This window comes from Larus michahellis, chromosome 9 (assembly GCF_964199755.1).
Source record: "Larus michahellis chromosome 9, bLarMic1.1, whole genome shotgun sequence".
Classification (NCBI taxonomy): Eukaryota; Metazoa; Chordata; class Aves; order Charadriiformes; family Laridae; genus Larus; species Larus michahellis.
The window spans coordinates 1006222-1147166 of record NC_133904.1 but is presented as its reverse complement, the minus strand read 5'-3'; the positions used below and the strand labels follow the sequence as shown (position 1 = coordinate 1147166).

At 49.4% G+C, this 140945-nt stretch overlaps 3 protein-coding genes, 1 long non-coding RNA gene and 1 other non-coding gene across 19 annotated transcripts; 1 reads left to right on the top strand and 4 right to left on the bottom strand.

Annotated features, from left to right (window-relative positions):
• Window positions 1-7820: 7820 nt before the first annotated feature.
• On the bottom strand, window positions 7821-42227 carry UACA (uveal autoantigen with coiled-coil domains and ankyrin repeats). 2 transcript variants are annotated; one of them, XM_074599688.1, is made up of 19 exons: window positions 42083-42224; window positions 27170-27303; window positions 26574-26662; window positions 25349-25413; window positions 24333-24390; window positions 23746-23816; window positions 23534-23640; window positions 22456-22637; window positions 22038-22075; window positions 20588-20674; window positions 19323-19430; window positions 18206-18238; window positions 17608-17706; window positions 17369-17405; window positions 16423-16475; window positions 12242-14932; window positions 11461-11613; window positions 10443-10508; window positions 7821-9705 (listed from the first exon to the last, which is right to left on the bottom strand). In XM_074599688.1, exons 1-19 carry the CDS (start codon window positions 42137-42139, stop codon window positions 9634-9636), a joined length of 4200 nt encoding a protein of 1399 aa, XP_074455789.1. In that variant the 5' UTR covers window positions 42140-42224; the 3' UTR covers window positions 7821-9633. The 2 variants fall into 2 exon arrangements, with proteins under 2 accessions (XP_074455789.1, XP_074455790.1); XM_074599689.1 differs by lacking the exons at window positions 17608-17706; window positions 18206-18238 and having other exon boundaries at window positions 42083-42227.
• Window positions 42228-63720: 21493 nt separating this feature from the next.
• MORF4L1 (mortality factor 4 like 1) lies at window positions 63721-89933 on the bottom strand. Of its 14 annotated transcripts, none has more exons than XM_074599800.1 (14): window positions 89790-89932; window positions 84927-84973; window positions 81693-81760; window positions 79779-79844; window positions 79279-79365; window positions 78803-78883; window positions 76101-76163; window positions 70720-70745; window positions 70016-70104; window positions 69597-69698; window positions 67940-68028; window positions 66483-66655; window positions 66069-66153; window positions 63721-64442 (listed from the first exon to the last, which is right to left on the bottom strand). In XM_074599800.1, the coding sequence occupies exons 1-14, from the start codon at window positions 89827-89829 to the stop codon at window positions 64358-64360; spliced, it is 1101 nt and encodes a 366-aa protein (XP_074455901.1). In that variant the 5' UTR covers window positions 89830-89932; the 3' UTR covers window positions 63721-64357. The 14 variants fall into 14 exon arrangements, with proteins under 14 accessions (XP_074455901.1, XP_074455903.1, XP_074455913.1 ...); XM_074599802.1 differs by having other exon boundaries at window positions 79779-79805; XM_074599812.1 differs by lacking the exon at window positions 76101-76163 and adding an exon at window positions 82119-82240 and having other exon boundaries at window positions 79684-79805; window positions 89790-89908.
• A 224-nt stretch (window positions 89934-90157) lies between these two features.
• Window positions 90158-90230, bottom strand: TRNAK-CUU (transfer RNA lysine (anticodon CUU)). The gene has a single exon. It is a non-coding gene; the product is annotated as a tRNA-Lys (tRNA).
• A 795-nt stretch (window positions 90231-91025) lies between these two features.
• Window positions 91026-140735, top strand: ADAMTS7 (ADAM metallopeptidase with thrombospondin type 1 motif 7). Its single transcript, XM_074601038.1, has 24 exons — window positions 91026-91136; window positions 91890-92242; window positions 96535-96706; window positions 99390-99586; window positions 100764-100847; window positions 101490-101614; window positions 102652-102801; window positions 103526-103669; window positions 107384-107528; window positions 107985-108077; window positions 108967-109112; window positions 111545-111714; window positions 111955-112088; window positions 114078-114198; window positions 114737-114981; window positions 118362-118503; window positions 120464-120590; window positions 121153-121366; window positions 124498-126288; window positions 127879-128031; window positions 128692-128865; window positions 129444-129590; window positions 129811-129970; window positions 139942-140735. Exons 1-24 carry the CDS (start codon window positions 91037-91039, stop codon window positions 140112-140114), a joined length of 5460 nt encoding a protein of 1819 aa, XP_074457139.1. The 5' UTR covers window positions 91026-91036; the 3' UTR covers window positions 140115-140735.
• Window positions 134270-137182, bottom strand: LOC141748640 (uncharacterized). Its single transcript, XR_012589064.1, has 3 exons — window positions 136973-137182; window positions 136635-136819; window positions 134270-134633 (listed from the first exon to the last, which is right to left on the bottom strand). It is a non-coding gene; the product is annotated as an uncharacterized LOC141748640 (long non-coding RNA).
• Window positions 140736-140945: the final 210 nt, after the last annotated feature.

Sequence of the window (140945 nt, the reverse complement as noted above, 5' to 3'; positions counted from 1 at the left end):
GCAGTCACTCGCCAAAACAGCAGTTTTGCTAGTCAGGGTCTACAGCCGCTTCTGGTTCTTTACCTTGCCTAGAAAACCGTACAGCCTTCCCTCTGCCTCCCCAGCCTCCTGCTGTCCCAGAGAGGATGCTGAGAAGCCAGCTGCCATCAGCATAAGAAAGTCTCATCTGAATAACCATGTGGCCAAACCCAGACCTGCACAGGAGAAAACTCATCTCCAAATCGCACCCAGCTTCAAGAAGAAAACAGGAATAAAACCAGCTCGCAACACAACAGAGATGAACCATACTGGAGCCCCTCCTAAATGTTTTAACCACTTTCCAGCTGCGAGGTATCCGATACAGGATGAAAACATGCCGTAAGCATGTAGCCCAGAAGTGCTGATCCAGTATAAACACCCTGAGCCAGTTCAAACACATTCCTGAAGTGTTGGCACATCAACTTTGTCCTGGCAGGCTCTGTGCCAGATCAGGTAACCTCTGTCCTCAGCCCGGCTTTATCTGATTGCGGAGGAGAGGTTATGCCAGAGCAGGTACCATCTGTTATCCCACAGCTGGCACAAAAACCACAGAGCCAGCAGGAGCTCGGGACTGCCTGTTCTAGCTCGTCTGACAAATATGATGACAGGATCACGCTTGAGGTAGACAAATTTGTCCTGCCAGGTGATCTGATGGCACACAGGCACGCTGTTAATGATCACTAACCCGCAGTCGGAAACACTTGGAACACAGCCCACGGTGCAAAACTATTGCTGTGAATTCTGCCTAATCCCAGGAGACACCACTAACAAGCGTGTACATCACCGGACCCCTCTGCTACAGACCACGCAGGGTAAGAGCGCGGGTGGGTTTAACAGGTAGGAAGACAAAGCAGAGCAGAGCAGGTTGCCCTGACCAGGACGATGGGCTTCCTTTCCTTCCAGGCTAGCAAGGGGACAACTGCCAGAAGGGGCTCTGAAGAGACTTCTCCTCGCTTGCTCTCAGGCCCAGCGCAGGACCGCACACCCCGCACACCACAGCGGCCGGCGCTGGCTGCCCCCAGAACTGGGGTCCTGGGGTACGGCAAAGCCTTTTGTGAGGGAGTAATTGCAATGTCTGTACCATTGTGGCTGTCTGAGCAGGCTGGCATAGATTAAACAAACATCTCCTACACAGACACCCACATCACAGGTGGGTTTTTTTGTTCATTGTTGCCTTTTTTCATAAGGTCAACTCAATTAGAATGAATAAAAACACTCTTAAAACCCCCAGCAGATAGTCAGTGTCAGTGTTTTCAAAGGCACAAGAGCACTTTAGAAGCAGATTGGTTTATTTGTTCCATGTAATTTACTTTAAAATGTGTCCCTGGATTCCCCATCAATTGCATCTGAGATACTGCGAAGGTGACCTGGGAAGTTTTTAAATCACACGCTCTATCAGATGCCACAGGCGAGGCCTCGGCCAGCCAGAGTTCAGTGTGTGGATTAGGGCATGGGGGCTGTGCTGCTCCCTGGGGTGGGGGGTTTAAATAATCCCACTCCGGCTTTCCAAGGTCACATTCTGGCAAGGACAACAGCGAATGTCTGCAGCCAGCCTTGACTGTTTGAGATTCAGAGGAAGCATCTATGAAGCGGAACAAGACAGACACGTGCAAGCTGAAGCTGGTGATCTACTGAAGCACCAATAGGTTTAAAGCTCTACATCACCCTTCCTTTATCCCCAAAGTTCTTAGCTCTAGAACAGCTCAAGAGAGTAAGTAGATAATTTCTCTGCAAGTGTTAGAAGAGTATTTAAATACCCAGCTGCAGATTTGCTGTGCAATGTCACATCTCCGTGCTCTCCCTCACCCCTCCAGCCTGGGGCACTGTAACATCCCTCGTACGGGGCTCATGAAGCACACTGCACCCCTCCGCAGGACTGGGCCATGGCACGGAGCACCTCCTCTGCCCCATGGAAAAGCTGTCACTGATGTCCCAAGGCAGCCCTTTCGCAGGATGGCAAGCTTTGGTCAGCCACCGCAGAAGACGACTTTTTCCCAACAGCACATCCCATAGCAATTAAAAACTCAGACGTGAAGAAACAAGAAGGTGAAAGCTCTTTTGTTCTGCTGCAAATGGAGAGTTCTTTCAGCCCTCCTGGGAAGGGCCAGCCCCTGTGCTGCCGGGACACTGCCACCAGCTCCTGCGGTCACCCTGCTCTTGCCCCTTACAGGCAGGCGGGTAAACTGTCCCCACGCCAGCAAACCGGGATCAGGGCAGGGAAACATGGTAGGTCCGAGCAGCAAGTCTGCATCCTTCCACTTGGGGCAAATCTTTAAACAGAGCACAGCAAAGTGTTTCTCCCCTCCAAGAGGGTCCTTAAGGAAGGTGAGCAATTGTCTGTCCTTCCCATCAGCCAAAAGTGGGTACGCAGGGGAAGCAGGGAATCTCAAGGGCCCTCTCCTGTGTACCGTCATCCCTCAGTTCTTTTCATACCCTCATTCAGAACAGAGAAAAACAGCAGAAGACCGCCAGGATTCTTCAAAGCTGCCCAAATTAATGTATTTTTGTACCTCCCTCACTCTCCCCAGGAAAATCTGAAACCCTAGGAGAATGCAGTTACCCTTTTTTCAGACCCTGCTCTCCCCTCTGCCCTAACCTCCTGCAAGTTTTCGGTTTTTTACCAAAGAACTCCCTCTTATCAGTGTGTCACTACTTCAGTGCCCCCTGATTTTACAGCAGGATGCGAGAGACTTCTCTGCCTGAGGCTGGGAGGAGACTGCTGGAATAGGGTTACCGTATCTCTGCCTCTGATTTCTCATACAAAAATACACATGAACACCAGAGGTCCCACGTCTCCCGAGAGCATCACACCCACTCCTCGTATGCGTGGGAGATATCAACACAGCACCTCCAGAAAAACCTCCAACAGCTTGGGAGCGTCAGACTCAGGGCCGAGATCCATACACGACAGCTGTCTTTTATGCTGACTTATAGGGATTTGACAACTCTGTTGAGTTTCAGATCAGAGCAAGCTGCCAGCAGTGCAGGATTCCTAGAAGGACACAAGGTCATCTTCCTCTAGGCAGCAGACAACATATCACCATCTGAAAATCCAGGCCCTACTGCAGTCGGCGCTGGAGTTCCTAGCTCCTGTGAGATCAGCATTTAAAGGTCTTGCACCTATCACCTACAATTTGCACTTCTGCAGCCAAACACGTCCCCTTACAATCCACTGCAAAAGCTTCAAATCTCCCACCCAGCCAGCAGCAAGGAATTGTTGTTCCAGGTATCCGGTTTCTGTAGGGGCACGGGAGATCAGAACACAGCTCCCTCTTTATCCGTATGCTTTCTCCCTGCTCTACTTCAAACCAGAATCTGCTCGTCACATTTCTCCCCCATCAGGAGGCGCGATAATGCACACCCTGCTGCAAGAGGCGTTGCAGACATGGGGCTGGTTGTGCCGTGCAGAACCGCGGCTGCGGGAGAGGGGAGCTCCGTGCCTCGTCAGGCGGCACAGCCCGTCAGGAACGCAGCGCCCAGGAACGCAGCCCGCCAGCTCTGTGCCTCGACCCAGCACGCAGCATGACGCAGACCGGTTTGGTCTGTAGCTGTTTTCAATACGTGTCCTACAAGCATAAGAAAGTGCTCCTGCATGCATCATTTCAGCATCCTCCTCTGAGCAGAAGCAGATATTCTGGAGTAATTTTTGTATTTCAAATCTGAAGTGGAAGACAAGCGTACGTACTTCCCTGTCTTACTGAAAGAAATTGAAGACTTCAGTATGTCTCCATGTGTTACTGGGTAAAACTCAGCTGAGAATTTCCATGGTTTTCCAGCTTGACCACACTAGTAGCAATGCTGCATTTTCTCGCCAGACAAGCCAACACTGCCCTGCTCCAAGAGACAGAGGCTGCCAACTTCAGTACAATTTGACAGGTCTCTTGATATCTCCTAACCCAACCACTCCCAACAGGAATCAGCGTTTTCACAGGTTCACCTCAGCTGTGATTGCACGGACGCAGACAGAGCAGGAAAGACCCGCTGCCTTTTAATTCATTCTTGAGCTAAAATTAAAACTTTCAAAGTGTGATGTAACTTGCAAGAGTCCACCTGCAGGCAGAGCTCTCCCTGCTGCAGCTTTCAAGCCTAGAGGGCAATGTTCTCTCTGATTTTAGGCCACACACTAGTAGCTTTAATATCATACCTCACCACCCATTCCGCCATCTCCAGTATATTCCTGTAACAGCTCACCAGATGGAACATATTCCAGTTTCATAATTTCAACTCAGGCCTATAAATATTAATGGATATTTCCCAACCCATTTCTTTTAAAAACCTGCCCATTATTCCTGCTTGCAGCAAGTATTCCTTTTAAGTCCTTGGCGTCCTATAGACACACAAAAAACCAACCCACCAGCTTTGGCCGTTCCCTGAAGCTCCAGCCATGTTCATATTCTGGAAGGGTTCTTATACTGGTATCCCACAATTGGTACTTCCCCACCAACCCCCAAGGTTCTATTCCTACTTTTTCCTAGTGAATTGCTCGTTGACAAAAAGCTCATCTACTTCACCTCTCCCATCCCTTCTTCGCTCAAAAAATCCCTCACTACTTCTTTCAGAGGAATTTGCAAGTTGGACTACATCACCCTTTTTCATAGCTGTGATGTTTATAGACAACTTTTTGAAACCAAAGGCAGAAGTATTCCTACCCATCGAGCCCCAGAGCTGCCTGAAGACAGAGAGTCACTTGTCCAAGTCTGTCGTGACCAGATGACGCTACAGCTTTACTTCATCTACACTCATCATCTCTAAGTTTGTTCATTGCTCAATATCTTACAAGACCTGAACTCCAGCAAGTAGTATGGCAGGACAACGACACCAACTACAAGCGTCTTTGCATCCAAAGTAATTCTTGTACTACGCCTGACCCTCAAGATGAGGGGAACCCTTAAAAAGATCCTGTCTTACTTTCAAATACCCCCAACATTAGATAATAAAACTCTAACTTGATGCCCTGCTGAGAATTTTTAGTCTTCTCCATTGTATTCTAAAAGCATATAAGCAAAAACCCCAACATCTAATGAAGTGTAAAACTAATTATTATGAAATAAAACTAGCTGTTCACAAAGTGGAAAAACATCACATTTTCATGTCCTATTTTCCTTTAAAATGTATTCCCTTCCCATCCTCTAGCATACTTCGCAAATGTAAAAATAAATATTCTTCACAGCAGAGTGCTGGCTTGAAGGCTACGAGTCCAACAATAAAAAGCTTCACAATTTAATGGCCCTTAAACGCTCAACATCTTTTTCACTTAATGTAAAATCCATCTGATCTAATAGCTGTGACTGAATTACATGTATGTTTTTTTCTATTAAAGTTAATTTTCTGAGTTGGCAGAGCAATACAAGCATTAGATTAAAAAAGCAGTAATCTCTATAAACTTTACAGGATTCAGAGATATTTCCAAGTCAGCTACTCAAAACAAAAAAAGAAGTTACATATTCACTTTGAAAAGTGCTATTCCACAACAGGAACATTGTGCCAACAATCAATTATAAGCCGCATTACCTTATTAATGTTGCTTTACTGTTTCATGGAACGGATCACAAAATACCTCTTCAAAGCACCCCTCAGACCTCTAAGATGCATCTCATTTACAGTTGACATTTTTGTGACCTCCCATTTCTTCCTTTCACTTATCAGCGATGCTTGTCCATGAACGCATAAATACTGACGGCTTCCTTCACCGGCAGGTGATACCTCACGGCTGATTTTACCAAACACATGGATTATCACTGCCACAGGAACTTCCCCGATATGCGGACACAGACCAGATTTAACCTTCACCTTCATGCATCAACCAAGCCAAAAAAACCCCAAACTTCTATACAGCATTGCCAAGGGACTCACTCATTCAGTTTGCGCCTGGAGACATCCCTCTTTGTACAGTATTTAAACAATCCCCACCTATTAAAGCTCAAAACATTACGCTTACTTTCTTGCATGCTATGATTTTATAGTGTCACCAATACTGAGGTAACAAAAGATTCTGAGCCACAATGTATTACACGAAATATTGAATTACAGCATTCTCAAGGACATTCAGATTTAGTTTCTCATTTCTATGACATTCTTCATCTTGCATTTGTTTCTAAAGCAGGACTTTCTTCCCAGGTGAGTACTTGAAGGTCCAGGCAGGACCTTCTTCCCAGGTGCAATCCTGCTGTTAAGAACAGTGTTATGCAAAAGGCAAAGTAACCGCAATTAAAACTGCCGCCAAGCTGGCAAAAGCTCTGGGGCACTGCTCTGCCAAAAGGAAGCCACTTTCGACATGCAACTGAAACGTTACTACAGAAGATACGCAATTGGGCTTGGTGGGTTTCACATTTCATAGAAAAATGGTAATTTTAATTATTCCTTTTAAATATATATATATGTACTGCAACGGATGAAGCCAGTAATTGTACTCATGCTTCAAGTAACACGACATTGGGTTGAAGTTGCAAAAGCGATCTTGAAGTCATTTAACATAATGAGAAACCTCAGACCTATGCCACTTTAATTCAGCTGCCAGAACAGCAGTTTCAACAATCAAGTCTCAACACAATAAGAAACTTAAAGTGTACAACCTCAGCATTTCCAGGTATCTATTCCTGCCTGGATCAAGGAATGGAATACCAGTGAGCATTTTCACCTAGCAGCTTGCTTTTGAAGATGTCTCAAGCTGGTGTTTAAGTGGCATGTTAATCTTCCCCCCCTCCCTTTAAACCAAAGATGGCAAAAGTAAAATACTCTAGCAGAAAGAAATTACTTTGCCTACTAAAAACCAAACCAGGATGTAAATATAATTGAAAAAGCTTTTAAATAATTAGCCTCACTCTGCAAAAAAAAAAAACCACAAAATACAAAAAAAACACGGTTGGAGATCAAAATACCCTTACACTACACCTGAGAAACATATAAAGCTATCAGAAAGTTATCAGCGAAAAGCACTTCAGGATACCCTGTAGGTTAACTGACTCAGTAAAGCTGACAGAACCTATCCACTGTCAGAGGGAAGGTTTAGACACACCAAATCTTGAAACAGTTCTACCTAAGTGCTAGTTCCTCTTCAGGAAAAACTCAAATGTTTATATACTCATATACTTTTGTTTCCCCCCCCAAGGTCAAACTAGAGCTTTACAAGAGCCCCAGAGAGAGCTCCTGCTTACTAACTCAGAATACAAGCGACTCCTTCACAGATCCAAGGAAGAAACCATTGTTCCGGTCATTGTTTAAATCAGTAAAGTTTCACTTATACTGTTCATGCCCTAACAACTTAACAGCCTTATTCATTTTCGTGTCCCACTGGCTGGACGAGATACCCAAATAATCAAAAATTAAATTAAGCTAATGGTAAAATTAGAGAGACCTTCACTTTAAAGTCACACCAAGTGAATGGACTTTGCTAGTGCCAAGAAATGGTTCTGCAAAGATTGCTCAGCATGAAATCAGGTCGCAGCGTGAGCTGTTAGGTGACTATGCTTCCATTAAAAGCAGTGGGAAGACTTCACTGCCTCACCCCAAACCTAGCGACTGCCAGAACTGACAGCTTGCCCTGTTTGGCATAGGACCGGCCAGAGTGGATTCACTCTGAAGAACTAACTGGTAGAAGCTTTGAGTCTCAATCAATGACACCAAAATTTTACCAGCCGTGAACTCTGAAAATAGGTAGAACCCCCCAGTAATGCCAGCAGGCATCTGAAAACCAAATGTGTTACCTGACATTTGAGAGCATTCAGGCGTGTTCAGCATCCTTCACTACACATACTATTTTGCCAAACTATTTACTTTACCTTTTACAGAATTAACCACGACAATAAAAAGAAGAAAGTGTTTTATTGATAATATAATATGGGAGAAATTTAGAAAAACACACGTAGAACTCCCTCAATAAGGTAACATACAATATCAAAATATGCCAGAGTTAGTATATCAAAACAAATTCTCTCTAATAAGAGTTTCAAGTAATGCAATCATAAAAGAATTTGGCTAAAAAGTAACATATATATACTGAGATGTTTTCTGTAATAGTCCTCTAAGAAATTAAAGGAAAGCAGCAGTAGATCTGTTTAACTACAGACACGTACTTAGTAAATATATTAACTGTATTTATATACTAAAAACTGCCCTGCACATTCATCACTATGTCTGCATCCTCCTCTATGTGGCAGTTGCCTCTTCAGTTCTACAAGACTGCCCAAAAAGGAACAAAAACATAAAAGGAAACAAACAAAACACTACTTTAAAAAATGAGACCTAAGCCTGGGGGGTACAGCTTGTTGGGAAGCCCAGTTAACACAAAGCTGAGAACTGCGCTCTGACTTAAGTCTTGTTTTTCAGGAACGTGGAAGAGGAAGTTAGTCTTTTCTGCATCAGGATGCCAGATTCCTACTTGCTAGTTATAAGCAAATGCTTTCAACCAAGTAGACTGAAGTTAACACAGCTACCGACAGCACTTACGCTGTTTGCTTTAGTAGAACAGCTACATACGTTATCAGACTCATTTCTCAATTACTTCCTTTGAATAGTCCCAAATTTTGTTTTCTTTCATAAAGCTTACTTATGGGAACATCATCCTTCAGTTGAAAATGAAGCCCCGTCTTGTTTAATAGGTAGATTCCAAGCAAATAAAAATTCTCATTTCATTAATCCTTACTATTTGCATCTTTCCCCATAAATAAGATTATAGTACATCATTTACAGTTAAGAGGAAAATACCTTAAACTTCCATGAGATAGTGTTTGAAAATCCAATACCTGAATTAGCTAGCGTACAGCTTAATGAGCTGCTCAGTCTACACCCATATTAGGCCTAATGAAGAATGAAATTATAAGAAGTAGGACTATTGCATTTAGATCAAAATGCTGCTCTACAAACCGTGACACTCCAGTCCCACTACTTTAGCCTACAGTAATCAATATTACAAAGCATTCATGAAAAATCTTGGGGGAGGGGGAAAGGGGAGGCAAACATAAGTGTTAGTGTTTTGATAGAAGACCCTATTTTTAAGTCTTGCAAAAAGCAAAGGCACTACAGTTTAAGCTTATATTTAAATAAAGTCTGTAACTTGGCCAGCCAAGTTACAACATATACCTACATACCTTTCATCTACCTTTGCAGCTGATCTACCAAGTGTGTTTCAGTATGTCTTGATCAGCTTATGTGACAAAATAGCCACTTTCTCTTAATCATTAAAGGAGATATACAGCTACAATACTTAGCCAAGCTCATTTGAACACAGTTTATTTTTAACCATACCATGAGAGTTCAAGTTATAGGATAAACTGGAGTTTCTGGGTATAGGCCTTGCTTTAATAAGTGGTCAATCAGACATCAAAATAATTTAACTACTATGTCATCATTTTGACAGTCAGCTTGCATACCAATTTTAAAAGACGTTCTGCATCTTTTATTAATCTAATGAAAGTAGTGTCCGATTTGAAACTTAGTAGCCCTATTTTACTGTTTTACAGGAAGAAAATATTGACGCTTTCTAAATTGTTTCCTATTTGGAGGTTCTAATTGCAGCTGCATTATCAGAATTATATAAATCTCATGAAGGTTATCACTACCGTCATCACAGCACTCCTACAAGATGAGCAGCCTTCAAGAGCAATGGCACTAAGCACGTCAGCAAACCAGTCCCTGTCTCATTCGAATGATCTGTAGTAAAGCAGCTTGGACATCTTCATCCATGTGACCCTAGAGCAAGCAAACACTTAGTTAAAAGAAAAATTAAAAATCCCATAAAGTGTCAACCATCCATCACTAACATTTGAAGATTCTTCAAAATGACCCCAAAGTCTTAACTCATTGCTGTATTTTCACCACTCTCTGGGAAAGGCTGCAATATTTTAGGAATCCTGTTACTTTTTTTCTCATGAGAGAGAGAAGGGTCTGCCCCTCTAACACAGCAGTTTCCTTTATGAAAATACAGGGTGAGAAAAAAATACTGTTCCTATCCTCTGGACCCCACAGCTGCTGCTGTAGTAACGGTCCCTCTTTTGCATCTTAAGTATCTGAAGTCTTAAGACTTGAATTAGCTGATCAGCTCTTTGTTCAGTGAGAGCCACTGCGTAAGTGCGCATGAAGTTTCTAACTTCTACTCGACTTCTCTCCAGCATTACCTGGGCTGATGCAGAATTAATAACACGCTCACATCACCAGACAGCACTGCCCTTCAGAGCAGGTTACTGTTACACATAGTTACACGTAGACAAATGGTAATAAGAAGATGACACAATCAGACTACAGCTCTGGTGTGTGTTTGCTGTTTTGTTGGATCAGTCCTTTCTAAATAAAAAACCCTCAACGTGAAAACAGGTACTCGATGCTACTTTCAAGTTTGAGGTCTTCCAATGTGGCAGTTAGAAATGTGTCTCAAGAATCTCTACACTGAAATGACAGAGTAAAACAATCTGAACTTGGGACTATCATACCTGTACAGCACTGAGAAGATGTGTCCGATAAACTGAAACTACCTCTTGATGCTGCCTTTTAGCATCCTATAAAAAGAAGACAGGAAGAGCAGGTGAAGTCATCAAATTTTTAACATCTACTCTTACCTATTTCCAGCTTTGTAGGCTTGGTTTTGTGCACTTATAGGCTAGCCAAAGCAGAATTTCAAGGTTAAAGTTAGCTATATCGCCTCCTTTAATCAAGAAAAAAGCCACTGCTTCACTTTTTTTATTGCTTACTTGTAGCAAAGCAATTTTGCTGACAGGCTATCAGAGAGGCTGACCCAGTGTGTCAGCCCAGGTGCTAAGATTAAAATCTTGTTTCATCAACAGCATTAGCTGTTTGTTTAAAACCACCCCATTTAAGAATGCATTGCCTCATAAGGGTCAACTTTGCAAATACTATTAAAGATGTAGTCTACTTCTGTACAGATTTACAAAAAACTAACTTTGCACGCATACACAGCTTTAATTATGAGCTTTATTGGAGGGACCGCAAACATGTTTGTGCCCAAACTCAGAGCACTTACCATAAAGTGTTCCCCTTTACTGTTAGTACTTAACGGTCAGCAATACACTTCACTACGTTCGCAGACAAGGGGACACAGTCAAATCCATTAAGGACCACCTCACTTCCTTTCAAAGTGAGAAAATACACAACTGGGGTTTGTTGAAAGAAAATATTAACATGGAACGTGCACACAGAAAAGGGCTTGGCAGGAACTATAGCACCATATCTTGTAAGCACAAATTCTCTCTAAATCGCATCCTTTTTATCTGGAAAAGTTCCCAAATGTTGCAACTCTAATGTACAGAAGGAAGCAGGCAAATTTACAGAGAAGCAAGCACGGGAAAAAAATTTCACAAGTGCTCTACTTTTGAAGTCTAAGTCTACAGCCAACCCCGGGGCTCCAGTGGCCACATACATATTTCCTTGTTTATACAAGAACCCGTGAGCAATGCTGCTGCATTTCAGACAATACCTTGCATGAGTACTTACAGCTAGCTGCTGTTGCAGTGTTTTCACTTGGTTCTGGAGCATTTCAACCTGCTGGTTCTGCCTCTTCGAGGGAATCCCGGTGGTGTATGTAAGCTGAGACAAGCCATTAAGAGCTTGTTTTAACCGCTCCACATCATTAAGCAGCTCTGTTATCTTTTTAAAAAAAAAGAAGAGCACACAAACCCCTCATTTAAAGAATATTAGTTTTTGGTGAGACATCCTTAACGTTCTTTAAAGACTGATGAAGATGAGGAAGCATTGAAGGATCTTTGGCCTAGCTTGCCACGACACTGGCTAAGAGACTTCACAAAGACAGGACTTCATTTTCCTGACATGCTACCACTGGTTCCCATTCTGCTTCCTAGCACTGAAATCCGCAAGGTACGGACCCTGGAGGTCGGGCAGCAACATAAATGAGTTGTGCTCTAAAAATATTCTAGGTCTCATTTCTGACAAGAACAATGAAGCACCAGAAGGCAAGCCAGAGATGCTAAACAGCTCCAGTGGAAGAATGAGCCGATACCCCAAAAGTCTAAAACCCAGCTTGGAAGTTTTAACAGTTTAAGTACAACGTATGACATTTGAAACATACAAGGAATTAGAAAAATTTAGTATAACACTAACGAAACCAGGACTTCATCTTCGCAGATCTGGGCCAGTCCAGGGCACCCAACGCTCAGTACCGGCAGTCATGCTTGTATACTCCAGTAGCTACATTTGAAGTCTAGCTAATGCTCCCGACATCTGCAGTTCGGCAGTAAGGAACTATCCGACATCCTACCTTGTTATCCTTGGCTTCCACCTGCTTTGCAGATTCCTGTATTCTCTTCTGCAAGTCAATAATTGTTGTCAGTGATTTATCACACCTTTCTTTCTGGTCTTTAATTTCTTGCTCAATACTGCAACTCCGTAACTGAAGCAACTCCTTCTCGTCCTTTAAAGAAAGCTCGCTCTTCTTAGCTTGCAAAGCCTCCTCACATGCTTCCTCATACTTTTTATTCATATTGGACAAGTTTTCAGCTATGCTGTTAAGCTGGGCCTCCAGAGTACTTTTCATGGATTTGTATTCTGATATGTCAATCACTTCTTTGCTCTCCAGGTCTGTTAAAGCTTGCCGAGTAAGCTGAATCTCAGACTGCAACTTCAAGATTTCCTCATTTTTAACTTGGTTTTCTTCTTCCTTCTCTTTCAAGCTGTTTTTGATTGTTACAATTTCTTGTTCTAGTGTTTCCTTCATTTGTGAATATTCTACCAAAGGTATCGAAGACTTTTTTAGACCAGACAATTCCTGCTGTAGTTCTCCTACTTTTAGTGTTTCTTTGTCGTAACATTCCTTCTTACTTCTGAGGGCTTCCTTTAGGTCCTCTATAGTGTGACCAAGAGCCTTCTTCAAGGCTTCAATTTGCTCAGCCGACAGATGCGGAGCCTGCGTGGCTATGGGCTGCTCGGGACTCTCTTGCAGCTCATCTTTCTCTTCTTTTTCCTCTGTGTATTTCTGCAGCAATTCTCTCAATTGCTTATTCAACTCCTCCATTTTGCTTGCAAATGTTTTTTCCATTTCGCGGGATTTCTCAGCAAGGATATAGTTCTGCTGCAAGTCGTTCTGGATGGACAAAACACCACTTTTGAGCTTTTCATTCTCCTGTTTGCACTTCTTGTTTTCCTCCTCACTTTCTCTGCACTTCTGCACCTGTTCCTGCAACTGTGCTTTTAATTCTTTCACTGTGGCTTCAAAGCTTTGTTCTCTGTCTTCAAAGGAGGCAACGGGCGCGTATTTTGACTTAATGCATTCTTGAATTGTGTCAAGTTCCTTCTTTTGGGCTTCAATTTCTTCATGCAACTGTAAGATTTCTTCTTGACCCCTCTTATATTCAGCCGTAACCGCAACATTGTTCTCCTGAAGTTCTTGCAGGTTTTTATTTAGAGCAGTCACTGTAGTTTCATGATCTTTTACACTTATATACTCAGTCTGTAACTGATTCTGCAAGAGTTTCACCTTATTTTTCAGAGTCCCATTTTCTTCATTTACCCTCATGAATTCTTGCTTTATCTCTTCCGTTTTTTCCTTCAGCTCCGACAGCTCCCTGTTAGTCTTTTCTAGCGTGTTATTCAAGACCGTTTTAATCTCCTCGTGGGTTGTAGCCAACACATACTGATCCCTGAGCGTCTCTCTTACGACTGCATTTTCAGAGACTAGTTTGCACACTTTTGCTTGTTCTTCATCATATTTTTTCTGAAGCTCAGCAAGCTGCTTTTCAAGTTCAATACCATTAGATTTTAAAGCTTCCATTTCTTTTTTGTGCTGCTCTGGAGACAGGTACACAGCTTGGAAGTGGCTAATGGTCTCACTTAAGGTGTTCTTCTCTGCCAGCAACTTTTCAGCTTCTGCTTTGCTTTCATTGTACTTCTTCGTTACTTCAAAAAGCTTTTTGGTCAGGTCACCAACAGCCAAATCATTTGTTTTCTTCAATTCTTCGTGAATTTTTAAAGGCACATTCTGGCTCTTAATTTCAGTTTTCAGCATTTGGATTTGCTGCTTAAGTGTCTTGTTATCATTCTGCAGTCTTTCAAGTTCCTTCTGCAGAGCCTGATTCTTCTGTGATAATTCAGAAATTGTCTTCCCAAGTTCCTCATTTTTTTGCTCAAATCCACTCCTCATTTGTTCGTGGTCTTCTGGCTTTACATGCTGAGCAAGTTTAGCTTTCTGACTCTCGGATTCCCTCTTTAAAAGCAGAATCTCTGCCTGCAGTTTTTCATACTCTGCTTCCATCTCTGCTAGCTTCCTTGCTTTCTCATTGACTTCGTTTGATAACAAGCTCTTCATGTTTTCAAATTTCTCTGAAGTTACAGAGTGGGCTAACTTTGCTGCTGTTTCTTTGAGCTGCCCTTCCAACTCCATGACATTTCTTCCCCTTTTATCTCGCTCCATCTCCAACTTAACAAGTTCCTTCTGCAACCGTTTATTTTCCTCCACTAGCCTTCCTTCATCTCTCTTAAATTCTGCCACCAGCAATTCATTCTGCTTAATCTGGTTCCTCAGTTTTCCCACTTCAGCAGAGGCTCCTTCATACTTTGTTTTCATTTCTTTCAACTGATCCTTCAGCTCCTCTGTTAGCTTACTGTTTCCCGAAGCAGCTTCGTTAGTCAGGTGATCTTTCAGAGCAAGAAAGTGGGTCTGCATTTGCTTAACTTTGCCTTCAGAGTCAAACATTCTTTTCTGCACATCTTTTAAAGCATCTTCCAGTTGTTTTATCTGTCCATCAGATTCCGCCTTGGTTCTTTCACACTCTGATGCCAAAGCTTTACATTCGGATACCTTGTGAGACAGTTCTCTCTGCAATTTGCTAATTTCTTCTTTCGCTGCACCATAGCAGGTCCTCATGTTGTCAAGTTCTTTCTTTAAAGCTTCCTTCTCTGAACTGGATGATTGGTGAGGCAGGGAGAGCTCCAGGGGTCTCAGCATAGACCTCGACTGAAGATAAATTGGCACAAAAAAGGATACATGTTGAAATTTGACAAGTCACATACACACGAGTTGTCATACACATAACTGTCTTAAACCTATCTTGATGTGAGCATAAAATTTGTCTGAGAGATTTCTTTTTTCCCCCCCCTTAGAAACACACTAATCTACTCGTGCCCATATTACAGAATGTGTGATATTTCAGCTTTTAACAGTAAAAATCTTGAATATAGCTTTACAGTCTGTTTTTCCCAATCATCAGACCCTGCTGAGATTAAAGTGCAAGTATAGTATATTCATTTCATTTCTCTTGGTATTCATATTTAATCACTCATCTGCTAGAAGAAGTTTAAGAGACTTCCCCCATCCCTCAGGCACGTGAGCATAATTTTAAAAGGAATCAGACCAGAGTATGTCACGGTTAACAGAACCTTTTCTCTGAAAAGACTGAGGAAAAACCAGTCATTTACTGTCCAGTAAAGGCTATATAAAAAAAGAAAAAAAACAAAACACCCAAACCAGTTTTGGTGTCCTGCCATGTGCTCTTCACTACCAGCCACGATGGCTATTACATGGCACAGGCTTGCTCCAATGATCTCATTCATGTTCCAAGGACCAGAAAGCAGCAGGGAGCTTCCAGACACAACCAGCTTAAAGCCACTTAATTCCTGCTTGCAACGTGGTTTGGCGTTTTTGAGTTGGTCGGCTTTTTGTGCCAACAACTCCCCCTTCCCCCCCCTTTTAAAAAAAAAAAGGAGGAAAAAAAAAGAATTGCACATCAACTCATTTTAAACTTCAACTAAGAATAAAAAAGAAAATCCTCAGGCCATTGGGATAACCTTATGTAAACCACGGCAGAAGAGACTAGATTTTCCTGTGTTACCAGCAGAGCACACAAATACACACACCAGTGAAAACGGGCAGGAACGCAGAGGAGGTACAGATTGATTTCTAGCCATCACTCACTTCTGGAAGCATTACAGCTCAAATACTCAAGCATAACAACAGCCTGTCAGTTCGGCCCAATCCCTGTCGTATATTACTCACTGTGAGGGTCTGATGGACCTTGGTTATAACTGAGTTGTTGCTTTAAAAGGCAGCTGCCTATTGGCAAACAAAACTGGCAGGAAATTACTGTAGAGCTGGCAGGAAAATAAAGTCTTCTGAATTTTATTTGAATTTAAAGCAGAAAAAAATGATGGAGATGAAAATACAATTGCACTTTACGCTGTGACAGTTGACCCAGTAGTCTGTTGATTCAGTTTTAAGAATGGTCGTTATAAACCAGACCCTTCAGCATCCAACAATTCCACCGCACTTAAAGCTATGTCACATACGTAACTCTAGAGGGCACTAGCAGTTAAAAAGAAACACCACAAACAAGTGGTATTGAAAATCTACACAGAAGCAACGTTTAATATATGTAAATTTATAAATATATTTAGCTTTCCCAAGCATAACTATCTTGGAATTATCTTAAGTGGCAAAATATTTATTACCTGTGATTCCACAGCAAACACTTGGCCTTGTTTAAGTAATAAATCTTCTTTTCCTAGATTTGCAAAGCAAACAGCATTTAGTCTCCGTTTAAAAACTAACACAGAATCACAAGAACTACGATTTTTCCTTCCTAATTTTATTGTGTTCGGTGGCACCGCACCAGGCTGCAGGTTGGTATTAAAACAACTCCACCTTAATTAAGTCACATAGGAAGTCTGGACAAACTCCTTTTGAGTAAGAAACACCCCTACTATGCTACCAAGCTAGATAAATTGTTCCGCAACACAGTCATGAAAGCCACCCTGAGCTAGCTGCGTGTCTGCACAGGAGCATGGCAGGAAAAAGCATCCCCTTGCACCCCAAATAAGTGACCCCTCCTGACAGGCAGCCAAACAGCTCTCACCACGGCTTGGGACAGATTGAGTAACATTATAAGTTACACAAGCGCAAGACAGGCCTGTAACCAAGTTGGATGCGAAAGATTTCAGTTTCTGGAAATGGAATCGTTCCTAATGGACGCATAAGCTGAGGTCTTGTGTTTAAAGTCTCTTTCAAACCTGCCCACACCCAGTTTTCACAATGACCATAGTTTTCTTGTCATGAGCTCGACACGAGTGTTGTTTAAAATACGAAGATTGGAAAGGGGAAAGACTCAACCTGGAGCCCGGATCTCGATCAGCTCGTTTTTCGTGTTATTAGAAGATGTAGCAGAGTTACAATGCACATTTCGCAAGACAGTCATTCGTCAGCGAGACTGATCAGCAGTGCCCCAGCGCTCGGGCACAAACACAGCTGGGGCCGGTGAGGTTGGAAGCGTGGACACACACACACACTTGGCTGGAGTCAAGACCAACAAAAGGAAGAGAGGGCAGCAAAAACCCCACCCTTTGTCTATTTCTAACACTGCATCAGGCATGGCAACTTTTAAGAATTAAATATACTTACTATTACCAAAGTTACTTCCAGATCCCACAAAGTCAACCTAAAAGCAAACAGCAAGAAACACAAAAATAAAGATGAAAATTCACTTCAAATTTTTACTATATGTTAGGCTATGGATTGAAGGGCGGGAAAAGCTTTTACAATGAGATAACAGTTTAAGACTTCCAAGAATTTAAAATTGCTGAAGTATTTACTGCTGTAAATATCAACTTCTATATTACATTTCAAATCAATTAACGTACTTCATAATATTTGAGTTTAGCTTTGAGAGCTTCAATAGTTCTTAAGCTTTCTTCTTGCTGCTTTTCCTTGGTAGTTAGGATTTTCTTCAACTCATCTTTCTGAAAGAGAAAGAGTGCCAAATAGCCAAAGCCAGAAGAATGGCCAGATTGGTAAGATCTCAAGCAACTCTTCAAAAAGTTTAGGGAGAACTTCAACTAAGATCAGCACTGAAAGAATCCTTAAATTCTTGGGTTTTAAGTTCTTCTACAGCACTGCTCCTCTACAAGAAAAGTCTTGAAGAATGAGTCGAGGAAATATTCACCAACATAATTTGCTATTAATTTATTTACATTCATTCGTTTTGCATTACTGAAAGTCACCAAAGAGATACTTGTACTGTGAAGTCTGCTTTAAAGGTGCCATAGGGATTACAGATATTTATTTGTAGTAACAGAAATGCTGTGCAGCTGCATAAACGGAGTACGTATCAGGAGATATTTAATTCAGCATTTATAGATAGTTTTTCTTTTCTCTATAGTTTTAAACACCATTACTTAAACATGATAGCCACTTCCCCTATTTCATAGTTCTATTACACTTTAAGGTGATATATCGTACCTCATTTTCAAGATCATCTGCAAACATTTGCTCCTGCAAAAATAACAAAAAAATTCCCCCACAAATCATTTTTTCAATAATGTTTAAGGGGCTCATACACAGTTCATTAGTTGACAAGTCTACCCCAGTTCCTAACGCTATGTGCTTCTGACAGTTCCCCTTTCATTTACCGTCTAACCTCTGGCAAAAGAAATAAAGATAAACAGAAGTTAGGGATGTTTGACAGAGCAACGTCCCTTGACATGCATTCTAGGAAACTACAACAACTTTTCAGCTCTCTAGATCATACGCTACTGAGGCAGAAGAGTAGAGGTTTTCAGTAGAAGTTCCCTGATTTTGGAAAGTGACAATTAAGGAGTGAGTTTGTTTTAGAAAGGCAGTGCTTAAGAGAAGTTGAGACAAGCCAATGATTCTGAGAAGAAATATTCTTTCTATCCATGTGCTACATTTAGGGGAAGCTGCATACACTTTTTAAATAAAGTCCTACAAAAATACAGTGAAGGAACAAATGTGAGCCTCCAAAAAGAAAAAAAAATTAAAAAAATCCTGGTTTTATTTTCTTCCTCAATTGTACTGGTCATATTTAGACCTCTAAGAAGAGGAGAGAATTTTAAAACCAGGGTTTCAAATCTGAGTGAGAAATTCCCTATTGAAAACCTTTGTTTCTGTTTTTGCCAATTTAAGATTTTTCTCTGTATTTCCACTTACAATAACAACTGGAAAATATGCAGTGGCTATGATAGAGTCCTGACACACAACACCTTCACTTAATTGTGCAGATGAAGGTTAATCTCCAAATTATAACATGCCAGATCACCTCATGGCTCACATTACATTGTGAAGTATAGCCATAAATGTTATTGCTCAAATTTATGAGTATCAGTGAGTGACGCTGTAACAGGTCCCCTCACATTTTGAGCGTTATCACAAAACCAAAGGCTTTTGCAGCAGAAGAAAGTGACAGCGACACATACAGAAATAATTCACAGGAAAGCAGCGAAGATTGCATCCTAATTACACATGCATGCTTTCCTTTCTACTTCTACCAGCCTTCACTGTCAGCGTTGGGTAGTTATTACAGCTTTCACATCAGGTTCTTCCAATACTAGAAGTTTACCTCGTTCAGTTGTAGTTGTAGCCCACTGATTCTATCCAGCAGCATCCGTTGCTCCTCTTGCACTTCTCTCATTCGATCTTTCAAATCTTGATTTTCTAACTCCAATTCCTTAAAAAGAAGTATAAAACAAAATTAAAAAAACCTACCACCACACTACATGCACATTGGAAAAACGAATGAATCTCAACCAACAATTTCAACAGTCATTAACATCAAGTCTTGCCTATCAAGTCCCCTAATGATTTTGTGGCCTTACTCCAGGTCCATTTCATTCTGAAGGTTTATATTATATGAGCACAAGCTCGAGTCTTTGAGCTTTCCAGCTCTCGATAGCTCATTCTCGTCTAAGCGTCCATACAGGTTTTGAAAATATGAGCCGAGTAAGACTACACTCATTGCTGACAGCACTCAAGAGGCTGCTTATCTGCTGGCTGTTAACAAGTAAAAATAACGAATGTTAAAATAGTTCCTGATGCCCAAACACTGCAGCCAAAAGAGTAATGAGAAAGCCTCACCGCCACGAAGCACAGCAACCTTTAAGCGCGCTAACTGTTCCTGCGGCCACAAGAATCACTCCAATAACGTATAAATCCAACATGTGAAAGTGGTAGGTCTTTACATCACCAACCCATCCAGTGCTCACATGCAAACAATAAAGCATTGCCTGATAATCGCTGCCTTAACTGTGGTAACTACTTTAAACATAAATTTCCTGATTTGAGCTAGAGATCTTTATCCTTTTATTACAAAGCATTTCAGAACAAAGTCCTAAATTTTTCAGTGGTTTGTTCCCCATCACTTAAAACACTGTTTACCTTTCTGAAAACTGTAATGACATAGTAACAAGATGAGAAAATGAATACTAGTTAGTAGAACAGTTATGATACAGGTTGTTTTGAGTAAGATTTAAACAAACATCTCTCTTGATAATATTAAAAATAAACCTTCCTGGTTTGTGACCCAATGATTTTACTGCAGGCAAAAGTAGCAGACAGACAGAAGGTTAAGAGATGGATGGGGTTAAGACACAAAGGGACTCACAACTATTTGTTACACAAACAAGTATTTTTTTTGTCATGAAAAAGTTCACAGCTTATCTGTATAATTGCCACATTAGATTCATGCAATTAGGTTTTTAAACAGCAATATATATGACCTTTCTTAATGGAAATGCTACAGCTTATTTTACAAGCGCATCTCATCGTTAGTACATCTGGTTCATTATGCATATGGGAATACGCAAATCAGAAATCCTTCTCGCCTACCTGAGCATTATGTTCCTTCTGATACAGCTTGACATTCACCTCCTCCTGTGCGTGAAGCCGGTTCCACTTTTGTGACATATTAGTAATCTGTTATTGCAAGAGTGAAGTATTAATTTATATTCCTGGTCCTTTCTGAAGGCATCCATTCCTGGGGACAGTGGGCTGCTCCCAGCCTTCGTTTCAGCTTCCACTGGGGGGCAACACTACCACCCCCCCCTTCGGACAGATTGCTGCTCAGCCAGAGGTCACTCATGAGCTCATCCAGACAGTAAATGGGATGCTTGTCAAAACTCTAATCCTGAATGTGCGCATCATTGAATGTTTTCCAAATAGAAACAGACACCCTATCTGATTACAGAGGGAATCTTCGCAGCTACATATGAAGTTAAGAATTCAAAAGATACTGAACTAGTTGTGCATCATGGCACAATCTTAATCCCCCTCTCAACAATGCCAGCGCAATACTGCGTTTCAGTGGCCAGACGTAAGCAGTTTATGTTTTACCTCTTTCAATCTCATACGGCTATGATAGTACTCTTCTACTAGGAGCCTCTCTGAACAGATTTAATGGACCTTACAATCACGTCTCAGAGTTAGTGCTGTATTTCTGGATAAAGATAGGGCAAGGAGCCAGTATGCACAAAGAAGTACTAAGGTTTTGTTTGACCTGCAGTACACAGATGTAGCATCAATATTAAAATAACAGGCCTGCTGAGCAGCATCAGGCCTTTAGTTAGGATTCTGAATCTTGACATTACAAAATCTTGAAGTATTTCACAATTATTACATTGTCCTCTATTAAATGAGGCCCTGATATATTTCACAATTATTACATTGTCCTCTATTAAACGAGGCCCTGATGTTGGGAAAAGAAAATACTACACATTCATCAGTAGCTTACAGAAGGTAATTTTTAAGTTGCCTTTATAGGCCAGCTTCACAGCAAAGACAAACGCCCAGTGAAACTTACACCAGACACCTGCAGTCTTTCTTTCTATGACATATACTGAACATTTGAATTTAAAAAAAACAACTTGGAAAAAACCTCTCTAGGTCAGTTAAAAACTATTCCGTTTTATTCCCCCCGTCTGTTTTTGAAACATTAGGTGTCCCCGTCCCCCCCCTGCCCCAGTATGTTGGGAACATAAGGTGGGGGCCACCTTTGCAGAACAGCAAGCTGTGGATGTGCTGCAGTGACCCAGAAAAGCCAGCTCTGTGTTCAGCAGTAGCTCACTTCCAGCTCTAGACAGCAGAAAGTTTAATGAAGATGAACACTGGCCCCACACCAGGCTCAAAAATCCCTAGTCAAGAATCGTAACTCTTTTTTCACCCCAACAGGAAAATAGAGGGCATAATGCTACAAAAGAATGAAATTTCACTAATGCTGTGTGCCCTCTCACACTTTCTTCAGAAACTAGCCTTAGGAGACACTTAGTATAATAAGCCTTACCTTGTGTTCAGGCTGCCCTCTCTTCATAGTATCTCTTGCTAAAAAAGCAGCACAAAAATAGGAAGTTAAAAATGCATTTCATTTAGATAATAGATTCTCTCCTTCCTCCCCCCCCCCCCCCCAAAATCTGGAAGCATTCACAAGTACAAAGATTTTCCATAAAGAAGGCTAAGTAATTCCTATGATCAATACTGCAATGCCAGGATCAGCAATGTTAATACCTTGGGGCATCAGAGCCTGCATTAACCTTAAAAGCTTTACTAAAACCAAACAGAAACTAAAAGCCGCCTCTTCCCTCCCAAACAGGCAGTTTATCACTGCCTAAGTAAGCACTACAGCTGCCCTCCAAAGAACAGCTCCTGAAGACACAATTCAAATGTAAGAACATTTTAAACTGTTACAGCCACCTTCCTCATACCTTTGCTGGAATCCTCAACGGCAGCTTTTATTAAAGCCAAAATGTCAATATTGTCACCAATTCTGGCATAGTAAGCACAGTCATGACCAAGGCCATCAGTCAAACTAACATCCGCGCCATTTTTGAGCAAAACTTCTACTGCATCCTTGCAGCCGTATTCACAGCCTAACATTAAGGCAGTCCTGAGGATGGGGAGAAAGAGTGCATTCAGAGACTCGGGGATCTCATGCTTCAATGGAGCAGTCACAGAAATAATCCTTCGTACACTTAGGTCTAATCATGCAAACTTGACTCAAGGAATCTTTCCTCTATCAAGAGAGGAAACTAAGCTTTAAAAAGTCATTTAGTCAATGTTTAAATATTTGTTAAAAAGCAAACAGAAACACTATATAGCAATACTTTCATGAAATTCAGCATAAACCCCACTGTCTTTGAGTACTACCCAGTGTTTTGAAAACTCATGTGACCTTTGGCTTCCTCTCTACTTAGATACAAACATCAATAGACACAACAAACAAAAGACAAAAAGTTTAGCCAAAGTTCAGGCGAGTGCTTGGAAGCCCTGGCAATGCCTTCCAAACGCTTGCCAGCTTCGGAGCATGCAATGGAAGTACCCGTGCTCTGTCCCCCCGCGGCCCCACGCGCCCTGGCCACCGGGCAGCCATCCTCCAAGAAGTAACTGGCAGAAGCAGCAGCTACAAATAGAAAACCCCTCCCCTGACCCCCTTCCATGCATATAGAAGCCAACATTTCAAGGCCTTTAGGTCCCTTTGGAGCTCCATTTGCTTATTGATCCCAAAGGGTACAAGATGCAGCTTTGTACAGAGAAACCTTTAAAAAAAACCCGACTGTTGTTCCTCTGCTGGCAGTAACAAGCCTATAGGTATTTTATATGCAAGAACAAGCAATAAGAAAAGGCCAAGCTTATCTGCATTATTGAATTGGCACATGTACTTCTGAACTGAGTCATGGGTTTCCACTGAATTTAGTATATTGATACTGTAGCCTGAAAGCCAAGGGACAGCTTTCTACCCTTTAAATGTCAGCAGGCATTCTGACACCTCTCTGCATGCGTTACCTGTTTTGTTTGTCCCTGGCATTAACATCTGCTCCTCTGTCTATCAGAAGCTGACAGACTGTGGGACGACACATCTGAGTGGCCAGCACTAGAGGTGTCCTCCCATCCTGAAGAGAGGAAGAGGGGAAAAAAATAAGGAAAGGGAAAGAATGCAGAGAAAGCACAAGAACTCTGATGGGGTTTGTACAGGAGAGCTATAAGCAGCAACTTACTCCGTCTTTTGAATTCACTGAGGCCCCATGATCACACAGTAGTTGTATGCTAGAGGAACAATCTGACATAGCTTTCAAGAGAAAACAAAGAGCAAGTTATACTACCGAAATCCGCCTTCATGAAACCCCAAACACCTCCTCAGGTGTATTTGTTTCACAAAAATTCATGTAACGAATGTAAAGCATGACAAGGCTCTATGACTTAGTTCTCACACAACCGTCTCAAAAGCCCGTGAAAGAAATCAAACACTACTGTTCAAGCCACTGCATAGTGTAACGAGGATGCAGACAATCCAGAGTAAGGTACCTTAACCTACTAACATCATTGCTCTGAAACACTGCTCATGAGACTTGCTTAAGGTTTTACTAGACAATTTATGGGCATCAGAAGAGACTTTGAGACCTATAACCCCTTCTAAGTCAGTTAATGAGTTTGCTATTGAGGACAAATGTCATGACAACATAAAACATTTTCTCCTACTACAGTCACCAAAATTAAAAGAGAATAATTTGGCCCCTCTGAAAATTAATTCATTAATTGAACCTAGATTTCATACTACAGATACCAGAAAAGTAAAACCTTTTACCTGCATCATGAAGAGCAGTTCTTCCTTGAAGATCCACATTCTCCGTTGGACAATTGTACTGTTAAAATAAGTAACCCCGGTTATCAGTTACGATTCAGATTGCACTTACAAAACATTACAATCTTTTGAGGTTTGAATTAAAGCAATAAAAAGTGATTTAAGAAAAAAATAAGTAAGGTGGTTGTTTACAAATATAGCAACATAGGTGAAAGAAAGAGCTAAGGGTACGTGCACTTTAGTGCTCTAAACACACTGATCAAAAGTTGTGGAATTAAATTAAGACTGTGCAAGAAAATGCGTGCAATTCATCACAGACTTTCCACAAACACTTTCAAGTGTTCATTCACTATGGCTAAGATTCTCCGCTACGTGGCATTACTCCTCCACTACCAGTATCACTACTAGTTCTGGCATTCCACAGAAAATGTGCCATTTATATCTGCATGGAGACATCCATCGAATAAAGATAAGAGATCCCAGTAGAAGTTAAACAAAATAAATAAATATCAAATTAGCATAAACTGTCCAGGAATAAATGAAGAAAAAATAAAAATCACACAAACCTAAGACAACCCCTCAATATTGTTTCATTAATGAAAGATTAGTTATGGATATAAATGTTCATCTTTTGAAGAAAACACTACTCCTGAGCAGACCTTTCAGTGTCACTGTTCCTAAATGCAAATGCATTCAGAAAAGGAACACTAGTCTTTCAAAGACATTCAACTCCATTTTCCTTTAAGAGGTAGAAACTACAACTTGATTTGATGGTCTGTATGTATAGGGGAAAAGATGCTTATTTTCTTTATTTTGGCACTCTTTCAGCCACAACTTCTTATTCAATATGAAAAGGCCTTTTCCCCATGACCATCTTACTTTTTCAAGAGAATGTAATTATTTAAAAAGAAAAAAAGGGAGATGAGTGGCATATCCTAATTTCAAATCAGTATATTTAAGAGTACCTTTTTTATTCTCAAGAATAAAAACCGTAACAGACAAGTTGTATTTTCCAGTACCTGCAACAGCTTCTGCAAACATAAAGCATGTCCATATTTTGCAGCTAGGTGCAATGCGTTTCTACCTAAAAAGAGAGATCAACATCAATTCAGGATCCATTTTGAACATGCAGTTAGAAATAGCAAATAAACTCACTCTTATGTTGTTTCTCAAAGTCTATTACTAATCACATAATGCTAACTCATAAGAAATTGATCTGTACTTCACTAAAGCATTAGCACAGTTTATTTCATCTCAACAAAAAACTGTCCTCTGCCTCCTCCATAATTCCATACACTTCGTTACTGCTCACACGTTACACATATGAAACATCAAGACACATGTCATTAGACTGCTGGACTGATTTCCCAAGAGACAGTTTAGATGAACATCCACGTCATTTTAAATACAATGGTCACTTTTTTCCCCCCTTAACTCCGCTAGTACTGTATCTAAGTCGTCTATCTCATATATACTTCACTATTTGCTAAACAGTCTTTTCTTATTTTAGACAACCTGCAACCAAGGATTCAGGTTAATGAATAGTGAAATTAATCTCAAAATACTGCAAATGACTCCACACAAGCATTCAAAAAAAATCTGTCATACAAAAGGAGGCTAGATTATTTCTGTAATGAAGCTGAAATTAAAGCAGTATTTGTTAAGTGTGTTAAATTATGAGGTAAACAGTCTGAGGCAAAATTAGCACCCATTTTGAATTACCTCTTTCATAACACTTTCACATAAGCTCTGATCTCACACACACAAACCAAGAAGGTAGCAGAGAGGCACGCTGAGGTTTTGAGGGCTCAGTATGGGTGCACAACACCTACCATACCATTTAATTCTAATCCCCATTGCACACAGTACTTCACAAGTCTCAGTAAATACACTTAGTATTTAAATGAACACGAATTCATTTAAAACAGTTCTTATACTGCTATTCTCAACCAGGAATACTGATCTCTCCAGTGAGCCTGGAGCAGACTATATACACAGTTAGAGCAGCACGAAGCCGAAGTTCACAAGTTCTGCTGCACGTCAGGGGCGTTCATGAACTTACACTACTGGACACGACCAGTTTCCCCTAATTTCAGCAACAAGTCACACAGATAATTTTTTTGCCCACCACAGGGAAATCCACAGAAAGGAAGAACATCTCTCCTATAGTTTAGCTTAATATCACTCCAAACTAAAAAACACGATGAGAACTTTTGCAAGTTGCAGTTAGTTGAGGAAGCCTACCTGCAGCATCAGTGGCTGTGATATCAACTCCGTGAATGAGGATGGTGTTCAAGCAGTCCAGGTTTCCTTTTGATGCTACAACATGGAATCTAAAAATAGAAAATACCTTGCTTAAGTATAGCTGTTTTATACAAAAAAAAAAAAAAAGGGGTATTATTGATCAGGAAAGTCAAAGCAAACAGCTACATACTGAAAGCATTACACACCACAAATTCAGCTTTGGACAGTGTCCAACTCCAGTTAAGAGTTTTGCAGATTTTACTGCAAGGAACAAGATGACTTTTTGGAGAAGGAATCATTATTTACCTTGAATCAGCGAGCCAGGTGAAAAACCAACATGTTTTCCATTTCTCTCTAACATTCAAATTTGGCAAGAGCAAGTATTTAAATACTGATCTTCACTTTGAAGAGAAGATAGTATGAGAATTTGATGTTCTAGCTATCTGGTAGTCCAGTTTAGATGAGGCTAGAATCCAACACGATGCATCGTATAGATTTATACATTAAACAGTTTTTAGAGCAGCAGCAAGATTTAGGAATTGAATAACTTTCAGTAGCTTCCCGACACCATTATTGTAGTATTGGAAGTTACTTACGCAGATCTCCCTTCCACATCCAGTTTAGTAGGACTGACTCCTTTTTTGGCAAGAATTGATGAAACCTTTTCCACATCACCCCTTTCAGCTGCTTTCATTAACCTGTCATCATATTTGTTCCAGTCTGTGTTCAGCTGTATAAAAGAGCATTACAGAAGCAAGTGAGCTTATGGTACACTACTGATCTACTAAAAGAACTTCAATAAAAGGCTGAATCATATGCACCTGGGAGGGATGGAACAAAAAATATCTTTGTTTACAGAGCTGTACCTGTTAAGATGTTTAGAGTTACTTATGGATAACATCACTGGAGCATTTCAATCTGGCTGTTAGTGTTGAATGTACAGTGCTCTGAGACAGTCTAGTTAAGTCGCTTTGCTCCTAAAGGAGACCTCTAGGATCAAACCTCTTTGGTTTTCCTCATTCTGCTTTGTTCTAATAGAACTGAAACTAAAGCCACAGACAGTAGTTCCCTACCCTCATTTTCAAATGAACTTTTCAGAGAGTTTCTCATATCAGGTTGTCTTTAGACATCTCCTCCTGGCCCCTCTACCTGCCACATTAAGAACTCCCCCTTCCTTTCCTCTGCAGCACCTATATATCTGAAAAGCTGTCTCTTCTCAGTCTCATGCCCTTCAGGGAGGGCACATCAGCAAGTCAATTAACTCCATTAACTATATGAAAACTGGAGGTTTTCTTGACCATCTTTATTGTCAGTCATTTGAATTACAGTAGTCTAAATAAAACAATCAAGCGTTTAATTCCTATATATATTAAATATCTGTCCATGTCTCAAAACTTAAAAATTAATAAACAAAATGCAACACAAAGGAACAGATAAGCGAGGAATTGCAAGTAACAGAGCCCAAAATAGCACCGCTAACAACTTCCCATCTAAGTAATCATCTCCAGTATAAGCTTTTCAGTATTCATAAGAAAACTGTTTCATAAGGAAGTGGGCAGATAAGACACAGCTGCTACAATTTTCCCCTCTATCAACCCTTATATAGTAAAGGTGCCAGAGAACTCAACAGGTGAGACTGAGCTGTAAGAGATATTTGAATAGGGCAATTATGAGATGTGATCAATGGCAGACTTCAGTTTTCATGAATTCAGCAGTCAGCAACACATGAAATATGTACTAAATTTAGCCATCTCTAAGCCAAGTTCACATTTATCAAGAACAGCTGAGCTTCCCAGCTTTACTGAAAGTTACACCGTTTTTCATGCCCAACGCATAACAAAAATTGATGAAAGAACACCAGAAAAGCAAGAAGCAGAGACCCTATTTCCCCTCCCCAACCACTTGCCCCCTGCTTCATGCACCTGGGGCCAGGGAGCACGCTCGCCCTACAGCTGCCCGACAAGCCCCTCCGTAAGAAAAATCCATGGAGAGAACTGCCGTTGAACCACGGCAGAGAGAACTGCTGATCTGAGCCACCAGCAGCCAGGTCCCAAGGGAGGAAAGGCACAAGCCCACAGCAGGGGAGAGCAGCGGATCCGATACGACACCAGACAGTACCCCAACTCTGCACGGCATGAAACCCAGTGCTGAAGTGCTGCAAGTCAGTGTAGGTACCCACGACATCAGCAGAGAAACGTACTTGCTAATTCAACTCACTGAATTCAGCCATTCTTAAAAATAGATCTCAACCAGCTCCACTACGTCCCAAGCAGTTTTCAAATTTTAACATCAAATGGGTGCACTAAAAATATGCAACAGGACAGTTTCTCCTGTGTCAGACTGCTCAATGGGTCAAAATTCAACTAAAAGTAATAATTAAGGGATGAACATCTATTCAGCTGTAGAAGAAAGAAATTCAATGTTTATCGCTTTACCAAGTTGCAACTACCAAAGCAACGTAGATTGCAAAGAAAGTACACGTCACTTATAAATAGACCACCACGCATTCAGTCTCAGACATTCATCACCCCCCCACTTTTGCCTTGTTTACTTCAAATTTAGAATTTCAGACCACAGGCCAAGCGTCCCACCCCAAAAGAGGGAGCTTGTTCTCTTCTGTTGCCTAAACCACCCTTTCTGAATTGCTTTACACTTTTCAGGAAATTCTGTTCTGTGACAGAGACAGCATGGCCAAGCTGGACACCGATGACTTCATGTTCAAGAAGCTTTCAGCAGAAGATAAAAGGCTTATAAAGGAGTATTATATTCAAATCTAACTCTATACAGCAAAAGAATTTACTGATAATAGTGAGACATAAGCAGCCTGTAGGTGCATGAAGTTACTATCACAGTGGATCACAAATTCCACGCATGACTGAATAAAGAATGTTAAAACTGGTAAACCTAATAATTTCCAAAATAGAGCAGTCAGAGTAGCTGAAAACATTTTTGTTTCCTGAAGTGAGAAAGCAGCTTATCAATGCCTTGTCCTTCGTGTTGGGTTCATCACAACACACTCCTCCACCTCCTTTAAGCATGAAACCCACTACGCAAAAGTCTTGGCAGTCTTCGTGTGAAAGCAAGAACAACAGCAGATTTTAAAAAAAGCAACTTTATATAATCTTCATGTTAAAAAAACCAGTCACATTCTATCAAGACAGAACTACCCTCCCCTTAAGACTGTCTTACGAGCAAAGACTAACATTTTTCAAGATTTAATGTAATAAAGTGTGGAAGATCCACAATGAAGAGAGCCAGTGCCAGTTCTCAATGCCGCGAGAGCCAAGAGCTGCAGCAAGGTCTCGCCTTGCACCAGAGCCAGGGTTTGCTAGGTAAAAGAGGAGAAACAAAAAAAAGAACAAAACCAAAAGCCCACTACCGCCACCCTACATCTGTAGAATGGTTTGTATAATGGAGTTGTAATCATGATTATCTTTAGTCCCCATTCTCATAATAAACAAGTTCACGGTAATCATGAAGTCTTAGCAATAGCTTATTCAGTACAATACTTGCTAAAAGTGACATGAAGGAATAAAAATAGACAACTAATGAAATTACAATCACTAGTGTTGCCCAGCTAAAGTGCAGTACCAATTTGTCAATCAATTAAAACATTTATTAGCTTAAAAGCCAAGCCAGCCTGGTTGGCATAGTGAAGTCATTGCGTTGTGGTGGCATTACGTTCACAGCAAGTTATGTATATAACATTATGTTATGCAAGTTTTATTTTTAAATGCCTTAGAAACTGTACATGCAGGGCATCAAGCTCTGCTCCCTCTCAATTCTTTTGCATATGACACATCTCACACCCTTAGAGGAAAGCAATCACACCTTGCACTTCTGCCACTGGGTTTGGATTGCCGAGTTCCATACTTGCAGCTTGTACCTGCTAGCACAAACTCACCTAAATCTATAGAAAACCCTTCACCAGCCATTCCTTCCTTCCATTTCATAAATCTCCTGATTAACAAGAGCATGATTTAAAAAAAAAAATACTATCATCTTAAGTGTTATAACCAAAGGGAAAAAAATTAAGTAAATTATATCCATTTCCTATGATGTACTAAATCAAATATTGTCTCCTAAGCATTTCACATTTAAGGAAAATTCCACACAAGAAGAGTTATAAATGACAGATATAACACACATTGATTAAAAAGAAACCGTTACAAAACATTTACAAAATTCAAGCTTTTACATTTTTGCACTACTGCCATGGATATGAAATCCAAGATACCTACCGTGTCTTTTGCTGCACAAGAAAACCAACAAGTCATCATAGAAGTCGTAGCTTCTTGCTGCCAGAAGCGATCACTTTATCTCGCATCAAGTTACAAACCACTGCAGCTCACAAAGCGGCAAGCCAGAGTTCAAACAGGCTGCTTCGAGAAACGTATTCTCTCCACCGCCCTGAATTCATTTTGGTCCATCCTTCACTTAGCTGGGATCCCCAAGTATATTTTCCCTGTCTTCAGGATCATCTTCAGACTTCATAACTCTTCAAACAATAGGGGCTGCCCCTGGCCAGGGGCTGCCCAGGCGGTGAAGCCCTTGGTGGGTCCGGCCGCCCGCTCAGCCTGTCCCCAGCAGTCCCCAGGAAAACCCTCCCAGAGGTTTTGTTTCTGTTGTGACAGACTGCCAGAGTGAGTCAGACTCACAAGTAAATATTGCCCAGATCTGAAATATCTTGTAAACAATACGTAGACAGTCTCATCAGCCCAGATCTATTTTCTGATAACCCAGTACTTGATAGCCAAGCGATAGAAAGCAATAGCTATTAATACATTCTCTGCATGCTCATGCCCTGAGTAATGCATTTTAGATTTAATGTTAACTAACGAGACAAGTATGCATGAAACTCTACTATGGTGTTTTTATGTTCAGCAGACATGCAAACACTCACTTTAAAATAACAAACATGTTAGTCAAATTAACTGTCCACTGACATTAATGAAGGTCATACTTATCACCACTAATAACACAGGAGGACTGAAATACTTGCAGGAGTAATTTTTTCCCATTCCACCACACCACAATGCCGAAACCAGACTCGCGATCAGACTTCAGACAGTTACAACTGCCGAGCAGATGGAATGCAAGATCCTATTTTGACAGAAATGTAACCGATTTTAAATTAGAAAACACACATGCCTCTGCTTTAAAAAAAATATCTCCTTTTACAGTGATGAAACCCATTCTGAATAGAAGCTGGTTTCAGCTTACTGCTGCTGCCAGTCTGTCTCCCAACATGTTAAATGAGAGGAGTCACAGAGACTGTCAAAACATTAAATAGACAGCATAATGATTAACAGCAGGGAAGCTGTAGACTCTCCTTTCACAAGTTTTAAGTTTAAATGGAGATCTCCTGAGTGCCGTATTTAGAGGAGTAGGTCAACACCACAAGCAACGCACTGTTCTGTCTGCAGAAGAGAAACATGGTGCACAGCCGGAAAAACCACATACATGCACACCCTGGAGGACACACACAAGAGACTGCAAATAACCTCATAAACGGGTCTTCTCAGGAAAGAGATTCTAGAAATCACTCACTCATTCATATTTGCACAAATTCACCCTTTCCCAGTAACTTCTAAACTATTCCACATCACTGGCTGCGAGCCTCAGCCCTTTGCCTTGCAGCACTAACATGTTTCTCAAAAGAGCATTCCAAGACTTTGCTCCAATTAGTGTCCACGTGACAAAGCCACTCCAAAAAAGTGCAATGACTATGTCCTCTCAAGTTATCCTCTGACCAGAACCAAGTCTGGCTCCTCAAGCTAATAATGGCATTTTTTGGAAAAAAATTAAATACACTTCACAAGTGACAGCAACAGCAAAAAAAAAAAGACCCAAACCACTTAACTGACATTAGCTTGGTGAGAAACTGTGTAGGTAAGACTACGCCTTCCAGGTGAACCGTCTTTTCCAATTTATTTACCCAAAAGTTTCACTTGTCTCCATTTTTATCTGCCTGCAGACATTCCTCATGACTTGTGAGCTGCACTCATCCTTTATGCTGAGGATCCTCCCATGACAGTCTCGACCACAAGATTTAGGATTGCTAAACCGCATTCCCTGCTCCTGCCCAGCTCAGTCCAGGCAGAGACAGCAGTGCTCAGGAAACACGGCTTTCATGGCTCCAGCAGCCTGAGCAGCTTTGGTAAACACAGCCCAGCGACAAACTCACACCAAATAAATAGTTCTCCAAGGTGGCTGTATCTCAGAGAGCTCAGAGGGTAGAAACCAATGAAGTGTACTTGGGTTGCATTCCTTCAGTGTAACCGAAGTTTGGAACTTAATTCGTATTTGGCTTTTCAGAACAAAGACCATCATCAGATCCACCAGCAGCACAGATCTCTGGAGGTGCTAAATTGCCAAACATACCACAGACGCCTAGCTAAGGCCAATGCTGCCCATTTCTTTTAGCACAGAGCACCTGTTTTTCCTAAACTCAGCCTGCCAGGAACTCTTCCCAACTCCAGGTCTCCAAAGATAAGGGAGCATCCCATCTCCACCATCTGGCTAGGATCAAATGCAGTACTTGTTCCTATCAGCTTGTATCTGGTGTGCTCTCAGTTTAAGGGCTTTGTAGTGAGCAGATATGTTAGGCGTCTGCATGCACTCTGTACCTCCATCTGGTATCGTAACGCCTTCGGGAGAGGTGCAGAGATACACACACACCAGCATGCTCAGAAAAAGAAACTGAACAAGCGCAGAATACTCTTCCAAAAGCTCTCCTAGCTTTCAATCAATGATTTAAACTTCCTGGGCTAGAGGGATTCTACCTACATGCTTAGTAATTCTGAATGAATTGCTCTATTAACTTACCCAGTTTTTCCTCAAGTCCAGGTAAGCTTTTAGCATCCTCAGTACCCTTTGGTAAGGGACTGTACAACTTCACTACACATTGCATGAGCAATTATCTCCTCCTGTTCCCTCTGAACCCGAAACCCTTTGTCTTATCAGACATTTAGCAGATCAGAAGTTAAGCTACTTTACCTATCTGCAGTCCTCGTCTGGTAGATATCTTTGGACCATCACATAACATTACATCCTCCTATGCTGCACGCCGCAATACTCTCAGCCAGCACTGATTCAGGCAGCAGATAAAAAAATATCACCACTATCGGTTGTTTACTAAAAAGAATATATGGCATAGTTCAGAGTCAAAGTTTATAGGAGACTCTAAAACTACAACCTTTGAAAACAAACCTGTTCATCATCCATCATTATAATTAAGTATTTAAATATGAGAGCGGCAAGAGCATTAATGACTGCCAGAAGAGGTATTTACACTCAGGGCATGTTTGGTACCCAGCCTAATTACTCTCACTGTTCCGAGCAAAGCAAGACAAGATGTTCTAGTTACTGAAGGCAGTGGAAGGGCACACCGTTGCTGGCAATGAAAGCCATGGGGTGCTATCAGCAAGGGTAGTTCTGAGAGGCTACAAAAAATACATATATTTGTACACAGCTAAAAAACTGAGAAGCAATTAGCAAAGTTCATGTTTAAATTTTATTATTGTTATAGGATATATATTTATCAATAAACAAACATAGCATCATACTTAGGGAATCTGAGCTTGAAGCTACTGAGCATCTTCTCCCTCTCAACCAAAAAAAAGAAAAGCAGGTAGAGTTCATGAAGCCATGCACAGTATCACTGCCCACCCTGCCGCCCAAGTGTCCCCACCGAGGGACTCAGAGCAAAGTGCTCCATTAGGGATCCCAAGAGATGCAAGAAGAAAAAGTAATACTGGGATTATGGGGACCCAAACAGGACAGACAAATGAAGATCCCAACCCTGAAGGCCTCTGGAGAGCAATCCGTAATACCCTTTAATCCCAGCAGCTCTTCTGCTGAGAGTTTTCTCAACCCAAATATTCTCTGGAGTGAAAACCTAGTAGCCGGAAGGGAACTCACAAGACTTTTCATGCCAGCAAGAAGAGATTTCTGGTCACCAGTCTGAGCACAATCAAGAGGTATAACTCCCATTTGAGAATGACCTTTTTTTAAAAAGGGCAATACAGGGCCAGGGACACGAGAAATACGGGTCTTAATACTGCAGTGAAAAAAATTGTGACAAGTTAACTTGTTGCTGAAATAGTATTGCTCAAGAAACTTCCACCTGAACTGGGACTCATCCAGAGTCTCTAAACACTTTTGCCTACACAGCTGCAGAACACCGACTCCATAAATAACCAGCCTATTTAAATAAAGCATGGACAATCTTTAGCAGTCATCTAACTGACTTCAGAAGTACCAGTTGTAATTCAAAGCAGCTCTTAAACCTTTCAGCCTGAAAGCTGACATAAACCTGTGAAAGTGAACACAGCTCCTCGTCACTGCTGGGTTAGGCAGATAATCCTATTAATGGAAAAAACCAAACGGGACACATCCTCCTCTAATGCCATTAGCGGGTGACATAAGCACATAACATACTGAGAGCAAAGAGCTCTGGTACAACACTGCCATCACCACTTACAGCAAGCGCTCACAAATATATGAATGGTCCTAAATAATTATCTACACAAAAACCACTAACATAATACTTTTATGGAAACAGTTATAAAACTAACACTGCAGTTTCTGAAGTCTGAGAAGACAATCAGATAAATCAATTCTTGTCAAAGAAGAGACTAAGAATTATTAATTTTAGGCCCATCTTTGTCACAAGATATTAATCTTTTTCAGTTTAGGTCTCAGGCAGTTTTCCCACAGAGAAAGGCAGACACTCACTGACAAAGGAGAGTTACTTGAAAAACATACATGTGTCACGTAAGCCACACACAGGTGAGAAGGGTAGGCTTGGCACATCTATAAACCCGTGCATTTAATTTTCCTGCTCGTTCTACAGAGGTCAGAGTACATTTGTGATCATAACTAACATCTGAACAGACACGCCCTGCGATTTTATATGGCACAAAACGACAGTTGCTTTTGAAGTAGTTTGATTTATTTAAAGACTGCATAGACTGACAAAATGAAAGACTAGGTTAGACTATTTAAACTATTTTTAAAGATACGCACCAGGTGTATTTTCCCCCTACAGTACAGGCACAAATCAGCTAATACCCACCTACCTTGTGGACTTTGGCTTGCCTGCAGTTGCCTAGAAAATACTGCAGATACAACACTTCCGAAAGTGTTAGCTCAAGTGCGGGGGAAAATGGCATCTATATTTTATAAGCCTATCTTGATTATCAGGATATGTCTGTATTCACATACAAATGTTCTAGAGTAAGATGTACTGCTCAGGCTACGTAAGCGAAAAACAGACACAGCTCGAACACAGGGCTCTTGCTGCATGTGGGAACCTGCTGGCTGAAACTTGTCATGTTACCACCTTATTTACTGCAATTTCTCCATCTACGGAAAAAGCCATCGGATGCCACAGAGTGGGCAAGGCTTAGTCTAAACAGAGATCAAAAATAACAGCCTTCCTAGGACCACTCTGGTTTTGCACTGCTCTCAAAATGCTCCTGTCAAGAATTCATAACAACAGTTATGCTGTCGCATGGCTTGTTTATATGCAACTGCATCCTGTAATTAATATAGGTAATATTCTCCTAACAAACAGGTTAAAGCAAAACAAACAGTAACCATCTAAAGCCTCAACATAAACATTCCTGATCTTACCCTATTCTTAAGGCATTTTCCTTCCTACTACAAGTTAGTACATCCCATCAAGATCAAATTATTAAGTATCAAGAAAGTATTCAAATCTAGTTCTAGCTAACTATGTGACATGTCAAATAGTCCTCTCAAAACCATCATGAGGGCTCTAATCTGTGTCAAACTACATTTCCACCTGCAAGGAGGGACATGTACCTAACAGTATAGCCAGTTTCTTTTCGGCTTGGCTCTGGAGTAGGGGGGGAAAAAAAACCACCAGCATAACCACAACGGCACACAAAATACAGTGAAAGTGTCAGAGAACTGTGTCCAGCTCCTGAAGGATGCAAAGCCACCTAAAAAAATAAAAAATCAATTTTGTTTTTAAACACAACTTCCTCATGTTTCATTGCTAACATACCACTCAAGTGCACTTTATTGATAAAACATCCTCAAATTCTCAGTCCTGAGCTACAGACCAACTTGGACACCAATAAAAGTGATGAGAACTAATTATGCACTCTGGAAACATACCAGTGTTTTTGCAGCTGCATTTTACAACAGTCTGATAAGTTAATTTTATGGGAACCGGGGCTGGACTTACACACATCAAAGAACATAACACCCTTTTACAGTAAGGGGAGCAACACAGCTTTCACCACAGACATAATGGGAGACGGGGAGCCCTGGAAGCCTGGGTCCTGCTGCAGCCCGGCTTCGCCCCCACAGGTGCCCAGGAGAAAGTATTTCCCCTTTAAATGGGGAGAAAGCAGCAGGAAGGTCAGAGTCCAGCTGCCTTTGCCTGCCATTAAAAGCAGCATTATCACACTGCCTTCCTCCGACTCCAGGCAAACCATTAGCTTGAAATTACAGAGCTCTCAGGCAAGGACCGATTGATTTGTGTAATTCTATTTATTAATAACAAAGCATCAGAAAAATATTAGGGGGTGATGAAACACCATATGACTATTACATTCATCATGCAGGGAAGCAGCCTCAAGCACACATGCATGGAGAAGGGAATTCAGTGTTACAGTCCGACTCGACCCTGTTCGGTTTCCATTAAGTAATGAAAATATGGAGACATCAGTCTCTCAGATGTTATAAGCATTTGCTTGCTGATAAATATTAATATTTAAATGACTGACAAAGTACTACATAAGTTGTATCTGAACAAAAGTTCAGAAAAAACTTAAAACAGATAACCAAACAGCCTTATCTGCATAATTATGCCTGCAAATCAGCTAGGATATTTAACTTGCACACAGGCACTCACTGCACTTCCAATTTTTAAAATATTTTTAATTGCTACATTCCAAAATGATAAAGCATTGATAAGCACTCCTTTTTAAGGAGCCTGAAAATTACAATGCACCTGTAAATAGGCTGAACCACAAATTGCCCGTCTTGACTAACCTCCTGTTTCTTCAACATCAACCACAAACATCACACAAACAAGCACCCAATTCTATTTAGCTAAATGCAAATGAATCACAAAGGGTTTGGTGTTTTGTTTTGGTTTTTTTTCCCCAAGGAACACGCACATTAGCACGAGCTTTAATAAAGCTTCCTGGAACACAAACATACTCTAAAGAACAACCACAGCCAGTCTAGGACTTGGCATTTGAATATTATAGTGTTGCTGATTCTTGGCTGCGTTGCCTGAAGATGGCATTGTAAAGTCACCTGAGGTTGCCCACAGCAGACAGGAGGGAGGTAGGGGAGAGGGAAGAGTATCTTTGCTCTGGTCAACAGCAGCAACGCTGGAAAAGTTCTGCTGATAGGTCATAGCATTGTGATCAGCGTGGCTGACAAAAAATGTTTTGTCTTTGCAGAGCAGAGTCGCAACTAAATGGCCATGAAAATCTTGTTCGTTGACACCAGCAACGAAAGTTTTTTCTTTTGTTTCATAAGTTCAACGCACAAGTGACCTTGAATCTTCGGTTAAAACTAGGTTAAAAAACATCCATCTTCTACTTCATTCCTTCAGTTACTAATGTACATTCTACAGCACACTGGTGCTACAAGCCATTTTAAACAAAGTTATTCTGCTGTACACACAAATTCAGACAAACAGTATTCTTCCATTCCTTTAATAAAAGCAGTCAAATCTGAATGAGAGGTGGTACCTCCCCTCCCTGCTGCTGACAGGGCAGTAGCAGTTGTTTAATTGTTTATTGGGTCAACCCACAGAATTCCCACTCCTTACACAGAGGAACAGTCATCCATTTAACAGAATTGGGCAGTCTCCACAGGAAAAAGCGTTAACACAACCTTAAACAAGTTCAGCTGTCACTAACTACACAACTTGTTCAGATATTAATTTAATAATCACAGATCATCATACCAGAGCAAGTGCTCAGATGTCTACCTTTGTGTCTTGCACAATGATTTCCGCTAATTATAGATGATGTGCAGTTTCTCCTAATTAAAAAAAATAAAATAAATCCAACATCATTTTTCCCCAGAGGAGAAAGGATTGACAGAAGTTTTCACGTGGCTTTACATCTGCTCATTCTCATTACTGGCAGGTGCTCCAGGCAGTGCTGCTAATTTCTGAAGCGTGTGTATCTCACCCCAGCTCTGTCTTTGATGTAGTATCTTAGGATGCAAACAACTCAAGAGATGCAGACCCACCACTGCTCAGTGATAACAGCTTCAGCTGTGCTCCAGCGCTGCCAAGAACCCTGTGTTTCACAGGAAGCAGCTATCCTCTGGCAAGCAGTCCAGAAGCACCCTTCCCTGAATTCCAGACCTCTTCACAAAGGACAGAAAGGTTAAAAGCCCCACATTAATAAAATAACACGCCTCAAATTTAATGGAACACCTCCACAGCTATTTCCCAAGTGTTAAAGAAGTAGGCAACCTTCCCCCCCTCAGAGGCCAACAGTTAGAATCTCACCGGTGAAAATCGATTAGCAAAGGCTTAAAATAAAAATAACTTTGCAGAACAATAAATCAATCTTTCCCCAATCATCTTCTCAAGTAAAACCAACCAGTGAGCACTTCATATTTGCTTCTTGTACACAGAGCTACGGACAGAATTTCTAACTTTACTGGAAGAACACACTTTCTAAACACAACCTAGATCACAAACACGCATTTAAAGTATCAGCATGTATTTTGGAATCTCAGAAATACTAGCAGTGCACGCTGCTGTGGTCACCCCAATATGAATGACTACATTAATTAAAATCTATCTTGTAAATGTTGGTGGATGGGGCATCATCTCTGACTGAAAGTGAGGACCATGCCCCCAAGGCTTTCTGCTCCACAGAATCTGGTGTTAAAGTTTCCAGCCTACACTACAGCAAGTGACAAGCATTTGTCTCACTATTCAGAGCACTGAAGTTACTGAACAGGCTGCTCAGATTATTTTCCAAGCACCATCAGCCAGCTGGAGTTGGCAAAACCAGATAACTCCATTTTCAAACACAGCATTCTAGATAATTGCAGAATTGGTAATAACAATTGTTTTTACTTTCTGCTGCCTTTCATGGCTTCCCTCCATTGTGAGACAGGTAATAAAGCAATTTCCAAAAGGTCACCATCAGAAGACAGAGGGCATGTAACTATTACCTTAACCTGAAGGAAAATTTTCAGAAGCATGAAGGGATTAGGTTTCTCTCCACCCCCCAGGAAATAGCACTGGGTGGGGACAGGAGAGAGGGATGAAGTTTCTCAAACAGGCAACTCTTTTACACTCGTTTCAGCCAGGATCTATAAAGTTCACGCTGGCAGGATTCCCACCCACTTCCCCTCAGAAACAGAGGCCTGGCTTTACCCAGTCATCCCCCACTTCGGCCTCACTATTAACACCCACCCATGCGGATGGATTTTTTTTCCCCATATAGAAGATAAGTTGGTGCTTGATTAGCCAGTGGAGTGATGATGTAACCAAAATACGTAATAAACAGAGGAAATAAGAACATGATGGGTACAAAACCCAGTTTGTAAGGGATCTCAGTGAAAGTGATTTCCCTTCTTGTTTTTTAGAATAACCTCATCTCTGAAAAGTATTAAGAATGCTCAAACCTGCTTTGAAAGAAAGGCTTGTTGAGCCTCCACCTATGGAAGTAAAAAATCTCCATCTCCATTCAAAAACAAATACAGGCACTATAAGTGTTTGTTGAAATTTAATTATTGTAGGCTTATTTTAAAATAACAAACAGTCTAAAGTATAGGACAATTAATGAATAACATAAACGGATGCCAGCCTACACATGACAAATTATCATAACAGACATCTGAATCACTTCTTTGCACAGTGAAATGTTCAGCACGGTGATGCACTTGCACACTGAGCTGTCATTTTGTCAGATGAGTTCAGTCAGCAGTTTACAAGCCTGAATATCTACATATCTTTCAAATGAGCTATTATTTTCAAGTAATAGCTTCAGATCCAAGACAAATGTGCAGGAGTATTTTGAAGATAGTTAATACCTTAAAAGACAACTGATAAAAGTCAGAGTACCGTATTAACCTGCCCTTTTCCGCTATTTCACGTAGCCAGTGCCAAGTTTAGCAAATCAGCACACAAGACAGCAAGCAGCTTAGGAGTGCAACTTCCACAGCAGACACCCAAGGAAGCATTTACTGAATGGTCACGATTAAAAATGATTTACCACACAAAGTAATTCCCCAATATAGCTTTCTTCAGTCACAAAGGCCTCTCTCATCAAAAGTCATCTGCAGAGATGAATGAAGTAAAAATGAAACCAAATAAAGCCATTTAAAGCCAGCTAACACTAGCCTAGATCTTGGAAGCTGTAGAGAATGAGACACAGACAAATTGCACCATCACAAAGGTACCTCATTTCCAGAGGTTGCAACTCCCCCAGGCCCAGTATTCCCAGACTGGATGATCAGAAATCACAACTGTGTAAAGTCACTAGCCACTTTGAAAGCTTTTTGTCCACTTTCTACACAAATCCTCCTTCTGTGCACTGGGATAAGTGCTCCAATTTTGACACAGGAATTGCTAATATTGAACAAGCTACTGACAATGCCATGCACGCATATCTCAGCAAGCCCCAGGGCAGGTTGCCAGTCGGAGCTCAACACCAGCTCACAAGGCTCTTACAGGGGGAAAAAAAAAAAAAAAAAGCCCGTTAATTTCTGCTGAAGCCAGAAAGCAAAACTGAATGCAGAGGTAACGTGTTTGCAGGCTTGTCTTCTGAGCTGCAGGTCACCTAGGGGAGGCTGAACGGGGGGCTGGGTGCCGCGTGTAGTGCATGTTCTCATCCCACTCGGAGATGCCCTCTCTGCTGTGCCTGCTCCCCGGGGCGCACCGCCTGCCCTGGCACTCCAACCCCGAGGGAGCCCCACTCCTCCAGCAGCCCCCAGTGCCAGGGTGCTGCCGCCCCATAGCTGCCCGACGGCTGCCCCACAGAGCTCGCTCCCCACAGATGCCAGAGGCTCTCCTCCCCCAAGGCTACCCCAGCTCTTCCATGCTCTCTGTCCCCCGGCAAAGCCTCAGCTCCCCAGGGAGCCGGAGCTCCCCGTGCTCTGTCCCCCCGGAACGCCCAGCTGCCCGGCCCCTTCTGCTCCTCTCACCCCAGCTCCCGGACACCCCACAGACTCACAGCCCTCCTGCCCCATCCACCCCCCGGAGGCCTCAGACCCCACCTCAGCTCCCCCAGCCTTGTCCCCCAGCAGAGCCCACCCTCCGCCCCAGCCCACCCCCTCCACGGGGCTGCACGCCCACCGCCCGCCCGCAGCGCTCAGCCCCACCGCTCCATCCCAGGTAACTCCGAGGGGCTCAGCTCCCACAGCGCAGCAGCCCCCAGACCCGCCTGCCCTCACAGGAGCCCCCGGGCCCTCGGCCCGCCAGCGCAGGCCCCCGCCCCCGGGAGGGAGCCTCTGTCCCCCATCCCAGCCCTGCCGGCACCCACCGCGCTGCCCCCGATGACCGCTTCGTGCTTCTTCAGGCGGGACTTGAGGCTCTTCATGGCGCGGCCCCGGGCGGGCGGGCGCGGTACCGGCCCCGCGACGCGCACCCGCCGCCGCCACGGCCGGGACGGGCTGGCCCCCGCCCGCCGCAGCACCCCTAGCCCGCCGCCCCGCCCACCCCAGGAGTCCCAGCCAATAGCCGCCCGCCCGCGCGGGCGCCGCGGCCAATCACCAGGCGTGACGGGGGGAGGGACTTCCTCGTTTTAAAGGCCGCCTGAGGGGGGTGTGGGTGGCAGCGGCGTGACGGGCGTGGGGTCTTACCCCGTGCGGAGCCGCCCGCCCGCCAGGGGGCGCGCCGCGGGCGGGGCAGAGGCACGCGGCAGGCGCTGCGCCGCTCTGGCGCCAGGGCAGCCCCTCAGGGGCACCACGGAGAGGGCGGTCGGGCCTTGCGCCGCTGAGGGTCCGGGGACCCGGGCAGGGCCGCCCCGCTGTGCGGGCCTGTCCCCCGGGAAGACACCGCCGCCATCCCTCCAGGCTTGCCGGGCTGGGGAAAGAGGACAGAGCTCCCGGGCCTGGTGGTGGGAGGGAGAGGGTAGGAGCCCGCCGTGTGCTTGCCAGGAGTGGAAAAAGCAAACCGATTGCTGGCCTTGCAAACAGCCTTCCTCTTAATAAAGGAGACGTTTATTCACAAGAGATCTTACAAGCCGAGCAGAGGCAGCATTTAAAACAATGTAATTAACTCCCTGCTTCTGCGTAAGGAATGTCTGAGGGTAGCAGTTTGCTTGTTTTGGTCCCAGCTTTGTTCAGCCCAAAGTCTATTTAACATCTCCTTTTCATCACATTACTCACAGCCCTGTCACACACAATGGCACAGCACTGGGAACTTTAAGGTCATGCACGGTTTTGAGACTGTTTAATTACAACCCGTGGGTTGTGTTTAAACTCTAAAACCTTGGTTATTACAGCTGGGTTGGAGTTAATCAATGTATCTCTCTAATGTAAGCAGAGCTCAAGGTAAATGTCACTGCTTTTTAATCAATTCAGGCAAACCATGTATTCAAACACTTAGGTTTCTCTATAGGTGGCCTGTTTAGAGGCAAAGATACCTGGTGTCTTTGAATATACACTGTCATTTTGTGCATTTCAGTGTCGCTGAGAAGTACCAGCGTGCTCCAAAATGAAAACCTTCCCCAGAGGAGTCTAACCCCCAGCCTAACCTCATCTAAAAGGGATTAAGTCAGATCTGAACCCTTTGCAGAAACGACGTTCGTGCTTTGAATGCCATTTAATGGTTTCAGGGTTCTCCTCTCTCGCTTTCAGGCACTCTCTCTCCTTTCAGGAGCCACCTCCTTTCCCTCTGGATGTCTCCATGCTTTTAAGGCACTGACAGAAACTCCGAGACCGGCTTCTCCTCAGAGCAGAAATAAAACACCTCTCGACACCTCTGTCATTCAGCCAGCACCTCTCCGGCTCTCACACGCCTGTGAGTCCCCCTTGAACCCTGGTTCCCACCACGTCAGCCTGGTATTGCCATGCTGTCACCGCTGGCGCAGGTAACCTGACCCTGCCTGGCACAAATCAGAGTGACGTGGTAGGTAAAATGACAGCAGCAGCTGGAAGCTGGTGAAATCAGGATTCCCTGGTTATTTCCTACCCGTGGCAATACAAGCGGTGGTTTCCTTTCGTTAGCCGAAGGTACAGAATTGAAAAAGCAAATTCCTAGAGCGCACCCAAGCCACAGCGCCTCAAAAGGGTGTTTGCGTAAGGATCTGCACGAACATGAGCCAGCACTGTTCATGTCCACTCACGAATCCAAGCGCAAAGCTGAGCCCCAGCACAAGTCTAACCTGGGGCGGGCGAACTGGTTTGAGGTGTTCAAATCAGAACCATTGTCTGCCGAATTGTCGCAGAAAATAGTTGGTTCATTAAAAATAAGGTTTTACTACCAAAAGTTTCAGCTTTACAAGCTATTATCTGACTTTCAGGACCAAGCCAACAGAAGTAGCTTTCTCCTCCTTCCACCAAGTTTATGCTGTTGAAAGGAAGCTCCTTCTGAGCCACCCCAGTACAAGGGAAAGCAGAATTTTAAAAATAACTCCTTGCTATCATGTCAGTGCTGAGAAGCTGCACATAGCAGTTCCAAGTGCTCAACCAACTCCAGAGCCATTCCCTGTCCCCAGATAGTCACACGCGACGTGCGTTTGCACCGACCAGCTGGGTCTCTGCTCTCCTGAAGGCTCAGCAGCCGCTGTGGTAAGAGGACAGCATCTGCCTCGTGAACCAGCTTCCTCCTGCTGGAGTCGATCCTGGGTGAAGCTTGTCCCAGTCACACCACGGTTCTCACTAGACAGTTCTCTGCAGGGTAAAGCGATCAGCCGGAGCAGAGCCTTCCCCTTTTTTCACCCCTGTCAAAGCAGGAAGCTCCCTATCTGAACAGCATCTCTCATCCCTCGCGATGCATGTGTCAGCACAAGAACAAGATGTTTCACGTTAAATTACTAGGGACTGACTCATATGTTTGACTGGCATCCAGGCTGTACAGACTCAGGAGGGAACCCAGCTAATCTTACTGCCTCGACAGCACATATTGCAGCTCTCACCTTTAACTCACCAGCCGAAGCCGGGCCATAGCAGTGCAGTCTGGAGAGATGTCCACGCTCTGGCCCTTCCCCTGACCACGGCGCCAGAACTATTCCCTGATTTTGGACACATCTACTACAGTCTTTTTCTCCGGACTTCTCACTTTGCTCTCCAAATTAATTCAAGCTGCTGCTGCTAATATTCTTGGTGTGTAGTTCCCACTACATCACCCCTCTCCACATCCCCTCCCCTCTCTGCCTGTTAGCTGGATACATCCTCGTTTGTTCCGCCGTACGCTCTCACCATCACTCTATTACTGGTTCTTGGCTTCCATCGCCTCATTCCCTGCTTGTCTGGCTAGACTTTTTCCCAGCTCTCTTGTAAGTGAGACGAGCCAATAGAAGCCAATCTGCTTGGCTTGTATTTGCTTCGCGTGGGCACAAACAGTAAAGCACAACCTGAGGGTGGTTAGATAAGGTCACTTCACTGCTGACAAACAGAGAGGCCAAATGGAAATTTGCAGCTCTTGCTGGAGATTTGTTCCGCTGTCTCACCAACTCCACATGTTTATTTCTCTGGGTCTTTATCCTTCAAACCACAGGTTTCTTTGGAGCAATGGCTGACACGGGCTGTACGTCTCCTTGCACACTGACGTCGGGTTTGGTGGATGCCCATTAGGTGCTCATCCATCAGCAACACTGTCCTCACGCCCCACTGCCATGGGTGGCCAGCCATGGGGACTGCCAGAGCACTGCTGAGCACCGCAGGGCCGCACGCACTAATACACACTTAGTGCCGTGTCAGTACCCATGGCTAGAATCTGATCTAAACAAGCAGCTCATGTAGCTCAGAAACTATCACACTCTGTATCTGTTCAAATCTTTCATTTTTGTGACAACCTTCGCTTGCAGCAGCACAACAAAGGGTATATTTATTCCAGCAATGTTTGTGTGATAAGTACCGAGTTAATGGCACACAAAATTCGCTGGCCGCTCCTCTAACAGGCCTGGGATCTAATTAATCTCTGGCAAGTTCCCCTGAAATAGAAGCAGTGTTGGCCTGCACATCTAGCAGTCGAGACAAACTAACTGGAGCCAAGCTGTGCAGCGAGATAGGAGGAAGTAATAGCTCCACCATGGCGGAGGTTTGGTCAGAGTTGCAGTGCCAAAGTCTGCGTTTCTGCTCTGTTAGAAGAGCACCGTTTGTGCAGTTCCCTTACCCGCAGTCAGAGTTCAAGGAGAAGAAACTTGCACAAAGCTAGGTGGTCGCGCACTCCACCACGCGGGGTGATACCACCTTCCTGAGCTTGTGAGCAGCAGAGACAACCGAGGAGTGGGTTCCATACGGACTGTGACTCTGGGACCACCACCTACGCTCGGTGGCATCTGCCTGCGGCCACCTGGGGAGCTGGCTGTGGAGGACCCTCTGAACAAACATCTGTCTGCAAAAAGAGTCTCAACACGCTTTGGTTCTCAGCTATTTTATAAGACAGAAAAGCAGTTCAGTCTGAATATATTCCAGTTCCCTAGGCACTTGGCTTATCAATCGGTTTGTAACAGGATATCAAAATCAAACCCCAACATGACTGAAAGGGGAACGCGCTCCTCACTTTCTATTTCTACGTGGGTCATTAAATTACCCAGCCACTTCCTGCATCACTTGCTGCCTTAATCATCTGGATAAATTAATCGCCATGCCAGACACACTCATGGAGGAGGGTATAATTTATCTCCCTTTGCTCTTGAACCCATGAAGAGTCAGTCTTCCCTGCAAGGGTACAGCGAGGCCTTGTTCTCCTGGGATGTCTTACAGCCGGCCCATGCCCAGGCGTCCGGCTGGATGCAGTGCGCCTGGCAGAGGCACACTTCTCCGTCCGCCACCTTTCTCGGCTGGGTCTCATGCCCACACCAGGTGCCTCCCAGGAGCAGCCTGCAGCGATGGCCACACAGAACCAGAGCACGCAGGCAGCCACTGGTGTGCCCGGTGGGCCCCAGAGCCTGGCCGCTCTGCCTGCTGCTGACTCCCACCTTCCCCCACGGCCGCTTCTCCCCATCCCCAGAAGCGCCAGCCATGTGTGCACAAACCTGCCCGCACGTCTCGCTGCCACCGTGCTGGGGATGGGGAGGAGACACGGCCGCAGGTACCAACAAGGAAGTGGTGAGAAGTCTTTTACAACACACAGCCAAAGCAGTCCAGTGTCCGGGCTTTCATTTTACTCCTTTTACCCCCATTTTGTTCTGGGTTCCAGGAAAGGGAGAAGGGAGGAAACATGTTTAGACGGAAACCTCCATGCAGCCAGTGTTTACACACTGTGCTCCTGAACCAGTCTGGCATGATGCCGAGCTTTGGAAAAAACAAAGCGTGTGCCAGCCTCTTGGGAGCTGAATTTGACAAAAGCTCGGCTGCCAACTTGGCTGCTCTCACTTATTCCTAGCGGCTATTTCAGAACAGTGCCTGGTAGTCACAGAAACACTCAGCCCTGCGCACAGAGCACAGACCGAGCGCGAGACCGTGCCCGTCGCGGAGAGCTGCCTGTGCGTAACCAACAGGGCAGCAATGGGAATGGAAACAGGTGGGATACGACTTTCCAAAGCTGTACAGCAGGTCAGAAGTGGGTGTAGAAACTAGGGCTGCTGCCTACCGCCAGGACAGGCTGTCCTGTGTATTTGTTACTGATTAAAACACACCCCGAGAGAAGATAACACCCCAAAGGAAGGGAATCTGTTTTGGCAGTGGGTGCGGGCAAAGCTCAGTTTGTGGATGAAGACCAAGGCAAAACAGCTCCTCAGTTTTTTCACACACACACGCATTTGCAGGAAAGTGGCTAATTTAATTTTCATGACCACATGGGACTCTAGTTCTAGTTGTAAGGGGAAGATTTTGAAATATCGCTAGGGAAGATGTACATGTAAAGGCATCTTATCTTGGGTCTCCAAGCCTTGCCAAGCACCTCTGCTGCTCAGAGAAAGCAAATACATTTTCAGAGAAGTGAAATTGCTGTGATGAGGCAACAGCACTGAGAGCCAGCCAGTAAACCTGTGATGGTTTTTAGTACTGTGGTCCGCAGCATCTGTGTGATAAATTTTATTAATTAAGCAGCACATTCCAACAAGTGTAAGGGAGCTGAATTTCCAAGTGAAACTAAAGGCAGTGTGTCACACACAGACTGCAGTGTTCACCCCAGAAAGCTGTGATGGAACTCTGTGTAACATGCACTGCGGCCGTGCCCGAGGATGTGAATGCCTTGTAGCCAGAATTAGAAGCAGAAGTGGGTGCAAGAGACATACCAAAACCTCACATTCACACATGCATCAGGAAATCGTCACCATTAGATTCTGGTTCCCCACACTGCAAAGAAAAGTGGGGGTTTCTGCTGCTTCTGTTTATCAGCAGAAGTAGCCAGGAGCTTCAGTGCAATAATGCAGCTCCTGTAACCTAGGAGCTTCTGTCCGGGGGCCTCCCGGGATGCCGCGGTACCCTGGGCAAACCTGCAGAGAGGGAAACAGCAAACACTGCGCAAAGGGAGAGCCCAGCGTAGCCCCACAAGGCCCAGTGGATTAGCAGAGCAGTTCAGGAATGGCCGTGGAGGCAGAAAACATGAAACGAGCATCTGGAAATGTGCAGATCCTGAACTCATCCTGTAAGCACTCCCTGACAAGCAACCCATCCGTGGGCGGGCTTACAGCGGAGAGCCCAAGGGCAACCGCAAGGGCTGCTTCACTCCGGCAGGCTCTGCCCAGCAGCCACGTCTGCCCTGCTCTGAGCAGAGGCAAAGGGAACATCAGCAACCCCCGTGCCTGGACCAGTGCTGCTGGGGCTGAACCGAGTGAAGTGCGGCAATGGCAGGACAAAGCCCCATCACCCATGGACTGGTTTGGTCGCAGAGATAAAGCCTTACCATAAATACAGGAACAGGGAGGACAGACAATTAGAAGGGATAAAGAGAGGTGATAAGAAGACCAAAGGAATGTAAAGATCAAAAGGAGCTTAACCAGACCTGAATGCCTTCCTATGCCTAATAGAAGAGACTAGCCAGGGAGTAACCCTGCTCCAGTTTAACGACATTTGCAGTGAAAGAGAGAGAAAAAATGTGTCTCTGTGGGAACGTGTAGTGTGCAAATCCATCTGAACACTAGCAGAGCTGCAGACAGGTCTTCAGAGAGGTGATGTTCTGTCTATGGGGAACCAGCCCAGTTCAGCGGAAAACATCTCAAATGGCTGTTCGTCATTAGCACGTCTTTCTCCTCACTGATGGGTTTTGCTGGCTAGCTGCACTGGAAACCAGAGCTCCTAGGCAACACCGGTCGCAGTTTCCAAAGCTTTAGCGGTGGAGTCAGTAGCAAAGGGAAGTCTCTTCCTGAGCTTCTTATCCTTGTACGTATGATGTCTGGGGTTGGACCATCAACAGCTCAAAGCCTTGTTTAAACTCAGATGGATCAACAGTGAAACCAGAGCCCTTGACCTTCAGTAGCTCCCTCACACCATGTCTCCTCTTGGGAGCTCCTGTCAGCACAGGAGAGATCCTTGATTCTTTTTTAGGTTGATGAGGAGCAAAGCAAGCAGGGTCTCAGGTTAGCAACCATCCAGGCATGGATTTGCAATGTAATAGTAGCAACCACAGCAACTCCCACAGTAATCCTAAGCAGCAGTGTCTCCTGAAGCCAGAGAAACACCACACAGCTCTCCAAGCCTTGCAAAATAGCTTCATTCTCTCTGCCGTACTTTGTCTGCTCTCCATCTGGTCTGATCAGCGGGAAACCTGCAGGGTTTGAAATCCTGCCTTCTGCTGAGAGAGCAGCTGAACCCGCAGCAGCAAAACCAGGGGCAGCCCGGGGTCCACAGGAGGCACGAGAACGGAGCTGCAGCAGAGGAGAAAGGGGAGGGGGGCTGAGGGGTGCACGACCCCCGGGCTAATGCAGGGAGAAGAGGGGTGCCTGGGGTGACCTGCCAGGCTGGCACACAGCTGTCAACTGGCGCCCGTGCTGCCCTGTTCCTGCACCCGCCGATTTCATGATACTGCAAAATAAACCTTCCGCCTGCGTTTACTGCTCCCTCTTGGATGCTGGCCGATGGTAAACGGGGTGTGAATTTCCTGTGAATGGGATTCGGTTCTGGAAAGGAGCTTTGGCTCATGCTAGGCAGCAATCTGTACACAGACCTGGGAGCTGATCTAGCTGTAGAGCAGAGGCCTCAGCCCTTGGAGCGGTCCTGGAAGAAGGCGGCACACTGTGCCCTAATTCCCATGCCTCCCCGCAGCATGCTGGACAAAGCCACCGGGCAGCGAGAGGCTGCCTGAAATACCTGCCCGTTCGGTTCAGCAGCCGCGTAACATGAGCCTGCTCTCTGCGCCGCACTGCTGCGAGAGCTATTCAAGGATGGATTTTCTCAAAGTCTTGTCATTTCAAGAGAGAGGCAAAAAAGAAACCCCGTGGGTCAACGCATCCAAAGAGCCTGAGAACTACTCTGAAAAGAGTCCTTTCCTCGGCCCCTTTCACGTACTCTTGCTTGTGCCAAGTGCCAGGGTGCACTCAAAGCAGACACCAGACACTGTCTCGACAGTCCAGAGCTCCTCCAGCACCGCCGGGACGGCACGTCTCCCCCAGGAGGGCACGTCTTCCTCCGAGCATCCCACACGGGCTGCCCTCTGCCTCTCGAAGAGCACCCTTCCCTGCCTACACGGGCAACTCCTGCTCTGAGACTTGGTGCCTAAATTCAGGGCTTATTTTAGCTGGGGAGACTCCAGCCCTGCTAAATGGTGTCAGTCTTCAGCTCGCTTGGATTTCGTTATTTGAACGTACTTGTATGCTCAGTTATTCAGGTTGGGTGAGTGGCCTGCATTGTAACTCCATTGATAAAATAACCCCTGTCCTGCTAATAGGGCAGCTTCCACTTTCAAACTCCTGCTCGCGTACGACCTGGGTGGCATTCAAGAGTGCCAGCAGCAACAACCACCCGCGTGCGTGCGACTGCACGGCTCCTCTCCCTCTGCACCGTCCCTGCAGGGCCCAGGCAGCCTTCCATGGGTAGACGCACAGGTAAATCATAGAATCATAGAATCATTTAGGTTGGAAAAGACCCTTGGGATCATCGAGTCCAACCATCAACTCCATTCTACAAAGTTCTCCCTTACACCATATCCCCTAACACCACATCTAAACGAGTCTTAAACACACCCAGGGATGGTGACTCCACCACCTCCCTGGGCAGCCTATTCCAGTGTCTGACCACTCTTTCTGGGAAGAATTTTTTCCTAATGTCCAGCCTAAACCTACCCTGCTGCAGCTTGAACCCATTCCCTGTTGTTCTATCGCTAATTACCAATGAGAAGAGACCAGCACCAACCTCTCTTCAATGGCCTTTCAAGTCATTGTAGAGAGTGATGAGGTCCCTGTCTCCCAGCTCACGAGGCTGGGTGCCCGGGGAGCAGCTCGTTCCACTGCTAAAGACTGAGGCAAAGTAGGCATTGGGCACCTCAGCCTTTTCCTCAGCCTTTGTGACGATATTTCCCTCTGCATCCAGTAAGGGAGGGAGATTTTCCCTAATCCTCCCTTTGTTGTTAATGAATTTATAGAAACATTTTTTGTTATCCTTAACGGCTGTAGATAGGTTGAGCTCCAGCTGCGCTTCGGCTCTCCTAATTTTCTCCCTGCATAGCTTTGCTACATCTTTATAGTCTTCATGAGAGCCCTGCCCCCTCTTCCAGAGGTCAGAGACTCTCCTTTTGTTCTAGAGGTCCAGCCAAAGGTCCCTGTTTAGCCAGGCCGGTCTCCTTCCCCGCCTACTTGTTTTTCGGCACACGGGGACAGCCTCCTCCTGTGCCTTTAAGACTTCTCTCTTGAACTATGTCCAGCCTTCCTGGGCTCCTGTATCCTTCAGGGCAGCCTCCCAAGGGACTTTGTCCAGCAGTCTCCTGAACAGGTCAAAATTTGCCCTCCAGAAGTCTAAGGTGGCAGTTTTACTAACCCCTCTCCTTGTTTCCCCAAGAATCAGAATCCATTCCCCAAGAATCCATTGCAGTTCCAGTTTGCTGGGCTGGGGTGAACTCTGCCGTAAGGATTTCCCCCATGTCATATTCCACTCCACAGCAGACGTCTCCACGGCCGCATCCTCCCTGCGTTTCCAGCTCAAATGAAAACGGGAGGAGCCTGAGTTACTGCAGAAATACTAACCACAAAGACTTGGAAAACATGGGTCAGGATAAAGCAGGCAGTGAAAAGCATTGAAACGGAGGACTGAGCAGTCTAATACGAAATAATAACATGTTAAAAAATCAAAAGCTCAGGAGATCCTGTTCAGGCGCAAAGCCTTTCCTTCTGCAAACCCCTGCACAGCCAGGCAAGCCCCTCCGGCACGATGTGCCGTTCCGTGAACGGGCAGGTCCGTACACATGTGCTCGACCTGCATGGACGTGGAAGATTTGTGGCCGAGATTTGTCTCCTGGTTTGCACATTGAGGGCTGGAGAAGAGCCCAGTGTACTTCCAGAGTCCCACTGGCCACCCAGGCTGACGGCGGCCCAGGCAGACCCGTTCGGTTGCCCGCCTCTCGGTGACAGCAGCCCTGGCGCGCCGGGTGCCGCTGGGCAGCCCGTCCCAGGCGTGTTTATGCCAACACTAACAAGCTGCCGCTCTAACGTGTCCTCGGAAGAGTGTTCCAGGCTGCCTGCACACATCACTGCACTGAGTTACAGCTGCTGTATATTTTGACATTTTTGTCATTTGTACAGGCGAGGGAAAGAAAATTACTTGTATTTTAAATAAAAGCTTAAATCCTGAAGCACGAGACCCAGACGTCGGGGCAGAGAGCCTGTTGCCAAGCCACCCTAATCCGAGCACTTTCCTCCTCTGTATTTAGCATTCCTGATAATGGAATTTGGACTACAGCTAATGCTGATTAACATTTCCATGTTAGTTATTTCACATACTCTTTTCTCCGGCTGCGGCGGAGACTAGGAACACGCCATTTATACTTGTTCGGTCTCTGATTGAGCGTGCTTTCCTGGCTCTCACCAGGCAAAGCCACCGAGAATGAAAAGCTACTATGTTTAACTGATCCTAATATGGATCAATTCCTAAACGCGGGAATGGTGTCCTTTCCCTGTAAACCTCCGCCTGGATAACAAGATTTTGATTGCAGGCTAATCCTGGGGTGGGAAAACGGCGGTAGGCGGTTGGTATGAAGCCGGGGAGGCAGAAGCACGGGCACGACTGAGCTCTGCGCTTTTTAGTGATGGAGCACTGGTAACCGCCAGCCCATAAATAATACATCTAATTTTACACCTGCGCTCATTCTTCCGCGCTGGGAATTCAGTGTAGATACATTGCAGCCTAAAATTAGAGCATGTTACAGACATGATCTTTAACATGTTAAAAGTAGAAACACGCCAGTGGGTGCGATGTTCTCACCCCATCGCTCCAGCCCGTTTCCACTCGGGGTTGGCAGGAACATCCCAGACGCTGCTCGGGGGCACCCGCAGTGTTCGGTTTCATGGCTTGGGCAGCGCGGCACAAACGTGGCCCCCGGCGGGACTGCATACCCTGGCAGGGTGCTGCGTGCCGCCTGCCTCGGGGCTCTGACCGGAGCAGCCCCCAGCCGCTGCTCCTGAGGGAAAGGGGGTGTTGGGGGGGCAAAGGAAGGCGGCCAGAGGAGGGGCTCTGAAGGTCGACCGCCAAAACTTTCAGTCACCTCTGTCAAACGCCATCTCTGCCGAGCAAACCTGCCACGCTCCCCGCCTCAGCTCTGCCTGGCCCCGTCCCTCCTGCAGCCCCCACCGCTGCCCGCCGGCATCGCAGCCGCTCGGGGCGGTGAGCGACACGGGAGCTGAGCGTGGCTGAGCAGAGGCGAGAGGGTCCCCAGGCCCAGCGCTGGCAGCTCCCCGGGGCTGCAGACCGCAGCTGCCAAGTCTCTGTCCTACGGCACGTTCTCCTGCCAGCACCAGCCTGCTCCGACTCCTCTTACCTCCTCCTGCCTCAGTTTCCCCTGCTCCGGTGGTTGATTGCATCTCCTTGCATGCCTCAGAGGACTGGCTCAGGCACCAGCTTGGGATTATTCTGGGGTGTCTGAGTTTTCCCTCTCTTTTTTTTTGAAAAAAAAAAAAAGAAAGGCCAAACCACTTTGTGACACACCATTTCTCAATCAAAATTAATGTTTATATAGACCTAACTCTCCCAGGGTGAAAACCCCCAAACCACTGGCATGTGTAGCTGCATCTGTTTGCAAGATATTATTTGGGCACAGGAGGTACCTCTGCTGTATGGAGGTGAGAAGGGCGAGTTCTGGACGGCAGAGGGACCGTCACAAGCAGCAGGGAGGAGATGCAGCCTGAGCTCTGCGGCCCCTCACACCCACTGCGGATGTCGCCTTTACGGCAGCACCGGCATTTTATTCATCTTGACACGTGGGCAGGTGAGGTTACGGCTGCCACACAGGTTCAGCGGGGGCAAAGAGACACATCAGAACAAATTACGGGGAAGAGCTTCTGACGTGAAACTCCCATGAGAAAGAACAAACAGGAGAAACTACTCCCCAGCCGCTCCCAAGGGCTAATTGCTGAGAGCGCCGGACCAAGAAGCACGCAAGGAAGGCCCAAGCAAGTAATTATCCTGCCTCGAGAGGAGGATCAGCACCTTCATCTGCAGCCGGGTTCAAGCGGAGGCCTGGGGGTTCGTGCGGGTCAGGGATCCTGACCGGCAGCCCCGTCGCGCTGGTTTGGGCGCGGTGGAGATACCAGCCCTGGGCTGGGCTGGCGGCAGGACCAGGGCATCAGGACTGGCAGGAGCTCAGGCAGCCCTGGCATTCCTCACTCCCGCGGTCCCACACCATCGCTGATGTACTTAAGGCAATCCAGGGAGTAAACAGGGAAAAATCCCTTGAAAATCAGCAGAGTCCAGTCCCTGCCGTGCGGCTCTCCCGTTCTGTCCCGGTGTCCCTCAGATGTCAGCAGGCATCGGAGCAGCAATGCTGGGCAGCCGAGAGCGCCAGGAACCTGCCCTGCAGTTTTACAGGGCCCGCGAGCAAAGGGCCGACCCGTCCCTTAAGCCCTGAGCATCTTCGCAGCCTGCGGAGGGGACCGGGCTCGGCAGCTGAGGAAGCCGGTGCGCAGGGAGGTGACCGGGAGCAGAGCTGGGAGAGACCGCAGGGCCCCCAGGTCCCCGCCTGTGGAAACCTGCCCATTTCCTGCCGATGCTCAGCCCGTTTCCATGGAGAGCTCAGCGATGAGGATAAGAAGAGATGAGAAGGGGTGGGAGCTTCATTAGTCCAGTTCAGAGAGCTGGGCGCCTGGATAATAAATCCCTCTTGTTTGTACAGAAAAGGGACGCCGGGTTTCCACCCTCCACCCAATTAAAAAACAAAAGCAGGGATTGCAGCAGCAGGAGCGTCCGGCTGATAACGCGCCCGCAGCTCGGCAGGGCAGCCGCCCCGGCCATGGAGCCAGCGCACAGCGGGATGCCTCGGGGCTGCTCTCCACCACGCCGAAGCCGCTTTCCTTTTCCCTCGGGGTGCGCACGAGGGCTGTCGCGGGGCAGGGAGCCAAGGCGGATACACCACACCATCCCCCCTGCATGGGCTCCCGAGTTCTGGTGTGCTCGTACCTCGCCGGAGACCTGCAGACCCTCGTCTGCTGTGCTGGGGACCTGCTAAAGCCACCATGGGGCCAACGCACGAGGAAACGTCAGCGAGAGGACAGCAGGTGGGAGCAGGGCTGCATTTCATCCCAGACACCATCTCAGGGCTCCAGACGAGCGGGAGTCCCGATCGTCAACGTGCTGCAGCCTGTGAGAGGCCACGGGCTCAACAGTGACGGTAACAACATCCCGCAGTAACACACACACCAACAGGAGAAGTAACCTCAGAACAGCAGCCAGCAGCTTTGCCAGGAACCACCCCCAGTTAGGGGCCAGCTGGTGAATTTTGCTCCCAGAGCGCACACTGGCAGCACATCTGTCCCCGCCGTGCCCCGCTGCCCTGTGCGGCTCGGGTGATCCTCGCCTCCCCGCGCCCCGGCCACCAGCTGCCCTTCCCCGGGGCCACGTCGCCACCAGCCTCTGCCCCGTCCTGACGGAGCTCCCGTCCGATGCCCTTCTGGGCACCATTCAGCCGGCGGCACAAACCGTGTGGGATGCCACGGAGCCGCCTTCCCACCGAGCTTCTCCAGCCTCACCTCCACTGCCCCCATCCACCGAGGGCTCTGACGCCAGGGACGGGCAGCTGCAGGCTCTCAGGGTAACATCAGCCCCTGATTTCATGTCAGCAACTCCGCCAGCCCCAGGCAGGCCCGTAAGGCGCCTGCCTCTCCCCTGCCTGCTGCCCCCAGTCCTCACAGACATGATTCCAGGCAGGAGCAGAACAAGATGGGGCGGGCAGGGACCCAAAGCGGCGGTTGCCCAAGGCGTCGCTCCCGGCTAAGCCCACGCTGGCTGGAAGGAGGGCTGTCCCGCATGGCGTCTGGGCAGGGACGCTCCAGCACCCCGTAGCCCCGCAACCAGCACCTCTCCCAGCCCTCCCAGGGCCCAAACGCAGCCCCACAGGGACACATGAGGTGCCGGCTGAGCACCTTCTCCCTCTGGTGACACCGCAGGAGGCTCGGCGTGGGCAGGCTGGGCGCACAGTGCCATCGTCCCCAGCTGAGCCCACCTGGGCGAGGGGCAGTGCTGTGGGGCCAAAAAAACGGGTCTACACAAAATGGCACGGGGACCAAAGGGTGAAACTGATGCTTTTTTGAGGGCACAACAACAGCTTGAGGTTTTTTCTGTCTTTTAAGTATCATCATCTTTGCTTAGAGATATGGCTTAGTGATGGGTTTTGTCAGAGTTGGGTTGATGGTTGGACTCGATGATCTGAAAGGTCCCTTCCACAGTAGGCAATTCTATGGTTCTGAGATTCTATGATCTCGTTTTGCTACTGAGGGACCCGGGACTCCCTCAGCCGTGTCCGTGTTCACCAACTACAGCTCTCGAAGCTCTGGGGCAGAGGGAAGGCAGCCCCTTCCCCACGCTCTGGCTTCCTACGGGGAAACATTCCCGACCCCCTGGGGGTTTGGGTGCCCCTGCCCCGCTCCCCAGCTCCAGCGCGCCCTGGCAGGCGGCTCGGCTCTCCTGCCTGCGCCCTGCACCGGCTCCCTCCTTCCCGGGGCCGGTGACTGAATCCAGCACCTGAAATCCAGGTGGAAAATGGTCCGTGTCAGAGCACGGAGGGCAGCTGCCAGGACACGGCCCAAGGCCCAAACAGCAGCGTGCCTGGCACACAACGTCTCCCTGCCCACACAGACGCTTTAGGCAGCGTCACAAGGCAAACAGACTGCAATGAAGAGGTATGCGCAGGCATGTCTGGGCACCGGGCGCTTTCGCAAGCCGTCCTCGTCAGCTGAACGCCTTTGGGGAGCTGGTGCAGAGCTCCGGGGTGCACCCGAGAGCTCCTGCGCGCTGGAGATAAAACGAGGACCAGCTTTTAGTTCCCAGAGGACGACTGGAGACAAAACATCTCGGCTTCTCTGCTGGTCCAGCACCGCCAGGATTCCCACCTGGGGATGGACGAGGGGCCGAGCGCCTCCCAGCACTGCGATGCTCTTGGAGCCCCGTCCCGCTGTGCGACTGCAGCGTCGTCGCCTCACGCTGTGAAAAGGCACCCGGCGAAGTCAGAAGGGCCGAGACCTGCAGTTACTCTGCCGCCCCCGGCCTTCGCTGGGAGGACGAGGAGTTTCCCGCGAGACTGTTTTGTAGTGGCTGTGGGAGTCAGCAGAGATCGTGGAATGGTTTGGGCTGGAAGGGACCTTAAAGCCCCCCCAGTGGCACCCCCTGCCCTGGGCAGGGACACCTCCCACCAGCCCAGGTTGCTCCAAGCCCCGTCCAACCTGGCCTTGAACCCCTCCAGGGATGAAATCCGGAGGTCTGGGAGCAGTTAGAAACCCCTTTCTGACATGGCAGGGAGCCCCATGCTGCCATTTTGAAAAGGAAGAATTTTTGGGTAAAACATTCTTTTTGCACAACATTCTCCAAATTTAAAAAGCAAAACTAAAAAAAAAAAACAAAACCCAAAACTTCCTAAAACGTTGGTGTGTCCCTGCTCCATGAGGACGCGCTTTCCTGCAGCCGCCTGGCATGCCCCTGGGGGACGTGAGGTGACGGAGTGAGAAGCGGGGAGAAAAAAGAGAAAGTGAGAAGAAAACCAATAAACAACTAAAAATTGCGCAGCCCTGGATTTCTTTTGCGGAATTTGTTCAAATGCACAATTTGCCCACAGCCTTTCAAAACCTCCTCGCGCCTCTCCGCAGAGTCCCGGGCAGCCCTGCCGACTGACGTGGGTTCTCAGCAAATCTGCTCCTGAAACCGCTCCCGGGAGGAGCAACGTGTCGCGTCCCGGGGGGACGCCGGGCTGCAGCGCGCGGGGCCCTGGCTGCTCAGGGACCACCCCGCAGGAGCCTTTGCTGCTTATTCCTAAAGGAAAGAACCAAGGGGGAAGGAGGGCTGGTCTCGGCCACCGCTTTCAGCTGGTGACACCGCGCTGTCACCCGGGCTTTGATCTCCGCAGCCCCTGGGAGATGCGAAGGAGGGAGAGTGCACGCGCGCTTGTTTTTTCCAGCTCCATTAGCTGACCTAACGCAGTAATGGCATCCCTCTGCAGCCCCGGGAGAAGGAAGCGTTTCCAGGATGATTTAGTTGCTCCTGAAAGGCTGCTTTAAAGAATAAACTAATTAGCACTCAGCCTTTGTTTCTGGATTTAGCAACCCTTCAGTGCAAATTAAAGGTGAGGAGCAGCGTCTGAGCCGAGAGCTGCATGCCAGCCTCGCCGCTCCTGCCCTCCTGCCAGGGACGGATGCGTCCATGCATCACCACCGCTGCCTTCCCAGGCTCACGGTGGGAAAACAGAGAAGAAACACAGAGATTTTTGCACAGAAGAAAGCAGGGGACCAGGCAGAGCTGCAGGGGAGCCGCCCTCAGCCGTGCCCGCTCCAGACCGGGGAGCAGCCGGGTGTCGCGTCCCACGTCCCGCGGGAGATGCCAGCGCGGGCTGCGATTTCTCAGCGGGAAGGATGCCCTTGGCCCCAGAGGCAGGGGACGTCCCGCAGGCAGGAGGGGGCAGAGCCCCTCGCCCTTCCTCATCCCTCGGCCCTGCTGGGGGCTTTCCTTCAGCATCAGCCCGAGGCGGCGGCAGGGAAACCCACCCGGGCCGTTTACCTGCCGTGCCTCAGCTTCCTCCTTTGCTCACTGTAAATCTTTCTTTAACGATGCCGACTTCGGCTAATGGGGTTTCCTCTGTGGCTTCTGGGGGCGCCCCCAGGGCTCCCTCCCTTCCCCAGCGCCGGGTGAGCCCCTGCCCTGACCCCCTGGGCAGCAACTCCAGCCTTTTCCTTCCTCTCCCTCCTGTGCTACAGACCAGCCTCCCTCTTACACAGGGATTTCAACAGGGAGGTTGGGGCGATGCTTTGCAAACCGGCGTGGAGCGGAGCCGCAGCCTGCTGCCACGGCTTTCGGCTTAGTGTGCTCCAGATTTCCTGAGCAGGGAGGAAAACCAGGCTTCCCACAGGGACATGATGTTCCCAATGATGATGATCAGAACCTAACAGTGCCACCCAGCAGCCGCTGGAGGATCCTCGAGGGGAGACCCGGTTTCTGGCAGACCCGGGCACCCCCTGCTCCTTGCCAGCCCCACAGCAGCTGCAGAAATCGGATTTACTCGCAGAGAAGCCGATTAGAGTTTCCTGACACCCAGGACGGCGGCGCAGGCGGCAGCCCCGCTGTGGGGCCGGGAGCCTTCGGGGCCGTTTCACCCGGGGGGGCACCGCTGGGTCCTTCATGGCGATGGGCCGGCGGCACTCGGGGAGTGGGCTCCGCCGGTGCTCTCCGCACTTCTCCACCATTCAACTTGCTAATTCCACTTCGTGTTACTAATTACCAGGAGCGAGCAGGGCAAGGCTTTGACATAATCCCCGCGTGGCATCAGAGTGCGTGTAAAGCCGGTGAGCGCCTGCACGCAAAAGCCTGTTGCGGTTAATGGGGAGCCACACGCAGACTTAAGGGACTTTGGCTGGAGCCCCGCAGGGGGGACGGGTAGCGCTTTACTCCCTGGTGTAAGCGCCTTATCAGCCACGCGGGCAGCTCCGGCACCCTGAGGAAAGGATGCGATGGCCCCGGCACATCCCAAAGCAGCACGGACACCACGCACGGGAGAGGATGTCAGGAAAGCGTTTCTGGAGGGAAGCACTCACCTGTAAGGACGCCATGGCTTAGCTCAGGCAAAGCCGCAGGAAGCACCCGGCTGCCGCCTCTGCTCCGCCGTCCGCCCCGAGGACTCAGCGCCGGAGGACGGAGGAGCATCAGGATCCCATTTGATGCAAGCGCTGCTGCGCCGGGCAGGCTCTGAATGGCAGCAGGAAAAGAAGGCGAGGATGCACCCAGCCCTCCGCACCCCACGGCGCAGGAAATCACCCTCGGCTTGGAGCAAAGGAAGGAAAAAGGCGAAACAATGCGTGGGGCAGGACACAGGGCTGAAGTGGCGGCCGCTGCGCAGCTCCGCCTGCCAGCCGCAGCCCCGGGGCCGCCCTGGGAGGCACAGTTAACAATCACTGCTCATCCACAACCTCCTAAATAAAATAATTTTCCTTCTGGAGGAGGGAACTGGGCCAGCTGAGCTCCCCCCGGCTCGGTCGCTCGCTGCTGTGTGCCGGAGAGAGGCAGGGGCTCTTCCCAGTCCACCCAGCGGGGGCTTGTGGTGCCCCACTTCCAACAGCCTCCTCCCAGGCCACCCGCTGCGGGCTCCAGGACTCGGCCTTTGAACACACTCTGTGTCCTTCTCTACAAATGCTGCCGCAGCTTCTCCAGCCGGGGGTAGCCCTGGCCAAGGCACACCAAGCTCTGGCCCCCTGAGCGCACACAGCCTCCCCGGGGCCTGCATCAGCCGGAGGGCACCCAAGGGCTCCGAGCTCCCCATCCACCTCTCCAGAGGTGGACCAGACAGAGGGATATTGGCACGGCTCCAGTCACTCACTCCATCCCGTGTCTAGCTCAAAGGAGACTCAGGTAGCGAGGGAGGAGAGTCCCCGGTGGTGGTCTGGTCTCGGACCCGCGAGGTCACTGTGCCTTGGGACAGGCCACGCGTGCCCACGGCATCCGCAGCAGAGGGTGCTTTTCCTTGAGTGGGCACAAGGCACACGTTGCAACCCTTCACCTCGAGAGAGACACAGCCTGGGCTTCAGCAGGGCCTTAACTCCCAGCTCCCCGTGAAATTGCTGGTTGGAAGCAGGTAATTAACGCCTCAGGCCAGGAAGAGTTCGCCCTTCCCGGGAGGAGCTGCAGGGAGCAGAGGCTTCCCAGCTCGGAGAGGCACCACCGCACCCCGCCATCCTCTCCCTGGGGAGGCCGAGTGCCACGGGAGCAAGACCCTGGGGACCTGCCACTCCTGCAGCCAAAAAGTCCCTCACCTGAGACGCCCCGGGCCAGGGACACGGGGACAGGGCTGCCCCGCACTCGTGAAACCCCCATGGCGGCCGAGCCCCCGACTGCCTGCTGGCCTTGCTGCCCCGCACACGAACACAGCCAGGAAAAAAAACCCTATGTCTCATGAATTCAGCACGGGAGCAGCGAAGGAGGAAAGCAGAGCAGGCTCCCTCCGTGCAAGAGGGACACTTCTGTGGCCCTCGCTGGGTCGCCCCTTGCCCCAGGGGGCTGGCAGCACCTCCAGCTCCCTCGCCCCCCCATCCTGGCTGTCCCACACTCGGCTTTCCAGCGGGCTACCAGGGAGCTGCCCAGGCAACAGCCAAGGGGGCACCAGCAGATCCGTACGGGGCCCGGGTACAAATGCTGTTCTGCAAACACGAGGGTGCCGACAGCAGAAGTTTCACTCTTGGGGCAGTTTGGCAAAGGATGAACGCATTGTTCGGACTCAGAACACAGTCTTGGCTCTTCGTCTGGGTAATGGCCATGATAAATAAAAAGCAGTAGCTAATTAGCCTCATGAAGCTGTTCATTAAACACTGAGAGGAGCATGCAGGGACTGCAGTGGCAGGCAGTGAGCAGGGCACCATCTTCCCACACAGCTCCGGGGCTTCTCCTGCCCCAGCGCGGCGCCGGGCGAGGGACCCGCAGCCCCCTACACTGCGCTGAGCTCCGCCGCTCCCGGGGTCTGCCCCAACACTCCTCGGGATTCCTACGCTGGAATCCACCTTCCCGGCCCTGCAGCTGCTCCCCAGCGCTGCCTCGGTTTCCATGGCAACCCCCGCTCACACCATTGCTCAATATTGTTCTTTTCCATTAAAGGCGAGATCCCTGCTGCTCCTTTAAATAGCGCATTGTTGTCTGTGCTCCAGCAGACCCTCCCTCGCCCTACACACAACACAATCAGTTTAGTAAGCGCTTGCGCTTCGGCACAGAAGGGCAGAGGGAGGACGTGACCCCGCTGGATTCTTGTCCAGGCACCGACCTCAGGAGCCACCAGGAGCTGGCGACTGCTTAAACGCCCTGGGCCGGCCCAGTCCCATCTTGACACACACACGTGGCTGCTCTGCGAAGGCTGCACCCCGTGTTCAGGGCACCCTGTGGGTGCAGAACCCCCTCTGCGGTCTCCCTCCAGGCCCAGGCGTGCGGCCACGCACAGGAGGGTCCCTCAGCCTCCCGGGGGGAAGGGCCACACTCACGCCCCCGGCACCGGAGCAGCCCTTTGGCAGAGCAGGTCCCAGATCCCAACATACCGCGGTCTCCTGCAATAGCATCTGTGATTAAAACCTGGTATTTTGCCTAGAAATAGCAGCTACGTAGAGCACAGCCAAGTCATGCAATGCTTGCAATAGATGTGACCAAAACCCTCATTTTTCCTCCCATACCCGCCCCAAACAGCTTCACTCCGCTGGCAAAAGGGGTGCCGAATGCACGGGAGACGGAGCTCCGGGCTTTGCTAGCCACCAACGAAGCCGCTTCCAGGGGAACTCTAGATCCCGTCCCACGGACACAGGATCAGGGTAAGGTGGCATTCGCCCCCCAAAACAAAGCTGATGCGCAGAGTTGGGTCTCGCCGACCGCCCCTCTGAGCGGGCTGGGGAATTAGCATCCACCCAATGAAGCGTGTAGGCACGCAGTTTACAAACAGAAAGAAATTACTATAAGATTAACCTAAATGAGCCGTTACAGAAGAGTTTCTCAATACGCCTAAAGGCGGAAGGAGACGTAGACAAAAGACTTACACAGGAGATGGCTCCCAGACAGAATTTAGTGAGGGCTGGAATAGCGAGTTCCTAATTTCATGATGCCTGAGCACGGAGATGCTGCCTTGGGAAACGCACAGGAATGAAGGAAAAAGAAACAAAAGCGAGACAGGACAGACTGACACCGTGGTGTAAGCCGCGCGTTGTGCGGCTGAGTTAACTCCGTTAGCCACCTTTCCAGAAAACGTGCGTAAGCTTGCAGGGAACTTGCAACATCCAGAAGAGAGATAAGCTTTCCATGCCTGATACTGAGAGGCCAAAGCCAAGTACAACACAAGTCTGCCCGTGAAAATAATACACACGAGGCACCTGGCAGCGTCAGACCCCCCTTCTGTCAGCATCAGGTCACGTTCTCTGACAACCATTTCTTTACCACCTATTTCAGCTTTCGCCACAGCTCTTTTTGCAATGGGACTGAGACAAGAATCTGGAGCGCGGGGGATTGTCACAGCTTCCAGCAGCACACCAGAGCCAGCAGCCCGAGCGGTGCCGCTCACGGCACACCTCGCTTCCCTCCGGCTCACCACTTCAGATGCTGCTACGCATAGAAGATCGAATTAGAACAGGAGAGGGACTGACAGAAGCCAGGCAAAGCGGGCTCTCGGGGTTCTAGCTTTTAAGAAAAAGCCTTTAAAGAATTCCGCAACAAATGGCGTGAAACTGCACTATCACTACTTACCGACTACGTAACGATCCTGCAGAAAAAGGATCCACTTCACCCACTGGAACGGGATGCACGGGCTTAGAATTAACGAGAAACAGAGCATCTCCGAATTGACATCGCAGAACTTATGCTACACTTAGATCATACTTGACACGACACTGTCATACAGGAGCAACTGACGCAAATACAAACATTAGAAACAACATTTGAAATTAAAAAAAGTTTATTTGAAGATTTGTAAAACAGCTCTGTGAAAGACCAACATTTCCAAGACACTACGATATGATAATGCATTTTCCTATTGTTAGAATATAAAAAAAGTCACAGTCCTTGAACTATCTAGGTAAAAGCATACATTTATGGACCAAACATTTCACTTCCAACACCAAGAAAAAGTAAACGCATTTGAGAGTCAGACTAATCAATAGCACTGACACCAGGTGAGCACAACCCTCCGGGGTCTGAGCGCCTGCCTTTGTCATTACTACGCAATAAAGCGGATTAGCGAAGCAAATCTTAACGTCAAAACGGACCCACGAGCACTGACGAGTTCATACAATGAAACAGCATAACGCATTCTTTTTACATTCCACTGATGCAAACGACAGTAGCAAGCCAGAAACACCAAAGAGTTCCCGTTAAACTCCAAGCTTCCATTTCGGGACAAGAAGTCTTCAGAACTTGCAAATGCCAGTTCCACTTTAAACACACAATTTTATTCACTTTATGTTTACATAATTTGTGCAATAGAGACATGTGCAATAGAAAGGTGAAGAACAAGATGCAGAAGTAGACAGCGTTACAAGGACCCAATTCTCACTGCACCGCAAAGCGGCACAGTATTATACTGCTTTCCGATGATACTCAGGAGGGGCTACTTCATAGTCACTGGCACTAAACAACGCAGAGGAATTCTTTGCTAAATACCTACGGAAAAATAATAAAAAGATTAAATTACCTTCTTGCCCAAAGTCTCCATTGTTCAGCATCACAGTGAACTGTTCGGTGTTTGCCGAGGCTGTAATACATGATTTCGAGAGGAGAAAACCAACATGTATCTACTAAAAAGTCAGCTGTGTAAAGCAATTGAAGGTTTGACAGCTCATTCAAAAAAAAAAAAAAAAAACAAACCCAAACAACCAATTCCAAACAAGTTGGCAAGAACTCTGGCTCCAGTGAGCACAGGCAGGTTAAGATTAACAGTATGAAGCAGTTCACATTTGAGGTTCAGTCAGCAGCTGTACCAAGAACCGATTTACTGCTGATCGCACGCAGAGGGGCAGAGACAAGCAGCAGGACACCACGAGGTTCTGTCTGCACAAATACGGAACCTAAAAGGCTGAACGAATGATGGCCGGAGCAAAACGAGCAAGGGCCAACTGAGTGCAGGGGCAGAAGACAGGCATTATATGCCACTACTGCGCATGGAATGGATTCGGGGATTTCCGGGCAAGGCACGGGCTTCACATTTCTGTCTTTACAGCTGAAAGCTCTTTAGCACTTGCGTTTTCTTCAGACTTACCCAAAAGACTACAATCAACTGAAGACACCAGGACTATCCCAGACAAGTTTGCCCTGGAAATCAGGCTGAGCCATTTCTAGCTCTGCTGCAGAGCTGTCTTGGATTTGCGGAGGGTTTTCTTTCAGCTTCCAATAGCTTATCCAACCGCACAAAGGGAAAAGCTGGTATTTGCTGGCAGAACAGCTCAATACTTCGTTACCCTAGCTATTTACAAATCCGTATTTCCAAACACTATCGGTAGGCCACCGAAGCCTTATGTGAAAACACACAGAACATTTCTCCTCTCCGCGACATAATCACAAATGGAAGTTTACAGCTTTAGTAAATTTGACCAAGAAAGTCTGCCAGTCCAGCAAACGCAGAGCTGTGCCAATGCCGTCAGCCCGCACCGTTTCATAGCGCACACCTGGCCCCACACGTGTGTGCACTGAATCTATCTGTGCACTGAAGAACCACAATACCAAGTTCCTCCAGCGCGGTCCAGACGCAGAGAAGCTGCTGAAGTGACGCTCGTACATACGTATGGGGGAACACAGGTACGACACCGAGCTGAACTTTAATTCCACTTTACAATCTCACAATCAGGAAATATTTACAGATGAACTAAGCAGCAAGTGACCCCATAGTTCCTGATTACTCAGCAACAATTGTTGTTGAGTAACTGTTGTCTACTTTAATAGTTTGCTGTAATTGTCACCTGTTTTTTTATAACAAGTACAAATGAACATTGAAGCGTTTATTTTGAAACAAGTAGCAGACTTGGACAGTTTAAAAGTGCAGACTAATAGATACGTAAACACTCCTCTAACTAGCAATAACCTCAGTATAACTGGAGAGAAGTTAAAACCAGTCTTGCTCGTGTTACCGTACGGCAGAGTTTGAGAAAGCTTCACTGCAACCTTCAGTGAAGATGCCGCACGCAGGCCCAACATTTTATTTATATATACGTTGATTAATAATTGTTCACATTACAATGGCCTGTGCTTACTTAACTCTTTCTTGCTTGCTTGAAAGACTTAAAAAGTACTTACTTTAAGAAGTCATGCAAATAGTTTAACAGCAAAGCCAGACTCTTCTCATCAAGAGGAGTGTAAGCCAGCATAGCTCCAATCCGTACTGTTTCAAAAGAGGTAGCACTTGTTAATTATAACGAACAACAACTTCAAGTACTTAAGAACAGTCTAAAACCTTACAGCAGCCCAGGAATCTATTCCAATATATACAAGCTCACCTAAAATAACTAGACTGTTCAAAATCCATTTCCATTCCAAATCCCTGAATGGCTCTGAGATTTTTAGGTACGTGGAGTAAGGGAAGAATGAAACCACATGTTCCACAGCTGCCTGTCAAATTTCTGCGGTTCACACCCACTGAGACTCAAGACAGGAAAAGGAAGCATTTGAATACTTCTAAACCGCTCTTCAATCTCTAGATGTCATACTCACCAAACAACCTCAGCAGGTGTGGGGCACCATAGACTTGAGACATTGGAGCATCTGGGTGATCTGCTAGAATTTCAGCATATTGGGGCCTCTCAAACTTGTAGAGTAGTTGAGTTCCCAGCATGACATTGAAGTATTCTTTAATTCCAGCCACGACCTCATTGACTGCATACTCCCTGGTAAACAGAGAAGACACTGCAAGTCTTGTTCTAGTGACTGGATGGACACGAGATGAGTCTCGGCAAGTCCACCAAAATCTGAAGGCTTGTAAAAGATCTTTACGATTTTTCAAGGAAATTTGTCTGGAGACCTTCAAATGTACAGCCACAGGGAGCACTGCATTTCAAGACTTCCTTTAAAAATGGACTGTCCTGAACTCAGTAAGAATGTAGGCAAACCAAGAAAAGCCCTGCTTTTAGTCATCTACTCACATAAAGAAACTACCTCTTAGAGCTGCCCTCTCAAAGCAACGTAAGCATTTATAAGGACACATAACAGCTCTTCTGTTTTCAACCAAAAGCTAATCCCAACTCACACCAGTTTAAGAGTACAACACTACAAGTAATCAGACTGAACTGCTGCTAAGGGAAAGGGACAGCCACACAGTATTTCAGGCAACTGACCCTTTCTAACCAGGGCTCTCAATGCCATATTCCTGCAGGCCTCCAACTTCACAACTAATTGGAGAACAACCGTATAGGAATTAGCAGTGACACTGCACAGCTGAGACGTATAACCCTCACTCCACCCTGCAAACAAGTTTAGAACAGACATTAGGACAATTACATAAAAGAATGCTGAAACACCCTGACAAGTCAATAATATGCTTCCTCTTGAATGGAAGAAAATAACTTCACATTTCTAGTTCCTCTCCCTTTTAAACAGGAAAGCTTCGTTCAAGAGTAAAACACACCTTGTTTGTTGTCAGGGCTGGACTGCTGGGGTAATTACAAATAAGAATCTTCAAAGTTGTCACCTCAAAGTAATTAGTTTTGCCCATCTGATTCTTTTAAAAGTCATCATCTACCTCCCGGTCCCCCCACCCCTCTACCTCCATGAGAGTCCACCCATACAGTAACACTTTGCTCATCAGCTAGGTGGCTTGTTTGAGAAGTTTGTTCAGCCCGTACACAGCAAGTGCCACTGAATTTATTCACCCAACATAGGAAGCCTGAGCTAGAATGAAGAGGCGGAGAACTATTCACTTGGTTTGTATCAGCTTCCATTAAGAAAAGGCTTAAGGAAAGTGGGGGAAGCAGAAATAACATCCAGAAAGCAGAACTGCATTCTTGAATTACCCCTTCAAAGATTTCTAAACTCCCCCGTCACGTTGGTCTTGGAACATGAAGCTGGACATAAGGCTGGGATGTGTTTAACAACCTTACTAAATTTTCCATGAAATACAAGTCCAACAACAACAGCAAAAGAAGTATTTAAGGTTTGATATGACCACTACTTACTTGTTATCAGTATTTCCTCGTGACTTTTTGTAGTTTGCATAATCCTCTAAAATGGAGTCAACATTCTTCTTGGCAGGAAGATAGAAGAGCTACACAAGAAGCAAAAATCGAAGAAATACAAGTTACCTAATTTATGCAAACATTTATATCTGCATGCTAAATTTAAATCAACATACATAACATTTCCAGAATAAAATTAGCAGGTTAAGATGTTATAGTTGTGCATACCAGAAAACCCAAACTGTAACAGCAACTATATCCATGTTTCCATTTAACATTTGTGCTGCTCGACAGCAACCTGATGATGAACTGCTAAAGTCACGCCAAAAGTCAAAGGCACGCAGCAAAGCACACACACTCCCCTACAGACCAGCTGTTACAAAAGCAACAGTGACCATTTTGCCTATTCTTCTCTCTGCTCTTCTTGCACCCGCAGTTCAGCACCTGGCACTAGTATTGCTGCGAAGCAAATAAGCCTGGCAAGCACCTGCCCTGAAGTTTCACTGCCTGCACGGTTTGAAGAATATTAGAGCCACATCAGAGCTTGCAGAATTGACGACAAATATTCCCAGCCATGATTCACCAAGGATTAACTTCCACCTTTAATACCATACACAGGTCATCTGTACCCAGACACTAGTTCACCTGTATAAGGCAAGGCTCAGTAGTACAGTGAATTCACGTCCTTGGGGTTTTTTTGAGGCATGGGACGCCATTCACTTACCTACTTCCTTTCACAAACGCGCTATAGTCTGAAGACATTTGGGGAAAAAAAAACCCAACCTAGTTCTCCAGAATCAGGGTCAGTGTACAGATAGCAGCGCTTAAGCACCTTTACTGCTGATGCAAGTTTAAGATTCGTATTCACCGAGAGAAGTCAGCCTTATCCATGCAGGACTTGAACAAGACTTTTACGTGTTTGGGATTGCAAGAACAGAGACAGTACCTCGGCGCAGCAGTAAGTCAGAGCATGCAATTGCAGCCTATCAAACAATAACAAACAGCTTTCAACACTATTGTTTTCTTCTCGCCAATTTCAGTAGTGGTTTCATACAAGAAACAAGTCATGATTCATTAACAAGTTAGTGTTTTATACTTTTAAAATGGAAAGCAAAGGTTAATTTACTGTATCAGGAAGCTTTATATGGATCCAGCCTGGCAGAAGTTAAGAATCGCTATCCTAAGCAACAGCTTTCTGTCAGAGCTGTAGAACAACTTAAGATACTTGCAGAACTCGACAGTGTGCAACACATAAACAAGGCAGGAAGAAGCTAAAGCAGGCATCACATGATGGTCCTACAGACCAGTTCTCTACCAACTAAGTAAACTGTTCAAAACATACCAGCCGGTCAAGCTCGCACAGAGTTAACACCACACTTAAAGCTTAAATAAGTTCTTTAAATTATTTGCCTTTCCAGCTTACACTTGATTAGACCAAGTCTATTCTACAATTTTACATGCAACTCTGCTGAGCCATGGTCCTACTCACAGGTGACCTTTGGTTAAAATCCAACCAGAACGAGAACTGTCAAGTAAGCCATCAGGCTGCTGTCAAACTCCACAAGAGATTTCACTACGCTGCACTTGAAAAGGATATGAAATCCTAGTTTTTGTGTCCTTGCCTATACATGGCCAGATTGCTCTTTTGACAAATTACCTGCTTTTGCCTGGTGATCAAGTCCCAGTCATCTACCAGCCATGGTTTCAGCTCTTCGGGGATTTTCACCTTTACTTCAACTCTGTTCATAAATGTTTCTTCCTAAAAAAAAAAAAAAAAAAAGAGTGAAGCCAGACCAATTACTTTCACGTAGCTGTCCAAGAGTCACCCGTATTCCCTGTTTTCACAACTGAAATACACCACTGAACTGAGGAATTACTACGGTAATTTCTGTAGGCTCCACAGGGAACAAGGAAGTGGCTGTTTTTTTCAAGGCCACTTGGGAACCTTAGTTTTGCAAGTTGTAACATTTCACGCTGCCGTACTGCAGGACAAAGTATTGCTGTCTGTATTTCTGAGCAAAGCAACCTTCCTGTTTTCTATCAAAAAAATCCCGTGAGAGAATCATAAATACATACACTTTCAACCGTTGGATCTACTCGAGCCCTCTTCTTCCTCGGAGGCTGAGGAGTCTCACTGGTACTGCTCCCTTCTCCAATTCCTGGAGCTGTACAGAAAAAGAGAGACATTATGCTGCTTAAGAAGTCTGGCATGTCAGTAAGAAATACCAGTAAAAAAAAAATTTATAAGGAAAGTAAGACTCAAGATTTCTCTCAGGCCCCCTTTTCACTTGTTTTTTTGTTTTTGTTTTAAGTATCACTTGTATTGTGGAAGTTCCACATCTTTGTGACACTTTAAACTGCTATATTTACACTTATCTGAAGATGGCAGTTTCTGCATTAAAACCAAACCAATAAGTCAGTATCTGTAACATTCTTCAGAAGAATTTTTGGAACCAGCAGCTCAGCTTTGCAGATATGTCACATCTCAGTAAGAAAACTAAGTTTGACTTATGAAATTATTTCAACAGCTCTATGGCAATGTCACTTTGCTTTTAATTTTCAAGAGGTCAGGTTCTCAACAGACCGAAATAAGTAGTTTGTGTACAAACCAGAAAAGTATGAATTCCTCCTGACCAAAGGGGAAGGGACATCTGAAGTCCAAGAGGAACAACACAACGCGATAGTAAGTAAACTTAGTTGAGGTGGATTTAAGGTCTTATTCCAGCTAAGAATCCTTCACTAAGGATATCCACTTATATACAAAATAAAGACATACTTACTTTTCTGTTTGTTCTTTTTTGTTTTCCTGCAAGAAGAACACAGATTATTGCAAATATAAAGACAGCAGTACTTAAAGAACTGAAAGTAGAAAGGCAGAAAACCCGTCCACTAGTTCAGACCGATGAGGGAATACTCAGTAGCCTATGGAGTATTTAGATAAAAGCACATGAAAGAAATGTCAGATAGGACTTAGCATCACAGTTATGATACTACAGGATTTTTCATATAACAGGTTGCAATTCACCATTTTGGGGGGGGGGGGGGGGGGGGGGAGAAATCACTAAACTTAAACCTACAAAACCCCAGAAGGCATGCCAAGAACACAAGTATTTAAAAATGGTACTGACTGACACTTAAGCAAGTAACATCTCCAGATGTTTTATACTTTCCAAGTGCTCTTGGAAAACTACACTAGATTTGTGTTTTATTTCTGTATTTCAGGGATCACAGAGACAGAACATGGGACAAGGAAACAGAAGTGCTGGGAATTATCAGATAAGTCTCAGTGAACTGAACTGACTTCCAATAAAGTAACGAAAAAAATAACCCCACACCATTTTACCACTACAGAAGTAGAGGGAAGTTTAAACATCACTATCAGAACTAAATGCATGAAGCTGCATGAACTGCCTACAATTCCATCATCAACTTTTAAGTGAGATCACAATTACACTTGCCACTTATTAGAAACATTTGGAACAGTACTAAATAGCATTGTCCCTTCTATTTATCTTCTTCCAAAGGCTTCTTTCGACACTTACTGTTCCTAATTTACACACTTCACACTTCTCTAAAGTCTCTATCCTTAGCCCTTATTTTTATTCAAGTTTAAGAACTGTACTTCTAAAAATTTCAAACACACCTGAAATACAATGCACATGACATGTAAATATTCAGACAGGTCAAGTGTACCAATGACAAAATTAAACTGTCCTAACAGGTATTTTTGTTTTCTGAACTTTGTATATTTACTAACCGTTTTCAGAAAATTTTAAGTACTACTAGTCGTGTTTCAATTTGCTCACTATTTATAGAACTCCAGTTAAACCTCTCAAAAAATTGCAGATTGTGTGGATAAAAGTCTTTACCAGTATGAGATTATTTCCTTGGAAATTCACCACTACCTCAAGTGATTCTTGTCACAGGCTTCGAACTGGGTTTATCTGGGTCAGGAAGTAGGCAGAGTTTCTAGGAAGGTCTGAAGGCAGGAAGAGTAAGGCTTTTTTTAAGCTTCAAGTCACAAACAAGCATTAGACTTAAACTGTGGGCAGAACAAAGATCATCTCTCTCCAGGAAGAGGGAAAAATTGCCAAGTTAAGTCACTGATAATGGATTTGTGTATTGAAGAGAAAGTCTTTTCTTCCAAACCTAGAGTAAACAATGAGGAACAAGGAGTTCTTTCCAGAATTAAAATCACAAGATCAAAATAATGTTAAGCATTAATCTAGAAGCAGAGTCTTAAAAAACTGGACCAGACAGGCAATATACAGTGCTTAACTACTGCAATGAAGACAGTAAGCACATCTATGTCACTGAAGCACAAAGTCTAGCATAAACCATTCTAGGCAGTTGCTTTTGCTCTCCCACCTCATTCCTTCTATTTCCTGACTCCTTATATTTCAAGTCATATGCCTCTGCTTCAAGTCAAAGCAGCCATCTGTTTGCAAAGTCTAAAAGACAGATCCGAGTTCGGGAACAAACAGAAAGAGCTAAGGTTAGAGACAGAACATTAGCAATTGGCAGATTTTTGACAGCCTGTACAGCAGACGGTCTGGAATAATACTCGGCATTCACGAGGTGAAGGCAGCTGTGCAAGGTGAAGTGCTGCTCTTGTGCAGAGGACCTGAAGCGTGCAGTGCACTCTGTATCCAGGAGAAAGACGCAGCGTCTCTATCAGAGAGGCTACAGAGAGCCCTACTGATAGAAGTTGTAGCCCAAGATGAGCGGCACATCTTAGATAACTAGATTCCATTAATCAGACCAAGCAGACTCCTTTTGAGACACACAGCTGAAGAACACCATGCATGTTCCTCACGATGGCAGATAACGCCTTTCTGCAAGTACCTATGGAATGCAGGTCCTGAGGCGACACAAAAAGATGAAATCTATCTCAGATAGGTTAAAACACATCCTTTTGTGCCACTTCACAACTGCATTATGAACAGCAAGCCCTATACTGCTGTACAGAAGCAGTATAAAAGCTTTTGCAGACTTCTTTTCATACAGCAAGTACAGCCCAGCTGCTATTTTTCATTCACATATTTCTCTATTGACTGGCCTTCACTGAAAACTGACAAAACTAGAAAGCAGCAGAGAAGTTTCAAGGAAGCTTCTGTGGAAAGAGTTTTAAAAAAACCTGAACAGTGGTGCAAGGTACTAAAGATCCCACAGTTCAAACTTAAAGGATGCACCCTTTAAGTCAGACATTACCTCCTCAAAGAAGCCGGGTCAGCCAGCAGTTCTGGTAGGAAGCTAACCCAGCCCTCACTGCAGGGTTTCATTTTAGCAGAACCAGAACACACAGCTATAACAAGAATATTCAAGTATTAGGGATCAAAACATGAGACTGAATTAGAAAGTCAAAAATAAATTAATTACTGACATAACTATCTGAAATTGTGTAGAAACAAGATAACCAATAGCAAACAAACAGTATTACAGCTTACAGGAACAGCTCACAAGAATGAAATGCTATATATCAAACGTGACAGACTCTGAAGGAAAATAAGCAGCCCATGCCACCACAGCACAACACTGCACTTTCAATCTCAGTATTCCAAACAGGACTACATTCGTGATCAAATGGTGAGACTAAAGGGGGTGCCACAGAAGACAACATACTGAAAGACAGCACTTCACCTTTCTACAGGCATTCACCAGAAGAAAGATAACCAAGTATCTGTCACAGAACCTTGGGTACCACCTCAAGAAGCCAGCAATCTTGGCACAAAAGAGTTGGTGTTAATGCTCTGAGCCCTAAACTGGAGTGTCTTCTGGGACATGTCTAGAGAACCATCAGTAAAAAATAAAAATAGCATAGAAAATAAAATTCAACACAGACAAAAGACATCAGGAAAAAACCCCAAGGCTTTGGAAGACTGACTTACTCCACAACAGTAAGAAGTCCATGACCAGGTAGATAAAAAGTGTTGTGGATGATAACGAGTCTTTTACTTTCCAAAAAATCCATGTGCCTTTTAAAGGGACTTAGAGGCCTATTAGAACCTCCCTACAATAGTTAGTTAAGAAATGAGCAGTAGAGAATGAAGGTAGCTACCACGTGGTCTCAGGCATTTGAGTTAAAGACATCTGTAAGTGCCAGAAAAAGGATATTAGGTGCTAGTTTACTGCTAAAACAACCATTGTAACTAAGCTGTAAGAAATCATAAAGTCTCTCCTGATACAAGGTGACTAGTAACAAAAGAGTAAATGAAGATTCAAGTGTGAAAATAAGCATGTTGGAAGAACGTATGAAATTGCTTAAGCAGCTTGGTCCCTAACTTAGCTGTGAGAAGCGGCATTCCTGTGAAGATTCAGTGAAACCATCGAACATTATTAGCAAAGGGAAAAAAATGAAGTCAGGATTATATACACGTCTCCTGTGCAACCTGACTTTAGAAGGTGCACAATAAAACTAGAAGAGGTAAAGAGAACAAAGAATAGTTGGTAGTGCGCAACAGCTTCTATACTGGGAGTAACCAGGCAGACGAGGGCTTTCTCAAGCCGACAACTGGGCAGGAATAAGAGGAGAAATGTGGTAGAGGTATCACTAGCAATAAAAGGTGAAGCTCAAAGAACTAATCAATCTTTCCTCAAGATAGATGAAAGAGACCAAAAAACCAAAGCAGCAGACATTAAAAAGCCAGGAGTCATCCTCTTTCCTCCCCTCTTCACAGTACTCAATTAAAACGAGAACACGCTGCCATAAGATGATGGGGATGCCGAAGTCCAAATGGTTCAGAAGCTATTACATAAATATAAGGCAGTCCTACAAAGGGTTATCAAACCCATCATATGCATGCAGCCTACAGCTCTAAAGTCCCTTAATTACAGACCACTAGAAGCAAAAAGCATATTTTTTTCTAGACTTGATTATCCCTAAGTACATATGACTGGTGACCATCAGACAGCACTGAGGTTAGGAAAGTGTCCGGCTAGCCATTCCAGCATTGTTACAACCCTAGACAACTGGCACGTAGGCAGCGTTCACGTGCGGCTTGACATTTACGGGACTTGAAGTAGCTTGCGAGAGCTACTAGCTGTGCCAAAGATAGCAGAGGATGCCACAAGAGACACGCAGCAGGAGCATATGCTTTTGAGTAATATGTTCTGATTAAGATTTCTATTAGAAGAAAAGAAACCAGTAACTCACAAGTTGAGATACTGTTTTGAGAGCATCTCTGATGAGACTGCTTGGATATAGATCATTTAAAAACAGATCCTATTCTCAAGTTTGTTATTCAGTGCCATATCTTCCCTCCAGAACACTCTCAGTTACCCTTCTTACTTTCCAAGCACCTGTTAACTCTGATTGTTTACTGTTTTGTTCAAGTTAATCAGGCCCATGAAGGGTAGCATAAACTCAGAAGCTGGAATTCAGCAGAGCTACATATAAAACTGTCTGGGGAAGCCAGTATCTGTAGCCTTGTATTTCATTTTTGGCAACCTGCTATAACCATACAATTTTTTTTTTTTTTTTTTTTTACACTATGGTAGCTTCTAGTTATCACAAGATGAATAATTATTTTAAAAGTAAATGTATACAACCTGCATTTCAAGCATACTTCTATTTGATCAAATATTGCTTACAAATAGTCTCAAAAGCTTTTTGAACCACTCGCAGTTTACAGTAACAGTTATTCTGAATAGACTTGAGCCAACAATAAAAATACAGCATATTAAGAAGCAGGTTCAAATCTCACATTTCTAACACCGTCTATCGTAGCTGCCTCGCTCCCAAGCCTTACAGAAGGGAGGGCAGGTTGTTACCGATTTCCATAGAAGCAGAACTCCAGTAAGCATGCAGACCAACTGTAACCTTCTAGAACTAGCCACCTTCAAAAACCTGAAGTCAGTTGTCCTCTCACTTCTTTTTAAACAGTGGACACACTGAATGCATTTGACTACTCATACTGTACCCTACCCCAACTGAAAAGGTAGACATTTCAGAGAAACTAAAAACTGATGGTCCATACTGGCTTAAAAAAAAACCACCACCAAACGATATACTGCAGTACTTATCAATGGTTAACTGAAGTGCTACCAAAGCTTACATCATTACAACTGAGGACTTTAAGAGTCTCTAAAAGAAATCTATGAAAGCAAGGAGATTTGGATTTCAGGATGAAAATCCTGGTTTGACAATCCATCCTTAACTCACCGCGTCGATATTGTAGGGGTCTCCAAACAGCAAACAGTATGCGCTCCATCTCGTCTGAAAAATCTAGGCACAATGGGGGTTGAGTTAAGGAAAGAATGTCAGACCTAGTGTTTAGCCTTAAAGAGAATCTATTTAAGATTCAAAAATTTACCTTTTTAGCAGCTTGTTATAGTCTTACTGAACATTCCTGGAGGATAAGTTCTGCTTAGATTGTTATTTCCTGCCCAGTATTGTTTGGCTATCTGAAGAATAAGTTTCAAAGTATGTGTTACCTTTCCCTTTGTTCAGTCCTCCAAGAATGCTACAAAAGGTAAATTTTGAGGCCCAAATAGGTTGACAGTGTTACCCTTTTAGAACAGTTGCGTGATCAGTTTCTCCCCCTCCCCACCAGCAGTACTGTATGTTATCTGCAGTGACCTTATATTTACAAGGGAACAATCCAGAAGTTTTACTTTGCAACTGTATTTTGAGATTTTTCAGAAGCCATCTTGCCTTTAGCTGTAAGCAGGGTCTGAGAAGCAGCAGTTTGGTCAATCAGTATCACAACCCTGCACCACTGCTAGGGTAAGCCAAAGTATCTCCTCTCCCTCAACATCCAAATAGGGAAGAAAAATAGGGAGACTTTGTTGAAAGAAACGCAGGTATAATTTAGAAGGATGCATTGGATGCTGGTAATGGCTAGAGACTAGGAGCAAGATCAGTGCAACAAGCATATGGGACCCTGTTATAAATAACTTTCACAATGCAAGACTGCTGTTCCAATGACAATAGTTTTCCTTCTTCCCCTTTGCAACTCTGAAAAGCCACCATCAAGGAATTAATTTTTTCCAACCAACATGAAACAGAAGTTTCAGAGAATTAGGTTACTGTCTGTTTTGCTACGCTGGAAACAACCACCCATGCTTAGGATAGTCATGACAGCAAAGAGCAAAGCCACTCCCTTTCCCCAGCTGGTTTCAAACAGAGAGTAAAGACAGACCTGGTAACATGCTTTCAAGCTTTGGAGTTACACAGAGGCTTAAGATGAAGTCATTTTTGCTGTGTGGGTCTCCCTTGGATGGCACATTATTAGGCGTGGTTGAGAGACTTAAGCCAACTTTGATTTCAAGCCCAGGTTAACATTTAGCAGTATGTTACCAACCAGAGAGAACAACGCATCCCGCTGCAATCAGCCTGAACTACCAAGATGACTAAAGCTGACAGTATGGGGAACCTAATCCTGAAGTTACTATTGGGATGTTCTCTATAATTGTAAATGTCTATAATTTGCATTGAGTCATCACTACCTGTGTCAAAGTTACACATGAAATTGATTTTACTCCCACTGACTAAAATGCAAGACAACTCAGGTGCAACAACCCCTTAAGCAGCCAAATTAGTAATGGTCATAATTTAGATGTACTTTAATTAGATTTTAATGACAAACATTACACACTGTCTAAACAGACATTTGGTTTGGGTTTTTTTTCACCCCCAAATGAAGACAAACAGGTGACTAGGTCCCTGTCAGAGGTCCATCCTGAGCTGACAGAGCACACCAACGCCCTGGTGTTAAAGTACCTCAGAATCTACCACAACAGACCACAAGGGAGCATGCACGCAGCATTATGGCCAGATCCATCAGACTCCCAGAGAGCAAGAGACAATTTACAGCCTTGGCTAGGCTTTGACCAATTCTACAGTGAAATCTGTATTCAGGATCTAAAGAAAAAAACCCAACTATAGCCACTACCACTGCACTTCTCAAATCAATGATACATCTTTCATAAGAAGGTTGCCCATAAATGAGACATGAGATCTGAGGCTGCTGCCAAATGCTCTTCTTAGGAATTGATGTCATTTCAGCAGCTTCCTCATGAAGACTAGAATCATAAATGAAGTCAGGAGTTCAAAACATCCCATTAGTAATGACCATCCTCATAGTTAAGTGAAGCGCTACCCCAAACGGAAGAGTTTCATGGCACATGAGCAAAGCAGTAGAGCTGCACTGATTGTATGAGAATCTAAACATAACACCATACAAGCCTGTTCTGAAAAACAAAAAGGATGGAATGAAAGAAGTCTGACAGTTACATCCTGAAATTATTTTTTCTAATAGACATCTGAGCTTGCTTCTGGTCTCTTAAGATGCAAAACCATTTTTAATACCATATGGGTTTAGTTTTGTCAAAAACAGCAAAACAAAGGCTCTTTAAATACAGTTTTAACAATTGTACAGAAAGAAGGCAAGGCATTTTAAGGATTTTATTCAAGAGTGCTTGCACAGCTTGGAAGAACTGTAAAATTCTATATAGAAACCGATTTCACGGAGATAAACGAGTCTTAAGAGGACTCACCACTTTTTGAGTGTCAGTTCACTAACTTAAGAGGAATAGAGTGCAAAAAACGTACAGAGTGTTAGTGTCTACTCAGTACCTCGATTCAGTATTAAACACTGCACGATCTAAGAAGGCAGTTTTAATAAAATACTTCAACAAAGGCTTTTTTGATATCACAAAAGTGAGACGACTTCTGTGTGGGTTGTATCAGAAGTAACGTAGTTTAGCTTGCAGAACCATTCTAAAAGATACTATTTAAAGATCAATAATAGTAAAACTGACAAGCAAAAGTCTGGGAAGTTTTTTGGGTGGGGTTTTGGGGGTAGGTTGTTTTGTTTGTTGTGTTGTGAGGGTTTGGTTTTTTTTAAATAAAAAGCTTCTTACACTTCAACATTTTTCTGCTGCAGACCAGAAGTCTTCTTGCCTGGAGCAGCACCTCTCATCTTCCCCTCTGCATATTGTTCCCTTTAAAAAAAGGCAATTCGTAAGTAAGACTTTAATGGAAAAAGAAGCTTGTTTTCTCTCAAAGGGTAACAGGTTATGTAAAACATCTAGAGAATGTCTATTAAATGGCTTTGCAAATCAGTATGCGTCATAAGCAAGAACAAATTCAACTCAGCATTAAAATTTAGGCTTCTTCATACAATACTTACCATTTTAAAACCAAGTAGCAGCCTTCTCTTTCTAAACTGCTAGAGGACAAAAATCAGAGCACCTCTGTAAGCCAACGCATCTCAAGAATAAATGTGCATATGAACACCTCTTTTTTTAAGCTCACTAACTTCTCTTGATATGTACTTGTTGGATTGAAGCTCTGAAAAAGTTATTTACTGACAAGAACTTCTAACAAAAATACTTACTGATTGGCCTTTTGAAGCTCTTTTTGTTTCTGCAAATTGGTATCCACGTATTTGAGCACTCTGCTTTCTGGAACCCATTCATCCCAGCTGAAAGAAAAAAATCAAATGATCATTCAAAACCATTACATAATTGCACTCTACACACAATAGTCAATTAAAAGTTTGACAGTATTTGAGACTGAACTCTGCTTTTGTGTCAAGTCATGGACTGGCACAACTGAAAGTGTAAATTACCAAACACATTCCCCACTGACTGAAGCTGTAATGATTTTTCTAGGGAAGTGTAACCCTCAGTCATTTCCAAAGAGTTTCCCAAACTTGAAGGATGGGCAACTTAGAAGGGAGGGGACTGTCTTTAATTTAAAAGCATCATCTCAGGAGAAAAAAAAAATATTCTACACTTACTAAATTATGGGACACCTGTAGCCATATTATGAAGCAAGCTTCCTTTATCTATTCCAACATTTTATAGGTTAACAAATTCAGCAATAAGATCTTACTGTAAGAAGAAGAGCTCTGATTTCTGTCTGTGAAGGAAACCAAGATGGTATGAATATTTGAAGAATCTGAAGCGAACGATTTAAGAGAACAGATGTTGGGGAAATTGCCATTACGAGCAAGAATTCCGCTTTGACAAAGAGTGGATAATCTGAGCAATGTGACAATTAATTTCAAATAAAACACATTAAAAGTGGCCAAGTTATTCTAAAGTACGCAAGTTAAAGCTCTGCAAATATAGAGTTCTGTGTCATTTTCACTTCATGGCAATAGCTGCCAGTCTTGGAACATGACGGTGGCAAAACCAATACTACTAAAGGAGTACAAGGTCTTCAAGAGTGTTAAGACAAGGCAAGCTCAGCACCCAGAAGTTAGAGAAACACGTGTCCAGCTGTACACACATATTCAAAGACTATGTTTTTAGGATAGTGCTTTGGTCAGATATTTAAGCCACTTATCTTTATCCTGGCTGTACAGCTGCAAGAGACCTTCAAAAGAAGTGCTATATAACTGTACAGTGCATTATACTGTAGGATGAAGAAGCTTTTTTGGTATCCTAACTGTTGATATTTGCAAAAAAAAATATTAAGAACTCAAGCAATTAACAAGTAGCAAAGGACCATAATTATAGAAACCAAAATTAAGGAGTCATATTGCCCCAGTTGTCTAAATCTTGCAGCAATGCCACTTTTAATGTAGTTAATGGGAAGCTTGAAGGCAAAAAACCCTCAAACAGCGCAAGCAAGAAAAGCAGGAGTCACGACATCACTTACAGCACCCTTCATCAGAGGTAAACAAGGAGAGGAAGTATGAAATTTATGCTGCCTCATTAATATACAGCAGTCACCATAAGAACCAATTACACTCCCCATAACTGTTGGTGTTTACAATAAAACGTTTATCTGTCCACTTAGCAGGAAGGGTGTGCGGATGCATTTTAAAAAGTTACATATTAAAACATGAAGTTCAGCTTTCAGTCACATCAGTGAGATCAAGACACTAGTGACTAAGAGTCTTCACTTGAGAGTCTGTAGCACTGAAATGAAACAAAACCCAACAAAACAGGAAAAAGTGCTCTCTGAAAGACTTCTGCAGTCTGAAGAGCTGAAGCTTTTAATCACTAAAAAAACCTCCACTTCTCCTAAATTCAAATCCTAGTGGCAGAACAAAATTCAAATGAATGAAAGAGACAAGTACATAAATGCAATAATCACATGAAAGTATTCACCTTTAATAAGCTGAACCTTTATTTCATAGAGGCACTTGTATTCCTCAGAAATCTCTCACCTAGAATCCTACCATGTTGGCAGAAGGGAAAAGCATCTCTAACTTTACCTTAGCACGAGAGGCAAGAACTGAAATACAGGCTAAATGTCTGAACGTGCTCCTGTGAACGACTAAACCAGACACCCTTTCCTATTCTGAATGCAGACTTCACTAAGGCATGCTTCTCCAAGTCTTTGCTACCAAACTTTGCTGCCAAAAGTGGAATAAAAGTAAAGTACACCGTGTATTTGAGTAGAGTTTTGTTCCACCTCAGTACGGGTTGCCTCTCCTACCAACACATAATAAGGAAGTTTTTGTAATAGTTATTTCTGCCAGGGAGAAATTACAGTAACTATTTTCAAACCTGAACAAGCAGAATGCTATAAAGCATTCCCGTTAGTCTACTGACACCCTAAGCTAGTTTGTCTATACAACCAGAGCTCTGAAGGAAATAGTTAGGCAATGTTTTCTTTGTGTTACTATAAATCATTGGCTTATGTATAAAAATCATTTAGGTCAATTTCAGAAACAATCTCCTAACCACACGGCCATGGTAGTGCTAGTCCATCAAGCTCACATTCAAACCGTCAAAGCTAGCATTTTCCCATAAAGGAAAATTAAATACTGCTTTCATTTTATGCAATACTTACTTTTTATTCCAACCACTGTAATGGATAAAGTATTTCACTTGCTTGTCCTTTATGGCAACCTTTACACACTGGAACAGAGAAGAAAGTTCAGTCAGTACCACTGAGAACAACGACATCTGAGTGAGTTTTGCTTTTTTAGCTTTCAGAGTTTAAGCATGCAGAGATTTCCATGCAAGCGACTGAAATACTGGCAGCTATTTCACAGCAGAAAGTCAGTTCTCTAACACAAGTCACTGCCTATTTATGGATTTGGAAGGGCTAGGCAAACAAGCGACTCTGCTCAGCCATCCAAAGGGACGCCTTCGTTCTCGAGAAGGATCAGAAACCCCTGAGGATGACCAGAGGAGTAAACAAGCAGTCCCTTCGCTACCCCCAGGTTAGCCAAAAGCCATTCACTAGAGAGCTTGTTCACATGCAGGCCCCTACCTCACAGACAGGTAGGCTGGCTGAAGTAGAGGAGTCTTCAAAAGTAAAATAAATAATATGGATCTCTACAGCCACAGAGACAGCATTATATTCAGTAGAAAGAGTTGCAGTAAGGGCTTTCTCTAGGTTAAGAATGTATATATGAGGTAAATAAAAACAGTTATTTCCATCAAAAGACTGGCCTATGAATACAGTAACTTCCTCACATACTGATATTAAGGTGAGACCGTTAAAAGAGGGAACACACACATAGCAAGGTTGCTCCAACCACTCCACAGCATCACTCCGATTCCGAAGCATCCCTCACAAAGTTTTCTAACTTACAGCTTAGCAGATCCCTACTCCCAGCCTGCAAGACCCTGCCTCAGCTCAGAGGAGTATGTTCAGGTGAGCTCGAACAGCTGTGCACGCTACCTGACAGCAACACAACTTCCTCCTACCCCTGCGGCCTGGCACGCAAGAGCTCAGGCTACCGCATCCATATAAAAGAAGAAAAACCACAGACAGATACATGCCTCTTCCTGGAAAAAAAAGCAAACAGCAAAACAGCCCAGAACAGAAACTACATAAGCCTAGCTAGTTTAATTACATGCCCACCATATGTCCCTGAACTTCTTGGCGATAACAAATTAAATCCACCAACTTCAGCATTTCATCCAGAAAGTTACCAAGTCTTGTTCTGCAGATGCTGAGATACAGATGCCACTGTACCACTTTAACAGCGAAGTAACAAGGATGTTGCTCAATGAAGAAGCTCTCTTTGGTTCTAGCTTTTAGTCCCTTTTTAAGGATTTTTTTCCATTGAAGTAAAAAATTACTTACAAGTCCTAATTGCTATTTTTTTGCCATGCTAATTGAGTCACCTCTAAGTATTTGAGGGCAGTCTCTTCTGCTGTACAACGTTTTCTCAAGACCATCGTGGTGACCTCAATGTGGCGTAACCTCTGCAGTTAAAGCGGTCAGAGAGGAACATCGTATTTCAGTACTAATCTCTAAAATGCCACATATAGAACTTAAACTCAGTCTCACCTAGACTTGCAACTAGGAGTAAGGATATCTGAATCCTGTTTGATATATTACTGCACCAGTGGCTCATTTTGACAGTCCTGAAGTTAAAGCCAGCCGAATACAGCCTGTGTGCTTAAGAACTGTCTACTTGTTTTGAAGAATATGAGAACTGAGCATGAATTAAAAAAGATTCAAATATATTTCTATACCAAAACATTCTCCTTCCTGCTGGAGAAGTGTCTTAAGTGAATCTCATTTACCTGGGCATTGTACAGAGGTGTACAAACAGCTACTGTTTGCCATAATTTTTCATACTACTCTAACACAAACAAGTGCTTCTCTGATCATCTCCCTATGGGAAGTCAAGGATATGGCCATCAGGAACAAAATAACTTATGTATTGAGAATCCAGAAGAAAAATAGATCAAAGGAACAGGAAGAAAGCTAAGGTTATTATTCATTACTGCCTACAAAGTACCTTTGTAAAATTAAACCCAGTTCCTTCCACCATTTCAGGAGCCCATAAGTATCCAGACTCTCAACATAAGTAGCCAGCCAAAAGCTATCTTGCCACCTGGGAAATCCCTTCTAGCACCAAGCTGGCAGAGCCAGTTCCTGCAACCCTCATTCCACCTTTGCATAAAGGAGAAGAGGAGCACAGCACAGCACAGAGAAGCACACCATTGTAGCAGCTCTGGGCTGTTTAAGTGACTGAAGAGTTAAGATTGCTGCTAACAAAAGTTTGCCTCCCCAAAAGCAGAAGCCTTGATTACTCTCCTCTCTGTACTAGCACCTGGGCAGGCACTGGCAGAAGACAACACTCTGAGCATACATTCACAACGAACTTGTCCTCCAGTTCTAGAGCAAGGGAGAGAACAGAGTAGAATCACTAAAGTGAAAATTTTTTAGACAAGCACGTCCCCTGTCAATGCTCTGGATGTTATTTTAACCTTAGAATGACTATTTCCTATTAGCATGGAAAGAGATGTCAAGTATTTCTAACTGCCTCTCTACTACTGCCTCTCAGAAGTCATCCCATCAGTTAACATTTACTGACACCAGAACCTAAAGGATTTAAATCTCAGTTTAAGGTGTCCTAGGAATTTCTGCAAGTCTTCTAATCCATAGAGCTACAAAAGCCCTTTTTTTCAATTTCAGTGGAAAAAGGCAGTCAGATTAGGAGCTATACCTTCAGTAAAACAGATGGCGTAGCAGTGACACCTGCTTAAGGCTCCGGAAGAAAAGCACTTGGTGGAAAGCGTTCAGCAGAGGCCTGCCTGAAGCAGGAGGGATACTCCTACAAGTCACAAATTTGCAATGCATGGTTTCCGCAGTTAAAAAGCCAGAACTGAGAATGCCAATTCCTTTGTCACTTTAATCCCGCATTATCTTCTGCGGTGTTTTCCCATTTGAAGACCACTGATTGTACTCAGCCACCTACACCTCTGAGGAAGCTCAAACTGCAGCTAAACTTACTAGCTCATGCATTAGCCCCAGCACCAAGTCCTACGGGCACAAATGCTCTCCAGGGTTCTGGGAACACAGGTGTACCAGATGTTCAACACATAAAACCACCCGGCCTTTAGTAGTTTACCAGAATAGCTGCATAGTACCACCAGGTTTTCTGAAATTTTTCTATAATGTAGAGCTCCAGGATTTAAAACTAATTTCATACATTATCAGATTTTCCTTCATTTTAGTAAACCCTATCTAGTGAGGCACAGCAGGTAAACTAATACAATTCCTTATTTTCTTGGGTAACAGTCAGAACCGTTTGCAGCAATAAGCAACCACACATACCTTTGCTTCATAAAGGAGAGGTCCATGAAAACAAAGCACTCGTTCACCTGAAAGAAAATTGCAGATAAACATCTTAAAAAACCATCGATGTGCCATTTCTGTGAAATATATGTCATCCAGTAAAACACAGAATGAATCCAGTCTCCAGCCTAGAAAGAAGTTCAAAGGCAGAATCAAATTTAAGAAGCGGGCTGGTGTTTGAGAAGCAAATTCACTCTCATACAAAAGAGGATCATAGCTCTGATTATTTAGGCCACGAAGCAAAGATTCCTGAGGACCTCCCTGAAGGGCGCTCACACAAGGACAGCTGCATGCAAACCACGTCCAGGGCTGCCCCGAGTTTTGCAGAATGGCTGGTTACTTCAGCAAACAATTGGCACCAAAACTTTCATTCCTGCCCGTACCTCTAGCCCCTGCCAATTCAAGTTATAGGTACCTTATATCCTGTTGAAAGGCTGGCACAGAGAACTCCTTCAAAGCCTTGAATTTCAGATGCAGACACCAAAACACACTGACTCGATAGAAATGGACTACTTCAGCCTAAGTACTCAAGCAGTAAGTAGGTAAAACCATATTACTGTAAGGGATTCTTTAGTCTCCATGACATTGCATTTTGATTCAGAGCAGGAAATTAGCTCTCGTAAGAGATGTCACCTCTGCATGTTAAGCTTCTGACAGAAATGAAAGCAAGTGTTGTTAGTGCTCCTTTTCCTGCAGGAAGCACACCACCTGCTATTCCTAGTTCAATGAAGTCCGGAAGAGAGAGACCCTGACATTGTTTCCCCCATCCGACTTGCGGGGCAGAAAAACGCCAGGTTTGTGCAGCAGCAAGAAAAAATGTTCACCTTGTGGCTTTTAAGTAGGAAGAGATTGTTCTTCAGTCTATTTTTTTTCCCCCTCAACGGCAAGGTCTAATTGTGCGGTTACCTTGTGGGAATTTGAACGTACTTAACACAGGATATCTGAGTACAGATGTTTCCTTCTTGAAAGCTGCAGTACCTCCCATTTTCAGAGACAAGCTGCATAATGCACTCCAGGGTGTAGCACACATCCAGTTCTTGCCACTGTTTCCAGGACATACGGGACAGAAGAGATCTGTCCCAGGCAGCGCGTGCGTGCTGTGCAGCACCCATGTGCAGGTACTTATTCAGTCCCAGACTGGGCTGGGAAGGCGGCACACAGAAACAGGCCAGTTGCACAGCTCTGGATTCCTTCTTCCTTGTGAGCAGCTCAGGAATGACTAGGGTGGGGACAAACCAGTTCAGGGGCTATAGGTTTAAAAATACCCTCCACTGTAAATTTTACTGCTCTTCAAAACAGCTTTCTGCATATTCAAGTGATAAATACAGTCAGTGGCACATCATACCACTGACTTTGACTTTCTTGAATCCTGTACAATTCTGGCTTTATTTGCCTCTTTAGCCTACAGACACATGACAAGACGCTGATGAAACTTTTAACCAGATGTGCTCTGAACAGGCATGCTCTCTGCAAACAGAAATTAAATGTCCTCGTATCGCAGGGTTTGGTTTTTTTTTTGTGAGGGAGCAGCTCTCGCACTCATTCCCAAAACACAGTTCTGGCAGGGTCAGTGCGGTTACACGGTTTATCAGGTGGCTGATGACGAATCACCTGATTTTGCCTGAAGCAGATGAGGGAGGATTCAGACACACCATTTCACCACCAAGACTGGGAGACAAGCAGATACAGCAATGGCCTCTTCTCACATTTCATCTAACACATCCAGACTCCGATTGAACAAGATGCAACTATAAATGTACTACTTCGTTCCTATGCTGACCGGAAAGAACTGCGCATCTTTTAAGATGTCATTATCATCCAATCGGTAGGATCCCATGCTCTCCATCGAACTGGAACAAGTATTCGCAGTAAAGTCTAAGAACACAAAACTATGTCAGAAATGTATTTCAACCGGTAGAATTCTTCTACATACCGAGAAAGAAAAAGGTTTAGAAAGGTTGTCACAGAAGTGCCCATTTTGATACATTCAGTACTTTTATTAAAGAAAAAAAAAAGTGTCTTTATAATCAAGGCTAACATTAGAATTGACATTATTATCCTCATGCATCATAGTCCTTAGAAGTGCTACTGGAAAACACGTCTCTATTTCAATTATTATGCAAGGGCTTTCTAGGCAAGATGTCCAGAGTTACCAAGAACTATTTTTTTTATGTTTAAGAAACATAACATGAATCTCAGTTTTGCAGACAGGGTTCTTCTGTTTTGATGATAACCTAACGGGCTCTTGCTCCTTCCCAGCTGACTGCAGACACACACAAAGCCTCTCTTCTGAATCTACAGCCCATTCTCCCCTACACATTGCCACCGCTGCAGCGAAACACCCGCACCTATTCCTTATCCCAAAGACAGCATTTGTAGGAGAACAGCTCTTTAGCCAAAATAGCGAGTAGAAAATATCAGAACATGCTCTGTTAGCACCCCTAAATGCCAGCCTACAAGCAGCATTTCTGTTGCATGCAAATGGCTGCCACGCTGGCCAGCGCGTACTGCTCAAACATCAGTGAGGCTGGGAACGGGCACGTCTTCTGGCTTCGTGGCGTTGTCAAAAAGCTTCACGTAAGGAAAAGCTCATGGAAGTCACAATTCAACCGCCTACTCCTTCGAGCATTTCACATGCAGAGTACGTATAGAAATAAGAGGTTCTCAGTCTGTGGACCAAGGACCCGATACAACTACCAACAAAGTCTTCCCATCCACACCAGAGCGGGAGGCTTACTAGCATCTTCAGAACACACCAGAAAACACAGAAGTCTCATCAGCAGACAAAAAGACTGCCACAAGCTACTCAAAAGTTGAACTTCACATCTGAGGCCCTTCACATATTTTATATTTGCTTTCAAAAAAAAAAAAAAGTCAGTGCAAAGATGCAGAACACCTGAGGTACCTACAACCCTTAACTCACGGTTATCCAAACACTGGTCTCATTTCTCATGCCTCCATAAAAACATCAGCCCCTTCATTTTATGGGGTACTCATACTTCTAGCTTGACATTTAGGATTTCCTAGCTCTTACAGGTTTTTGCAATGAATTCAGTCTGGTCCTCACCCTTTGCTTTGTGAAAAATGCCAATATGGGTAACCTCTAAGTCTACCTACCATTCTTTGATGTACATTTAGCTTGAAAATCTATAATTAAAATAATTTTCATTTGTCTGCTGGAAAGGGCCGCAATAAAGCATTTAAGGTTTAGTCCTGCAGGAAGCTTTATTCACAGCACTTTTCTTCCTTTTAATGTTACAGTTGAGAACACAAACACATTTACATTGGTGGAAAAAAGCCTAAAAATTTTAACTTCTGTACTAAATTTAGGTTGCTCATATTCCTACAGCTGTGAACATAATTTCAGGCTGGAATTTACTTGTTTTAGTTTCTGCAGTCCACTTGATTTCATATTAATAATTACAATGTGAATCACACATTAAAATCTTGATTATTTCTGCAGGTTAATAATACCACTGGTATTAACGCATGGCATGGAATGCCGATGCACGATTGAACACGCTCTGACATAGGCAGCCATGGAGCACATACAATTACAGTGCTGTTTAAGCTACCCAGAATGGCCAGCTTCCAGCAATTCTTCTGCAAACCGCACTTTTAAAGATAAATCCCAGTTGTGTTGAAAGTCTTGCTCAGAAGCCAATGTGAGGGTCTGGTAGAGAGGAAAGGATGAAGTTTTCATTTACCGTTGTCTAGCATTTTCATTTACCTGTATCAATCACAGCCATTATCTAAAAATCAAAATGTATGCAAAATAAGTCTCAGAAAAAGCATCATACTAACACTTATTCACCTAAAAAAATAATCTGGTGCTTTGTTGTAAATACGGGTTCCACCACAACCACCTGCCCAAATACTGCCCCATGACTCCTCCTGCATGAGGCTCCCTAGCTGAGCTCCTTTTCAAGAAAGAGTAAATAATAACCACGTTTCAAACCCAAGAAAATAAAAATCCTGACAGATTTAGGAGACTTCAACGGCTTTAATGCCAATGAATGTCCATGCCTGCAAGAAAATGAAGCATATTTAGAATAACAGGGGATAGGAAAGCCCCACGCCTTGTGGGTAGGAAAGATGAGGAACAGGAAGAGAGACAAAGACAACAGGAATTCATGCTTTCCACATATTCTCACACTGTTAGGGCTGAGCAGCGAAAGCTAAAATCCAAATAACCCCTATGCTGAGGGGTCACCAACACTGGAACCTGGTCGAGCTGAAGGCCTTACCGAAAGCTTGCCTCAGAGCCACGACCACTGTAGGATGGCACCCTGTAATTAATTAGGCTCTGCTTTATTATAGAGCAGAGACCTGCCCGAGGGCAGCGGCTGCCTCCACCAAGGGCTGGCCCACTGCAGCCCCGATGGAGGAGGGACAGCTGTTGACCCGCCAGGAGTCCCCCCCACGGCCACCCCGGCCCCCTTGCGCTGCAGATGTCCCCGCCGCAGGGACCTCTGCCTCCTCGCAGCCCCAGCGCACCGCGCTGCCACTCTGCAGAAAGAAACGGCAGCGGGATTTCATTCCTCCCCCCCCCCCCCATCAAACCGTCTCCTTTGTTTCTTTTCGGCCCACCCACCGCCGCAAAGTCAGGGAAACGAACGGGTTTAAAGCCAGGCGCTTCCCGGCGAGCGCTGAGAGATGCGGCAGCGGGAAGCCCCCGCCAGGGCCTGGCCTCCCCCCCTCAGCCCCACCGCCCGCTCCCGACCAGGCCTCTGCCCCCCACCTCCCCTCAGGCCTCGCCTCCCCGCCTCAGGCCCCCTGCCCCACGCCGCCACCCCCGGCCCCCCACACACCCGGACCAGTCCCCCCCCAGCCTGCACTCACCCTCCTGGAATTTGGGCTTGGGGTCCTGCTTGGGCGCCATTTATAAGTGACTCTCCCTCCTCCCGCCCCCTCCCCGCGGGGGCCTCACCACCTCCGCCGCATTCTGCGCGGCCGGCCCCAGCCCCCCCCTCCCCGCGCCGCTCCGCGCAGGCGCGCTCCCCCCCCCCCGAGCCGTGCCGCGCCCCCAGAGTATGCTGGGACTTGTAGTCTGCGGCGGGGCGGGACCACCGCGCGTCCAGACCCCTCCCACGCCGGAACGATAAAGTGTCAGTTTGGTTGTCAGTTGTTGGCTGCGGGGGCCGTGAGGAGTCGTAGGAGGAGGGCGGGGAAAAAAATAAGGCAAAAAACAGGGGAAGAAAAAATTAATGCGCCCAACGTGGGGCTCGAACCCACGACCCTGGGATTAAGAGTCCCATGCTCTACCGACTGAGCTAGCCGGGCGCTATGGTTAGGAGCTTCATTCTACGGTACTCGGCAGCGCCCCCCGGTCGCGCGCTGCCTGTTCCCTGTAGCCGCCGCCAGGAGTCGTTCAGCCTGGAGAAGAGAAGGCTCCGGGGAGACCTCAGAGACCCTTCCAGTCGCTAAAGGGGCTCCAGGAAAGCTGGGGAGGGACTCTGGAGCAGGGAGGGGAGCCATGGGACGAGGGGGAACGGGTTTAAACTGGAAGAGGGGAGACTGAGATGAGATATTGGGAAGAAACTCTTGGCGGTGAGGGCGGTGAGCCCCTGGCCCAGGTTGCCCAGAGAAGCTGTGGCTGCCCCATCCCTGGAGGGGTTCAAGGCCAGGTTGGACGGGGCTTGGAGCAACCTGGGCTGGTGGGAGGTGTCCCTGCCCAGGGCAGGGGGTGCCACTGGGGGGGCTTTAAGGTCCCTTCCAACCCAAACCACTCTGTGATTCTCTCCTCCAAGTTTTGTATTTCCCGCTCCTTTCATCCTGAAAAGAAAATTAAAAAAAAAGACGCCGCACGGGACAGCCTCAGCCGTGCTCTGCGCCCGGGAAACGGCAGCTTCGGGAAAGCACCGTGTTTTCATTTTTTCCACTGAAATTCGCGCAGCCCCGCGGCGGGGGCACCGGCGGAGGCGCTCACCGCGGCCGCGGGGGGGCGCCCTCGGCCCGCACCGGCGGCGGGAGGCGCGCGCTGCCCGGCCCTGCCCGCGCCCTCCGCAGCCGCGGAGCCCCGCCCGCCGCGGCCGCCTCGCCGGCGCGTCCCGCCGCCGCCCGCGCTCAGCCGCCCGCTGCCCGCACCCATGCCGGCCCCGCCGCCGGCCCCGGCCCCGGCCGGCCTCCTGCTCCTCGCCGCCGCGCTGGCCGCGGGCGCGCAGGCGGGCGGAGGGACGGGGCGGACAGGTCCGCTGAGGGAAGCGCGAGGGGGGCGCGGGGATGTGCGCGGGGCGCTCCGCGGGGCAGCGCGGCGGCTCCCGGGGCCGGGCAGCCCGGTGCCCCCCCGCCGCTGCAGGGCTCGTCCCGCGGCTCCGGTGGGATGCACAGGGCCGGGAGCCCGGCTCTCCCCGGGCTCCCCTTGGGCTCCCCCCGGCTCCCCCCGGCCGCAGCGCTGCGCACCCGGCTGGGCAAGCTCCGGGGCGCTCAGTGCCCGGGAGTGCTTTGCCCCCAGAGGCGGCTTCCGAACACCGCTTCAAAACTGGGATTTGAGGGTTTGGGGGTTTGTTTTGTTTGCTGGGTTATTTGGGGTTTTTGTTTGGTTGGTTTTTTGGTGGTTTTTTGTTTTTGTTTTTTTTTTAATTAAACAGCGGGAAGGTGTGCGTGGGTACTGGGAGCGCCCCGGCCGGAGCAGAGCCGCGGAGCTGAGTGGCCTCTGCCTTGCCTACCTCCATCCTTCCCCACCTTAACCCTCTCCCGGGGAAAATCCCAGCCCCTGCCACCCCCAGGGCATGGGGGCTGCGTGGGACCCCATGGGCCATGGGGTTCCAGCCTTTCCCCGCTCCCCGCTGTGCCTTTGGCAGCGGCAGCGGAGACCAGTCACCAGATGCAACGGGTATTTGGGTACCTGATCCTGCTGGGCTGCCTCGGAGTTCAGCAAGTTCATCACCTTCAGAAAGGTGACGAATCCCAAAGCTAACCACAGAACCCCTGTCTTCCCAGAGCCTGCCCTGCCGTACGCCAGCAGCGACATCGTTCACCCCATCAAGGTTGACGAGAGCGGATCATTCCTGTCCTACGATTTGTCCCACCGAGCACTTCACCGCAGGTCGCCTTCCTCCAGGAGCAAGTTTCTCGCCTTCTATGAACTGCATTACAAAGGGCAACCCCTGAAATTCAACCTGAGCCTCAACCACAACCTCCTGGCGCCTGGGTTCGTCAGCGAGCGGCGATACGGGGGCATCGCGAACGCCAAGATCCAGTCTCACGCGTCCAACTCCTGCCATATGATTGGGGAGGTGCAGAGCCGGGCGGTGACGGGGGGGCTGGCCGTGCTCAGCACCTGTGATGGCCTGGTAAGTACAGAGAGTTTTAGACAATAAGGAAATAGCCAAAGCTGCATGAAATCCTTTTTTCTCCTGAAAGCAATAGCAAAATTCCCTCTGACAGCAGCAGAGTCAGGATCTCTTTGCGTAGGTTTGATGCGGCCGTGGATGAGCTGACTGTAAATTTCCCATGGATTCCAGCGGTTTGGGAACTCTCGGGGACTGTGTTTACTTGTTTGTGTCCAAATTCCCAAAGAGAGCAATTCTCATAATCGCCTCTGCCTTCTAGTACATAAACGTAGGATTATGAGAAATGCATCTGAAAAGAAGGTGTTGGAAGCCGGGAGGTATTTATGGTAACGCAGCTCATGTACCGTGAAAATTCCTTATGTTTTGTGAACACCTCCCCTGCCTTATTCCGCTGCAAATATTTTCGAGGGCGATAGTGACTTGTAGGAGTGTAAGTTTTGCTGAAAGGAGAAGTGACTTTCACAAATAAGACTCTTGCGTCGGCACTCAGCAGGGCAAATTCAGGACTGCAGCGTAACTGTGCGTGTCTGCATTCGCTGGCATCCCGCTAGCGCAGGTACCGGGTCCCCGGGGGGGCTTAAAACCCCTTGGGGGGTTGCAGAAGTTGTACCATAGCACTTGGTAGCTCCCACGATGCTCAGAGCCCCATTCCCGAGCAGGGGCGGTGGGATGACAGAGGTGCTGGGGTTGCCTGCAGGCGGTGGGTGTATGGGGGGGGGGGTTCTCCTTCACAGGGGGTGACCCAGGGAAAACCCCCCGGCATCCTCAGCACAGGGTGGCGGGAGGGATCCCCGGCAGCGCTCGCACCCGGTGCCTGTGGGCTTGGAGGGACGGTAACTCCATGGCACCGTCGCTCTGCTGCCTGCCGCAGGTGGCTTCGTTTGGCCGGGGGCTGTGTTTGCGTTTTAAGCTTCCTGTGTTTAACTAAAGGCAGGCGTGTGTCCGTGCGCTGAGTGAGCCTGCTGGAGCGGTGCGGCTTCTTAATGGAAGGTCTGCAGAGGCCACCCGAGTCACTGCGGCGGGTCTGGAGGCGCCAGGGCGTGCTGCTGCGTGTCGGGGGGGGGCAGAGGGAGCGCGGTGGGGAGCATCGCTGCTGCCGCTCCCGCACCCCAAGCTGCAAGAAGAGAGCTCAGACCTTCCCCGCTGCGGCTGATGGCGGGGCAGGAGCTGGGCACGTCCTGGAAGGTGTCGGTTGCTCTTTTCCTACTAAATTGAACAGCGTTTGGGGATGTTTGTCACCCTGCGGTTCATGCAGCACCCCTGTCTCCAGGGGGATGAGGCTGCGGAAAATAGCCAGGGCTCATCATTCGGAGAAAAAATGGCCCGACGGACCTGGGAGGAACACACAACCTTTTGATTGTTTTTTCTGTGAATGTTTGTGTGAGGGAAAGACTGATGGCTGCAGTGCACACAGAAGCAGAAAGTGTTGTGAACGCTCCCGTGAATGTCAGTTTACACATGGGCACCTCCGGTAATGTATGATGGGTCTGGGAATGTTTGCGTGGCCTGAGCCAGCGAGCTGAAATCTGCCATCAGACATAGAAATCTGGTCTTGCAGCGTGAGTCAAGCAAAACTGAGCTGCTAATAGTGAATGGGCCGAAGGATGTTCACCCAGGACATTTGAAATATATTCTGGTTAAGGGAATTGGACTTCTCTTTGTGAATTAACCACAGACGGGAGAGCAAAAATAGAAGTTACTCATTAAATAATTTGTCATCCACGTAACGTGTCACCTGAAAGCATCCATTTCATAGTGGTGTTTGGTGAACCCCATCATTACGGTCTGTAAAGTGTGTCGAAAAATGAACAGTATCGTGCAAGTGCAATGAATTAGTATTATTTTTTAAGAAGCAGAAAAAATTGTTATCTCACAAAAGGCACTAGCACAACGATGCAAGAGGGTCTGCAGCCCAGAAACTGCGAGTGGTGAGCAAAACTCAGCCTTAAGTTGCTTTAAACCTTCTCTACTCAGTCTTAAAACAGCCGTGGGTTTTTGTCAGGCAGATACTAACCCACGGGAAACTGCGCTTAGCAGTGTGCCTCAGAATTGCTACGGGAAGGAAAGTATGTTCTGAGCTGCTGCCTCATTGCATTATATTACATTACTCAAACGCCACTTGTAAGCGTGGTATTCCACGTATTCTGGTATTCCAGGGTATAATCGAGGCACATGCTACTGGTGTGGGAAAGCCGGGAGCTGTCGGCTGGGGCAGAACATGGCATTTAGACGTGTGATGTGGTGGTGCTACCTTGTGTTTCATGCCCAGCGTTGCTGCACTGAAAGCGCTCCGCCTTTCCCAGCTGTAAAGCACACGCCTGCTTGCAGCATTCTCACGCGTTGAACCGAATCGCATCAGCACCTCGAAGGGCCGAGTTCCCCGATACCGTCGTTGGAGCAGCCCCTGCTCCAGCATCTGTTACCGGTGTAGCACACGGTGGTTGTACCTTGTTTGACACGCTTGGCCACCTCCAACATCCCTGTTCCCATGACCAGGCGTCACCTCTCTTACAACACTACTGTAAGATTTTGAACTCCTCCAGACAATGATTTTGAAATAAAATAGACTTGTAAGAGCTGGGTTCTGCTCTCTCTCCTGTGTAGTTTTGCCAGTGCAATTCCATCTTCTCCAAGGCTATTTCTTACTCTCGCTGCGGCCCATGGTGAGGGAGCAGGAGACAGGGGTTAGGGATGCTGGAACTGCTTACTGGGGTGGACTGGGACATGCAAGGTGTGGAAAGGTGAAGGTTAACCAGGTGTGTTTTAAACAGAGAAAACTGGACCTTTCTGTGGGCAGCAAACGCCACTTGGTGCTTCTGCAGAACCAGCCGGTGACAAATGTGGTCCCTGGGCAGATCTCAGCCGGGGCAGCAACCTCTGTTCCCTTCCTGGCTCGGAATAACCTGCATCTGGAAATGGAGAAGGAATGGTATTTGTGGCCTCCTTCCCTTCCTTCCCCGTCCCCACAGCATTTCCTCCTTGCTATTTCACATTTACAAGGAGTTAATTAGGGAGGAAGCCGTTTTCTCTTCCCCGGCACTGCATGAGCAGTGAGAAAGCATCACTGGTAGGCTCAGTCCCGTTGTATCTTGGCAACGTGGGAACAGTTGTAGAGGCATGTTTTGTTCCTCTCTCTTTGTCCCTGCCCTGTCCTGAGGTGTCAAAGTAACAAACAAGTCAGAGCAAAAGCACGGTGGGCAACGCTGAGCACAAGCAGGCTCCAAGTAAGCGCAGGACGCCTCCCTCTGCTCCAGACACCGTAAGGCTGCTCTGAAGGAACAGAGCAGAGGGATTTGTCTTCTGGCATAAAATACATTTACAAAACGCTCCTCGTGGCAGCACCCTGACTGGCCGAATGACGCTGCAGGCTCCCGCGGGAGCTGCCGTTCCTTGGGCTGAAGCTGCCCATCCAAAGAGCTTCCCGAGCAGCGCATGCAGCTGTGTGTCCGTGGGATGCAGCGTGGACAGTCCTGGGTGAGTCCGTAACGACGTGTTGCAGCTGGGCCAGGCCAGGGGGGTCGTAATTAGCCAAGGCGAGTTTCAGGGTGTCATTTCCTGCGAAAGGAGAGATGCCAACGACACATCCTCCCGTTGTTGCATGGAGGGGCCATGCTCCTTGCCCTGGGGCTGACTTTCCTTGATTGGAGTTCCTGCCGTGATCAACTGCCGCTGCAGGTTCCTCTTCCCCGGAGGTTTTCTGGTCTCTGACCGCGGGAAGCCCGCAGCCCAATGTTCACGGTGGTGGTGCCTCAGCAGTGCAGGGGGCCAGAAGCAGCTGGCTGCGTCTGACGAGGATATCCTCAGGAAAACATCTCCGTTTGTGCAACACTTACTCAAAACGCTGGTGCTGCAGTAGGGTCAAAGCCGTCCTTTGGGCTGTCTCCCTGGGCTCCCCAGAGCGGCTCCAGGGAGGTGGGAGATGGGTGGCATGAGCACAGCCTGAGAGCCTATGGGTGCTTCTTCCTGGTGTGCTCTGCTTCTCTGGAGACGGCATTTCTCCGTCTCAGCATCCCTGCCGTCCCTCAGCTCCTCACGATCAGACACCCATTGGGCTCACCACCCATCTGCACTTTCCGATGGGATCTCTTCAGCTTTTTACTTTCTTAGTGATCACCCCATGCTGGCTTGTTGTCTTTTGTCTGAGAGTTTAGGGCTCTAAAACACCCATAAAACCAGTTTCTTTAGAAAACACCTGTTTCTTCCTGGAAAATTTCGCAAACCCTCTCCCATTGGCAGGTTCTTCAGTGTGAGCCTGATGGCTTCATGGTGACAGCTTTGTCTCTCCCTACCAGAAAGGTGTGTTCCGGCTCATGAACGAGGACTATTTCATCGAACCAGTGTCCACCAGCTTTCGGGAGGATGGAGCGGCGCAGCCCCACAGGATTTACAAGCGCCAGGCGCCCGAGCACGGGGCAGAGCGAGGCAGGAGGCCACCAGCTCCACGGGAAACCTGTGGCGTCCAAGGTACAGTCCCCTTCCTCTCGCATTTTTGCAATGAGCTGGTAGGAGCTGGGTCTTGTGATTCATATGAAGCACACGGTAGGAAGATAAAGGGAGCAGGTCCAAGCCTAAGCCCCCTCCATTAGTTTTAAACCCCGGTGTTTGGCTCCTGTGTTGAGCTCCCAGCACCCGTCAGTGACACCGATTGGTCTCGGTTGGAGTTCTGCGAGTTGGGCTGGCGGTCCCCCCTGCCACCTAGGCTGGCAAGAAAGAAAACCCTCGGACCGAAAAACTCAACCATCAGAGGTGAGGGGACAGAGGGCGGGCTGTGGGCATCCTTCTGCGGGGTGACTTCTGGGGTGGGAGGTGTGTGGTGGGTGGGTGTCCGAGGGGCTGGAGCTGCTCTCTGGACAGCCCAGTGGCCCCAGGGCTGCCCACGCAACCGTTCCCACAGGCGGGTTTATTACGGAAAGGCTCAATTAAATGGCTCCTCAGGAGAGCTCGCTCGCTGAGCACTGGGCGGTGGGTTTGTGGCATTAGTGACTGGAGCCCACAAATCATGGGAATCACTGCAGAGCACAGGCTTGGTGTTCTTTTTTTTTTTCTCCTGCTGATTTTTCTGTATTTGCTTATGTTTCTCACATACATGACTCAATGCATGCTGAACCACAGGCTGCTCGCTCTCATCTTTTCCTCCTGGCCCCGATGTAAGCGACCCGTGATGTGGAGGCTGAGGGTTTGCTTTCATTTCCTTGCAAACATCGGTTTCTGCCCTGTCGGAGCAGTGGACTTTGGGAGTGAAACCCAGTCGCTGCCCCGGGAGTCTGCTGCGGGGCAGAGAGGGAATGCCACTGCCTTTGCCTCTGGCCGGAGCAGAGGGGTTGGATAAACTTCCAAACCCAAGATTTCAAGTAACGAGGAATTCAGTGCATCCCCAACAGATCAAGGGCTCTTTACTCCCCGTCTGCATTGGTGAAGCTGCATCTTCCAGGCAGTGCATCTTGTTTTGCGTATTTCCTAGAGCTCTCTGCTTCCAGAAAGTGGTGGAGTTTTTTCCTATAATCAGGTTATCTTCAGGCATTCTTCTGTTAATCTAAATTAATTATTTAATCTAAGGTAATAATCATAATGGCTCCTTCTAGACTTTGAAGTCTGTTCATTGTAAATGCATTTGCCCCATCCCTGGAGGGGTTCAAGGCCAGGTTGGACGGGGCTTGGAGCAACCTGGGCTGGTGGGAGGTGTCCCTGCCCAGGGCAGGGGGTGCCACTGGGGGGCTTTAAGGTCCCTTCCCACCCAAACCATTCTGAGATTTTATGATTCTGATTTTGCTGGATGTAATATGGCCTGTGTGTAGTGCATGTGGATCTCTACCGCAATCTGGGATAGCAAAGTGGATGTGATGTGTGTGCCCTGGAAGGGAAACCAAAAGTCTGTAGGATTTTAATCAGAGCAAACCTTTCATTTTGTACTCATGTGTTGCCAGTTTTCTTTGCAAAATGCCGCACAGGCAGGTGGTGTTGGGCTGTTAGTGCTATTTGGCTTCTGTCAATACTCGGTGCAGGCTGTGTGGACAGCTGGGGGACGGTTTAAGAGGGGTCTCAAAGGGAAAATGCCTTGTGAACCTCCCCTGGCATCCCGGGAGCCCTCTGCGCCCATCTTCTCTGCAGTACCTTCACATCCCGGCTGGAAGCTTAGCAGCAAAGGACACAATGGAAACAAGCTCCAAGGAAGCCATTGCGATTAAACTGTCACAGTGGTATTAGCAATTCATCAAATTATCCAGATACTTGGGATTTTTCAGGCTAGGGGATAAAACACTCTTTCACAGCTAAAGTACAGTATAGTCCATAAAATGTAAAAGTCCATTGTTAGCAAAGTAAGGCTGAGCCCTTAGAAACTGGTCATAAAAGCAATTCCCACTGTGTGGGATGTGGTTTGTAAAGCCTTTACCCGGCTTGGGGCTGACCCTGACCTTGATCTTGGAGCAGCGTCACAGGAAAAGTCTCCACATGAGAATTCCCAGTTGCTGGTGTGCGTGAGGAGCATCCGAGCTCTCCTCCGCCTCCTGGCTCCTTGCAGCCCAGTCAATGTTCCCGTTGTTTCTCCTTGGGAAGGAGCAGAGTTCGGTCTCCATGTGGCTGAGGAAATCTCGGTGCAGTCCTGCGACATCTCGGTCTTGCCCAGGACACTGATGAACTTTGGGATTTGGCTGAAGACATCAGTCCAGCTTCGGGGTGCGGAGTTTGTTGTGTTGGGGAACTGTCTCTCTCTGCAAAATACAGAAATGTTGAGCCACCGAGATTTCTCAGTACATGCTCAAGCATCTCTGCAGGGTTGCCTGTGACTTCACATGTCCATCCAAACCCTAAGCGCTCTGCTCTGGGAGGCTCCATGTTCCTTGTGGAATATTGCAAGCCCCGTTCTAGTGAAAGAAATCACTTCAAATGCTTTATTTTATTAATTTCTTTCTATCATGCTAATGTTGCTGTGCAACAAACTGAGGTCAGAGGCTTCACCCCCCCCGTAATTTTTTGGAACGTAAAGCACAGCAAAATACATGTAGGTTATGTGTGGGCCTCAGTGTGGGCCTTCTCAACAGCAAAAGATTATTTCTTTGAATTAAAGAGGCCTTGATGACATTTTTCCGATGTTGCAGACATTTTTGCCAAAAAAAAACAAGTCTTTTTTCCCCCTTTGATCCCTCAGAGTCTCAGGAAAGCCTGGAGAGGTCGGAGAAGCGGAGGGAAAGATGGGAGCAGAAGCAGCACAGGAAGAGAAGAATAAAGCAGCGCTCCATCAGCAAGGAGAAGTGGGTGGAAACGCTGGTGGTGGCAGACACCAAGATGATAGAATACCACGGGAGCGAGAACATAGAGAAGTACGTGCTGACCGTGATGAACATGGTGAGTCCTGGTCCTCTCAACGGCGGAGCCGCCAGGTCCCTGGGGTTATGAGATGTAAAGACCACTGGGCTTGCCAGGACTCTTCCCTGGTGGGACCTCAGCAAACCTCTCTCCAGATAGGCTGTTCCGAGCCGCGCGTTGGCTTTTCTGCGTTGCTCAGCGCTCTGTCTGCCTTGGCAGAATGGGTCCGTGATCGAGGGCTGTTCCCTTCTCCTTCCCACTGTGGGGAGGGATAACGTGGCCTCCCAGGGAGATACCCCGAGGGCAGGGATGCTCCAGGGAGGCAGGTGGTGGGTGCTGCCTGTGGGTCTCCCCAGGCAGGTGTGCGGGCAGCTTGGGCACGGGGACACAGCTGAAGCTGAAACCACCCCGAAGCCTGCACGAGGGCCACCCACTGCCTTCTGCGTGGTAAGGAAACCTCCTGGCAGGAGGAGAGACCTGCAGGGACCTGGGAGCTTTGGCTCAGGCTCTCTCAAACTCGGGGCTGGCTGTGCCCGCAGAGGGAGCGCTCCAGGGCAGCTGCTGTCGGAGCCAATGCCAGCACTGGCCTGGTTAGCAGGAAAGATGTGAATGGTTTTCCTGGGAATGTGCCACTGAGGACAGTAAAGGGAAGGAGCACCACATTGTCGTGGTCTCCACTGGGAATCCGGGGGTGGTGGCGGTGGGTTGCTTGTGCCATAAAACAAGCAGGTGAGTCGGCGTGAGTTGGTTTAGTCTTTTCACTCTTCCGCTGCCGTAGTGGCACCTATTTGCATTTTGGAAGAGGGCTTTGGTTGCTGGCCGGAGAGGGTGGGATGGGCAGAGGACGTCAGGGTAACACCACTGGGTTTCTGGGGGCTGGTGAAGGCACCCGGAGAGCCCAGGCTGCCTTTGGGATGTTAAACACATCTATTGGGGAGTGAAAGCAGAGGTGTTCCCCTGGGCGTTTCTGGTTGAGTTTCAATGTGCTGCACAGATTATATCAATTTTAAATGGATATCATCACACTCCGAACGCTTCAGTCCAGGTCTGCATCTGGTCTTGTCGTTCATTGTGGGGAATTCCCCGAGATGTTGTCAACAACCTTCAGTAGCTTCCCCTCGAGCTCATGTTCCCCTGCAGATGTGTGGCCAGCAGCAGTGTCACGGGGCAAGGTCTTTCTTTCGGGCTTTATTTCTTTGGCTTTTGTGTGTTGCAGGTGGCGGGTCTGTTCCACCACGCCAGCATCGGGAACCCCATCAACATTGCCATAGTGCGACTCATCCTGCTGGAGAACGAAGAGGTAAAAAGAAAACACGGTGACTCACCCTCCCCTCCTGGCAGCCAGGCTGGGCCGGGGGGAGCTGGCCTTGACAGCCCGTAAGCTCCCTCTTGCGCTGTTTTCATGGCCTGGGTGAATTTGCGTAAGATAAATGCAGATGCCTGTACTTTGCTTCCTTGTCTTCTGCGTGGGCTGCAGCCCTGGTGAAGTCAAGGGGACAGCGTGGCCAGAGGAGCCACAGAGTCTCATTCTTACAATAATTTAGGATAACTCAGCATCGCCGCCGGTAGCGGAGGGAGTGAATCGCTGGTTGTTTGTGCTCCCAGCCGCAGCGGTGGCTCTCAGGGAGCTTGACGCCGCTCAGATGGGCTCCCCAGCTGCGTCCTTCTCCATCAGCCAGGACGGGATATTTTCCAGCAGTGTTTTTTAACCCCTGGTATCAGATGATTTAACATTTGGGCTGAATCACAGATGAAAAGAAAGCAGAAAAGGATTGTATTCCCACCCGGCCTACAACCTATAAATATGGAGCAATTCCATCTGGATAGCAGTTACTCCTGATTTCACTCTGATCTGTCTGAGATCGGACCCCTCCCTACTCCATCCTAAAAACCAAACAGATCTGGCAGCAATATAACAGCAGACTTTTCATTATGTTGGCAGGAGGATCTGAAAATCTCCCACCATGCAGACAACACCTTGAAAAGCTTTTGCAAATGGCAGAAGAGCATCAATGTTAAAGGAGATTCCCATCCCCTGCACCACGACGTCGCAGTCCTGCTCACAAGGTATTGCCCATGTGCTAATTTTGTGCCGTAGATGCTACGCTGGCAGCTCGAAACACGTCTGCCGGCTGCGGGCAGCGGGGCAGAGAGGCAGCCAGAGGAACAGATCCGTGGGAGCTGTTGAAATCTCAGTCTCCATGCCTGAGCCCTGGCTGGACACCTGCACATAAGATACGTAACATGAAATCTGAAGATAACCAGGTCCTAATGGCTGGAACTGGTCTCAAACCTCAGGTTTAAAGCCGGAGACAGCTCCCAGTTGACTGGCAGTTGAGGTTTCCAAACCGGGTTTTCACCGTGACCCTGTTGCCAAGCCCCAGAAGGGCTGGATCCTCCCAGGAGATGTACACAGGGATTAACTCTCCTTTTTCCCTTGGAGGCTAATGTTGGGATTGGCAGAGGAGCCTCTGAGAAGGCCTGTGACCTCCCATGAAGCTCTCAGGAATTCATGCCTCTGGCCAAGTCTATATACCTTGCAGTCAAAACGGAGTTTGATGGTTTCAGGCTGCAGCAGCTTGGCTCTTGGCAGTAGCGTGGTGGCTTGTGTGATGATTCACAACCCACAACAGTTTTATCTGCTCTAGGAAGTTTGCTTTGTAGCAGAGCTAAGGCACTTAAGGCCATGCACTTCAATGGAGTTGTTCTTCTTGGGTGGCTGGAGCTCCTCTGCCCTGGACCACAGCACCCCTGGGGTGTGCTTCCCCGAGCAGCGTAGTAATTGCTTAATTATCCCCAACATCAGCTTTATTTATACAATGGAATGAATGTAGCCAGGCTGGCTAGCAGTTCCCATTAATCAGGCTTAGTAATAAGCCGGGGATATTGGGAGAGTAAAGGGGAAAGGAAAGATCGTAAATCTTTCCATTGTGGAAAGACGTTGGATGTCTCCGTTCTCGCTTCTGTTTGGCCAGTGTCCGTGTGTCTTTCTCCATGGGCTGGGACGCGTCCCATGCTCCTTCCCGCGTCTCGCGTTGGGTCCTGCCGCTTTCAAACCCCCTCTTTGCTCTGTGTCTGTGTGTCCGTTGTCTCCGCCGCCCAAGGAAGGACATCTGCGCGGCCATGAACAGGCCCTGCGAGACCCTGGGCCTGTCCCACGTGGCGGGGATGTGCCAGCCCCACAGGAGCTGCAACATCAACGAGGACACGGGACTGCCCCTGGCCTTCACCGTGGCCCACGAGCTCGGACACAGGTACCAGCGCCTTCCTTCTCCTCCTCTCCTCTGGCCTCTGCGCTGCTCAGTCAGGGCTTGAGAAGGCATGGGTGGAACTTGGGAGAAGATTGCTGAGCGGTTCCTCGCTGGTGCAAACCTTCCTCTGCTCCTGGGGGAACTTGCCCAGGGAGTTTCATTTCAGAGTTAAGTTTTTGGTTGCCCCAGGTCCAATGAAAATCACGTAATCCAAGGCAACCTGGACAAATGGCATTTGTACATTATCCTGTGTTGCTGATGCCGAAGGTTTTGGAGAAGAGGGTTGCTCGTTAAGAAGTTTTAAAATGGGGTCTGCGTATAGAGTCAGTGACAGAATTCTGCTTGCCCGAATTTCAATTAAATTTTGACAAGATCACTTGAACGTCACAGTTTATAATAGGTATCTTTATACGATAAAACCACGTACCCAGTAAGTTTAATTAACTTGATCTTGCTCGATAGTCTCATTACTTTTTTCTTGGCTGAGTTTTCAGTAAAAAAGCCGAAATAAAAGCATGGGACAAAGTTTGGGGCAGTGTCCCTGGCATCACCAGAATGTCCCCCGTGGCCAGATTCCCCGGTGGGGGGTTAATGACCTTGTTCCCGTGGAGCTGGGACGGTTTGCCATGGCCGGCGTCGCGTGTCGTTGTGCTGGAAAGCAGAGAGGCTGCGCGGTTGTGGCGGCGTGCGGCTCACCTCTCCTTTGTGGGACTGTGCTCTTACACAGTTTTGGGATTCAGCATGATGGAAGCAGCAATGACTGTGAGCCAGTTGGGAAAAGACCTTTCATCATGTCTCCACAGCTCCTGTATGACACGTCCCCACTCACCTGGTCCCGCTGCAGCCGGGAGTACATCACACGATTCCTCGAGTAAGTCCTCCCTTCCTCTTCTTCCTCGCTGGCGGGGTGCTGGGGTGGCTCGGGGCTGGGCAGCCGGCGGTCAGCCCCAGGGATGCTTTTACCTCGCGCGGCTGCCTCCGTCCTTGCTGCGAAGGGTGGGGGTTCAAACACAAAGGCAGCGCGAGCGTCTGGGTGGTGCCACAGGGGCTGTGGCTTGAACAAATAAAGCCAGAGGCGTTTTCTTCGAGGCGCTGTGCAGTTTTCTTCGGTGCTGCGCAAGGGGCAGATGATGTTTGCTTGTAGGCAGGGAGGCATCACGTGAGGAAATGAGACCAAGCCAAATTCTTCCATGTAATTTGTTTATTTTTAGCACCCTGTGGCTGATTTTTCAGCCTGTTGTTATTAAGTTCCTAGGAACACAGCCCAGAGACTTACATTTGTCAGCCAGTGTCTTGCACTGGAGAAACATTTTCCTTCCTTGCTACAGGAAAACAATGAGAGCAGCGGCAAGAACCGGGGACGGGGAGAGCTGGGCGAGGGGCTGGCGGTTACGTGGCGGGGGGACTGCCTGGGGCTGAGCTCCCATCTCCAAATCCCAGCCCGGAACATGTGGGCTTGGCCCCCACACTGGGCGAATTATTGTTGATTTATTGGTTTTGGTGGAATGGAGCTTTCTCGTATCCCCAACGTTCTTGGCTCTCTGCTTTTAACCTTCACTTTTGGATTAAGAATTTCCTGCTTGCAGTGACCTCGGGCTGCTACGAGCTGTGACGGGGAAGAGCCAGAGCAGCTGGATGCTTCTCCAGTTGGGTTTTGGTCTCTGTGCGCCCCCCAGAAGGGGCAGCTCTTCCTTCAGAGCGGAGCAGAGGCTGGCAGGCGACTTTCAGGGGCTGCGACATCCCCCGGGCGAGGGAGAGGCGGTTGCCAGCACAGCCATGAGAGCAGCGTAATACGATGTTGGCAGGAGAAGGGGAAGGAGGGAGCCAGAAAATGAGCCCCTGCTGACCTGGGGTTGCTAGATGTGCTTGGAACAGGCCCCATGTTTTAAAAAAAAAAAAAAAGCGCGCACTCTCAGATGATGATTATTATTTTTCAAAAGATTATTATTTTACAAATGCTGTCGAACATTTAAGCATTTGAAAACGGTTCCCATCTTCGACAGTGGCTCGGCCCCGGTGCAGGTCAGGCCCGGGGTGCAGCCGGGGCTGGGGGACCCTCTTGGTGAGGCTGTGGGTCGGGGTCCACTCGGACACCCAGGGCGATGGAAGAGGTCACCTCCCCGCTGTGGCGGTGGTGCCCCCCAAGGGAATGGGCGTCCCTTGTTCAGGTTAACAAGGGAGGCGGCACAGGGCGGGAGGTGATGCTCCTGCAGCGGATGGACTGCTCTGCTGCTCCCCGCTCCAGAACCGGATGAGGCCTTTATGGTGTTCTGTGATTTTTTCCCTCTAACTCTCAGAGGAGCTGGAAGATCCTGTAAAACTCTTTGCTCTCCCCCTTCCCGGAACCTGGGGATGGCTGGTCTTCTCCAGCCCTGATGCATCGCTGGTCTGCCGGATCCCCTTTGAGCGGCTGATTCTTCCTGAACTCCAGTCCTTGCCTTTGTTTTTATTAAATTCCTTCCTGGCTTTTTGGACCCTTCCTCCAGTTCCCCGACAGCTTTTGGAATTTTAATCCTGCTCTCAAATGTATCTGCAGATCCTCCCAGCCTGCTCGCATATGGGGATTTAATCATCGGCCCATCTACTCCATCATGCAGCTCATTAACGAACAGACTGGAGGAGGCAGACACAGCGCAGACCCCTCTGCATTTTTACTGCAGAGTGTGGTTTATTGCATATCCCTGCAAAGCCAGAGGGAAACTCATGCCAATTTTTGCTGGCTCGGTAACGTGTTTTGGCCAGTTGAAGAGACCAGTAGGACGATTGTAAAATATTTAATGAAGAATTAGATTCTGAACACAGCACTGGAGAGCTGACAGCAAATCTAAATCACCCTCCGTCCTGGGACAGAGAGCTCTCCCATAAGCTGGGGTAAGGCAGAAAGTGCCTCGAGCAGATCAGAGGGCAAAGGAGGGTTGGGGGCGGTTTTGGCGTGACATGCAGGGCCCCATGTGCTGGTGCCTGAATAGGCAGTTGGTGATCTTGTCGAGAGGAGCACCAGCATCATGCACGTAGCTCATGCAGGAGCCCAGTACTTAAGCCTGGACTTTCCCCAGTAAAGATGTCATTTGTTCAATTTTTAAAGAAAATGCTCTTTTAAAGTGTTTTCCACCAGCAGGTAAAGAAAATACCTCTGGAGGCGCAATGCAGGGACTTCTCCGTGTGCCTGAAACAGGCTGCAGCACGGTCCTGCGCCCAGCCGCCGAAGCCACGCTCCATTCATCCCACTGAGCCCTCCATCGCCCGCAGCGATCCCTCCCTCCCTCCCTCCTTCCCGCCGGGCTGGGGCAGGCAGGATGCTCCCGCTGCTGGGCACCTGGGAACAGGGACTTCCCAGCCCCTGGGCTGCCGAAACCAACCTCTTCACTGATTTTTCCAGTAGGGAAGCCGCTTATAAAAACTACACATAGGTGGTATTTTAAGGGGCTGTCTCCAGCCAAGCTGTTTGCAGGCGTCTGGGGTGGACCTCGCTGGGGTGGGATGGGAAAGGGAGGAGGGGGCGCTGGTTCTGCCGGGCATCGCCCCATGGCCCTGCCGGTGCCCCAGAGCAGGAGCTCTCCCGCTGCTGGCCCTTGTTTCTGTGCTGCTGCTTTGTGTTGAAAAGGAATCTTGTTTCAAGTTCATTTAGACCCGTTCCCAATCACAACAAGCTGAAGAAATCTAATCTGCTGAGAAACCCTCACCGGACACTTTGCCTTGCTGGAAACAAGTTTGTTTAAATCAACACTGAAAGCTAAACTAGCGACAATTTCTGGTGTGTTTGTGAAGTATCGTAGCAAAAGCACTCCGAGCAGCGAGAGGCGGCCAGCAGCGTCCCTGGCGGCTCCTGCAGCCTGGCTGCCTGCCGCGGCCAGCCGTGATGGCTCAGTTTTAATATCTTTTTTTCTAAAGACGTCCTGTCCAGCACAGTTTGAGCACTGTTTGTAAGTGGCAAATACGAGGGTGAGTGCGTTTTGTTGCTGACAACCTACTTTATTTCTATTAGCAGGGCATTGACACGAGGGTCGCGCTCTCTGCGGAGGCAGTTCTGGGGTCAGCGTGATGTAGGAACGCAGGAACAGCATCTGTTTCTGAGCGATGAAATGTTTGTTCAATGAAACCCTTCACCTTGAATGGCGAAAGCGTGGTCCCGGCTGAGGACTGAGCTGGTGACCTGGTCACAAAGCTAAAATCCAGGGGATTATTCCCAGGGAACATGACATTTCTGGCTTTCCGTCAGGGGGACAGGGGCATCTCAGGGGGGAAAGGCGGAGTGAGCAAGGGACTGGCCCGGCAGCTGCACAGAGAAGCCGCTGCTGCCTTTGTCCCTTCGCCTTCCCCGTAACCCGCCGTGCCCAGGGGAGCGGGGCCATTGCTGTGGGAGCGGGCACCCACCCCGAAAAGTAGGTACCTGCACATGCCCACCCGCACGTGGAGTGGCTCCAGAGTCGGTTGGAGAGCCAGGGTCGTATCAGGTGGAAATGGTAATTGCTTCTCGTGTTGGTGGGACGCCAGTGAGCTGTTCGGTTCCTCCATCAGGAGCTGCCGGAGCGTGGTGCGGGTGTGCCGGGCCGGTGGTGATGCCGCTCTCTCCTGTCTCTTTCAGCCGGGGCTGGGGGCTGTGCCTGGACGACCCCCCTGCCCGGGAGGTGCTGGACTACCCGTTGGTGCCCCCGGGCGTCCTCTACGACGTGGGCCACCAGTGCCGGCTGCAGTACGGCCCCTACTCCACCTTCTGTGACGACATGGACGTAAGCCAGCGTCCTCCCCAACATAGCTGGGGGTCGGGCTCTTTTCCCAAGGAGCAGGTGATGGGATGAGAGGAAATGGCCTCAAGTTGCGCCAGGGGAGATTTAGGATGGATATCAGGAAAAATTTTTACACTGAAAGGGTTACCAAGCATTGGAAGAGGCTGCCCAGGGCAGTGGTGGAATCACCATCCCTGGAGGGATTTAAAAGCTGGGCAGACGTGGTGCTGAGGGACGTGGGGTAGTGATGGGCCTGGCAGTGTTGGGGTGATGGTTGGACTCGATGATCGGAAAGGTCCCTTCCAACCCAGGCAGTTCTATGATTCTAACACGAGCTTGTGTGGCTCCCAGGGGCTCTCGGGGGGCAGGGGGCTTTGCACGGGGCGATCCTCTCCCTGCAAGTTAAATCTGTGCCGATGGGTTGGCCAGTGCAGTAACCGTGTCCTGTGCTTCCCACAGAGCGTCTGCAACACGCTGTGGTGCACGGTGGGGAACACGTGCCACTCCAAGCTGGACGCTGCCGTCGACGGCACGGCCTGCGGGGAGAACAAGGTAACGGGGAGCAGCCCCCGCCGCGGCTGCGCAGGCTCCTTGTCGCGCACACAGGGGAGTTCCGCGGGCTCTGGCACCTGGGGACAGGCTCACCTCACTGCCCTCACCCTGCCCAAACACCCACCGCTGCCGGGGCCGGGCTGCCTTCAGGGAAGCTGAAAACGCCTTGAGAAGGTGAAACCCGCAGTTAATTCCCGTGGCAGGAGAGCACAAGGCGCGTTCTGCTCTCCCACTGCTGCCGTGGAGGATGCTTGTGTCCAGGACCGGCCTCCCCGCGGGGAAGGCTCCTCCCCCGGCTCCAGGGCACAGAGGGTCCAGCAGCGCCCGCAGCAGGTCGGTGGGTGCTGCACTGGGCACAGGGGGGACCATCTGCCAGCAGCCAGCTCCGGTCACCCTTGCATAGATGACGTACCAGAACAGGGTTTTCCTGCTCAAGGTAGCAGAGAACTATAGAGTTATAAACATGTCTGTAGACGCCTCTCCTCATTAGGTTCAGTGTCCTCTCCCAAAGCCTTGGCCCCGGAGCACCGGGGCTGACCTCGGGCTTAGCCAACGCTCCCTGTGAAACCCCCCCACCGTGCCTTTGTCTGTGGCCATGCCTCGCTGACCCTTCCCTCTGGGCTGAGATCGGGCTATGCATCCCCTTTTTGAAGGGTCCCGGTGGAGGTTTGGGTATGTTGCCCCAGACAAATCCTCAAACAGCCCAACATCTCTGAGTTTCACATCGCTTAGAGGTGCGCCAGGCTCTGGCAGAGCCCAGCTGACCCCCAGGCACCTCCGTGCAGGCGAAGTGTGGATTTTCATGGGGCAGTACGGATGCTGGGCTCTCAACATGAATTATTGCATCCTTAAACCTTGTTTTTTCTTCTTCTGGCCTGTCCCTTTGCAGTGGTGCTTCAACGGCGAGTGCGTGCCCGTGGGTTACCGTCCCGAGGCGATCGCCGGCGGCTGGGGCTCCTGGAGCTCGTGGGCAGCCTGCTCGCGCAGCTGCGGCGCCGGCGTGCAGAGCGCCGAGAGGCAGTGCAACACCCCCACGTAAGCAAGCCCTCGCCCCCCCAGACCTCCCCCAGAACCCAACGCTTCCCCGTAAAGCCGGGGACCATCATCCGGCCACTGTGGTCCTGCCCTTGTCTGCATTGCACGGCCAAACTGTGCCGTTACGCAGTTACCAGTCTGAGAAATGTGCTTTTGAAACACTCAGGGCATTCGTTTCACGGGGTTGTTACTCATTTCCCTGGGCAGCAAACGGGGGGACAGTTTGCTCTGTCTCCTTCCACACGTTAGTCGCTCCTGCTCCGTGCAGGCAGAGAGCGAGTGCATCAGGACTCAAACGAAGAGCAAAGGCTCCGTGCGTGTAGATGTGAAACATACCCAGTGTCCTTTAATGGCAGAAAAGAAAAACAGGTGTTCTTTGAGCCTGGTTCAGAGTTGTTTTGAAAAATCTTGCTGCTGTTTATCACCCCATTGCTTTCCATGAGCGATTTCTGATCTGTGCCCGGCCGGAGGCTGCCTCCCCCCAGCCTAACAGTGCCGCAGCCGGCGCTGGCTCTCCCCTGGAGGCGTCCGGGCACTGATGGAGGAGCAGCCTTGTCCATCCCATGGTTTCTGGGCTCCCCTGATGTCCCCTTCATCACCAAATCACTGTTGCTGTTGTATTGGATTCAGCCAGAGCCCCCGGCTCACCCAGGTGTCAGAGTGCCCTGGGACCAGGAGAGAAAAGGGCTTTGTGAGTGATTTGCCAGTGGCAGTCACTTTTCAATGGCTTGAGGAGCTCTGAAAGCTCCGGGAGCGGGGTCTCTAATGAGCCCAGATGCGCTTTCTGCCCAGCTTCTTCCTCGGGCGCGTTGTTTTTAGCACATGCTGTTGAGCTGTTTAAAGAAGCGCTGTGTAATCTCAGTCCCGGGTCAAGAGCAGGGTTTGTGTTTGACATGGGTTTTGCGGCAGAAGTGCAGTTGTAGTTTATGGAGTGTTTTAAACACAGCTGCGGGCAGGCAGGAGAGCAAGCACTGGAAAAGCAGGAGAATTTCCCCGGGCAGTTGTTTGCTTTGGCCGCTGTAGGTAAATCTTCAGCTTTGCCTTTTGGATGGAGTGAACAAATGTGAGCACTGGGCAGTCCTCCTCCCACAGGCATTTCCTCAGGGCAGGGTATGTAAACACAACCCTAAAATAATAATTAACTTTATTCTCTTCAGCAAAGTGTGCCCAGACTTAACCGATCAGAGGAAAAGTAATTTTCCTGAGGCTGTGGGGCCATGGGCCATGGAGAGTGCTGTGACCGAGGGAAAAGCAAGTGTCAGGAGACGGTGGCAATATTTTGAGAGTCTGTTGGCATCTGAGAAAAAACTATTGTTACTTTTAAAGCCCCCCTTACTTTAAAAAGTCCAGCAGCAGCTTTGCCATTCCCTTGGGTAGTAGAGGAGCAGGGTTGGCAGCTCCTCCCAGGTGAGCCCCCTGGCAGCTCATCCCAGGGATGGAGGGCAGCTCCTCCGGAGCAGCCGCAGAACGGGCACCTGGCTGTCCTGGCTCGTGGCAGCACTGGCATCTCCTCAGCCACGGTACCGGGATGGTGAAGGAGATGTTTTACCCCTGGGGAAGGGTGTCCAGCTGCAGCTGCAGGAGGTGGGATGGCTTCAGACATGAAAGCTGCCAGTGACACCCAACTTTAATAACTGCTTTTATAGTATTGTGCACCAGACCTATACAATTGGCCGTATTTCCAAGATTAAGGAGAGATTGTCAAGAGGAACAAGACCCGAGATGTAGCTAATCCGGCATGAGAGCCGTCACTCAGCAAAAGCCGCCTTTGGTCCATGGTCTCACCCTGCGCGGTCCCGTAGCACACCCCCACAGCCTCGGCAGCAGCAGGGAGCTGCTGCAGGAGGGACTTGGAGAAGGAGGACTTGGGCCATGATTTCCACGCGTTTCAAAAGCTTGCTCTGTGGAGTGGGGATGCTCTTGGGGTGGATGTTGGGTTCATAGCCAGCTTTCTTCCATGAGCACTGCACAGAGCGATGTGTGGGTTATAACTGGGAGAGCTCCCCATTGACTCCAGGTGGACTCAGGATTGATCCAACTTCACGAGATCAAACCTTAGCAGCAGGTACAAACCCACCCTCCCTTAGCTGGGAATGAGAAGGGAGTTTCCTCTTGTGTGCGGTAGGTCTTTCTTTATTTGATAGGACAGAGGATAACAGGTTTAGACTGAAAGAAGGTAGATTTAGATTAGGTATAAGGAAGATTTTTTTTTATGATGAGAGTGGTGAGCCCCTGGCCTAGGTTGCCCAGAGAAGTTGTGGATGCTCCATCCCTGGAAGTGTTCAAGGCCAGGTTGGACGGGGCTTGGAGCAACCTGACCAGGACCAGGAAGGTGTCCCTGGCAGGGGGGTTGGTCTAGGTGATCTTTAAGATCCCTTCCAACCCAAACCCTTCTGGCATTCTCTGATTTTGCCTTTTCCTCCCGTGAACAGGCCGAAGTACGGTGGCAGGTACTGCCTGGGGGAGCGGAAGCGGTTCCGGATTTGCAACGTCAGGCCGTGTCCCCCCGACAAGCCCTCCTTCCGCCAGGTCCAGTGCAGCCAGTTCAACCCCATGCTCTACAAAGGGAAACTCTACAAGTGGACGCCGGTGCCCAACAACAGTGAGTCGAGGGCAAAGCCCGCTGCGGGGTTTCTGCCTCCAGCCCCAGTAGAACCCCCGTAACACAGTCTTGCTAACAAACAGCTTGATTTTCCTGTTCGTGTCTGTAAGGTTTGCCTTGCAGCGTGTTTATGCCATATTTTAAATTATGGCTGGGCTTGCAGGGTTAATTTATGTTTTCGGAGATGGTTACGTGGCCCCCAGCTGCTCGGGTTTAGTTTCTGCCTGTTGGGTTCCCCAGTTAACCCCTGCGAGCTGCACTGCCGGCCAGAGGATGAATACTTTGCAGAAAAGCTGCGGGACGCCGTCATCGACGGGACGCCGTGCTACGAGATGAACGCCAGCCGTGACATGTGCATCAACGGCATCTGCAAGGTGGGTCCCGCGCCGGGGCCCCGTGGGGAGGGAGCCCCAGGACCCCCGTGCTCGGGAAATGCAGGTGGGCGCCGTGACCCATCCCTTAGGGGAGCCCTGTCCCCACTCCCGCACCCACCAACGGGCTGAGCTTGCTCATGGTGTCATTCACCACTCGGAAAGCTTTCCTTATTTTCCTGAGGTACACGGTACGGCCATATTTCAGCTTCTGCTGGCTTCAAGAAAATAGAGCACAAAGCCAAGGAAAAAAAGGAAGAACAGTTTCACTTGAAAATAAGGTCAAGGATATGGAAGGGAGCGTAGAGAGGATGCCCAGCCCAGCCCTGACCCCGCTGCTGGCAGCCGAGGGTCTGACCTGCAGCGATGGAGATGCCTCCCCCGGCTTGGCAGCCTCTCCCAGCGCTGGGATTTGTTCTTCCTTTGGGGTTGCTGTTTTAATTTCTTGGAAGCTCCCTACAAATGAGCTGTGACGTGTTGCAGTGTTGCTCTGGCTGCTGGCCGGGGAGGGCATCTCCCAGCACGGGAGGCACAGGAATCCGGTGGAGACGGCGCGGTCGGTGCTGTGAATCACCTGGGAGATGCTGGTGTGACTGGGGAGGCTCGGCTGAGCTGTGCCCCGGGTCCTGCAGGGGCTCTCGCTGGCAGCGAGACAGTCCCTTCATTCACACCTTCCCTTTCCCTAGGGAAGCAATCCCGATATTTAGGAGTAAATGCACACATGACATTGGATTTCTGTTAAATTAGGCGATGGGTGGCAATCTGAGCTGCTGTGGTACCCTGGCCTGTGGGGCAGATTCCCATCACAGGATGTACCAAAGCCACGCTGCTGCAAAGCCGACGGCCCTGTGTCACCAGGGACTGGCACAAGCAGGCAGGGACACGCTTGGGTCTGCCGTAGTGTGAGATAAAGGTACTCTCTGCAAGGCTTTTCCGAAAAACACGCTTTTTGGAAAAAAAAGACTTTTTGGACGGCACAAAGAGCAGCAGGAAATAGGGAAAATAATCAGTCAACAAGTTTCCTTGCGGCCTCGTATATCAAAACCATCAGTGGAAACTTCCCCCTCTCGCTGGCCGTGCTGCCGGCAGCAGCGGGCTGGGGCCCAGCGGCAACTGGAGCCTTTGAGAAGGTCCCGTTTCCTCCTGGAATAGGCTGTAAGTTACTTCAAAAGCTGCGGCGTGCCAGTGCGCAGGCTGGAGGAAGAGCGCAGGGGTCATGCTTTTTACTTGGCGCGTACAGTGGTGCGATCCAGCAGATGACGGCACCTTTACCCAGAGCTCGCTGCGCTCAAAATCCTCACCGCCGCTGAGCCTGCTGCTGGCTGCGACGCCGGAGTTAAACCTGGCTCGCTGTCACAGAAGCTAAACCGGTGCTGCTCCTGCGGGACGTGTGTGCCAGCGGCCCCTGGGCACCTCCTCGGGCAGCGAAGGCTGAAGGCTCATCGCTGGCACAGGACCCGGCAGGACCCTTCGGGGTCTTGGCTGCAGCTTTTATGGTGCAAAAATCACAGGGAGTCTCTGGCTCTGCACAGGTCGAGCGATTTGGCACGAGGTGTGCCGAATTCTTCAGCAGAATGTAAAAAAAGTTTTCGGGAAGTGTTTTGAAATAGGACGAGCAGGGCCAAGGGCCGAGGGTCTTTCCCAGCTCGGCTCAGCCCGTAACGTGTGCCAACAGGCTGTGCTGCCCAGGGATTCGGGTTGGAAAAGGGAAAAATGAGATGCGGGTTGTGCTGCTCACTGCGTGTGAACAGGATGGCAGGACCACAAGGACTTGTTAGGGAAACCCATATGGCAGCCGAGGTGTCTGTATCACCACCCATCCTGCAAAAAGACTTCAGCTGGCCCCATTCTCCCATCCCTGTTCCTTATTTCCCACCATTTAGGACCATTGCGTCTCTCCCTCGTTCCTGCCGTGCCGGCAGCCGATGGCGTGGTGCGAGGCTGGGGCGGGCAGGGGTGCAGGCGCAGGCGGCTGACGGGGCTGCCTTGCAGAACGTGGGCTGCGACTACGAGATCGACTCCAACGCGGTGGAGGACCGGTGCGGCGTCTGCCACGGGGACGGCTCCACCTGCCACACCGTCAAGAAGACCTTCGAGGACAGCGAGGGGCTGGGTAAGGGCGCTCGGCTCCATCCCCGAAACACCAGCTGCCTGTTCCACTCGGAGCCAGGCTCGCTGCTGCCGCTCACTCGCAGTGGGGTTTTTAATCCCGACTTGTTGATTTGGGTGGGGTAAGACCCGAGCGGCAGCGTGGGGAGTCGTGGCGTTGCCATTCCCCTTCTTACTCCTTGGAAGAAAAATATCCCCATACTGCTCTTTGTGTCCAAGGCCTGAAAACAAACCTGTGCATGCTGGAGCTGGTCTGGAGAGGTTTGAGGGGATTTTGTGGGTTGACAAGGACGTGTTGGAAGTGCGGTAAATGCTTTGCCAGCACCCACATGGGAAATGCGTTGCTCGGCGATGGGCTCCCCCAGCAGGGAACGCAGCTGGGCTCAGAGCAAGGTGGGGTTTGGTGCCCGCTGGTGCCTTGCAGAGGTGTAAGGGGGCACACGATGCCTGCACCTGAGGGACACCGGCACCCATCCGAGGGCATGGATCGTCTCTGCCCCATCTTTGACTCCCCCAAGACCCATGCTCAGTTCCATTCCCAGGTTACGTTGATATTGGGATTATCCCTGTGGGAGCGCGGGAGATCCGGATTGAAGAAGTCGCAGAAGCCGGGAATTTTCTGGCGCTGCGGAGCGAGGACCCGGAGAAATATTTCCTGAATGGTGGCTGGACCATCCAGTGGAATGGAGACTACAGGGTGGCGGGGACCACCTTCACCTACAAGAGGACGGGGAACTGGGAGAACCTCACCTCCCCGGGGCCCACCGTGGAGCCCGTGTGGATCCAGGTACGGTCCAGGATCTCCTGGTGGTTGGGGTGTGTGGCGGGGAGGATGGGGGGGACAGAGCTGCTGCATCTCCTGCCTTCCCGTTCGGGGCTGAGCTGCCGTGGTCCGTCCCAGCACTTCCCTGCCATCCGAGGGCTGGGGCTGTGCATCTCCTTGCTGAGAGTGTTTCTCCAGCAACCAGTGTCGGGAGCAGCCGACCACACGCTGCCGGGACAGGGAGCGTTTCCAGCCCACGCCGCTTCCAGCTGAGCCTCGTCCCCTTTGCAGCATTCCTCACAGTATTTACACAGCAGAGAGGGCGTGAGGAGAAAGAGACAATTTCCTGAGGCCTTTCCCATATCTTATCGAGAGCAGGGAAGAGCCCGCAGTGCTTCTGGCAGGGCTGGAGCAGCTGGCGGAGGCGGTAGGAGCTGGGAGCTGTCGCGGTGCCATGCGTGGTGGCAGAGGGTGGCCCACTGGCACCCTCGGCAGTGCTGCGCTCCCGCCAGCACCGTGTCCCCCTCTGCACTGCCTGATGCTGTGGCGAGGAGCTTGGACCACTGGGTCCTGCCCTGTAGTCCAAATCCGGGCGATGCTGCCCAGGGAGCTGCAGGTCCGTCTCTGCTTCCTCACGAAAGCCCTTGAGGCAGAAGGTAAAAATCCAAAGGGAACATTCGAAATCCTCCGAAACAACTAGAAATTTCACGGTTTGCTCTTTTTTGCACCTGGGAATTTCTGTAAAGGTACTCCCCTCCCCAGAATACATCGTTATTGTCCATCAGACCCCCGCGGCTTTGAGGAGGTCAGCCCCCGTCGGGGCGCGATGCTGGCTGGCTCAGCCGAGGCTCCCAGGGCAGGGGAGGGCACCCGGGACCTGTTGCTCTGCCTGCCTGGGTATGGGCAGAAGAGGTTACAGTTAACCACGTAGTCAAAAAAAAAAAAAAAAAAAGAAAAAATTAAAAAAACAAATATGCATTGCAGCGGTAAGTTTGCAGGAGGCAGAGTTGCAGACAGGAGGAGAGCATCTGCCCATCTCCAGCTCTGGCAGATGGCCTTTGTGCAGAGCAGCCTCTGGGGGAGCAGATAATGAACTTCAGGTTTATTTATTTCTGCGTGACCTGTTCAACCTCTAATGGTCCTTTTAGCTCCAGGTCAGCAGGAGAGTCTCTGTCTTTGCCCCAGAGTTGCCTCCCCAAGCTTGCGCGGCTGCCCCATGGCTGGCCCTGCTCTGAGCCCCCGGCCGCTGCCCTGGCCCCCTGGGAAGCCCCTTCTCGAGTTCCTGCATCCCACAAGCACTTTTAATCCGAGCCCAATCAGCCATCGCTAATCCCCTCCTCCGCTGCAGCAGCAGCAGCGCTGGGGTTTATCTGGAAATTGCCTTCATTTGCAAACCAATCCCACTCATTAATTTTCACCTTAGATCCATGGAAAAGAGTTGCCCGGGGGAGTACTTTTCAGCATGGCTTTGTATTTCATTGAGCTCTGCGCAGCGTTGCGGGGGTTATAGCTGTCGGTGGGGAGGGCGGTGGGAAGGCAGCGTGGTGTGGGGGACTCGGGGCCGACCCTGCGAGCTGTTCCCTGCTGCTGCCATGCCCGGCACTGCAATTCCTTCCCCCGGGAATGGCCACCAGGACGGGCAGGAGTAAGGGATCTGCCGGTTTGTGCAAAGCTGTTGGGAGACAACAGCCTCGTGCCCATGAGGCCAAGCTTTCCCCCAGAGAAGCCAGTGGGAATCATCCCATGGGCGACGGCACAGCCGGCTCCTTGTGGTGCGAAGTGTGTCGTAGAGGCAGTGAGCGCCGCGGCGGTATGTCCCACAGACCCCCAGGGGCCCCCAGCCCCGGCCGTCGTGGCTCAGCCCAGTACACCCTTCCTGAGCATCGGCCCCTCTGCAGAGGCTCTCGCGCTGGAGCCCGGCCACGCCGAGCAGCCAAAGCCTTCGCCTTCTGCGTTTCTTTCAGCAGAGGCTCAGGATGAAATGTGAGCGGGATCCTGGGCTCGCCTGCCGCCAAGTGCTGCTGTTAATGGGAGCGCTGGCGTGCTCGGCACCCGCAAATCACTTTCTGGGATTTGGAACCTAATTAAAACCTTTTGACAAAAATGTTTCAATATTCATGAAGAGGTTTTGGAAAGATGCCCTGGCTCCAGCCAAAGCTCCAAGAACAACAAAGCTCCGGCAATAATGGGAACACTTAGGCTAAGAAAAACAAGGTTAAACTCCCAGCCTTTGCCCAGCGCTGGTGCGGGAGGTGCTTTGGGCAGGATTTGTGTCAACTGCGGGAGCCGCTTCGTGCGTGTTGAGAGCAGCGGGAACCTGTTTCAAGTGGGGAGCAACTAATGAACTCCCTTCGGGCGCACGTCGCCATCAGCCATCACTGGCGTTTGCTGCCAGCAGCTCCCTCCTGTTTGCCGCAGCCCCTTTGTCCACTGCAGGAGACGGGTGTCGCGCCGGGGTGGGCGCACGCCCAGGCGCGATGCTGGGGGCACGGCAGGGTGCAGCTCCGGCATGGCCGAGCCACTCGCCTGGTGCTGCCCAGGGCACGTCGGGAGGCTGGAGGTGTGAACAGGGACTGACACGGGTAGCCGGCATTTTGAGCCGAGATGTGCTGCGGTGCTTCCCCAGGGCGGTTGCTGGAGCGGTCGCAGCTCTCTGGGACACGTGGAGGCAAGGAGATTGGATTTCTCCTTTGGAGGGCTGGACTCTTGCTGCTGTCCCCTTCCCTTCCTTCTGCCGCCATCCCAAAGGACAGTCGGAGCCTCCCTCCACTGTAACACCCCTCGCTGAGAGTTCAGGGGGGGTGATGGAGAGAGGCAGAGGTGGCTCAGCATCCTCCCGACCGGTGGCAGGGTCGCTCCTGCCCTGTGGGCTGCAGACCCCGGGCTGGGCTGGGGCCGGTGGTGGCACATTTAAAACCTCCTCCCAGCTCCCACTGCAGGGAAGGGGATGAGGATGGGGACATCTGGCCATCCTGGGCCCTTCACCGTGCTGGACCTTGAGAAGGTCCTTGGATGGGGCTGCATTTGGCAGTGGGACTGGACAGGATTAACAGGGGAATCCTTCCAGGCTCTTCATCAGGGGAGACACAAAGCCAAAGTCCTGGTGGTTCTCAGTGCTCTCTACTGTTATTTTTTATTATTACCCGACGTTTCCACAAGCCCAGCACTCTGAGCAGAAGCAGCAGGGGCAGCTCCTCTGCTCCTACCTACTTTGCCCATTTGTTAACCCTGTTTCCAAAATGGTTTTCTGCTGCTGGGGTACAGGTAACGCAGACCTGGAGAGAATGCCATCTCTATGGCCATGCTAGGCAGGTTGTTATCTCCTGAAAAGCCCTTGGGGTGCAATAGCCAGCCCCATCTGCTCCGCACTGGCCACCCCCCTGACCACCCTTGTGTCCCCACAGCTGCTGTTTCAGGAGACCAACCCTGGCGTGCGGTACCAATACACCATCCAGCGCCCGGCCGACAGCGAGAACGAGATCGAGCAGGCGGAGTTCCTCTGGCGCTTCGGCTCCTGGACCACATGCACCGCCACGTGTGGGACCGGTGAGTCCGGCTCCCGCGGGACCCCGGGGCTCGGCTGCACGCGGCGGAGGAGCGGAGCAGGCAGAGCATCCCCGTACCGTGGGGATGCCTTAGAAATTCCTGGGTCTTTGGTTTCAGAAGGTCTTGGGGGGGAAAAAAAGAGACATCTGCTGAGGTCACCACTCTCCGGTGTCCCCCCCCCCCGTGCTCGCCCGCCGGACCCTGCGCTTTATCAGCGCTTTGCTCCTTGCTTGGTGTCTTGTTACTGTGCAGGGCGTCAGGGTGATGGAGACAAAAGAGCTTTAGAGAAATGCAGGGAGTGTGGAAGGGCCGGTCTCCCGCCCGGCTGGGCCTCTCCAGGGGCGTCGTTTCCCAGGTTTTATGGAGGGCACATGGGAGGGTGCCTGGTGCGGGCAGAGCTCCGGGGTCCCACACTGCCCTGTGGTGTCAGACACTTTTTCCCCTCTCCCGCCCCACTGTGCCACCGTCTGGGCATCCCGGGGCAGCTTTTGCGGCAGCCAGTGGAGGGGGACAGTCCGGGCACGCTGCAAGGGGGGAGGCTGGGACCAGCGAGCACTTCCTTGAGAGCAGCTGCCACCGAGAGGAAGGGAATTCGAGGACGCTTGTACTTTCTAGGTAGCACAGAGTGCTGGGAGATGTTTCCTGGCTCTTCCTGGGCGATGGGTGTGGATCCCTGCCGGGAGCAGGAGGGCTGTGCTGCGGCAGGAGCTGGCGGGGTGTTTTGCATCCATTTAAGCTGGGAGCTCTTCGCTGCGGGTTTGCATGCGCCCTGCAGCGTGGGGAGTCGAGGAGGACGGGAGCTGAGGGCACTTGCTTTTGTTTAAAACCAGCTCGGCTTTGCAAGGCTTGAGCGCGTGGCTGCCCGAACAGAAGGGAGATGCAGGAGGAAACAGGGCAGGAGTCGGGTGAGGATGCTCACCCAGTCCAGCCGCAGGTGAGCCGCCGGAGGAGGGCTGAACCCCTCTCCATGGGCTGGACGATGGTGTGAGCTGAGCCGTGGGTTTGGGAGAGCTCAAGCTGAGCCTCTTCTGCGGGGGCTGACCCAGGGCCGCGGCGCCGCCGGCCCCGCGAGCTCCTGAGCCAGAGCACAACTCGGCAGCTTCAGCAGGCTCCTATCAATCTCAGCCGATGGCAGCGGTTATTATTTACAGCTCTCCCAAGTCACGGGTCAAGTACGTGTTGCAAAAAGGAGGACAAAAGCAGGCAGCGAGGGAGCGTGTGGAGGATGAGGTCATCCAGAAAAATGTTGTCCCCTGAGCACTGCAGACCCGGGGCAGGAGGCTTCGGCGGGTGATTTATCCGTCAGCTGTAGCTGCCAAAAAAAAGCTGTGCCGCTGTCAGTTGCGTCCCCTTCAGACACAGCCCCCCCGAAAGCCTCAGTGTGTGTGTACATACATGCACACGCGTGCTCCGATGGCTGGATGTGGCTCTGGACGGTGGTGCCAGGACGGTGCTTTCCCCGTGGGCTGCAGCGTCTCCACCATTCGCCGTCCTGCCCCGCGTGAGCTCCTCCGCGCGGCTTTGGTAGCCCCAAACACTCGGTGCATCCTGCGCCAGGGCTGCAGGGGCTTTTCACAAGGGGAGGGGTGGGGAAAGGCTTTTCCCCTGGCCGAGAGGTCCCTCCGGCAGCGGGGTGTTTTCTGCAGAGCCTCCACCGGCTGCATCACTGTTAAATCTCATCAGGCAGCTTGTGGAAGGGGATTTTTCTGCATCTCTTTCATCTCACTGTTGACTGTAAAAGCTGTAGGATAGTGAAGGTTTTACTCCAGAGATTTCTGCTCAGCAGCTCACCCAGCAATGCCCCTTGCGTTGCCTGTGACCAAAGTCCTGGTTTCATTTTCTTTCCCCAGTTTTTGGTGGCGCAAGCTTACCTCAGGGCCTTCTCTCGCCTGCTGGCAGAGGATGCTCGGTGGTTCGGTTCGATTTTCGTCTCGAGCTGATCCCTCGCGTGTGTCCGCAGGGGTGCAGCGGCAGATCGTGCACTGCGTGGAGAAGCTGGCTGGCATCGTGGAGGAGCGGTACTGCGACGCGCTCACCCGCCCCGACGACCAGCAGAGGACGTGCAGCGAGGAGCCCTGCCCGGCCAGGTCCGCTGGCATTGCAAAGCTTTCGTCTCCAGACTGCCCTAAGGGATGGCCGGGGTTGGGGGGACCTCGGTCGCTGCCATGCCCGAACTGCACTGGGGTGGGTGCAGCTATTTGCACCCCTGGTTTTGCACCTCTCCTGTGCAACGGTCCCAGACCCAGCGTTGGTCCATGGGAGCAAATCCCTATGGTTGCCCGATGGCTGCAGTGCATTGCTTGTCCACTGGCCACGAGCCACAGAGGGAGGCACCATCCTGGCAGGGCCAGGAGCCCCTCTCTGCCTCTGTGTAACCATCCCCACACAACACGAGGACGGAGCCATCCCTGACCCTCACCTTGGCCTGAAACACCATCCGCAGTTGGGATCCGAACAGCCCCGTGACCCTGGTCCCCGCTGATCATTACAGGCTGATGGAGCCCACATGCGTCTTCTCTCCGTCTCCTGGCCCCAAAAGCCGCTCGGCTGGTGGTGGCTAAACCCCACCACCCCACAGTGCGGGGCGTGTGGGGCACGGGACAGAGCGCGGCTCGTAGCTGAGGTGTTTCCCCTGCCATGTTTCCCCAGGTGGTGGGTCGGCGAATGGCAGAAGTGCTCGGCCACCTGCGGCCCGTCGGGGCTGATGAAGAGGACGGTCCTCTGCATCCAGAGCGTGGGGCTGGACGAGCAGAGGGCCTTGCAGCACGCAGACTGCCAGCACCTCTCCAAGCCAGACGCCACGGCGCCCTGTCACCGGGAGGTCCCCTGTCCCTCCCCATGGGCCGTGGGGAACTGGTCTGAGGTGAGGAGCATTGGGGAGGTCCCTCAAAGCTGGCGGGTGCTGGGGACAAAGTGTCCTCAGGAGCTCCTCAGCCTGCCCGAGAGCGATGGGCATGCTCCTGCTTACGGGGAAAAGTCCTGGGTGTTCCTCTGTGGGCTCACGTGGGAACACCAGCTCGCGGGGATGGGAACTGTGTGGCACGGGGAGTGAGGAGGGGACACCGAGCTGGTTGACTCTGCCCCATCCTCTCTGAAGGGTCCTCCGTGCTTGATTGCGAGGAGGGCAGAAACAAGAGGGTTTCAACCCCATGGTGTATTTTCCAGCACCACAAGCCTTCCCCTTTGCTCTGGCAGAAGCCTGAAAGATAATTCTTGGCCTGTTGAGGCAAGGTGTTAGGGGCAAGCTGGGGGCTGGGTGCCTCCGGCACGTGTGTGCTGGCCGGTGGGCATCTGCTCCCCGGGTGGGCAGAGACAGAGACCCCCTCAGTGACGCTCCCAGGGAGTGGAGGAGCCATCACAAATTGTTCAACAATTTTGTTAAAGAGAAGGAGAGATTAAAAAAAAAAAAAACCCCATGTATAAAATGCCATGGTCTGTGGCCGCCCTGTGTAGCCTTTATGTATTTTTGTATTTCTGTGGATCAGCTTAACCGCAGGCTGGGGGTTTTAACCAGAAAATTATATCTCCTAATTTAAGCAGCGGTTTCAAAAAGTGTTCGATGAGAAGACAAGTATCGAGAGAGAAATGAGAGAGCCTGGGAACCGAGATTGTTGCTAAGAAACAAATGGAATAAAAATGCGAACAGAAAATTTGAAGGCTAAATGAGAGCTATTTAGAAATATTTTTCTAGGGGCCCACGGAAGCCACAATTGCCGGGCTGAGAAGGGAGACTGCCACAGTTTAAAGGAAAAATCCCGCATTGCCCGTGGGTCGGTGCTGCGCACAGGGCTTCTCTGTGGTGGTGACAGTGAGGCATCTGCGAGCCCAGGAAAAACGTGCTCGAGATTGTGTTGTCTGTAATTTCTCTGTCCTCCTTTCACTTAAATGAGAGCCCCTCTTCTCCATTTCCACCGCCACCAGTAAGTACAGAAATCTGAAGGGCTCGGAAGCTCCCCACAAACGTGGTCCTTGATGATAATAGGGGGTTGTTGCTTTTTCTGCGCTTGCAGACCCTCGGGCAGGGCAGCTCCTACGCAAAGCCCGCGAAGCCGAAGGGGTTATTTGCAGTGTGGGCAGCCCAACAAAGTGCTCAAACACTGGGACTTAGTGCCTTCAGAAAGACCCTAAAACAATGTCCAGCTCTGTGGGCTTTCCAAAGAAGTTATCGGTGTGTTCGGAAGTATTATTTGTTGTCCGTTAATAGGTGAGGCTCTGCATGTGGGGCTGTTTGCCTCCTGGCAGGAGCCCGTCCCGCCGTGCAGCCTGCGCGGTGCCTCCTGCAGCCCAGTGCTTGCTGCTGACCCCTCCTGCGAGCTCTGGCTGTTCCTCCGCCAGGCTCCCAACAGCCGTCAGTTCTTGTCTGTGTCCCAGAGGCTTTCCTGATAACCCAGCCTTGGCAAACGAGCCCCCTCCTTCCCCCTGCAAGAGCTGCAATACCTGCAATTTATCTCCTGGATGGAGCTGGAGGCATTTACTGAGAAATTTTGGCTTAAAGCACACGCTGTGGGAGTTGACCTCTGTTTCCCCTGATTTGGCAGTGCCGTCCCAGGAGGGAGAAGCAGCTTGCTTGCACCCCTCCCGCCGATGTTAATGTGCAGTTTTATGTTGTTTTATTTCAGCTGCATTGCGTAGCTGGTGGAAGTGCCTGTAGGTGGCCATGCGATGTCGTGGACTGTCCCCCGGGCTGGGCACGGTCCTCAGGAGCTTCTGCTCCTGCCTGGCATTGCCCAGGAGATACGGAGCTGGGGAGGCCCCAGCCGGCACGGCACGGCATGGCACAGGGGACCCCGGCTGCTGGGTCAGCATCTCCTCCGGATGGGAGGGGATGTCCCACGGGTGGGCGCCCACCCAGGAGCCCACCAGAGCCAGCGCAGGAAGTGGGGCAAGTCCCGGCCGGGCACCTGGCCCTCGTGAGGACTGAGCAAAGACAAGAAAGGCTCAAAACAGAGGAGTAAATATTGTGTGAGGAGCACACCTCCCGGCCAGCCCAGCCCAGCACCTCTGCCTCTCCACATTAACCTCTTATTTCCACGTGCTGGTGGCTGTGCATCAAACCCTCCCCTCAGCCCATCCGTTTTCATCCAGATAACACTGATTTCAGCAGAAATCCCCTCCGCTGGGTTTGTTTGCCTCGTTGACCGTTTGTTCCTGTTGGCTGGGTTGTATAAGGCACTTTGATGTATGTGACTAATGCTCTGTGCATCTGTCACTGCAAACCGCAGCGGCCTGTGGCTTGTGCAGCCCACATGTGGTGTTGGTAGCGCTATGATTTACTTACACAGCAGAAAATGTTGCTGTCCTCCTTTCCAGCTTGTGGGTTTCCTTTAGAGTGAACAATCTCAAAGAGACCATTATGGTGGAGGAGGGGGTGTCCTCAACAAAGCTGCTTATTGACCCTGGCTTTTTCCCTACTAGACAACACCCATGTTATTATCCCCTGCTTCAAAAAATTCTCTTCTAGAAGAAGAGATGCAATTCATGGCGATAGGTCATAGAAAAGGCCTATTAGATCATCTTACCCAATGGGCTTCGCAATGTCCATCTCCTGGGAATATTGTTTCTGGCTGGAGTGCAGGTCAAGGATCACCCTGAGCAGCGTACGCTGCAATACCAGCCCTGGGCTGGGACGGTCTCTAACGGGGAGACAGCACCGGGGGTAGGTTTGGCCGGTAATAACACTGCTTACTAGCGTGAGCGGTACCCACTGCTCCTGGCTCCTGGTACAGGGGACCCCACGGCCCAGCTGTGCCTGGCACAGCAGACCCCCAGGTGGGTGGTGGGAGCGTGTCAGAGCGATGTGGAGCCTCTTCTCCCTGTGCCCAAAGCATCGCGGCGTGTGGGACGGTCGAGCACCCGCTTCGGTATCTCAGTGGGGAGCACCGGTGAGAGGAATGAGTTGTGGCACCGTTGCTGGCCCCTTTCCCGTTCCTCCTGCTGCACCCTGCATCGCCCACGCTCCTGTCCCTCATGTTTGTGTCTCTCTTCCTTTCCCAGTGCTCCACGACGTGTGGCAACGGGACACAGAGGCGCCCTGTTTACTGCAGCAACAGCACTGGAGCCGCCTGTGACCCTGCAGAAAGACCCAGCTCGGAAACTATTTGCTCCTTGCCACAGTGCCAGAAGAAATTAGACAACGCCAACATGGACTGGTCTGGCAGTGGGTCTTCCAGCAGAGAGATATTTAATGAAATCCATTACATCCCCAGCAACCACATTGCTAAATTTAACCCCTTAATTCCAAATATTCCGGAGTCCAATGATGTCAATATCATCACTGAGGAGGACTTCTCAGCCAGGAAGGGAAATGTCTTTGTTGATGATTTTTACTACGATTATAATTTTATCAACTTCCATGAGGATCTGTCTTACTATCCCTTCACAGAGAAGGAGACGAAAGGCGAGGAGCCTAAGCCAGAGCTGAGCACCAACGATGTGGAGGGGACCCATGAGATGCCCGCTGAGGTCCTGCACACTGTCAAGCCAGCAGGAGCAGCAGGTGAGGACCATCTGGTGACCAGTGAAGCAAACACTTCTGCTCCTGTGCACGGCGAAGGAGAGATGGAGCCTGGAGGTTTAGCCGTGAATGACCTCCTGAGCGTGGTCCCTGAGGATTCGGGGACAGCAGCTCCCAAATATGCCATCCTTGACTTCATGGGTGAGGAGGAGGATGCAATGCTTGTGCCCCGCTCCGAGAACCACCCGCCCACCCAGAGCACCACGAGTCAGGACTCTGAAAACAGCCACAACCACCCGCCCCCAGACGAACCCTGGGGAGCCATGCCGACGAGGACCGGTCCTGCGCAGGATGCTCCAGCCCATGGCCTCACTCCCTGGGCTCCTTACCCAGCCGATCCCTTCCCACCACAGCCATCCAACAGTCCAGGAGAGCCGGGGAGCAGCGGCGAGGGGCGAGCGAGCGCAGAGGGGCCGGACAATGCCAGCAGTGAGGAGCACGACGTGACGGGCTCTGCGGGGAGAGGCCGTGAAGATTCAAGGGAAATGGGTCTTGTCATCACCAGCGATGCTAACGGCGCTGCCCCCAAGGCCAAGGAGCAGGAAGGGTGGGCAGAAATGCCAGAGGGGACAGCGGGCACAGATGCAGCGCCGGTGGCCGACGAGCAAGCCCGTGGGACAGAGAGGGCAGATCTTTCCTTCCCCACGCCGCAGGGAGCGTGGTGGGAGATGGGATGGAGTCCTGGCAGCACACATGCCGCTGCGAGTCTGTATCCCACGGGTGCTGTCGAGGGCCCCGGGGGGCAGGCAGGGCACCAGCCAGAGCTCCACACCCCCGCAGCCCTGACCTCAGCCCCCTTGGTGGCCACTACAGCCTTTCCAGCAGCACCGTCCTTGTCCCCCGCTGTGCCTGGGCCAGCCACCCAGCTCACCTCCAGTGGCCTCACCCAGCAAGATGCCCTGGCACCAGCCATGCCCACAGCCCCGGCTCACAGCCCTCCTGTGCATCCAGTGGGAGCATCGCCGTCCGAGTCCCCCCCGGCATGGTGGACTGTGGGGGTGTCCCACCACCCGGAGCCGGCATCGTCCCGTGCCCAACAGACCTCCCACCGGGCCCCGGTCAGCAGCGCCAAGCCAGGGGAGAGCTGGCCGTGGGCAGCCCCAGGGACGTTTGCTTTCAGCGATGGGGAGCACGAGTTATCCCAGCCCACCCCCGCCCCGCCGCTGCTCTGGGAGAAGGAGGAGAGGGAGGAAGAGGAGGCTTTGCCTCCACCATCAACCACCACGGCAGCCACTGCGATGCCCAGCTGGGAGGTCGGGAACTGGAGCGAGGTATGTGTTGACTCCCATTAAAAGCATGACGTGGCCAGTACGGAGGTGAGACCTGTCCCTCTCTTGGCTGGTCTGTGGAGCATTGCTCTTTGCGTGCAAAAAACGTGCATGGCTCACACACACTCCGGCTGCTGCTCCGTCCTGTCCCGCTCCATGGTGGCAGCTCCTCGTGCTCTGCGGTGCCCGTCTCAGCCCAGTCCGGCCCGTTTGCAATCACTCCGCGCGCTGCCCTGGCTCACCTCCTTGCGCCGGGGGCTGGCTCCCCGCGCACAACGTCCCCGGCTCGGCAGGGAGGGACCCGGGGCAGTGGTGGCAGTACACGGCGGGCAAGCACAGAGCCCCCGCCCTGGGGCTGAGCGCCCAGGGAGAGCCCCTGCCACCAGAGCAAGCTCCCATCATATAGAAGAGAGTATCTTAAAATATGCCATGAAAAGACACAAATTTAAATGTCGAGTGTGAGGCGCACCAAGGCTGCGCGTTACCAAAAGGAAAGGGGCTGTGCCGAGCGCAGTGCGGGGGGCATTATCAGCAGTTATCAGCTATCGTCTTACTGCCTCGCTCGCCCCGGGCTGCTCCCTGCTCAGCATTTGCAGTGACAGACAAATGGCTGCAGCAATTCACGGTAATGGGCTTTTATCAGAAAGCACAAAAATAACAAGCCTTTTGGTGTCGTGGAGCACCAGAGACGGAGCGCTGGGGGAGTTTTTTAAGAAGGCTGCACAAAGGACCCGGTAACGGTCAGGACAACACTTAATATCAGCAAAAATACAGTCCCAGATGTGGGTTTTATAAAAGGGCATTGAACATTGCTTGAGCCGGGGCGTTGGAGGGAGCTTTGCCACACAGGGAGGTACATGGGTGTGTTTTGAAAGCCCTGCAAAGGCTTTTAAGATGGAAAGGCTGCTCCAAAATAAATCAGATCAGTCTGGACAGCGAGAGGTGGAGGCGCTGCCTTTCAGGTGGAGAGAAATCTTTACGGGAGCTCTTAACGCTGAGGGAGCAAGGGACAGGCAGCGCTTGTGAAAGAAGAGCATGAAACAGAGCTTTATGAGACAGCAGTCAAATGGCTGAAGCCGTTAGTGCTAATTAATAGAGACCTAGCAACAAAAAAGCTAAAGCCGTGGCCGGGATGCTGGTGTGGGGTGATGGCTATTGTCCTCCTGGAAGCCAAAAGCTGCACAGGGAGAGAAAGGACAGTCCCAGACAGGCCAGAAACGACCAAAGTGGGTTACGGAGGAGGGTTTTCCCCCAAACCCAGGGCTGCGTGGTGTGGGGCTGGTTAGAGAGGAGCCTCTGGCTATGGGGGTTCTCCCCGGGGCCGGGTCCCCTGCCAGGCAGTGCCGGGCACAGCCTCCGGCAAGGCTCCTCTCTCCGCATCGTCCCGCAGCTCTTCCACACGCCCCACTTTTACTGGCGCCTCTCCCGATGCCCACGGAGGGGGCAATGAGCCGAGTTCCCAGAGACCTTTCTGCTGGGCCACCGGGCTCCGTCCTTGGCCAGAGCCAGCCACGGGGCGTCGGGGCATGGTGGCAGAGCCCCACTGGGGCCGGGGGGAGCGGAGAGGAGCAGCGGCTGCCTCCTGTGTTGCAGTGCTCGGCCACCTGCGGCGTGGGCGCGATCTGGAGGACCGTGCGCTGCAGCACCGGCAGCGACGACAGCTGCGCCGCAGCCAACAAACCCGTCCCTGCTCGGAGGTGTTCCCTGAGACCGTGTTCGTCGTGGCGCGTGGGGAACTGGAGTAAGGTAAACAGGCGTGCAGCAGGTACGGAGGGTCCTGAAAAACCCACAGAAAACTGAAGGCGGGTGGTGCCTGCCCTGCGGCTGGAGCGGTACCTGCTCTCGGGGCGTGCTGTTGCCCCATGGATCGTGGAGGCAGAGGGTAAAGACTTGTATTTGCCACCGGGTTTAAACTGCTCCCTCCCACAACAGTCTTTCCATTTTTCCTGCTCTTGGGCTGGTTAAAAAGCCAGGGATTTGCGAAAGCTGAATGAAGAGCAGTTTGAAAGTCTCTGGAAAGCATTTTTGCCCACCTGCGCCAGCAGACGGTGTTTGCAGCTGGGTTGGGTCAATCCAGTGGGTTCAGTGGCGGGGAACAGCCCTCCTTGCTCTGGGTGGGCGCCGTTCCTTGGCTGTGCAGGTGGGGGGTCTTCAGTCGTAAGGAAAGACTTTGTTGTGGTTACAACTGGAAGTCGATTGCTTTCAGCGGGACGGTAGTGAGAGATTCAGAGCTGCACGGACTTTTCTCTAGCTTGGACTAGAGAAAGAGGTGGAAAGAGGTTGAGTATCCACTCAGTCCAACCCAAGGCAGAGCGTGAATCTGGTGTCAGCTCCCTCGGCCAGAGCGATTCGCCCTTCCCCAGCCCCTGCCGCCCTTCCCTGGCGTGATGCTCCTGCCCTTTCCAGTGCTCCAGGAGCTGCGGCGGGGGGATGAAGGTTCGGGACGTGCATTGTATCGACACCAGAGACCAGAGGCTCCTACGGCCCTTCCACTGCCAGGCTGTCCTCTACAAACCGCCAGCGCAGCTGCCCTGCCAGAGCACGCCGTGCCTGGACTGGTACACGTCCTCCTGGAGAGAGGTAGGGGCTGCCGGGGCGGGGGGGCAGCGCTGGACCCCCAAGCATCGCAGCGGCGCTTCGCTCCTGCTGGGGCACGCGCAGCAGGCATGCCTGCGTCAGGGTGTCTCGCACCCGCAGCTCCCTTTCCTCTGTCTCCCTGGGAGCACGTTCGGCCAACGCTGGGCGTTCGCTTGCCCAGAGCAAATGCTCAGTAGCTGGGCAAGCGCGTGGCCAGGGATGCTGAGCTGCCCGCAGCGATGTGCTTCACTGGAACCCCCCAGCTCACAGCCGGCAGGGAGGCAGCGGGCTTTGCTGGCAGAATTTAAGCGGATTTCTGCACGCCTGCAGAATTTAAGCGGATGCGTGCAGCAGGTCTGCTGGATCCTCCTGCCTCTGGGAGCCTTCCAGCCAGTTCCGGGCACCAAGAAGGAAACCACCCGCTAATAGCAGGGGTAAAAGCAAGCGCTCCACCTGGGAAGCAGGTTTTGCTTGGGCAGGGTGGGGTTGCAGCATATTTCCTTAAGACACCAATGTATGGAGTATGTCTGCCTTTCCCTTGCACCGCTGGCTTCCCCTCTCCATGGCTCGTGTCCCAACAGTGCTCGGAGTCGTGCGGCGGCGGGGAGCAGGAGCGGCTGGTGACATGCCCGGAGCTGGGCCGCTGCGAGGAAACGTTACGGCCCAACACCACCCGGCCCTGCAACACCCACCCCTGCACCACCTGGGTGGTGGGCTCCTGGGGAGAGGTGAGCGGGGGCGCGCCGCTCCTCCCGACGGGGCTTGTGCATGAAATGCAAGGAATGGGGGGAAAACCCAACCCTCAAAACCAGACTGGGGGCTACTGCGGTAAAAACCTCCCGGGTGCCGGTGCTGCCGGTGTAGCGCGGGGCTGGGGGGCGGCAGTGTGGGGCGTGGGGATGGGTCCCCCATCCCCCCCGGGCTGACGGGGCTGCCCCGCTCCCCCAGTGCACGGCTCCCTGCGGCGGGGGCATCCAGCGGCGCCAGGTCAAGTGCATCAACACCAAGACGGGGCTGGCTGAGGAGGACAGCAGCCTCTGCGACCACGAGCCCTGGCCCGAGAGCACCCAGAAGTGCAACCCGCAGGACTGTGAGAGCTCTGAGCCAGGTAAGCGACCGTCCTGCCCGTCCTGAAAGCTGAACGTTTTCTCTTTAGTGTGGTTGTGCTCCCCGAGAGCCTGTGTGCAGTGTTTGGGATAAATGCTGCGTTTTGAGGACATGGCAATAATTGTGGAAATTGGTGTGAAAATCACCCAGGCGCTCAGTTAAGGAATATTACCTGGGGAGCGAGCAGCTCCTCCATCATCAGTTACATGGAGGAGCGATGCATCGTCCTCCGTCACCGTCCTCTGCCATGGTTGGAGACACTTTTCCACCATACAGCACCAGTGAGGGCTGATACAGCGACACCAGGTTAGAAACTCAGGTGTGCACAGTTTTATGGTCACTGTGGGTCGTGCAGCGACGTGACGAGGGACAGCACAGTGTCACTTGGCGTGCTGTGTGCTAGGGAGGTTTCAATGGTGGGCACTGGGTGGGCTGTGCGCCGGCTGGGTGCTCTGCTCGGTCTCTTGGAAGCCGCACCGTGAAACAAAGTAAAGGCCGTGTAAGGAAACGACCCATTTCTGGGTCTGGTAACTGGAGATGTTTTTTCTAGCCAAGTTCAGACTCATTCTTTATTTTTCTTCTCCCCACCTTTCACTTCTCGGTCCCCCCGGACAGTCTGGAGGAGGGCGCCAGCAATAACTGCCCGTGCTGAAAGACAAGCTACACTCGATTAATCTTCCCGGGGCAGGGGGTGCCCTGTGCTGTCCCCGCTGCCTGGCGGCGTGACGCCATCCTGCTCCCGGGAAGGGACCCCAGGGAGAGCCGCGCAGCTGGCACCGGCGCAGCAGTGCCCAGGGTCAGATGGGCTGGTGCCGGGGGCAGCCGGGGGTCCGGGCGCGGGGAAGGGCGATGGGCACGTGGTTCTGGTGGTGCTGCCGAACTGGGAGCTGGTGCTGGCTGCAGTAAGGGGAGCGATGGGGTTGGAAGTGTTTTATACAAGAGTTGTGTAAGGCTAGCTTGGCTAATCGATAATTAAGTGGGAATGTTATAACCATCTATAAATATCCGGAACATTCAGCTCTCGAGGGGTGGAGGGTGGTTTTTTACTGGCACGAATATGAGCTGGCATGCGCTTGTCAGAGGCGGCAGCGTCGCCCAGCAAAGGGACCACCGGCACCTGCCTGAGTGCTGGGGGTGCCGTGGGGCACGGGGACCTGGGTCAGAACCAACGTGTCGCTCAGAAAAAGGAAGCCAGAAGGAAATATCAAGCGATTAAACTCTCTGACTGCCAGAAAGCTGTTTAGCGATAAAGTCCTGGAACACAAACCTTCTGAAACAAGCCAGGGCGCACCATGAGAAAGTCAGATAAAAGACCGGTTCTCCAGCGTCTTTGGGTATGTCCGAGCAAATGCTCCAGTGAGTCAGTCCCGTTTCAAGCCGACCCCTGCAGACTGTCTGCCAGCTGCGTTTCCCCGCTCCGGCTGCAGCCGCGGTGCTCTGCCGTGCCGCGGGTGCTCGCCTGGCTTCTCCTCTCATCGTCACTGGAGAAATACGCCCCACGGCGCCGGGCCGTTCCTTGTAAGCCAGAAACCTGTGGGCTGCGAGGGCTAACAGCACTTAAAAGGAAAAGCAATTATAATGAGGGGATTAGATGTCCTTGACATTAGCATGTTAATCATTGATCGACCTTATCTTTTTAATGTGTCTGGGGAAAAAAAAAAAAGCTTTTTGTCTGCTTGTCTGCCCAGAAAGAAACGTTAGAGCCTCAGGAGGTTTACTGGGGAAGGAGCGGGCTGGGAGCCGGAGCAGGGCCGGGAGGGCAGCGGGCGGCCGGTGCGCAGGGCGCAGGAACCGGCCCCGTGGGCTGCCCCACACCTCCACGCCAGGTCCCCCTCTGCAGCCGTTCTCATCCTTTCAGCTATTTGTGTTTGTCCTATATCCAGCCATATTCCTCCTAAAACCTATTCCAGAGAGGACAGAAGCGTTGGCTTTGATTAACTGGGATTTGGAGGCTGAGACCGCTGGCCGTTGGGATGCTTTTAGCCATTAAATCCCTCCTTTTCGGCAGCTGCACGACACTCCTGCATTTGTAAGTCTGCTGGGCAGTTCAACATTTAGGAAATAATTAGTCAGGCTTGTTCAAGAGCTGATGTGCGGTTCCGGCTATTTTTTGTCAAGGGAAAATTTCCGTGCCGGGCTTGGTGATGGGAGCCACGGAGCCGCACGGCGTGGCCAAGGTTGTACCAGAATAACCACTTAGATGTGTAGGAAGCGCACAAAGAAATGTTAAAATCCTGGATTAAAAATGACATAAATGCTCTGGCTGTAGCCCAGAGCAGGAAACGCCTCTTGGAAATACAAACATTTCCTGCCAAACCACGAGGAGGAACAAAACTTTCACATGGCAGGAAATCACAGATGTGTAAATCCACAGGCAGAGGCTCCCAGAAAAGGCATGAGCGTAAACTCCAGCCCTTTCCTGTGTTTTAAAGGATCGTTACTGCACAAGATTAATGCAGGCTGGAGTGATTCATGTGTTTATGTTAGAGGCACAAGGAGCCTCTATCTCCTCTAACGTGAAGTGCTCGGATACCAGCAAAATCGTGTATTTGTCTTTGGGAGCAATCCTGTTCTCGCTGGACACAAAAACACGAATAACCCCAGTAGAGTTTAAATGTTAAAACCATTATCAGATGAATTTTTAACAGAGATGGAACAGATCAAACATAAACAAACATCTCACCGGCAATCAGCTCTCTTCAATTAAAGGAGGTCGGAATTAATTAGAACCAGAATCCTGTTCTGTTGCCAAGTTATAAATTAATTGATGATTACACAGAGGTTCTTTTTAAATGTGCCTGTCGTTTTCCAGCTGCATCCAGCTGTGAGCAGAGAAGATAAGGCTGGCCGTGTCCTTAGATGGCTCTCGGGGAGCATCGGAGCCCATCGGGTACCCAGATGCCTCCGTGCGATGCCCCAGCAAGGCTGGGGACATTTATCTTACTCCACGCTAAAACAAGGAACTCAAATGTGGCTCCAGTGCAGGAAAATGTGGATGGGGGCTGAGAGCCACTGCTCTCGCCCACCCTAGCGGCAGCCGGGAAAGCCCTGCAGGTCCTTGCTAGCTCCCAGGGGACGAGGAGGACATCGGTCTCCTCCTGGCAGCACAGCCTGGGCAACAGGAGCAGGAACAGGTTTCTGGACCTCGGGCAGAGCTGCCGGCGAGATAAGAGCAGCCTCTGGCTCGGGAAAGCCTGTTGTCCTCTGATTCCCACCCGTGCCTAGCTCCGAGCGCGAGCGCTCACACCCACATCAGCCACTCCTGTTACCGGATCATTTCTTGTAACTCAGAAAGCTGGAAAAAACGCCTCACAGCATGTTTATTTCTGTGTTTAATGGCCACCTTGGAAAAGAGCGGAGCAGCAGGTCCCACGTGAGGGCTCAGAGAGACCGGCGCCGGTCTATCCAACCGTTTTAAAACACAACAGCAGCGATTGCTTTGCACCGGAGGAGGATGCTAAGGGGTGAACTGAGCGAAGGCTGCCCCGCTGCTGCGAATGTCGTGGCTGTGCCTGCACAGTGGCTTTTGGCCAGACCTCATCAGTGACGGGTGGAACAACCCTGCTCAGGACCGAGCGCTTGCAGCCCACAGGGTCCTCGTCGTGGTAAATGTCACAAAATTAACAATTTGCCTCACGCCTGTTTCTCTGGATCCGATACTGGGCGAGCCTGCAAGTTCCCCACATTGACACCAAGCAGGTGTCGAGCAGGTGAGGGGTCTGCTCCTTCGCTCCAGCCAGGGCACTTCAGCAAACACGACTCTTCCCCACAAGCATCTCAGGCTTTAAATACCGGCGAGGGAAAGGAATTAAGGTAAAGCGTTCAGCTGGCCCAAGAACAAATATGCATAAGCTGGCCCTGGATACGGTTTCTTTGGGAACGAGACAAAGGTTTCCAGCCAGCGGGAAGGGATGGAGCAGGATGGAGTTCAGCCTCGTGTCCCGGGGGCAGCCAGCACGGGGGAGCGTGTTTGGTGGGGTTGGGAGAGGGCGATGCCTCCGGGGGGACCGAGGGGCCAAGTCCCCCCCTGCTCCAGGGACGTGCTGGGGCAAATCCCAGACGCCCGGCGCCCTCCGGCTGCTCCGGGCTCGTTACCCAGGGCCTGGTTGTATTTCTAGTTGCCGCAAGATTAATTGGCAATTAAATGTTATATTCCTCCTTGCTTTGAGTAGGGAAATGAAATTATTCACGGTTCTGCATGTAGCTGAATTTGTCCGCAAGGGATATGTGCTAGAAATGATTGCAGCAGATTCCAATTTTCTCTGTCATTTGAGCATATAAGTCCGTATCCAAGTAGCAAGACAGGGAGGTGGCGCTGAGCGAGTCATTAATTGCCCTTTGTTTACTGCTAATTAACAACAGCCGTCAATGAAAAATGGGTGCTTGGGAAAGGGTTCCCCGTTTTTATTAAATGTAGGAGAAATGAACGTTACACATTTTAGCCTTACGGAGAAACAGGCTCTCAGTGACATGGGCTGGCAGAGGCTGTTCAGGCGTCCCCATATCAACCTTTCCTACCGAGCGGGTCGATGCCGATGCCGGGTCCGAGCAGTAACGGTGCTGTGCAGGTCCCTGCGACGCGCCCCGATGCCGACACAACCCGGCCCACCCATGCCGTGTCTGCACGGTGGGTTGGCACGGCCCGGCATGGCTCCGGGGAAAACCTGGGCAATGGGAGGCAAAAACATAACAAACCTCGGGCAGATGGAGCAGGAAAGGCAGGTTTCCTCACCCCAGCAGGAACGGTAGGGTTTCCGTATTGCAGTGCTGCACAAGTGCTTTTTATGTAAATGACCTTGGTTTGACCAGCAGCGGTGGGAGATGCTGCTCCTCCGGCGGTGGGAGATGCTTCTCCTCCCTCCTTCTTGGCAACTGCTGAGTAGATTTAAGTTTTAGAAAGTGTAAATCTCAAAGGACCTGAGTGTCCAGCGCAACAATTAGGAGGGTACAAGAATCTGCTTCTCGTCTGCCCCGGGGGCAGGCACCCGAGGGACCCGGCGGCCGCAGCCCGGGCTCCTCTGCCAGGAGCCTCCTACCAACCCCTGCGGTAACAGCCTGGCAGGGAGGGGGCAAAGCCTAATCCCAACAACAAGATATTAACCCTCACTTAACTTTTCTGAAAACTCTCTGGAATACATCAATGGCATATTTTTCCGTGCAGAAGAAAGACCTTCAGCAGAGAGGATATTGGCCTTGAAGTGCTAAAAACGGGGAAAACAAGGACAGAAATGAAGACAGGGTGCTTTACCCGTGGCCGAAGGAATGACTGCGCTTAGCCACGTGGGAACACTGGCAGTCACGCGCCGGGGGTCCTGCCTGGATTCGGTTTCGCTCGGTCTTGGAATAGAGGAGGGCTCAGCGCTGCTGCCAAGCCCCGTTTCCCTGCCTGGTCTGCGTGATAAAAAAAAGGCAGAAGCAGCAAAGGCTGTGGAGATGTGACACGGCTTGTCTGCTCAAGCCCCCTGCTCCTTGCAGGGCTGGCTGTGGGAAGCTCTGGACACGGCGTGTTTAAAGCGGTTTTGCATTTTGGAGAGGAAGCCAGGGGTCACGTTCAGCGACTCATTTCGGCAAAGCATTTTTCCCCCCCTCCCTGCACTCGTGAGAAGGAAGGGGAAGACAACGCAGGGCGCAGGGAAAGTCCTGGCTCTGCCACAGCTCTTCGGAAATTAGAATTTCTCTCTGTGGGATCCAGAGACTCTAAAAAATGGATAATCCCTCTGAACCCCTTAGAAGGCACCGGCATTTTCCTCCCTCTGCTCTGTAATTCCCAGGCTGGATGCTCCGGGGGTGTCGACGGGAGCTGAGCGAGACGTGCCGGGAGCAGCAGGGCTGACCCCTGAAAACTGGTGGGGTTTTTGTGCTTTTCTCCCAGTTTTCCAGGCTGCGGCCATGTCGGTGCCTGGCAGCGCGGCACATGGCACACGTGCTGACCAGCGACCGCGGCTCTGGTGCCGCCTGCCGTGAAACGTGCCGCTTTCGGCAGTGCTCGTTCCCAGGGGAGCGCACCGCGGGGCCCGGAGCAGGAGCCTGGGATAATACTTGCTAAATTCGGCACCGGCTCTGAGAGCATCCCGAAGGCCAGAGGTCAGCCGCTTCATTCTCTGCTTTTGCTAGCTCAGCTCTAAGCTCAACCTTTCCTTGTTTTTACAAAACCTGTTCCAGGAAGTTTATTTTTCCCAAGCATAAAAGTAAACGCTTAGGTCTGTATGGCAGAAGCTTAAATGAAATTTAAAGCGACTTCCACGCCAACTTAAAAAAAAACAAACAAAAAAGTGGGGGTTTTCAGTTTTTAATGTGCTGACTTAGCCTGGATTTTAAAAGCCCTGCTTTAAGCTATTTCTTTAGTCTAAAATTTGGCATAATCTTGGACACTGGAGCGTGTGTTCAAATGAAGTGTTAGGATTATATAAAAAAAAAATTGTTAATAGAAAAAAATAACAGTAAAAGCATTAAATGAAAATTGGGTCAATTCTGTAGGGACCCTCTCTGAAGAGCTGAAAAATTAAGTGCTTATTACAGTTTCCCTTGCCCAAGACCAAATTCCAGGGAGGAATCACGAGCTCCGCCAAGATTTTCAGACCTGAGCGTGACCCCGCACGCATCCACGCTGAGAGGATACATCAGACCGAAGCGCGGCCCGATCTGGAAAAATGATGAGCGCTCACCAACTCCCATTGACTTCATGTTATTAAAATGCTTTGGAAACCCGGAGTCCTGCGGCGGGGTCTGGCGGAAGGTCAGCAGCGTGGCTGCAGCGATGCCTCCAGCCAAGGGTGGTGGCTCTTCTCCGCCCTCCGCTGAGCCCGTCCCGGCTGCCATTCCGCGGTCGGCTCATACCTTTGCAGATAACCTGGCGCACAAAGAGAAATAACTCCTGGCAGGAGACCCACGGGCTTATTTATGCCTGTGCGCAGCTCTGCGTCCTGCAGGTACAGGGATTTCCGTGCGAGCTCCCAGGGTGCCGACCCGTTGGAAAGGGATCAGAGAAGAGCTAAACCATCACCTCTGCTCCTGGAAAGCGACCGGCCAGGGAGAGGCTCCGGCCCCGTGGCCTTTACAGCTCTTTCAAGGGAAGGCAGGAGGCAGCTTGGTTGCGATCCATAAATAGCTTTCTAGGAAGACGGCTGCGATAAGCAGAGGGCTCGTGAACGGAGACGAGCCCAGCAAGGCACAGCCGCAGCGGGCTAAAAATACTGAGCGCTCGGTGGGGTTCTGCCCCAGCACGGCATCCCGCAGGAGCATCGCCCGGGACTGACCCTCCGAAGCGCCGGTGACATTCCCATCCATCCCTGCAGTATTTTTAACTGAGTTCTCCTAAACACCGTGGAGTTTTTACTGCGGTTACACTTCCTCCATGCAACACAGTGAATAATTAACCCCCCGGAGCACACCAGCCCCTCTCCGTGCCTGTTGGGAGCCGTCGCTGCGTTCCCCATCTCCTACTCAGTGTCGCTTCCAAAACCAGCAACCCGAACTACCACAAGTTTATAAATCCCGCGGGAAGCACGGGTCAGGCAGGTGGGGGTTACCCAGCGGCCATGCCCCGGTGAGGAGTAAATGATTGCGGCGTCCTGCTGGGGGGGAGCGATGGCTGGGGTCGGTGCGCTCAGCCGGCGCTGGCACCACTGCGGTTTAAGGCCCAGCTTGGCCAGTGCATCCCAGTATTGCCGTCACCGACGCCAGCCGTTGGGGGCAGGACGGGGGGTTCTCCAGGCTGACGTGCCCTCAGGCTTTTCTCTCTCATCAGACACGCCAGAGGTGTTTTGGGATCCCTGCTTGAGACACCCCTGTCCTGCAGCACGTGCAAGCGGGAATACATGTATTCATGTGCTCGAATGTCCTGATGTGAAAGGGTTCTGGGGGCTCGGGGGATGCCGTGCAGAGCCGCAGGGATGCTCCCAGGGAATACCATCCCTGAGACCCTGATGGAGCATCACACGAGTAAGCTGTTCCCTTTTCCGGACCGGCTCTGATGCTGTCGTGTGGCGTGGCTGCTCTCACGGCAGGTTTGGGACAGGCACCGCTCCCGTCCCGTCCCTCTCTGGGCTTCACACCAATTCCTTATCCGCTCTGCTCAACCAGCAGGAAAAACCCACGTTTCCCCCCAGCACCCGGGGGGCTGGACCAAACCCCCAGCCTGGGAGTGCGATGTGGGGCTGGGATCTGGCGCTTGATCCCGGTCCATCGGCAGCCGCTGGAGCCGTCAGCACCAGCAGCTTCTGTGTTAAACACTTTCTTCAGGGCACAGAGACGCTATTGCCAGGCAGAAATAGCTGTTGCTCAAGAGGAAGAGAGGAAATACCTCTACTGAAATAGAAAATTAATTTTAGACCAGTATTGTGACCTCCTCACTGATGGGCTGGCGGGGGGTGAGGGCTGTGATTGAAATCCCAAACGGGGGGAAAAGTCCCTGCTCTGCATCTGCTGCGTCTTCGCAGTAACCGCTGCGGGTCGGCTCATCCCCGTGGGAATGGGGGCAGCAGCCTTTCCCTCAGCAAAGCCTTTTGTTCGCAGAGGGGAGATGGCGAGGGGCAATGGTCAGCAAGCTGCCCGGGCTCAGTCCCGGTGTTTCCCCAGCAGAAAAGTGTCCTGAGAAAGAGAAAAGCCCCATTTTCTTGCTCCGTTCCTGTGTCTGCTTGGGGTGGTCCAGGCGGAGGGTGCCCAGGCACGGTCAGTGCCGGAGACCAGGAGCTGCCAGCCCTGTGCATCCGCCCCAGGGAGCATTGACTACCCTTTTTCAGAGAAGAGCTGTCATTTATTTTAATCACTTGTATAGGAGGCAAAATTAGACACAGCTGATGCAATTTAAATGAGTCTTACACAGCTGGGGGAGATGCTGGAGGCTCAGTGAGGCACACATGTGTTTTGACATAAAGTAGAAAAGGAGGAAATCAAAAATGTAAGCAAACCAGCTATATATGCTTATAAACACTGCGTATTTGGTGATGGGTCTCTGCCGCTGTAAGCAAGCCGAGCTGCAGCCTGTTTGAGTCTGGTCTGGCTGGCGGCAGAGCTGGGAGCTGCGGGGGCTGGTTCTGCAGGCGCTGCCGACGCGCAGGGGAGGGCTGTCCCCTCCTGCCCACGGCCCGCGCCATCCCGCGGGATGCGCCGCACCATGGTTTGCGTGGGGTGGCAGGTGTGAGGGCGTTTCGGGGTGGTGGGACATTACCAGCCTATGGCACCCCAAGGGCGAGGTCTCCGTGGGGCGGTGCTCGCATCTCCCCGCGCCGTGAACCCAAGCGCTGGACTGAACGCCCCGACGTGGCGCTCCCGGCCCCGGAGAGGGATTTGTGATTTCCAGACTGTTTGCAGAGAGGAAACAGTTTCTGCAAACAGTTTGCTCAGCTTGAGAGGGACTCAGCCAGGGTGGCCAGGCTGTGATCCATGGCCACCACGGCCACTGCCGCACCGGCCCGGGCACTGCCCCCCCCCCAGCGGGGCCAGGTGCTGGCGCTGGAGCAGCGGTTCCCAAAACAAAGCCCATCCTCGAAGCAGTGTCAGTGTTGTTTTGAGGTTTGCGAGACACCTGCAGGAAGCAAACCAGATGATGCGGGTTCTCAAAATAATCTAAACACAATGCGAAGAAAAATGAGTTATGGCCTTTCTGCCGCCGGCTGCTGGCGTTGCGGGAAGGTCTGGGGACGGGGAGGAGACGTCATTGCGGGAAGGTTTGTCGCCTCTCCCAGGCCTCCAGCCCGGACCCTCCTCGCCGGGGAGTGACCCCGGGCTCAGCCCCGCTCCCCCATGTGGTTTCCCTGCCCTGGGAAGATGCTGCAGAACTGTAAACAAGCACAGAGCTTTATTTCTGCTGGCAATTAGAAATAACGAGGGTGCTCGGTAGCCAGGTGAGGGAGGGCTCTGCATTTGCTGAGGTCTGTCTTTGTCTCTGCCAACCACATGCCAATTTTTGCATCAAGCGCCTGATAACGGCGCCGGCACTAACGCCGTCCCTGCCCTCTCGCCTCCCTCCAGGCTTCGTCTGCGAGCGCGACCGCTTGACCTTCGGCTTCTGCCAGACCCTGCGGGTCCTGGGAAGGTGCCACCTCCCAACAGTCCTCCTCCAGTGCTGCCGAAGCTGCCGCCAGCACGGACACCGCACGGCGCCCGACCGGGACCGCGGGGACGAGCGGGCCTCCAGGAGGTGACAGGACCGTCCCCGAGGGCGAGAAGCGCCAGGACCCCCGGCAGCTCCCGGAGCAGCGTGGCGGCAGCGGCGGCAGCTGGGTCACAGCCAGGACTTGCGGCTCTGCCTCATCCCATGGTGGTGCCGGACGGTGCCCGCGAGCCACGTGGTGCTCTTTCAAAACACGGGGAAAGCTTGATTTCTTTTATTTGTGCTACACTATAACGGTGCTCAAACCATCGGTCTGTAAAATAAGGTCTGGCGTGGGCTGGGGGTGCAGGTCCCGCTGGTCCCGCGGGAGATGCCGGGGCAGCTGGGACCCTCTGTCGGGGTCATGCTGCCACTGGGCGACCGGCGGGGAAACATTTTGGGGAAGGGAAACCAAAAGCAGCAATAATTTGGGGGATACCCCTCAGAAATGCTTATGGTGCTATCATTTGACATTTTCAGCCTCTTGATGGTGTTGGCAGGCCAGCACGAAACTCTTGACTTTTATTATTATTTTTATATGTATGAAGTGAGCATCTAGTGTTTCACCAGTCCAGCCGACCATTTGGGTTAGGTGGGGTTTTTTTTTTTCCTTAAGGGACTTGAAGCTGGCAACCCATTTCTGTAATTTTCATTAAAATGTTTACACACTGAACCTAAATAGCCGTAATTTAAAAATGGAGACAGGGCAGAGGAACACAGTATCAGCTTCAGGTACCCCCCCGAGTCCAGGGCTCGCAGGGGGTGCGAAGGCTCCGTACCCCCGTCTCCCCGCTGCTGGCTTTCTCTGCCGAAGCCGTTGCCCGTATCGCTCTGGAGCCAAGGGGATGCTCAGGGACACCAAGGCAGGAGCGAAGTGACGCAT

Bases quoted from the DNA above. Each gene is read 5' to 3' on its own strand.
- UACA (XM_074599688.1), bottom strand. From the start codon at position 42,139: ATGAAGAGCCTCAAGTCCCGCCTGAAGAAGCACGAAGCGGTCATCGGG. The intron at 19,431-20,587 runs GTAGGCGAGAAG...CTTCTTTTTAAG, and splicing joins AGAAGGAACATAATGCTCAG to GAATTGGAGTTAGAAAATCA. The intron at 16,476-17,368 runs GTAAGTATATTT...TTGCAAATCTAG, and splicing joins TGGAAGTAACTTTGGTAATA to GAAAAGAAGATTTATTACTT.
- MORF4L1 (XM_074599799.1), bottom strand. From the start codon at position 83,956: ATGCTCAGAGTGTTGTCTTCTGCCAGTGCCTGCCCAG. The intron at 82,241-83,919 runs GTGCTAGTACAG...TTCTTAACCTAG, and splicing joins TTCTGCCAGTGCCTGCCCAG to AGAAAGCCCTTACTGCAACT. The intron at 79,366-81,692 runs GTAAGTATTGCA...TTTTTCTTTCAG, and splicing joins TACAGTGGTTGGAATAAAAA to CTGGGATGAATGGGTTCCAG.
- ADAMTS7 (XM_074601038.1), top strand. From the start codon at position 91,037: ATGCCGGCCCCGCCGCCGGCCCCGGCCCCGGCCGGCCTCCTGCTCCTC. The intron at 96,707-99,389 runs GTACAGTCCCCT...TTGATCCCTCAG, and splicing joins GGAAACCTGTGGCGTCCAAG to AGTCTCAGGAAAGCCTGGAG. The intron at 118,504-120,463 runs GTGAGTCCGGCT...GTGTGTCCGCAG, and splicing joins CACCGCCACGTGTGGGACCG to GGGTGCAGCGGCAGATCGTG.